Source organism: Aquarana catesbeiana, linkage group LG13 (genome assembly GCF_042186555.1).
Source record: "Aquarana catesbeiana isolate 2022-GZ linkage group LG13, ASM4218655v1, whole genome shotgun sequence".
In the NCBI taxonomy this organism is placed as follows: Eukaryota; Metazoa; Chordata; class Amphibia; order Anura; family Ranidae; genus Aquarana; species Aquarana catesbeiana.
This window is the reverse complement of record NC_133336.1, coordinates 187,099,683-187,243,861: the sequence shown is the minus strand read 5'-3', so window position 1 is coordinate 187,243,861 and position 144,179 is coordinate 187,099,683. Positions and strand designations below refer to the sequence as shown.

Genomic DNA, 144,179 nt, shown 5'->3' with positions numbered 1-144,179 from the left:
TTTTTAACTTAGCCTGTTTTTGTTAAGATTATAAAGTAAAGCATGGGGTACATCAAAAAGAAAAGCTAAAAGGGAACATCTTCACAATTCTGTATGAATAGCAGCAGTCAGTGCTTGATGGGCTTTACTTAACAATGCAAGAATATAGCATTATCCAGGTGCACCAAGCCTTGGTGTCCTAGCCCACCATCATTGTGTATAGAGTTTCTATATGTTGAGGGATTTCATGAATGACTTGAGAAAATAAAAGTGGCATTTTGTATTGTACAGGACAATGTGAGTTTGTAATCTTGATTTTGAAATATGAAGGCCCCAGAATGTTCCAGAGTGCCATTACAGCCGTTCAAATAGTCAAAGAGGGAAGAATAAGGAAGAGTGGAGTGGTAGAGTAATAATGAGGGGGAAAAGAGGGATAAAGGTAGGGTAATGAGGGATCAAGTCACAGGTAGAGATAAGCCAGGCTCACTCTGATAAGCAAACGCTAGGAGCAGTTTATTCCACCAATATAGGTATATATCTTTATTTCAGTATGTGGGCTCATGCTAGGGCACTGAAGTTAACAGTATACATTTAAAAGATCCAGGGGGTCCATTTCGATAAAAATAAAAAAAAATAAAAATATCTACTGTATCTTTTTGTTGGGCGATCATTTCCACAATGCTCATCATATCTATCAGAAATGTTGTTGCCTCTTACACAGCTTTAAACCTGGCCCCTCAGGCCTAACCACCAACATTCTCCAGGACCAGCCCACCGGCCGTCCGACCGAATCCAACAGCCTCATATATTCAGCAAAGAGACATCCCAACCCAGCAAAGAAACAGCCCAATCCAGCAAAGAGATACCCCCATATAACAAAGAGACATTCCCATCCAGCAAAGAAACATCCACATATATTCAACAAATATACATCCCCATATGTTTAACAAAGAGACATTCCAATCTCATTAATGAGATGGCCTAATCCAACATAGACATCCCCATATATTCAGCAAAGAGAAACCACAATCCAGCAAAGAGACATCCCCATATAGCAAAGAGACAGCCCAATCCAGCAAATAGACATTCCCATCCAGCAAAGAAACATCCACATAGATTCAACAAAGAAACATTCCAATCCAGCAAAGAGACATCTCCATGTAGCAAATATACATCCCCAAATATTTAACAAAGAGACATTCCAATCCAGTAAAGAGACGGCCCAATCCAGCATAACCATCCTCATATATTTAGCAGACACCCCAAACCAATCCAGCAAAGATACATCTCCATGCAGCAAATATACATCCCCAAATATTTAACAAAGAGACATTCCAATCCAGTAAAGAGACGGCCCAATCCAGCATAACCATCCCCATATATTCAGCAGACACCCCATCCAGCAAAGAGACATACCCATATAGCAAAGAGACAGCCAAATCCAGCAAAGAGACATCCCCATCCAGCAAACAGACAGCCCAATCCAACAAAGAGGCAGTCACAGCAGAGGCCTACATCCAGCCACATTGTCAATCATAGGCATATTTAGGCTGTTAATTCCATGATTGTGAGGGCTGTGAGTGAATGGTAGCATCTAGGAACTAATGCTCTAGTTGTTCAGATAAAGGATCTAAGTAATCATTTCTTGGCTGCTGGGATTGGTCCTGGGAGTGAAGTTTCCTTGACATTTGAGGTTATCAATAAAAAATGTGCTCATCAATACATTTTTCAACCTTTGTCAATAAAAAACAAGGAATGGGAAATGGCAACCCTGTGTGAGAGGAGCAGGTTTTTAGGGGTTCAGCAATGTGTCATAATAAGCATATAGCATCTTTTTTTACAGGCTGCCAGCTGTAGTGAGAGGGTCACTTTAAATGTTGAGGAAAAGAAAAGAGGAAGTTGTGATGGATGAATAAATCTTGCTATATTATTCCAACCCTCATTTTATACATTATCCTTCGGTTCCCCATAATTTCTTATATTCAATAAGAAAAGCGAGCAGACCACGTTATCTTATACCTCTTACTCCATAAAAGGTAAGCTATTTATAATCATTTCTATTGACGTTCGCGGTGGTTTTCTTTCCAAAAAGTAAGTTAGTCAATTTAATGATTTGTTTTAACATAAGCATGCAGATTACCCCATTGTGTATAGAATAATACAATTCATGGACTGCTTTGTTCTGGATACCTGAATTATCTGATTACCTGCAGATCAAAAACGTCTACATTTAAATATTTAGGTGAAACAGAAATGTGGGATTTGCAGGTTACATTAATACAAATAGCAATAAATACATTTCTGGTATGTGCACTGGTTGCAGATTTAATGAGAATCCTTGTATGCGCATAATGGTAGTAGTTATATAGTACGGCTTATGAAAAAAAAAATCTATTGGAAAGGTTTATCTATATGAATTTGCTAAAAAAACAATGGTTTACTAAAACCTAGGAAAATGAAAGCAGGGCAATACACCAAGTACTTAATGATATATTACTAAATACTGCAAAATTACCTTGACCCTCTATAGGAGTATACGGTAGATGAAGATGAAGCAAGACATCTACCCCTCATAGTGTAGGTTTTTATTTATTTATTTATTACAGGTACTTATATAGCACCATCAATTTACACAATGCTTTACATATATATTGTACATTCACATCAGTCCCTACCCGCAAGGAGCTTACAATCTAAGGTCCCTAACTCATATTAATACATACACATAGCAGCGCCAGGTTAAACAGGAGCCAATTAATCTACCAACATGTCTTTGGAGTGTGGGAGGAAACCGGAGTACCCGGAGGAAACCCACATAGGCACAGGGAGAACATGCAAACTCTAGGCAGGTAGTGTTGTGGCAGGGACGTGCGGTGAGGTCAGTGGCTGGTGAGGCACTGGCTAGTATCAGAGCCAGATACACGAAGGTTACATACGCCGCGATCATTAGAGTGAGAGCAATAATTCTAGCACTAGACCTCCTCTGTAAACAAATACAAAGCGTCGCCTATGGAGATTTTTAACCAGTCGCCGACCGCCGCACGACGATGTACGTCGACAGAGTGGCACGGGCAGGCAAAAGGACTTACAGGTACGGTACGGTGCCTGCGGCGGTCGGCAAATCTCCCCCGGCGATCGGTGGTGAGGGGGGGGCCATCCATTCGTGGCCCCCCCCTCGCGATCGCTCCCAGCCAATGGGATCATTTCCCTGACTCTGTATTGTACACAGAGGCAGAGGAAATGATGTCATCTCTCCTCGGCTCGGTATTTTCCGTTCCGGGCCGAGGAGAGAAGACTGTAATGTGAGTGCACCAACACACACACACACAGTAGAACATGCCAGGCACACAAAACACCCCGATCCCCCCCCGATTGCCCCCCGATCCCCCCCCAATCACACACCCCCCCCCCCGTCACAAACTGACACCAAGCAGGTTTTTTTTTTTTTTTTTCTGATTACTGTATTGGTGTCAGTTTGTGACAGTTACAGTGTTCGGGCAGTGAGTGTTAGGCCCCTTTAGGTCTAGGGTACCCCCCTAACCCCCCCTAATAAAGTTTTAACCCCTTGATCACCCCCCGTCACCAGTGTCGCTAAGCGATCATTTTTCTGATCGCTGTATTAGTGTCGCTGGTGACGCTAGTTAGGGACGTAAATATTTAGGTTCGCCGTCAGCGTTTTATAGCGACAGGGACCCCCATATACTATCTAATAAATGTTTTAACCCCTTGATTGCCCCCTAGTTAACCCTTTCACCACTGATCACCGTATAAGTGTTACGGGTGACGCTGGTTAGTTCGTTTATTTTTTATAGTGTCAGGGCACCCGCCGTTTATTACCGAATAAAGGTTTAGCCCCCTGATCGCCCGGCGATGATATGCGTTGCCCCAGGCAGCGTCAGATTAGCGCCAGTACCGCTAACACCCACGCACGCAGCATACGCCTCCCTTAGTGGTATAGTATCTGATCGGATCAATATCTGATGCGTTCAGATCTATACTAGCGTCCCCAGCAGTTTAGGGTTCCCAAAAACGCAGTGTTAGCGGGATCAGCCCAGATACTTGCTAGCACCAGCGTTTTGCCCCTCCGCCCGGCCCAGCCCAGCCCACCCAAGTGCAGTATCGATCGATCACTGTCACTTACAAAACACTAAACGCATAACTGCAGCGTTCGTAGAGTCAGGCCTGATCCCTGCGATCGCTAACAGTTTTTTTGGTAGCGTTTTGGTGAACTGGCAAGCACCAGCCCCAGGCAGCGTCAGGTTAGTGCCAGTAGCGCTAACACCCACGCATCGTACACCTCCCTTAGTGGTATAGTATCTGAACTGATCAATATCTGATCTGATCCGATCAGATCTATACTGGCGTCCCCAGCAGTTTAGGGTTCCCAAAAACGCAGTGTTAGTGGGATCAGCCCAGATACCTGCTAGCACCTGCGTTTTGCCCCTCCGCCCGGCCCAGCCCAGCCCACCCAAGTGCAGTATCGATCGATCACTGTCACTTACAAAACACTAAACGCATAACTGCAGCGTTCGCAGAGTCAGGCCTGATCCCTGCGATCGTTAACAGTTTTTTTGGTAGCGTTTTGGTGAACTGGCAAGCGCCAGCGGCCTAGTACACCCCGGTCGTAGTCAAACCAGCACTGCAGTAACACTTGGTGACGTGGCGAGTCCCATAAGTGCAGTTCAAGCTGGTGAGGTGGCAAGCACAAATAGTGTCCCGCTGCCACCAAAAAGACAAACACAGGCCCGTCGTGCCCATAATGCCCTTCCTGCTGCATTCGCCAATCCTAATTGGGAACCCACCACTTCTGCAGCGCCCGTACTTCCCCCATTCACATCCCCAACCAAATGCAGTCGGCTGCATGAGAGGCATTTTTATGTCCTCCCCAGTACCCCTACCCAACGTGTCTGCAGCAAACGCGGATATAGGCGTGACACCCGCTATTATTGTCCCTCCTGTCAATCCTGGTCTTTGCATTGGTGAATGTTTTGAACGCTACCATTCACTAGTTGAGTATTAGCGTAGGGTACAGCACTGCACAGACTAGGACACACTTTCACAGGGTCTCCCAAGATGCCATCGCATTTTGAGAGACCCGAACCTGGAACCGGTTACAGTTATAAAAGTTACAGTTACAAAAAAAGTGTAAAAAAAAAAAAAAAAACACAAACAAAAATATAAAAAAAAAATAATAGTTGTCGTTTTATTGTTCTCTCTCTATTCTCTCTATTGTTCTGCTCTTTTTTACTGTATTCTATTCTGCAATGTTTTATTGTTATTATGTTTTATCATGTTTGCTTTTCAGGTATGCAATTTTTTATACTTTACCGTTTACTGTGCTTTATTGTTAACCATTTTTTTGTCTTCAGGTACACCATTCACGACTTTGAGTGGTTATACCAGAATGATGCTTGCAGGTTTAGGTATCATCTTGGTATCATTCTTTTCAGCCAGCGGTCGGCTTTCATGTAAAAGCAATTCTAGCAGCTAATTAGCCTCTAGACTGCTTTTACAAGCAGTGGGAGAGAATGCCCCCCCCCACCGTCTTCCGTGTTTTTCTCTGGCTCTCCTGTCTCAACAGGGAACCTGAGAATGCAGCCGGTGATTCAGCCAGCTGACCATAGAGCTGATCAGAGACCAGAGTGGCTCCAAACATCTCTATGGCCTAAGAAACCGGAAGCTACGAGCATTTTATGACTTAGATTTCGCCGGATGTAAATAGCGCCATTGGGAAATTGGGGAAGCATTTTATCACACCGATCTTGGTGTGGTCAGATGCTTTGAGGGCAGAGGAGAAATCTAGGGTCTAATAGACCCCAATTTTTTCAAAAAAGAGTACCTGTCACTAACTATTGCTATCATAGGGGATATTTACATTCCCTGAGATAACAATAAAAATTATTAAAAAAAAAAAAAATGAAAGGAACAGTTTTAAAATAAGATAAAAAAGCAAAAAAATAATAAAGAAAAAAAAAAAAAAAAAAAAAAAAAAAAAAGCACCCCTGTCCCCCCTGCTCTCGCGCTAAGGCGAACGCAAGCGTCGGTCTGGCGTCAAATGTAAACAGCAATTGCACCATGCATGTGAGGTATTACCGCGACGGTCAGATCGAGGGCAGTAATTTTAGCAGTAGACCTCCTCTGTAAATCTAAAGTGGTAACCTGTAAAGGCTTTTAAAGGCTTTTAAAAATGTATTTATTTTGTTGCCACTGCACATTTGTGCGCAATTGTAAAGCATGTCATGTTTGGTATCCATGTACTCGGCCTAAGATCATCTTTTTTATTTCATCAAACATTTGGGCAATATAGTGTGTTTTAGTGCATTAAAATGTAAAAAGGTGTGTTTTTTCCCCAAAAAATGCGTTTGAAAAATCGCTGCGCAAATACTGTGTGAAAAAAAAAATGAAACACCCACCATTTTAATCTGGCATTTGCTTTAAAATATATAATGTGTGGGGGTTCAAAGTAATTTTCTTGCAAAAAAAAATAATTTTTTCATGTAATCAAAAAGTGTCAGAAAGGGCTTTGTCTTCAAGTGGTTAGAAGAGTGGGTGATGTGTGACATAAGCTTCTAAATGTTGTGCATAAAATGCCAGGACAGTTCAAAACCCCCCCAAATGACCCCATTTTGGAAAGTAGACACCCCAAGCTATTTGCTGAGAGGCAAGTCGAGTCCATGGAATATTTTATATTGTGACACAAGTTGCGGGAAAGAGACAAATTTTTTTTTTTTTTTTGCACAAAGTTGTCACTAAATGATATATTGCTCAAACATGCCATGGGAATATGTGAAATTACACCCCAAAATACATTCTGTTGCTTCTCCTGAGTATGGGGATACCACATGTGTGAGACTTTTTGGGAGCCTAGCCGCGTATGGGACCCCGAAAACCAAGCACCGCCTTCAGGCTTTCTAAGGGCGTAAATTTTTGATTTCACTCTTCACTGCCTATCACAGTCTCGGAGGCCATGGAATGCCCAGGTGGCACAAAACCCCCCCAAATGACCCCATTTTGGAAAGTAGACACCCAAAGCTATTTGCTGAGCGGTATAGTGAGTATTTTGCAGACCTCACTTTTTGTCACAAAGTTGTGAAAATTAAAAAAAGAAAAAAAAAATTTTTTTTTTTGTCTTTCTTCATTTTCAAAAACAAATGAGAGCTGCAAAATACTCACCATGCCTCTCAGCAAATAGCTTGGGGTGTCTACTTTCCAAAATGGGGTCATTTGGGGGGGGTTTGTGCCACCTGGGCATTCCATGACCTCCGAAACTGTGATAGGCAGTGAAGAGTGAAATCAAAAATGTACACCCTTAGAAATCCTGAAGGCGGTGATTGGTTTTCGGGGTCCCGTACGCGGCTAGGCTCCTAAAAAGTCCCACACATGTGGTATCCCCATACTCAGGAGAAGCAGCTAAATGTATTTTGGGGTGCAATTCCACATATGCCCATGACCTGTGTGAGCAATATATCATTTAGTGACAACTTTGTGCAAAAAAAAAAATAAATAAATAAATAAATTGTCACTTTCCCACAACTTGTGTCAAAATATAAAATATTCCATGGACTCAACATGCCTCTCAGCAAATAGCTTGGGGTGTCTACTTTCCAAAATGGGGTAATTTGGGGGGGGGTTTGTGCCATCTGGGCATTTTATGGCCTTCAAAACTGTGATAGGTAGTGAGGAGTAAAATCAAAAATGTACGCCCTTAGAAATCCTGAAGGCAGTGATTGGTTTTCGGGGCCCCGTATGCGGCTAGGCTCCCAAAAAGTCCCACACATGTGGTATCCCCATACTCAGGAGAAGCAGCTAAATGTATTTTGGGGTGCAATTCCACATATGCCCATGGCCTGTGTGAGCAATATATCATTTAGTGACAACTTTTTGTAATTTTTTTTTTTTTTGTCATTATTCAATCACTTGGGACAAAAAAAAATGAATATTCAATGGGCTCAACATGCCTCTCAGCAATTTCCTTGGGGTGTCTACTTTCCAAAATGGGGTCATTTGTGGGGGTTTTGTACTGCCCTGCCATTTTAGCACCTCAAGAAACGACATAGGCAGTCATAAATTAAAGGCTGTGTAAATTCCAGAAAATGTACCCTAGTTTGTAGGCGCTATAACTTTTGCGCAAACCAATAAATATACACTTATTGACATTTTTTTTACCAAAGACATGTGGCCAAATACATTTTGGCCTAAATGTATGACTAAAATTGAGTTTATTGGATTTTTTTTAGAACAAAAAGTAGAAAATATCATTTTTTTTCAAAATTTTCGGTCTTTTTCCGTGTATAGCGCAAAAAATAAAAGCGGCAGAGGTGATCAAATACCATCAAAAGAAAGCTCTATTTGTGGGAAGAAAAGGACGCAAATTTCGTTTGGGTACAGCATTGCATGACCGCGCAATTAGCAGTTAAAGCGACGCAGTGCCAAATTGGAAAAAGTGCTCTGGTCAGGAAGGGGGTAAATCCTTCCGGGGCTGAAGTGGTTAAGTACTGAAGTTTGGTGCCATTCCACCAGTGTGCGCAATTTTAAAGTGGGAAATGTTGGGTATCTATTTACTTGGCGTAACATCATCTTTCACATTATACAAAAAAGTTGGGTTATCTCTGTGTTTTTTTGTTATATATATATATATATATATATATATATATATATATATATATATATATATATATATCTGTATATATGAAACAATTTATAACCCCTTGCCACTCAGGCCAATTCTGACACTTCTCTCCTACATGTAATAATCATCATTTTTTGGCTAGAAAATGTACGCAGACCCCCCAAACATTATATATATATATATATATATATATATATATATATATATATATATATATATATATAGGGCTTTTTTCTCAAACAATAGGTGCTGGAACTCAACCACGACCCCCCAAAACCTCTCCCCCCACACACACCCTCCAAATAACATCAAATAGAGGGTGTGGTCATATTTCACAAACAGTAGGAGGGTCTTAAAGGGGCATTAAATATCAGGATTGCATTACGTACAGAGTGCAGAGTTCATGGGGGTTACACACAGAGTGCAAAGCTGTCACTTGTAAACACAAAAAACAGACTTCTGTATTTACAAGTGATTGTGGTGAGCAGGCACCAAAGGCTCTGAGCCAGAGGTGGTGGAACTCAAAAAGCCCTGTGTATATATATATATATATATATATATATATATATATATATATATATATATATATATATATATAAATAAATTATGTTTGGGGGTCTGCGTAAATTTTCTAGCAAAAAAAAAATGATGATTATAACATTAAGGAGTAAGTGTCAGAATTGGCCTGGGTGGCAAGGGGTTAATTACCATAAGTAATATACAAATAATTATTATATATTGTTTTTACTATATAATTTACTATATTTTCAAAATCTGTACCTGTTATAACTTCAAACGAGTAATTTCACAGTAAATATATAAATAATAAAGTATTATCTTATTATAACATATAGCATAATAATATATGATTTAGCTTGTACCTTTTCAACAGCTGCAGATTCTCATTCTCCCTCTTAACTGTGTGAGAAGAACATGGGATTGTGAGTAAATCTTATACCCATAGACCCATGTTTTTTTTCCTTGTAGTTAAGAGGGCTGGGCTGAAAGGGAGCATTTGCTTTTTAGACACAAGCCCCCTTCTATGACACTGCAGTGAGAGATGTGCCTCCACTGCAGCATTTTTATTGGACAGCTTGGGCCAACTGGACTCTACCATTGGTCCAAGACTCCAAGCTGTCCATTGAGCTCAGTGCCTCTGACAAGAAGTGAGGAGAGGCACTGTGAGCTCATCCTCTCAGTCTGCTGCAAACAGAGTGTGCCAGCTTGTATTTAAACTGGCTGCTCTGTATGTAGCTTCTACCAGGTTGCGCAAGGAGCCCTGTATCTCTGCAACCATAGGTCGTAGGAGCCCCACATTTTTACCAGTGGTGATGTACACTTTTCCATCATCTCCTCCTTGTATAACACAAGGGGAAATGTTCTGTAGTCCTCAGAGAGAGCTGGGAACAATGTAATGGATAAGAGTGAAGCACAAGTAGAGAGCACAGACAGTTATTAGACAAGATTATTCTCAAAATTAATTGTGAACGTATTTTTTTTTGCACTTATCAGACAGATATAATAAAACATATTCTGTTTCAATATTTGATATGAAATTTTAAGGGAATACAGATCAACAGTATCATTTATACAAGGGCTGTACCAAGTTGTCAGGAACATACAGAGCAGTATATGGAAAAGTGGGGTATCCAGGGTTATGGGAAAATAGTGTGGGTAGGTAAAAACAGTGCAAAACCTTTGGTACACCCAAGAGGTGACCCGCATTTCCTGACCTATATGCCATTCTAAATGTAGATAGTTGGAGCTTACAGTGGCAATGGGGGCAGGGAGAGGGGTAATTTTAGAAACATAGTAAGAAAGAGGAAGAAGAGGAGTAAATATATATAGCAGCTCCCAAAGTTCTCGAAAGAAGAGACAAAAAAAATCAAACAAACAGTAAGAAAGAGGAAGAAGAGGAGTAAATATATATAGCAGCCGCCAAAGTTCTCGAAAGAAGAGACAAAAAAAATCAAACAAACAGTTATAGGCAACTGAGAATAGATAGATACAACATAGACATCCATATTTGAGCGTAGAAATGCATATAGAAACATAGTGAGAAAGAGGAAGAAGAAGAAAAAGAGGAAGAAGAGGAAGAAAAATATCTAATAGCCCCCAAAGTTCTCGGAACAAGAGACAAATAACCCCTAAACAAACAATTATAGGCAACCAAGGATAGATGGATTCAACATAGAAATGCATATTTGAGCCATATTTCCAAACTTCGAAAAATGTTGGTAGCAGGCTATGAGCATACTAGAAAGTTTCTACTTCACATGAAGCACATGCACATGTTTTAATTATTTGCAAGGCCATCGTAGGTTTCAACTTCTGGCAAAAGTCTGTTTAGCCACTATAAAACAGGAAGGTGGCAAGCATATGCAGCGGATTGGTGAGGCCTAGGATAGGGAGATGTAGAAGAGCTATTCTAGGGTCTTTTTGGATAGCGACATGGAGGCCTAGGATACAGTGATGTAGAGGAGCTATTCTAGGGTCTTTCTGGATAATGACATAGAGGCCAAGGATAGGGAGATGTAGAAGAGCTATTCTAGGGTATTTCTTGATAGTAACATGGAGGCCTGGCATAGTGAAATGTAGTAGAGCTTTTCCAGGGTCTTTCTGGATAGTGACATTGAGGCGTAGAATAGGGAGATGTAGAAAAGTTATTCTAGGGTCTTTCTAGATAGTGACATGGAGGCTTGGCATAGGGAAATGTAGAGGAGCTATTCTAGGGTTTTTCTGTATAGTGACATGGAAGCCTAGGATAGGGAGAAGTAGAAGAGCTATTCTAGTGTATTTCTGAATAGTGACATGAAACATAGTTTGGATAAGACCAAAAGGGTACACATTTTAGACAAGACCACCATGTGTGGAGCATATCATCTTAATGGCCACCAGAGGCGGCTCTAGGCTTTGGGAGGCCTTAGGCAAAACTTAGACATGAGGCCCCACTCATGCCCATAATGGGAAAAATAGTTAAAGCGAAAAAATAATAAATGTGTGCCCCCCCCCCCCCCCACAGCGCTGTCGGCTTCCCTCCTCTTCTCTCCCGCAGACTGGGGGATCTTCAGGAAAAGAGGTTGATAAATATGTCATTTACCAGCCCCTTCCTTTTCTAAATGAACACAGTGAGTGATCGGTACTGATCACTCACTGTGTTCATTCATAACTGAAGCATAGTAAACTGTTTTCTCTGCTTCGGTTTATGAATTAACAGGAGCCTCTGTCTCCTGTTCATTCATTTGCAGTGCAGCTGAGGCTACAGGGAAAGGGACTGGGGAATATGTGTCCTCGGTCCCTTTCTCTGTGTCAAAAGTGATACTTCAGGGGTCTGTTTAGACCCCTAATACCTCACCAAAGAAACCAAAAAACTCATCAAAAAACGTAATTTTTGTTTTTAAAAAAACTTTAAAAAAAAAAAAATATAATCAGACTTAAATTTCTAATCAGACCAAAAAGCCATGCCTAATATGTAGCATAATTTAGCCACACTCACTGTTTTCTGCAGTGCGCTGTGTATGCCACAGGTCACCATCTTCCTAGTAGGGGCCCCAGTGCATTACTTTGTCAATGATGCTATTATGATGGTACTTTACAATGGTGGTAAACATGTGTAGCAGAGGAAAATGGAGGGTATGACAGCGGGTAGTATGTACATGAGAGGGGTGCAGAGTGTATGTGGGGGGTAGTATGTACATGAGAGGGGTGCAGAGTGTATGTGGGGGGTAGTATGTACATGAGAGGAGTGTGGAGTGTATGTGGGGGGGTAGTATGTACATGAGAGGAGTGTGGAGTGTATGTGGGGGGTAGTATGTATATGAGAGCAGTGCGGAGTGTATGTGGGGGGTAGTATGTATATAAGAGCAGTGCGGCGTGTATGTGGGGGGTAGTATGTACATGAGAGGGGTGCAGAGTGTATGTGGGGGGTAGTATGTATATGAGAGCAGTGTGGAGTGTATGTGGGGGGTAGTATGTATATGAGAGCAGTGCGGAGTGTATGTGGGGGGTAGTATGTATATAAGAGCAGTGCGGCGTGTATGTGGGGGGTAGTATGTATGTGAGAGCAGTGCGGAGTGTATGTGGGGGGTAGTATGTATATGAGAGCAGTGCGGAGTGTATGTGGGGGGTAGTATGTATATAAGAGCAGTGCGGCGTGTATGTGGGGGGTAGTATGTATATGAGAGCAGTGCGGAGTGTATGTGGGGGGTAGTATGTATATGAGAGCAGTGTGGAGTGTATGTGGGGGGTAGTATGTATATGAGAGCAGTGTGGAGTGTATGTGGGGGGTAGTATGTATATGAGAATAGTGCGGAGTGTATGTGGGGGGTAGTATGTATATGAGAGCAGTGTGGAGTGTATGTGGGGGGTAGTATGTACATGAGAGGAGTGTGGACTGTATGTGGGGGGTAGTATGTACATGAGAGAAGTGTGGACTGTATGTGGGGGGGTAGTATGTACATGAGAGGAGTGTGGAATGTATGTGGGGGGGTAGTATGTATATGAGAGCAGTGTGGAGTGCATGTGGGGGGGGGGGTAGTATGTATATGAGAGCAGTACGGAGTGTATATAGGTGGGTAGTATGTACATGAGAGGAGTGTGGAGTGTATGTGGGGGGTAGTATGTATATGAGAGCAGTACGGAATGTATATAGGTGGGTAGTATGTACATGAGAGCAGTGTGGAGTGTATGTGGGGGGTAGTATGTACATGAGAGGAGTGCGGAGTGTATGTGGGGGTAGTATGTACATGAGAGGAGTGCGGAGTGTATGTGGGGGGTAGTATGTACATGAGAGGAGTGCGGAGTGTATGTGGGGGGTAGTATGTATATGAGAGGACTGTGGAGTGTATGTGGGGGGTAGTATGTATATGAGAGGAGTGCGGAGTGTATGTAGGGGGTTGTATGTATATGAGAGGAGTGTGGAGTGTATGTGGGGGGTAGTATGTATATGAGAGCAGTACGGAGTGTATATAGGTGGGTAGTATGTACATGAGAGGAGTGCAGAGTGTATGTGGGGGGTAGTATGTATATGAGAGCAGTACGGAGTGTATATAGGTGGGTAGTATGTACATGAGAGGAGTGCAGAGTGTATGTGGGGGGTAGTATGTATATAAGAGCAGTACGGAGTGTATATAGGTGGGTAGTATGTACATGAGAGGAGTGCAGAGTGTATGTGGGGGGTAGTATGTATATGAGATCAGTACGGAGTGTATATAGGTGGGTAGTATGTACATGAGAGCAGTGTGGAGTGTATGTGGGGGGTAGTATGTATATGAGATCAGTACGGAGTGTATATAGGTGGGTAGTATGTACATGAGAGCAGTGTGGAGTGTATGTGGGGGGTAGTATGTATATGAGATCAGTACGGAGTGTATATAGGTGGGTAGTATGTACATGAGAGCAGTGTGGAGTGTATGTGGGGGTAGTATGTACATGAGAGGAGTGTGGAGTGTATATAGGTGGGTAGTATGTATATGAGAGCAGTGCGGAGTGTATGTGGTGGGTTGTATGTACATGAGAGGAGTGTGGAGTGTATGTGGGGGGTAGTATGTACATGAGAGGAGTGCGGAGTGTATATGTGGGGTAGTATGTATATGAGAGGAGTGCGAAGTGTATGGCGGTGGGAAGTATTGGGGTAGTATGACATGAGAGGGTTGCAGATGGTATAAAAGTGGTATATGGTGTGAATGAGCCCTAATTTATTGCTCCAGCACTGCAGAGACCACTTTGCAGTGGCATGCATAGAGCAACTGAAGTTAGCAGCACAGCACCAGGACTGGCCTCCTATTGTGCTGCAGACTCTGCTCTCACCATCCCCTCACCAATCTCAAGTCCCTGCATACAAGTCGCAAGTGCTCCCATAAAGCTGCCAGCTCACCTCCCTCTACACCTGACAAAACGAACTCCTGCATGTCCGTGCTTGCATCCATCCCTCCTGGGTTCAGCAGCGGCCGACAGCTCCACCTCTATAATCTGTCCTCAGGCAGCGCTGGAGCCTCGAGGACACTGAGAGAGGGGGCACTGGAGAGTGCCGAGGGAGGCAGAGAGAGGAGACTTCAGGTTGGTGCGGCGCTGGTCATATAGCAGTGCTGTAGTGTTCGCTCATCCCACTAGCTTGGGAACACTGACCGGGAGATATTCCCTGCCACTCACACACACACGGGTCAGGCAAATTAGGTGATCGCGGGGCCCCTATGAGTGCGAGGCCTAAGGCAATCGCCTAATTTGCCTAATTAGAGAGCCGCCTCTGATGGCCACATCCCCAGAAGCACATGTCACTGAAAGACAGAACTACTTTTGCGATCTGAGCCTGTACCCAGAACTAGCTGAAGAGAACATTATAAGCTACTTCCCTAAAATTCATGTTAAAGTAGCATTTTGCTGTTCAAGACCAGTTCCTAACATGTGCATGGGGGGACTGTAAAGAACAACTCTTTAGAGCTGAGTATAGAGTTGAGATTAGTTTGGGGGACCCCATCATAATAAGGCCAAAAATGTTCAGTAACCGATTTAGTATAGAGCAGCCTTTCTCAACCTTCTTACCCAAGAGGAACCCCTGAAATATTTTTCAGATCTTGAGGAACCCCAGCTAAAATTAATCTATTAGGGGGTCAATAGAAATAATGTCCCTTACAATGAAGAATACTCCCTTTACATTGGTGTTCAGAATGCCACCCTTGCAGACAGCTAAAAATATGATTGTTATCATGTATTTGATTCTGACAAGTGGGTTTGGACATAAAACTATGCAGACATCTTCATATGGGAGGTAATCAGCCACAAGTCAAGGAACCCCCAAGCAACCTCTGGAAGAATCCTAGGGCTCCATGGAACCCTGGTTGAGAATGGCTGCTATAGAGGAATTTCGAATTCTGGGTAGGACAGGGGATCCATTGTTCAATCTGTAGATATCTTTGGTAATCCATCTGAGGACCGTTGTGGTGCTCCTGCAAATCTGACTACAACAGCAAGGATTGGGAGGTAGTAAAGTGATGGACATGAGAAAAACAATAGGTAGTCATAGCAAACCATTTTTAAGGGCCGTACACACGATCGGACTTTTTGACAAAAAATATACAAATTAGCTGTTTTGGAGTAACATCTGACTGTGTGTACGCTCCATCGGACAAACTTTTTCAGTTTTCATCGGACTTTTGTTGGCTGTGCGAACGGACAAACTTTCCGGCAACAAAAGTCCGATGGAGCAAAGTCCGACTGTGTGTACACAAAGCCATCGGACTTTTGTACAAACTACAGTACGCGGCCGCGAGAATGTTTCCAGCATGATCGGATCGCGCTGGTTCTCGGCTGCAGGGTACTGTACATCTCGCGCTAGCTGCAATAGGAAAAACACATTTTCCTACTGCGGCGGGCGCGAGAGGGAATTCCCCTCTGGGGAATACCAAGCCCTTCGGTCTGGTATGGATTTTAAGGGGAACCCCCTACTCCGAAAAAACGACATGGGGTCCCCCCCAAATCCATACCAGACCCTTATCCGAGCACGCAGCCTGGCCGGTCAGGAAAGGGAGTGGGGACGAGCGAGCGCCCCCCCTCCTGAGCCGTACCAGGCCGCATGCCCTTAACATGGGGGTGGGTGCTTTGGGGGAGGGGGCGCCCTGCGGGCCCCCCCACCCCAAAGCACCTTGTCCCCATGTTGATGAGGACAAGGGCCTCTTCCCGATAACCCTGGCCATTGGTTGTCGGGGTCTGCGGGCGGGGCGCTTATCTGAATCCGGGAGCCCCCTTTATTAAGGGGGCCCCCAGATCCCGGCCCCCCACCCTATGTGAGTATGGGGTACATCGTACCCCTACCCATTCACCTAGGGAAAAAAGTGTCAATAAAAAACACAGTACACAGGTTTTTAAAGTAATTTATTAGGCAGCTCCGGGGTCTTTCTTCCGACTTCGGGGGTCCTCTTCCGACTTCGGGGGTCTTCTTCCGACTTCGGGGGTCTCTCTGGCGTCTTCTCCCGGTGTCCACATCTTCTGCCGGCTCCACCGCTATCTTCTGCTGCTCTTTTGCCAGCGGTGGTCCGGACTTCTGGATCGTCTTCTCCGCTCTTCTCTTCCAGAGATGTTGACACGACGCTCTCTCCAGCCGGTGTTCTGCCAAGAAAGTTCCGCTCGGCGGATAAGTTTCCCCCTCTATTGTGCAGGCGCTGCGCCTACGCAGTAGGATCCAGTGGAAATAGCCGAAGCGGAATAGCTGCGGTATGGCTCAGGAGGGGGGGGGGGCGCTCGCTCGTCCCCACTCCCTTTTCTGACCGGCCAGGCTGCGTGCTCGGATAAGGGTCTGGTATGGATTTTGGGGGGACCCCCACGCCGTTTTTTCAGTGTAGGGGGTTCCTCTTAATATCCATACCAGACCTAAGGGCCTGGAATGCCCCTGGAGGGGAACCCATGCCGTTTTTTTATTTAAAATTTGGCGTGGAGTTCCCCCCTCAAGATTCATACCAAACACAGTGCCTGGCATTGGCGGGGATCCAAGTCGGATCCCTGCACCAGTGTCAACCCGGCTCGCAAGGTGTCAATCTCGCCAATAAAAGTGGCGAGGTTGACACAATATCAGACAACAATACACAAGTTGACCAAGGGTGGTGGTAAAGAGCTGAAAAACCACGTGATATGGTGAAAGTTGGCTGAAAAAGTCCTGTCGTCTGTATGCAAGACAAACTTTTGGGCAACTCCCTTTGTACAAAAATCCAAGGGAAAGTTTGTACAAAGTCCTATTGTGTGTATGGGGCTTTAGTGGCATATTTAACAGACCAAAGGGAACTAAATTAGAGAAGTTTATTGTTAGGATTTGCATAAAGTACCTTTTAAAGTCTAGCTGCAACCAGTCTTTTTTTACCCTTGGATAGAGTGGGAACGGGTTAATCTTGACTGCAGCTCCAAAAGTTCTTGCTAAAAAATGTATTTTTGTTGCTTTCTGTGTCACATTAAGTAAATTCCACCTCACTTCCTGTCTATTTGATGTCGCCATGTTGCCTGCAGAAAAAAAAAATTGACCAATGATTCTCTTTTTAAAACTAAAAATGAATATAAACATTTCATTTTAAAACGTGACTTTTTCAGGGAATGGACAAAAACGTGACTTTTTCAGGGAATGGACAAAAGGTTATTATGTGGATCAGTGAGGAGCAATTTACGTTAGACAATTTTTTGAGAAAAAACATGCCATTGCTTACATACTTGCCAACTGTCCCGAATTTCCTGGGACATCCCGGGATTTAGACCTTTTTCCTGGTTTTAGCGTTTCCCGGGAAATGTCCCGGGAAATTCATGTTTTCCTGATTTTTTGTCACCGTCGCTAGAGGTCTGTGGCCGGTGGAGACATTGCCGGGTGGCCCCACCCCTTAGCTATTTAAGTAATGTCACATGGCGGGGCAGGTAAACCGCAGGAGCATTTGTCACGAGCGGAGCTTTTTTTCCCCGGGTCTGGCGTTGGCAGTGGGTGGCATAATTGATAATGGATCTACATCGGGGAGCATTGTTTTTTTATTTTTTAATAAAGGACTTGTCAAAAACTCTTGTACTATCTTTATTCGCTTTTACACTTTTTTGGTAAGTGGGTAAGATTACTATGTGCCCCATACTCATTCACATAGGGGGCGGGATCTGGAGGCCCCCTAGTTAAAGGGGGCTTCCAGATTCCGATAAGCCCCCTGCCAACAGACCCCCACAACCACAGCCCAGGTTTGTGGGCAAGAGGCCCTTGTTCCCATCAACACGGGGACAAGGTGCTTTGGGGCGGGGGAGGGGGGGCAGAGCCCCCCACCCCAAAGCACCCCCCGATGTTGAGGGCATGTGGCCTGGTGTGGTTCAGGGGGTTGGCGCTTGCTCGTCCCCTCCCTTTCCTGACCTGCCAGGCTGCATGCTTAGATAAGGGCCTGGTGTGGATTTTGGGGGGCCCCATGCCATTTTTGGCATGGGTTTCCCCTCCAAACCCATACCAGACCCAAAGGACCTGGAATGGATTTGGGGGGACCCCATGCTGTTTTTTTGACAGCAATTTTTTTTTTTACATTTAACTGTCAGAGGGAAACCCTGCTGATAGCTGATGACTTATCGGTTGTTAAGTTTACAGCGGCCGGACTCCCGGCCCGCTTCTTAGCAACCAGTTATACACAGTGTGTTAAAGTGAAAAATGAAAAAAAAGCATAGAAAACACAACGCTTGCATTACTGGTGTGGCTCCATTGAAGTCTATTACACACAAAACACAATCTGCTGCGGGAAAAAGTCCCTGAGCCTTTCCAAAAACACACCGGCTGAAAAACGCATAGATGTACCATAAGCAACCATGTTAAATGGGCTGTAGTGCGTTTCTGCAAACTGCAAAATGCACTAAAAACCACACAGGTGTGAACATAGAGTTGAACTGACCCTTTATAGCACTGGCTCCAAATGTAATCGACCAATTTAGGGCTGAGTGCAAAGTCTGGTGCAGCTCTGCAGAGAAACCAATCAGCTTCCACTTTTTTTTGTAAAAGCTTAATTGAACACGCTGTTAAAAGCTGATTGCCTGTCATGCACAGCTTCCCCAGATTTTGAACTTTCCAGTTTTCGTAAATCAACCCCATGTCTCCATGCTTTATTTTACCGGGAAATCATTTTGAAAAACACCCCCTTTCTGGCCATGGTCATCTTGAGTAAGGGCAGATGATTTGTGTAGCATTTAGTTCCTGGAATCCATCTGCCTTTAGCTCAGGCATGCAGGCAGGAGGGTGTGCTTAGCCGAGAAAGCCCCTCCTCCCCTACTGTAGATGAAAGCTAAAAAAAGCCATAAAGACTCCTGGGATGTATGATATAATTTGGGCCTAGGCCAGAAACCAGGAAGCAGCTAAAGTAATGTGAAGAAAAAAAGTTGAAAACAAATAAATATAATACAATCCTATCTACTAAGGCTAGCACCATAAGGATTAAAATACGGTAGTAATTGTTGATTAAGAGATAAGGAAGAAAGGGCTTTAGGCATAGAGCCTTGGGACTTTTAAGGTGTCAGTGTTCAAAGAATTTTTAAACCATATTAGGGTAAAAGAGAAATTTTATTACAATTGATTTAAAAAAGCCTATTTTGAGGCCACATATAGTACAGTAATTTCCAAAAAGATTATTTCATAAAATGCAACAACAATTTATGATGCAGATACCACTTGTTTTCTCAACATGTTTCGCTCTGTGGAGCTTCTTCAGGAGATCGTGTGGTACCATTAGTGAGACTGGAATTTACATAAAAAAAGTAAAACAATCAATACAGTGTAAGATAATAATTTGAACATTTTTTCATAATAGAAAGAGCTCTTATATATCGTATATCAAATCTATAAGATTTTACATGAAACTTATATGGATCCATATTGATATATTTCAGTTATTCAGATTGAATTAATGTTTAATTAATAAAGCAACAAAAAATAAGGCACAACAAATGAATGAAAAATGAAAACAAAACAAAGTTCTAAACCTTACCTAAAAACAAAATTGTCACATATGATTGCAAATTGAGGCTGAAGATCCCCAGATAATGAAAAGGTTAATCCCTGAAATAGCCCCCCTCTCATTTCAGTTCCTGGGTCGCCGGTTGGCTTGCAGAGGTAATACTTGTATAGTCAGAATTTTTACATTTTAAACTTTTATAGTGTCCTAACTAAAAAAACAGGACAAAATAGTTGGAAAAATATATTTGAATGTTTAAAAGAATCTGATTGGTTGTTCTCAATCAAGAAATCATTGTGTTGAGAGTATTTACCTGGGTGTACTTTAAATAATAGAATCAATATTGATTACTAAAGACATCCTGGGTGTTCAATTGGACAGGAGCACCATCGTGGGATGTAAGAAGAAAAAAGCTTCAATATGGAGGAAATGTTGGGACGGTCTGGAGAGGGAGGAATCCGGATCAGCCTACACCTTGATCCAGCACCTAAACCATAAAAATAGCCAAATAGATAGATGAAGTTAAATTTAAATTAAGTTTAGCCAATAATAGGCAGAAGGATATTGGATAAGGAAATCCAAAGGTTAACATAAGTGAAGCCGCCTACCTTGCAGAGATGTTTTCAAAGGTTCAATGAAACAGGAAGGAGAGATCCTTCCCTTCTTGCTCTGTGATGTCCAGCAGTGGTGTCTTAAATGTTGGTCTTTCTTGTTTCCATCTCTCATTGTTGATTAGGAGAGTTTAGTTCCACATTAATGGCCATAACATGTTCATTGGTGACATTTGCAGAAGTGATAGCAGTGGCCAGGTAACAGGTTCTCTTTTTGAGACATCTGGGATCTATTAGACCTCAGATGTCTCCCCTGTCCTCCAAAGCAGCTAGCTACGCATAGATTGTGCTTGGTTACCGGCTTCCTGGCTTCTCCGGCTTCCCTGATTGTAACAGCCAGGGAATGACAGCTCTGTAACCAGAAATGAAGAAATCTTTGTCGCAGAGGAGATGGGGTAACGCATGTTCCTCCATCTTCTCTATGGGAGGTACTGCCAACTGTTTACTGCAGTCTCTGGCTCCTTGGAGAAATGGAAGAGCCTGGGAACTACCATGGGCACCAGCAGGATGGGGGCCTTCTAACTCTGTAAAAGTGACAGCCGCACAAGTCACTTTTGAATGTTTGCCGGCGTAGAGAGTAAAGCTCTCAATTTTGATTTTCCCAATGTAGCGCTGGTAGATTTGCGATCTACCATATGTTAGGTAAATTTAGTAACTTGTTCCTTAAATAGGTTAAGTTTGCCTCTGTTCCAGCTTGGCTGACGTTGTGTGTGTTTCCAGACTGACCGGTGGGTGTCGCTGTTATTACTGGTCAGTGTTGGAAAGGCAACGTGTCGAAGCGTATGGATGCTCTTCTGTCCCGGAGAGAAGCTCGGTGGAGGTGGTCCTACGAGTTGCATTCTGGGCGAGGGTATTTATGGGACAGACGCCATATTAGGGGGTTCGTTTTACAGCCACCTGCTGACCCTCCTGGCCTACAGGTATGCGTTAGAGAGCAATCTCGTGGTCCTCCGTTCCGGAGGCCCACGCCGCTGCGACGCAGGTGTGGGCCCAGAAGCTTGTCTGGGGCCTACCACAGCAGCCGAGGAATGGTCCTGAGCTGTCTATCCAGAAGGGAAGAAGCTGGACAACCGAGGAGATCCCAGGGGAGGACCCTTCATGGAAGGATCACGCAGCGTGCAGGTCTGGAGAGTGGCCTGGTGACTCGGTTGGAGGATGTATCCTAAAAGTAACTATACAGCATAGTGTTGCCGGGTTGGCTTAAAGGTTCAAGCACTGTGACTGACGTTCATTGCAGAAAACCGATACATCCTGTGGCAGAGGATCGTACAGGTTTATCTCAAGCAAGTCTGTGGCAGAGACTTTTGTTCGTGCTACGTACTGGCTGCTAGGCAAGTGAGAGAGGCCTATCCAGGCGAGCAAAGATTGTGTCCCACGAGGGGAGCGCATTCTATTGTAATATCCAATTTCTACCAGGACATTTGTCAAGAACCTTACAAGAAGATATTTGAGTTTCTTCTGCAGTTTCCATTCTGCCTCTTTCCTGCTACTTCCTTAGTAAATTGTTTAATAAAGCATTGAAAACGTATTCAAGTGTTGGTGCTTATATCGTCCAGGAGTAAACTCAACGGAACCCTAGACCCGGTGCCGGTAAAACAGAGGGAAGGAGAGTGAAGGTAACAAGCCCGCTTAAACCAGCAGCTCCACAAAGAGTTAGTGCTACACCAATATTGGATCATCAACTAACTGTAATGACATACAGATCTAAAAATGCTATAACAATCTGCAAGACACCCTTACAAGGCAGAAATATCCATGTAGAGAGATACAAGCGTAGAGAATGTCCTACAAGAAGCATAGGAAAATAAACCATAGGAGACACCTTTTCTGGAAACAACTGTCAATTTTCGAAGGTGCCCTAACCTTTCCAAATATATTCTTCAGACACAAAGTAAAGGAAATAGGGGCGCAGGCAGCAAAAAAAAAAAATTCTGGGAGAAGTTCTAAAATTTCTGGACATCTGGCAGTCTTGCTCCCTACTCTAAAATGCCTACATGTTCGATGCCAACAACAGCTACCCCCATACACCTTGGTATTGCTATACAAAAAAGGACAATCACTTCCAGCGCTGAGAGGTCTTCTATGGTAAAGAGCAACAAGGGCATCAGTATTCCAAGACTAGGTGGATGCTGCCCTCCTCAGATGAGGTAATCTCATGGAAACTACGAAAACAAAACAAAATGGAAGGCGCGTACACCTGGTGTATTACTAATGACATTTATTGAATACTAAAATCAGTAAAAATGGATACTCACAAAGTGCAACTCTCAATGAGCCATAAACCACACAGTATAGAATAGTGCAGACACATGTGCGGTAACACATCAAGGGATAAAGCTGACGTGGCCTGGCATAGTGCACCCCCTTCCTCAGAGCTGAGCTAATCTGGACAACCATAGACAAGCGTTTTTTTAAATGAAAAATGGAAAAGGATAAATTAAAAAGCCCCACCCCAAAAAGGCAGACAATGACAGCTGATCAAGTGATGTAAACATAAGATCGGTAATCAGCTTTTTTTCTCCTCAAGCTGACAGCGTGGGGAGAAAAAAAAAGCCAATCACCAGCTTCTGTCAAAGGGACATCAGTACCAAACAGAAAGCGCCACCGCTGCCTCATCTGTGCCCACCAGTGCCGCCTGCCAGTGCCCACCAGTGCCACCTACCAATGCCCACCAGTGCCACCTATCAATGCCCATCAGTGCTGCCAATCAGTGCCCATCAATGCCTCATCATCAGTGCCACCTATCAGTGCTACCTATCAGTGTCACCTAGCAGTGCCCATCAGTGCCACCTATCAGTGCCCTTCAGTGCCACCTATCAATGCCCTTCAGTGCCACCCATCAGTGCCAGGTCTCAGTTCAACCTATCAGTGCCCATCAGTGCCACCTATCAGTGCCCACCAGTGCCGCCTCATCAGTGCCCACCAGTGCCACCTATCAGTGTCCATCAGTGCCGCCTTATCAGTGCCTATCAGTGCCACCTCATCAGTGCCCACCAGTGCCACCTATCAGTGTCCATCAGTGCTGCCTTCTCAGTGCCTATCAGTGCAGCCTATCAGTGCCCATCATTGCAGCCTCATCCGCGCACATCAATGAAGGGGAAAAATCACCAAAATTTTATAACAAACTATAAAACTGTTTTGTTTTTTTTTCAAAATTTTGGGTCTTTTTTTGTTTTTTTTTTTAGCAAAAAATAAAAAACCCAGCAGTGATTAAAAACCATCAAAAGAAAACTCTATTTGTGGGAAAAAATTATACAAATTTCATTTGGGTAGAGTGTTGCTGTCAAAGAGTGACAATGCTGAAAGCTGAAAATGGCCTGGGCAGGAAGGGAGCTTAAGTGCCCAGTAAGCTGCTTTTTTTATTACACAGAACTTATCATGTGATAGCCTTCTATATCAAATTTTATTGCCAGACCATTGTTCCTAATTTTTATGAACAGTCTACTGACTGGAATGGTACCAGCTGATTGGAGAAAAAGCCATTGTAGCACCAATATTTAAAAATGGCCCAAGATACATCCCTGGGAATTACAGAACAGTCAGCCTAACATCAATAGTATGCAAGCTCTTGGAGGGGATGATAAGGGACTATATAAAAGATTTTAGTAATGACAACGGTATCATTAGCAGTAATCAGCATGGATTTATGAGGAATTGTTCCTGCCAAACCAATCTATTAACCTTCTATGAGGAGGTGAGCTGCCATCCAGATAAAGGAAGGCCCGTACACGTGGTGTATCTGGATTTTGCAAAAGCATTTGATACAGCTCCCCATAAACTTTTACTGTACAAAGTGAGGTCTGCTGGCATGGACCATAGGGTGAGTACATGGATTGAAAACTGGCTACAGGGGCGAGTTCAGAGGGTGGTGATAAATGGGGAGTACTTGGAATGGTCCGTGGTGGAAAGTGGGGTCCCCCGGTGTTCTGTCCTGGGACCAATCCTATTTAATTTATTCATAAACGACCTGGAGGATGGGATAAACAGCTCAATCTCTGTATTTGCGGATGATACTAAGCTAAGCAGGGCAATAACTTCTCCGCAGGATGTGGAAACCTTGCAAGAAGATCTGAATAAATTAATAGGGAGGGCAATTACATGGCAAATGAGGTTCAATGTAGAAAAATGTAAAATAATGCATTTGGGTGGCAAAAATATGAATAAAGTCTACTCTTTAGGGGGAGAATCTCTAGGATGGAAAAGGACCTGGGGGTCCTAGTAGATGATAGGCTCAGCAATGGCATGCAAAGCCAAGCTGCTGCAAGAAAAGCAAACACAATATTAGCATGCATTAAAAAGGGGATCAACTCCAGCTAAAACGATAATTCTCCTGCTCTACAAGACTCTGGTCCAGCCGCACGAGTATGTTGCCCGGTTCTGGTTACCAGTCCTCGGGAAGGATGTGCTGGAATTGGAGAGAGTCCAGAGAAGGACAACAAAACTATTAAAGGGTCTGGAGGATATTAGTTATGAGGAAAGGTTACGAGCACTGAACTTATTCTCTCTGGAGAAGAGACGCTTGAGAGGGGATATGATTTCAATATAAAAATACCGTACTGGTGACCCCCACAATAGGGATTAAACTTTTTCCGCGTAAGGGAATTTAATAAGACACGCGGCCATTCACTAAAACTAGAAAAAAAAACGGTTTAACCTTAACCTCCCTGGTGGTATGATTATTTCGGATTTTAGGTGCTGAAAGCGGTACAATTATTTTGCATGGAAATTTGGCGTTTTATATTGTAGGCCTGTAATTCTTAACAATAACACGCTTAAATCTGTCCAAACAAGAGTCTAGTAGATATCCCAGGTATCATGAAGTTTGAAACATAAAAACATAAATTATAATATAATAAATAAATATAAATAATTAAAAAAAATAATAATATAATAATACATTTCCCCACGATTCACTATCGCTCAATTCTGCAAGTGTTCTAATTTACTATCGCTGTTTTCTAGCTGGTCTAAAGCCACTTTTGACGTAAAGGGACACTTTTTGGTTGCTATGGACAATCTCCAGTTTCCAGGCAGAAAGAACAGTATATATAATATAAAACTGCATGCAGGGCATGGGCCAAAGCACTGGGGACAAAAGGGATGTGAAAAAATTTCATACAGTACTGTAATCTGTAAGATTACAGTACTGTATGTGTTATGGTTTTTACATTTTTTTGAATTTGCTGCCAGGCTCCGCCCCGTGCGTCCCGACGCTCGCAGGGAACGGAGCCTGGCACGGAGAGGCTTCGGAGGAGGACGGAGCCCGCAGACACAGCGGGGGACATCGCAGGATCCTGGGGACAAGGTAAGTAAAGCCGCAACAGGATCCTGCAATGTAATCCTGAGTGTGGCTCGGGGTTACCGCTAATGGGACTGAAATTTAACCCAGAGCCACACTCGGGAAAACCGTCAGGGTGGCTACACTGCGTAGAGGGTTCTTTACTGTAAGAGTGGTAAGGATGTGGAACTCCCTTCCACAGTCGGTGGTATCAGCGGGGAGCATCGATAGTTGCAAAAAACTATTAGATAAGTACCTGAACGACCGCAACATACAAGGATAAACAATGTAATACTGACATATAATCACACATATAGGTTGGACTTGATGGACTTGTGTCTTTTTTCAACCTCACCTACTATGTAACTATGAATTAGTTATACAACTACAAAATTGCTGTTGTTGCTTTCAGAACTTTAAGGATGTTATAAGAAAGTGCTGGCAAGAAGCTAAATATTAAAATGCATATCTATTTTCTACACATTTTCTCAGCCTATCTATTTTTTCAGGAATATGCTTTTCTTGGTGATCTTGTTTGCATGTTCTGCAAGAATCCTGGGTCAGACAGGTAAGTCAACTTGTTCTCTTTTGAGGTTTATTGTATCAAGCTGTACTGTATTATGCACCTTGTGAAGACTCCGATCTCTAAATCAATATAAAATATGTTGGTGCGCTTATCAAACTCTCCCCATTTGTTGGAGTGGTGCTTGTATATAAAATCCTAAACCATAAAAAATACCCTAATATCACAATCAGTAAAGTGATTAAAGAGGAGTTCCACCCAGGGGGTCCAGTAAAAAAAATAAAAAAATAAAAAAATAAAAGTCAGCAACTACAAATACTGCAACTGCTGACTTTTAATTGGACACTTACCTGTCCCTGGGTCCAGCGATGCGGGGGATCGAAGCCCCGCTCGTCTCCCCCTCCGTTCAGCGTCGCCGGCATTGCAACTGTGGGCGCCGGGCTGTGGCTTCACAGCTGGCACCCACTGCGCATGCGCAAGCGGCGCCACGCGCCGTGATTGGCCGCTCAGTCACCTGGGACCTGTAATGGGTCCCAGATGATTGACAGGAGGGAGGGAGCAGAGCGGAGCCCTTCCTGTGCCGAGGGGGAAGTGATGTCACCAGCCCAGGCACTGGAAGGGGCAGACTACGAGGGACCCCCTAGCAACAGGCAATTAGAGGTAAGTTAAAAAAATATATATATCCAAATGTTTTTTTGTTTTGTTTTTTAGGATTTTTCATGTATTTTTGTTTTTTTGGGTGGAACCCCACTTTAAGTGCAAATAAATATATCAATCAATAAAGTGAATGGATGCAAATAAGTGCATCAAAAACCTATAAGGGAACACATATCCCTAGATATATGTTGATGAAATAAATAAATAAAAAAAAAAAACATTAAATAGTGTCTGTGTTAATTCAGCTGAGGTCTAAATGTCCAATCAAATGCTTTTGATTAACTTGCTTGTATTTCAATTATCACAGATCACAGTTGCATGATGAATTACATTTGCAAGGTGATGATTCACATAAAGATAAAAGAAAAACCATTATTGCGCAGTGTTTTTAAATGCTACAAAACTGGGCAATCAATGTAATCCACTCACACATTTGCAGTAGCTGAATTGCTTTTGTTATAATGGTCAGACAGCTTCACCGCTCATACAGCTATCGCTGTGTTTGCCGAACACTATGCGATGACATCACTGACTCCTCTTCCCTACGCGTATCTTCACATGTCACGTGACTTTCTCAAGGGTCACGTGACATGTGAGTGAATTACATTGATTACATTGATTGCCCAGTTTTGTAGCATTTAAAAACACTGTGCAATGATGGTTTTTCTTTTATCTTTATTTGAATCATCACCCTGCAAATGTAATGCATCATGCAACAGTGATCTGTGATAATTGAAATACAAGCAAGTTAATCAAAAGCATTTGATTGGACATTTAGACCTCAGCTGGATTAACACAAACAGACACTATTTAATGTTTTTTTATTTTTATTTCTTTCATCAACATATATCTAGGGATATATGTTCCCTTATGCCGCGTACACACGATCGGACTTTACGGCATACTTGGTAGCAACGGTGTCACAGCACTAATTGGTTGGTTGCAGCTCACACATTTTTTTCTGGTGTTTGAAGCTGTCTGACCATTGTAACAAAAGCGATTCAGCTACTGTGAATGTGTGAGCGGATTACATTGATTACCCAGTTTTGTAGCATTTAAAAACACTGCGCAATGATGGTTTTTCTTTTACCTTTATGTGAATCATCACCTTGCAAATGTAATTCATCATGCAACTGTGATCTGTGATAATTGAAATGCAAGCAAGTTCATCAAAGGCATTTGATTGGACATTTAGACCTCAGCTGGATTAACACAAACAGACACTATTTAATGTTTTTTTATTTTTATTTCTTTCATCAACATATATCTAGGGATATGTGTTCCCTTATAGGTTTTTGATGCATTTATTTGCATCCATTCACCTTATTGATTGATATATTTATTTGCACTTATTCACTTTACTGATTGTGATATTAGGGTATTTTTTATGGTTTAGGATTTTATATACAAGCACCACTCCAACAGATAGGGAGAGTTTGATAAGCACACCAACATATTTTATATTGATTTGTAGCAACGGTGTCACAGTACTAATTGGTTGGTTGCAACTCACACATTTTTTTCTGGTGGTTTGTTTTTTTCTGGTGTTTTTTATCTTATAGAGAATCCACATCAGCGCTTTATTTTTCTTTTTTCCAATCTCTAAATGCCTTCACAAGGCTCCAGCCTTGTTTTGCACTCTTCTTTTTTTTCTCTTTGTCAATAGTTTTTATAGATTTTCAATAAAAGTTTATATAAACAGAAGACTACACAACCTTTTGTTTAAATTGCTCAACATACGCAATCAAAACACAATTGGAATGCTGCTTGTAGAGCTGGGATGGTAAATAGTCACATAAAACACATCAAATAGAGTTATGTTCCAATAGGCCAGACTCGTATCTGGGTGTATCATACAATCACATAAAAAAAATAAGCAAAATACAACTTGCAATCAAACTTCAAAAAAATCTGGGTTCCATGGACACAGTCACCACATACAATACCCCCCCAATACTCTAAACTGCAATACATGGGCCAAATGCAACCCTTTGCTTGCCTTTAACTAGCCCTTGGGCTCTATTCCTCCCACTGGCACCAATGATTAGGCAACATTCCTTCCACAGACACCAACAGAGAGGCACTATTCCTCGTATTGACACCAACGATGAGGCACTATTCCACTGTCACCAAAAATGGGGCACTATCCTTTCCACTGACACACACGATGGGAACTATTCCTTCCACTGAAACCAACAACTATTTCCTCCACTGACAACAAAAATCTAGAACTATTCTTTACACAAATGCTGACAATGGGGCGCTATTCCTCCCACTGATACCAATGATGGAGTATTATTCCTCCCACTAATACCAATGATGTGGCACTATTCCTCCCACTGACACCAATGATGGGGCACTATTCCTCCCACTGATACCAATGATGGGGCACTAATCCTTCCACTGATACCAATGATGGGACACTATTCCTACCACTGATACCAATGATGGGGCACTATTCCTCCCACTGATACCAATGATGGAGCACTATTCCTCCCACTAATATCAATGATAGCGCACTATTCCTCCTCTTACACACCACGAACTCTATGGAATCTTTTTACTCCCATTGACCACCAAGCATGAGGCATTGTCCTCTCCCTCTGACACTGGGGTATTATCTATTCCCACTGCCACAGTCCAGCCCCCTAAAGTCTGGTTGAGAGTAAACTGGCCCTTTGTTTAGAAACTTTGAAGACCCTTGCCCCAATGGTTAGAACCAGAAGGCTGTATTGTTATTGATACTGATATTGTTGTATGTTTCCAGTGAAGACACAAGACCATATTTCAATTTCAACTTTTAACTGCATATGAAAAAAGAAGTTTGCATGCATTATTGTTATTATTATTATTAATTTTTTTTTTTTTTTTTTTTTTTAGATATGGGTGACAACATGTTTTCATTCCATGAAAAGTCAGACACTTCCTACGTCCACCTGATTCCTGATAGAAATGAGTCCCTCACAGAAGCAACAGTTTGTATTAGAGTCAACCCTTCACAAGCTCTGGTAGATGAATATTGCCTGTTTTCTTTGGCCACCAGAAATCATGACAATGAATTTACATTATTTTTTAGAAGAAACAGTAATATTTTCATTTTTGCAACTAACAGCCGCTCCAGAGAGTTCCAACTTAATAGCACCCATTTCCAAGAATGGACAAGTACTTGTGTGAGTTGGTGTTCTTCCAAAGGAGAAGTGATTGTGTGGATCAACGAGAAGCCCTTTTATTCCAACAATTTTGAGAAAGGACATGTTATTGCTAGTGACAGGCTAATTATTATTGGTCAGGATCAGGACAAATATGGAGATTCATTTGAAGCAAAGCAGTCCTTTGTAGGCCACATTGCTGATATTAACATGTGGGACAAAGTTTTGACCACAGAAAATATTACAGATTATCTTAATGGTAATGACATTGGAGGAAATGTGATCAACTGGAAGGCTTTAAGGTATAAAGTTTATGGTTATGTCTCAATCAGCAAAGCACCATGCATACTTGTTTAGTATTTTAAAACATATATAACTAAAACATAAGCCATTTTTAAATTTAATTCAATTAAAAATGATTGCCAATGATAATTAAATATTCTAAACCTCATGGCTTTACTGCTTCCATGCCTTTTGTTTTTTTCCATCCATGTCCTTTCAGCTGAATGCACAAGTGATTCAGGTGTCCACCAATTCTACAATCTTAAAGCAAAACTTTTTTTAAATTTTTGGATAAAGTGTGTGTGTGGGGGGGTTAGATACTCTGCCAAAATGTATTGCTGTTGGTGTCACTCTATTTGTCCTGGTGACCAGGGTCACCAAAGCAGAAAGAGAAAATCCAAAATGGCCTCTAACCCTGAACTCCCAGGGACGCAAAACTCCTAATAGAGATAAGGTATGCCATGGTCTACCTAGGCCAAAGCCAGGTGGACCCCACGCCTTAGGGACCAGCCAAAGCTAGTCCTGCAAGTACTTGGTGAAGGGCTCTCCCAAAGGCAGGCCCTTCTGGTTGGGGAGAGGCAAAAGACGCAAAGGCCACAGAACCTCCCCCTCCGACATTAGGGCAGGCCCCCGATAACCTGAACCCTTGATCTCTGTAAAACACAAAAAAAAAAAAAAAACATGTGCAGTGCAAGTACCCATGAATAAATAATGCAAAATAAATAGTGTCATGTGCAATGATGAAGCAGGTCTTCTGGCCAGTATTAGCTTTCCTTACTATCCTAAGCTTAAAAAAAAGGTGGTTTCCCCTTTACCTTCCACTCCCGCTCAACTTTCGTTCAAACCGGCCCTCATCTCTTGTTTTACAGGAGCATTTCAGGATGGTAAGCAGGGAGATTGATGTATATAACCCACATTTGCCAATTTTCTTTTGGCTTTAAATGAATCAGGAAGTGTCCTGCCCTGAGCACTTCCTGGATCCATGTCAATATGGCCAAGGAAGTAAAGGGGCTTTGTGTTCCTAAACTCCAGCTGAAGAACACAGGGGAGCAGTCAGGATGCTAATTACTGTAGATCTTTGATGCCTCCATAAAGTGGACTTATCACTGCCTTTCAATTCGCTTGTAACAATATTACATTTATATTAAAGAAAGTAAAAAGAGGAAAAAATAAATCCAAAAACATACTAAATACGATAACATGGAGACAAGGATGTGGTAGAACTATGAAGAGGAAAGTTTTAAGGACATGCATACAGTAAGGAATGAGGAAGATGAGGAAGAATAGAAGAAAGTAAAGGTCAAATGGCCTCATGCTACCATGTCCTTCTAGCTAGGACTTCAAAAACCGGTAAATGCCAAGTGAGGATGTTCAAGTGCGCTTATGGCATCCGAGGACTACATATATTAAGGAATTTGATGTACTGCTCACATAGGAAAACTTTTTTTTTTTCAAATGTGTGCTATGATTGCTTGGCTGCAAATAAAACTAATCTTGATTGTTTCTGGTGCCTTTTAATTTTAGACTTTTGCATACTGTATGTGTAATAAGGTGGCTCAGGGGTCCTCATGGATTGTTGTAATAGCGAGCATTAAAAAAATCAAAGATTTATTTCCAAAATCATGTTAGCGTAGGGCCGAACCATGATGTACAGCATATTGCCACCCACAAAAACATCTATTTGGATCAAAGGATTTCATTTAAACTATACATGTAGGTAATAAATACAATCTCATCATTACATCACATCTATAGAAGTTGGTAAGTCTTATGCACTGCAAGAGTCCCATACAAAGCCCAGATCTTCTGGGCATGGGGTAGATGTGCTTCATCCAGCCATGTTTTCTATCATACAGTGCTCCTTTCCTAAGCATCCAATGACCAGGCACAAATGCTGTCACCTGGTAGGTGTACCTAGCAGTCTTCAAATATCTTGTGAAAGACAATATTTCCATAGAAATATCACTGTAGATTGGTGACCCAGGGAATACTCATTTGTATTTTTGGACAGGATTTTTTTTTTCTGTTGGAGCAAATTAAAAAATGTTTTATAGGGAATTTGCCTTTCTATGAAAAAAACTGGTTCTGATAAACCTCCAACCTCTCAACTCAAATCTTTGACCCCCCCATCCCCCAAATCCCCCCAGCTCAAATGCCCCCCCCCCCAAAAAAAAAATTCACCCATCCTAGCACAAATCCTTTACCCCTAAAATTTCCCCTCCTAGTACACATCTTCTCCCCCCACTTCAAATCCCCCCCCAGCACAAAGCCCCCCAAAATCTCCCCCCCTAGCACAAATCCTATCCCTCCATCCCCCCTTTCCAACACAAATCTCCTTAAATCACCACTCTTAGCCCCCCTCCCCCAAATTTCTCCTCCTAGAACAATACTTACCCACTGACGCATCCCAAAATCCCCCTTCCAACACAAATCCCCTCCCCCAATCTCCTTGCAGCAACCCCCACCTCACATGATACCACAGTGCCCAGGGCAGCCACTCCTCCTACCCACCCCTGGTGATGTGCTATACCATTCTACCAGTACTGTGTCAAATTCTTGTATAATGTCCTTTATATTGCTGAACAATGGCCCATTAGCTGGGGTATTGCGAGCGCGGGGACATGAGATGTGCGCATGTGCAATGGAACTGCTTACGCCCATAATTGGCGTGAGGAAGTATAAGAGAAAGGGTTGCTGTGTATAGCCAATCCCATGATTAAGTCTGTGTGACGAAACATGTCGGGGCGTGGCTATACGGCAACCATCGTGAATGTCTGACGCAGCACGCTACACTAGGCAGTGGAGATCTGAATCCGAAGAGCGAGTGAGGGTAAGACAGAGTCTGCACACCTCAGGTCCGCCGTGACTGCTATATACCACTCTGGGCTTTGAAGTGAATGCTTGCTGTGATGTTTTTTGCTTACTTTGAAGATACTGATGTGAGTGCAATGGTTGAAGATTCTATATTTTTTTATTAAACTGGTTTTATGGACTATACTATTGGAACACTTATTATTGTTTACATGTTGAGAGATCCTGTTTTTTTCACGGCTTGGTATCGGAGGTCATTTTTACCCTTTCTGTGTGGTTTAAAAGCGTTATTGCCAAGCACGAGAGTGTAAGGCAATTTGAGTTGGTGAGTGTGTTTTCTGAAAGGAGCGGAATCACTTGCACATGGTGTGGTGGATGATTAGGAAGATACTACACCGGATCGTTTTTTTATTGGATTATTTTATGGACTTTTTGTTCTAAAATTACACATATTTTCACTTGTCACAGGGTGATAAAATATATATATATATATATATATATAGTGTGTAGATTTAATGTTTGTTTATCACAGTGATTTATATATACTGTTCACTATAATTGTGAATTTAGCGCCACCATTCTAGATAGAGGTTAAAATACTATTGAGATCTGTCGATGGGTTGCCAAGTAATGTGCGTGGGTCAAGTTGTGATTAAAAGTGGAAAGATCCTGAAAGATAGGTACAGGAGCTTACAGTATGGTGGACAGGTGGGAGCTAGGTGCACTTTATATATATCTTTTCAGTTACACTGACTATGCACCTGGTTGCCACCCATCTAATCCCTCACCAGGTAAGTGACCCAATTCTCTGGGTCCCTTGCTTGCCAGCCTAGACCTTCCATATCTGCCCAATGTTACCACACCTTGGGCTACAGTGGGTTCTTGCCTTGCTTCTGTCAGTGCCCCAGTTCACCCACATCGAGAAGGGTGCGCTTGTAGAGGCCTCTGATTCCTCCTGGCCTCCAACGGTCTCCTCCACTCCAAGCAGCCAGGCAGTTAGTGCAAAGCACATGATTCACAAGAATGACGCCAACGCACTCTGCCTGTATGTTTAAAAACATTACAGGGCCGTGGCCTAAAGAGGATCCTGGAGAAATGTCCAAATTCCGTCCTTGCCAGGTCAGTTCTGGAAAGTTCTCAGGTATGGCCATCATGTACAATGCAGGACCAGCAGTTCAAGGGTTTATCCGCAACAAGCGTCTGAAGGGAAGATGAAAGACCCAACTGCCGGGAAAGGGGGGATAAGGTAAGTAAAAGTGATTTTTGTTAATGGGACCCTGTAGAAAAAATGAACATTTAACCCTTTCAGTGTAGGGGGGAAGCCCCACTACAAGGATCAATTTTTAATGTTCCGGTGGTTCAGCCACTCACCCTTGTTTAAATTAGTCACACACACCTCTTGACACGCTTCGTGTGAAGCTACTTGGCCACCCCTTTTAGCCTGGGCTGACGTCAATGTTTCACCATGTACATTATGGTTATGCAGCTGACATGTCCTGAGATAGTTAACTTTGAACCAAAACATGTATATGGAATTCAGTGCAAGTGTCATTACTTCATAACTTCATAAAACAAATTGCATTATGACTCTCAAAGTAAAACAAGTTTACTAGCTCACTTGTAAACCCCTTGCAATTTATAGCACTGGGTGAAACCTGTTTGAGTTGCAGAATTTGATAGCTTCATCACGTAGTAACATATTGACCAATGCCCAATAGGACACAGTTATTCCCATCAAAACATACACTATATTACCAAAAGTATTGGGACGTCTGCCTTTACACTCATATGGACTTTAATGGCACCCCAGTCTTAGTCCGTAGGGTTCAGTATTGAGTTGGCCCACCCTTTGCAGCTATAACAGCTTCAACTCCTCTGGGAAGGCCGTCCACAAGGTTTAGGAGTGTGTCTATGGAAATGTTTGACCATTCTTCCAAAAGTGCATTTGTGAGGTCAGGCACTGATGTTGGACAAGAAGGCCTGGCTCGAAGTCTAGACTCGGGTTGAGGTCAGGACTCTGTGCAGGCCAGGCAAGTTCCTCCACCCCAACCTCACTCATCCATGTCTTTATGGACCTTCCTTTGTGCATAGTGTATCATTTGGTGAAGGGGGGATTGTGGTGTGGGGTTGTTTTTCAGGGGTTGGGCTTGGCCCCTTGGTTCCAATGAAGGGAACTCTTAAGGCGTAAGCATACCAAGACATTTTGGACAATTTCATTTGTGGTAACAGTTTAGAGATGCCCCTTCCTGTTTCAACATGATTGCGCATCAGTGCACAAAGCAAGGTCCATAAAGACATGAGGATGAGCGAGTTTGGGGTTGAGGAACTTGACTGGCCTGCACAGAGTCCTGACCTCAACCCGATAGAACACCTTTGGGATGAATTAGAACAGAACAGAACAGAGACTGCCAGCCAGGCCTTCTCGTCGAACATTAGTGCCTGGCCTCACAAAATTGCTGTTCACCGCCATTACTAGTAAAAAAATAAAAATAAAAATGCCATAAATCTATCCCCTATTTTGTAGACGCTATAACTTTTGCGCAAACCAATCAATATACACTTATTGTGATTTTTTTTACAAAAAATATGTAGAAAAATATATATCGGCCTAAACTGATGAAGAAATGTGTTTTTTAAAAATTTTTTGGGGATATTTATTATAGCAATAACTAAAAAATATTGTTTTTTTTCAAAAGTTACGCTCTTTTCTTGTATATAGCACACAAATTAAAACCTCAGAGGTGATCAAATACCACCAAAAGAAAACTCTATTTGTGGGAAAAAAGGACATCAATTTTGTTTGGGTACAACGTCACAAGTCCGCGCAAATGTCAGTTAAAGCAACACAGTGCCGTATCACAAAAAAATGTCTTTGTCAGGAAGGGGGCAGATCCTTCCGGGGCTGAAGTGGTTAACATTGCCATTTATGGAAGATCTTGGTCAGGTTGGAATGGCACGGCTCCAGTAACATTTAGCATTGGTGTCTATGGAAAATCTTGGTCAGCTTGGCATGGCACTGCTCCCGTAACATTTAACATTGGAGTCTATGGAAAATTTTGGTCAGCTTGGCATGGCTGTGCCATTCCCATCCACACACAGTTAGAACACAGTGAGTGAACACACAGTTAACCCCTTGATCACCCCCTAGTGTTAACCCCTTCCCTGCCAGTGACATTTATACAGTAATCAGTGCATTTTTATAGCACTATATTTTGTTTGGGTAAAGCATTGCATCACCACGCAATTGTCAGTTAAAGCTATGCAGTGCCAAATTGAAAAAAGTGCTCTGGTCATGAAGGGGGTAAAATCTTCCGGGGCTGAGGTGGTTAAAGTAAAAGTATACCTTAACTGAAGGACATTTAGATTGCTAAAGCAATGTTTACCATAAACAATGAATAAATACAAATACTTTGAAATAATTTGCTGTTTTTTACCTTTTTCTTCCCTTTCTTTTATCTAAAGCCTCATACACACGATCAGATTTTCCGATGGGAATTGTATGATGACAGGCTGTTGGCGGAAAATCTGACCGTTTGTACACTCCATCAGACAAACAAATTTTCCAAGGCTTTTTTTTTCTAGTGATATCAAGAATAATATTATTATCCTTGTTTTTTTTTTTTTTTGGTGCAAATTACCACAACACCATTATCCTGTGGTTTTTAAGATCAAAGCTTCAACTATGTTGGTGTCCCTTGTCAATTTTACATTGTATTTTTTTAAATGTAACTGTCTACTCCCAAACTGTCATTTGAAGTAAAACACATAGCCAAGTATTATTCTACACAATTTTTTTTATTGTGCATTCAAAAAAGAAAACAAATAAAATTAGACATGCTATCTGCCAATAGAACTTAACCAAAAAGTGCATTCTATGCATCCAAAAATATAGAAAATATACATTCAAATCAAATCATTATTCAACCAAAAAATAAAATAAAAGCCTTATGCATGTGTCCTGCTTCTTAATATAGGAGGGTCAACAATGAAAGCAGGGGTCCGTCATCCAGAGATAATTCCGAAATTCACCTGGATTATTCTCCTGGAGCTCCCGCAGCAAAGGCATATGACCATAATCGGTCACGATTAATAAAGCAAACAATTTTTGGTCCAAGAAATCCTCCTCCTGTTCCTGGACTGGATTGGGTCAAAGCAATAACTCCAAGGCCAATAACAAATAACACATTCTCTCCTTCGATTCTGCAACATGTCTGGTTGATGGACGGGCGTTCAGAAACGAACTGAAAAGTGTGAAATGAAAAGCGCAAAATGAAAATCGCGAAATAAAAAGCGCGAATCAACACTCACCAAACTTCTACTAACACGAAATTAGCAGAAGGTGCCCAAAGGGTGGCGCTAAAGAGCTGAAACCCCACGTCACTATGTTCATGCTTGTTGGCCGACAATTGTGTGCCGTTTGTATGCAAGACAAGTTTGGGGCCAAAGCCCTTCAGACAAAAGTCTGAGGTTTTGTTTGCGGAAAATCCGATCGCGTGTACGAGGCTTTAGTTTCCTGACTACATGCACTCCAGCTATAGCTACAGGGAAATTCTCACAGCAGGTTTCCTGATGATATCAACCGTGGACCATGCCTATGCAATGTTTGTTGAAATGGCACTTAGTGAATAGTCTCCATCAAAGGCTCATATCACATGGTGACCACAGGTGACCACAGATGACCACAAACGGCAAATAGGAACAGTGTTGTCACCTTCAAAAAGGCAGTACCTAAACAAGGACCTGTTTAGCAAGAAAAATAAAGATTTGAGACTATTTAGACTTTAGAAATGCAATTAACATGTTAATGCTTACATGGGATTTAAGTGACTGATTTATGACATTTTAAATAATATTTTATCTATTAAAGTTCCTGCAAAAGCATCATCTCCATGGTCTAATGCTAGTCCTGTTTTGGCTGGCCCAATGCAATGGCCATCCCTGATTTTTTATTAAGTAAGCCCTGGCCACAAGACAATTTACACTTAAATTCTTTGGATTAAAGGTATGCCCTGGAGACATGTTGAAGTCTTGCTGTCAATTATCTGAATATGTTTTATCGCTCTGACTTGTCAATTCTGGATACTTTGTGTGTGTAACTGGACAGTCAAGACTGTCTTATCCTTAGAGCACCTTTGTTACAGCATTCCTAACCCCTGCAATAAATATGCTCACACATCATAATTCAAGTACATTTTATTGTTCCGTTTAAAAAAAAAAAACAAAAAACAAGGAGGGTATAGCACCTAGATATAAGGCCCAGCCCATTCTCAAGGGTATTTCTTAAAACATTCCTGATCATTCTTGTTTTATGAATTGCCTGAGAGGTATTGAGAACAATGGATTTCAACCTGCTAATACTTGGTCTACTTCTAGCTCTGGTGACTCCAGGTGGGTTCCTCAGTCCTTCTACGTAAATTTTTGCACTTTTAACTCTCTGTAGATGTAGACAGTCATATATTTGTGTGAACAAGTCCTTAAAAAGTTGTTTCTAACTATGAGATTTTACTACTTGAATCCCTAAGCATTTTATCCCTATATACCCTCTTAAATCCCAGAATGTTTTTCACGTGTTCAAAATGTCTCAATACCGCACCTTATATCTTAAGATTTAGTCCCTCACACTTTATACATAGTTTTGTAGGGCTTTCATTTGGTAGCAGATTTGGATACATATATTTTTATGTTCCAGATTTAAATTAGAAAGAAATAATATTAAAAATACAATTTCCTAACACAACTTTCACATAATTCACACATTACCTACATAGTCAATCCAAAATATAACCAGCAGAGTCTGCTGACTTAAATCTAAGTGTGATTTGTATGTAATTAAGTGGAATACTAAAGCTTAAATTAAATGTTTGTGTTTTCATTTAGGAGAGCTATATTCCCTTTTTGATGCAACATTTTGGCTCATGCAGAAAAACGAAATCAGTTTTCCTAGATTCTTAGCAAAATATTAAGATAAGATTAGGCCAGGCTGGCGAGGATTAGAATAATTGCAACGTTTTAACAGGTTTGTAATCACTAAAATTCCGAAGGACATTGCATTCACTTATGGAGAAAAATGTTATCCAAATTTTATATATATATATATATATATATATATATATATATATATACACACACACACAGTATATACAATATATTTATATATATTTATATATATATATATATATATATATATATATATATATATATATATAATTGCTTCTTATTACATTTTTTTTACTTTATGGGTGGCTGGATCTGGACAGTGGAGACCTGATCTATCCCCTTCACTGAGCTTTGCATAACAGATCACTTCTAATGCCGTGTACACACGAGCGGACTTTATGGCAGACTTTGTCCGGTGGACTTTTCGACGGACTTTACGACGGACTTTCCGAATGGATGGACTTGCCTACACACGATCAACCAAAGTCCGACAGATTCGTACGTGATGACATACGACCGGACTAAAACAAGGAAGTTCGTAGCCAGTAGCCAATAGCCGCCCTAGCGTCGGTTTTTGTCCGTCGGACTAGCATACAGACGAGCGGACTTTTCGACCGGACTCAAGTTCGTTGAAAAGATTTGAAACATGTTTCACTTTTAGGTCCGTCGAACTTTTGGGGAAAAAAAGTCCGCTGGAGCCCACACACGACCGAATTGTCTGACGGACTCCAGTCCGCCGGACCAAGTATGCCGTAAAGTCCGGTCATGTGTACGCGGCATTATAGTAATCTCTTGCTGGTTGGATTAAGAACTACTGCTGCAGGAAGAAGTAGGACAAAACTTACCTACTGAAAGGACATGCCGGGATGACACATCTCTTTTGTAAAAACAATGATGAAGCATTCAATTTCCATATGCCGGCTAGAGAGAAATGCACCATTCTGTAGCAGGATCCAAAGCTTAGATCCGACTATTGTAGCTCCTGGAAATAATGTTAGACCCCAGTTGTCAATGACAGTTGGTGGTTCTTCAAAAAATTGAAGAAATTCAGCACTAGAGAAAAAAGCCCAAGTGGTAGCTGGCATAAAATAGGTCAATTATAAATCTCCAATCAAATACATATAAAATGGTGAGGCATTTTATATATAGTTGGTGGATCCTGCCCACATGCCAACTAAGACCTGCAGGAACCATTGAGTACCAGCTTTATATTAAAACGCCAAATAGCCACTACACCAGAAACCATTTTTTATATTAGTTTTGGATTCAAGTGGTTGAACAAACTCAACCGTGACATCACTTTCTTGGGAAGCACATTGAAAATCCATTAAAATTCATTACCCAGTGTTTGGGTATTGCCATATTATTGCATGTGATTCTCCCTAAAGGAACTGATTAATGATTCAAAGCAAATTGGAGCCGTAGCCTGCACCCTTAAATTATAAAACATGCCATGGATCAAAAGCAGAGTAGTAATATTAAAGGCTAACCTTGGACTTGATGCTGTTAATAATGGGTTTCTCTTGTTTTAGATGTTATCAAACAGATCTGATGGGGTTGATTTTATAAAGCAATCAAGGCTGCTCACATTGCAAAATTAATGTGCACCTAGCTTAGTAAATAAGAGTAAATTTTGTTCAGTTTAATCAGCCAATCACGTACTAGCATAAATCCACTTTTTTTATTTCCATTGCACATTGGGGTTGATTTACTAAAACTGGAGAGTGCAAAATTTGGTGCAGCTGTGCATGGTAGCTAGTCAGCTACTAACTTCAGCATATTCAATTATACTTAGACAAAAAGACCTGGAAGCTGATCTATGCAGTGCTGCACCAGATTTCTCACTCTCTAGTTTTAGTAAATCAACCCCATTGTTTACTATCATTCACTTTGCTAGGTAAACCACCTTTGCTCCTCATGTCATTTAGCCCCATTCCATTCGTTTTCAACAGTCAAATCTGCTTTTGGACCATTTAATATTTTTAACATTAGCAAATCTTTTTCCTTACATCCTTTGACTAATTTGGTTACAGCATTATGTTCGCTAAGTGAGCAGTCTCTACTTCTTTAGTAAATCAGTCCCACTGTGTTTAACTTCAATTACTGCAGTCCCTGGGATTCTTGTGATTATTATATGGTCAATAACGTACTAGACGATATAGACCTATACCTAAATACATTATGAAAATATATAAGATAGATAGATAGATAGATAGATAGATAGATAGATAGATAGATAGATAGATAGATAGATAGATAGATAGATAGATTATTTTACAAATTGGAACCAAAGCTAACTGTATCTTGTTTTTTTTTTGTTTTTTAGGTTATTCCGTGAAATGTTTTGAATGCTATAACATAACTGATCCTTCTTGTACTGGTCCAACCAAGGAATGCAGTTCGGGGATCTGTATGTCTGGATTAATTTCATTCAGTAGGTTCATGGTGCCTCGTTATAATTGCCAGATCACATTGACCACATGCCTTAACATTTTTCCAAATGTTTTATGCATCCAATATTATCTGCCCAGTTCATTTAAAGCATATCTAAAGCCAAAATATTTTTACTTTATTTTTTGACTATAGAATGCTGTCTAAATTCCGTAAAGGCAACTTTACTTTCACTAACTGTGAAGTGAAGGAAAAGTGAGTGGAAATCTGTCCAAAGTTAGGAGAAAGCTCCATTATTCCTGTCTTGGTAACTGTCAGATTTTGTAAATCGCACCACTTCGTGTCCTCTTGTCAGTGGTCAACAAGATGAACAAAGAGAGGGCTCAGACAGCAATACAAATCTATTCTAACCTTTCCCACTCAATCCAAAATGTAAAAATAAAGTTTTGGGTAGACATGCACTTTAAGTAGCTGCCTCATTTGGTGTCTTGGTCAAGAAGTTCCTTTAGGATGAAAGTGTGGGTGCCAATTGGTTAGGCCTTGAGTTCATTCCATCTCCACTTATTTGTACAATTTAAGAGCTATCTCCAAGCTCCTGTTTACCTCCAAATTCCTAGGATGCCTAGTCTACAACTATCGGAGACACCACCTAACTGTTAACAACCTTCTTAAGACCTTTCGACCTTTCGCTCTGGCTTTTGCCCATGACACTCCACAAAAACTGTCCTCCTAAGCTGCAAAACTTTGCTGAGCTTCATGCTTTTGGCTTCAGGTGACTTGGAGTGGAGATATAAGCCATCTCCATAGAGAAAAATTGATTTTTTTTCTGCCTGAGCTTCAAATTACAAAACACTCAGGTGTGAATGGGGCCTTAAACTCAATACTGACTTACTATTTGCTGAAACCAATGGCCACCACTTATACTCATACTCCTAGACTTTTCTGCTGCCTTTAACACAGTTGACCACCAACTGCTCCTCAAAATACTCTACTCTCTTGGCCTCCACAACTTTACTGTTTCCTGGTTCTCCTCCTACCTTCCAGCTTAACTCACCTTCACTATCACCTACAACTCTATCTCCTTCATTCCTCTTCTTCTTGTAATGGTCACTCAAGGACCTTTTATATTATCTACTCCTCCCTGGATCCGTTGGCAACCTCCCACAGCTTCTAATTCCATCTCTATGATGATGACACCCAAATCTAGATCTCGACTCCACAACTCACATGTCCTGGCCATGGTCCCAGTTGCACAGACCACAAAGATCTACTATGCAGAAAATTATTGGCTTAACCACACAAGTCCTTTTTTTAACCTCTATTTTTCCTTTTTATTACCTTTTCAAAATAAAATTTGCAGTAATATTGAGGTTAAATAAAAGATTTAGTACAGTAAAACACTTTTGGTATTAAAATTATACATTTTGTATACAGTTATACACATCAGTTCAAAAGGGGGCAGAGGGATTTGATCTCAAAAGAGGGACAGTCCCATGAAATGAGGTTGATTGGTGAGTTGGGAGCTGTGATTTGCAGATGAAGACATATACCCTAACTTCAAAAGTACATAAAGAAACTTTGCCAAAGGTCATTAGATAACAGGTTTTACAAGTACTTGTAAATTGTGTAATTTTGCTCCTTTGATAACACTGAGAGCAGACAAAAAGATATGAGCTGGCAGCTTTCAATGCAAAAAAAAAGTAATGGCCGGACAGGAGACATTCAAGGCTTTTATAAAGTTTGATAAAAGTATTTATCTAAGGATAATAATAAGGATCATAGGTCCATTTTATTTTAGAGGCACTACAGGCTCCGCATCCAAATTTTTATAAAAGCATCCTCATGATTCTTAATAATCGATGCATCTAATTCAGATATTCTCATATTTTTTCTTTTTAATATTTTCTTGCCAAATCTGTAGTTTATTTTGTCCACCAAAAGTTCTGGCGGCGGCCATTGCATATGTGCGCATCTGAAGCTGGCACCTATTTACTTCTGGGATTTTGTGCAACTGGCTACCCAGCATGCACTTCCCAGTCTCACTCCTGTGCAGTAATACTGTGATGATAAAAGATTAGGATGCCCAAAGACTCCTGGGAGCGATGACACCAATATCCTAATGCCCTGTACACACGGTCAGACATTGATCGGACTATCCGACAACAAAATCCATGGATTTTTTCCGACGGATGTTGGCTCAAACTTGTCTTGCATACACACGGTCACACAAAGTTGTCGGAAAATCTGATCGTTCTAAACGCGGTAACGTAAACCACGTACGTTGGGACTATAAACGGGGCAGTAGCCAATAGCTTTCGTCTCTTAATTTATTCTGAGCATGCGTGGCACTTTGTGCGTCGGATTTGTGTACACACGATCGGAATTTCCGACAACGGATTTTGTTTGTTCGGAAAATTTGATAGCAAGCTCTCAAACTTTGTGTGTCGGAAATTCCGATGGAAAATGTGTGATGGAGCCCACACACGGTCGGAATTTCCGACAACGGGTCCTATCACACATTTTCCGTCGGAAAATCCGACCGTGTGTACAGAGCATATGAGTTTCAGGATCTCATGAATATGTAATTTATCTAGCTGGCCGCAAACAGAATCGGTGCAAAAATGTAACTAAAAAATGTACTTTTATAGAAAAAAATCCAAATCTTACATATGTATCGATGGCCATTAGGATAAGCCTTACTTATAAAAAAAAAAGGTGAAGATCAACATTAAGTTTACACAATTTTAAATTGATATCTTGATATATATAAACTCTTTTTTTTCCAAATAATTATATATGACATAAGCATTCCAAGAGTTCAATGCATTTTCTAAAGCTAGAGCACCGCAGCAGGTAACCCCTTTCAGGTAGGCTTTCTGTCATTGAAACCTCAGACATACAGTAACTGTTCAGATGTAGGAGGAGAGAAGAGTTTGTTCTCCGAACCATTTTCTTTAACTTTGCAGCAATATGCCAGTATTTGAATGGCAATCCACGTGCAATCATTTTTTATGTACTGGGTATGTGTTTGCTACTTTACTTCTTAACTTCCCTTTTATTGCACTGTGCCTTTTCTAACATGATCCTGGAAATATTCCCAACGTACTCCTTCTTAGATAAAGCTTGGAATGCGGGGGTTCTGCGGCAAAAGCTAGCTGGTTAACCAGTGATCAATCTACAAGGACTCGTATGTCGTCTATTTGAAAGTCCAAAGATTTAATAAAATGATCATATGACATCAAGTTGGCATGCAATGCCTGATGAAGTGGTCTTGCGTGACTCCAAAATGTTACACCTAAACTTGATCTAAAGTGATCACTAAATAAATCTTGTCCTTTCAAATGGATCCATGTTACATTGATGACATACATGTTCAAAGTGTTTTAGAACACATGATACCATCAGCCTGTCTCCATTACACCAGCCAATTGCCATTAAAGTAAAATGACTCTAGACAAGTTATTGAATCCACTTTCCTTCAGCCACTTCCTGTCTATATGCATGCTCTCCAGCGTCTGCATGTCATTGGTTAGGGTAGGCTTTTTGATGGCGACAATGGTGGGAAGATGTCTACATACTGAACATCTGCATGACCCCTTATAGTATCAGGAGTTGAAAGTGTGGCAAATTTTGGAGCATTTGGGAGACAGAAGAACGTTGTCACCCCAAAGCAGGAAGTTGCTGAAAAAGGACCATCATGACATGCTCACCAGGTATTACTTTTTTGGGGGGAAAATCTGTTTTTATTGATTTTAAAATAGAAATACACAAAAAATAGTACAATTGTTACCCACGCAGGGGCAGGCCCCAAAGGCCCATGCTACAAAAACAAAAAGAAAACAAATACACTAACAAACTAGAACCCCAAGATGGAGGGGTGGGGGTTGGTGGTCATTTAGCGTGCAAAGCTCAAGCAATTTGCAAAGGAACTTGAAAGAGAAAATGGGACTATTTTAACTGATGTAGCACCCTGGAGTTTAGGCAGGGAGCTCCTCGCAAATTTACTTGCCTGGAGTAGGCCACCTGTTAGAGATCCATTCATTTCTTCATAAGTTTGGCCTTGTTGCACTTTTCTCTTCTACCACTAGGTGGCCGGGTACTTGGTGGTATTAGGTATGAAAAGGGCAACTCAAGGTCAGGTTATGGGTATATGGGGTATCTCAGCCAATGGGCAGGGGTTTTCTTGAATTCCTTGGCCTGTTGAGAGAACCTATATATTCAGGTAGATTCATGTAATCTATGTTCTGTGCCACCTGGACAGCTGTCTGAGTGGAGGTGTGTTGTGTTGCTCGTGACGGAGATTGGGCCTATCCCGGGGGCATCTGGCCTCTAGGCTGTCTGAGACCTATCCAGAAGCAAGAGAGCAGCACAGGGTTGGGATTGCGGCTTGCAGTCCAACCAGAAGTGACAGTTCTGCCAGCCGGAGAACCTGTCAGTGGTTGGAGGTAGAGGGGAAGCTGTCACCACAAAGGGAGCATTCACCTTATTACCAGGGACCACAGTGAGTAACTGGAGCAAGTACCAGAGTCACATTCTCACCGAACGGGCACGGTGGAGAACGGGCACGGTGGAGAATCAGGAAACTTCAGATGGTGATCAAGTCAGGGACCCAACTAGCAGAGATGATGCTTGCAGAGCAGCCTTGTGTGTCAAGTCATGGACTTGACACACAAGGCAGGCCAACGGGGTGAAGATTGAGAAGTATCAGGAGTGCCAAGCTAGGGACCCAGCAGAGAAGCAGGGGTGATGCTTGAAGAAGATACCACCGTAAAGATTGGAGAAGCTTACGGGATTCAGTGGCAGTGAATCAGTGAGTCTAGTGAGAGACCAGGAGCTCAGTGGGCTGAAGAACTACAAAGAGAAATTGTAGTGAAGGTGAAAGAACTGTTACGTTTTGTGTTAGGAACTGTTAAAGACTGTTGCCATAGGAGACAGCATTCCTACACATGCAGATGTGGTGTCTTGCTGGGGGCCTTTCCCTGCACGGCTGTCCTCCTATTGAAGTCTGAGTCTATTAATTGAACTTGCAACTACTCAAGGGTGTCCTGGCCCTAACCCTCTTTTCCCCATAAAAATTTGTAAGAGAAATAAACATCTCTTTTGCATCCAAGAAGTGTCTGGAGCCAAATAACTTCCACCTTGCACCCACTATGCCTCACAACCCACCACATAATGAAGGATGTCAGCTATCTCTGGTTCTAGAAGTTCTCATTAGACTGAAGGAGACCGGAGCCTTTATACCTCTAAGTCCTTTCATCCGCTGCTGTTACAGCGGTGGAAGTATCGTCCAACCACCAAGACCAAAATTTCCAAAACTTATGAGGACCCCCCCTATTGGCACAAGTGGCTTGATTAAGAGGCAGGTTAAAGTTTACCAAACACGTCCAGAAGGGCATTGTGGGAGGGGAGGCCACCTTCCAGCACATTGCTTAACAGGCATAAAATAACAGGAGGCTTACAAAAGTTCTCTTAGCCACTGTAGTAGTTAAAGGTTCCACCAGAATACCAGGTATTACTTTAATTAATTCTTAGAAACGAATAAATGAGACATAAAGACATAAATACACACACACCCACATAAGTTGAACTAGATGGACTGGTGTTTTTACTCAGCCTTACAACTATGAAACTATGAATGAATTCAGAAGATCGAAAAAGACATTTGAAATTACATGGACATGTTAAAGATTATATGAGATTTTAGTGAATGAGTTCACATCTACCTTAAGATCCTCCCACGAACCCCTTTGAGTATAAAAACGACCATCCCTAGCTCCTGTTGATAGCAATGACAGTTCATACATTTGCACTGCAATGAGAAGACGGTAATTTGTCGGTAAACTAATACATGCTGTTCCAGTCTAGTCCTACGTTTTCCTTACACAGCATTGGGGGTGCAAAGGCCTTTATTTTCACATGTTTATGAATCTGTATGAATCAAGATATAAAGCTGACCTGTCATGGCTAATTAATAGTGCAGCATGAGCAATAGCTACATTTTATTGCAGAGATATCATTTTTCCCAAGAAACTCCCAAATTTTTGCTGTATATGAAAAACCAAGGCATAAACTGTTACACTAAACTGCCCATGACTATTGAAACCTACTGGAAAGTCTAGAATGCAAATTTGACTAATGCCGCGTACACACGAGCGGATTTTCTGTCAGAAAAATCTTGGATGGTTTTTCCGACGGAATTCCGCTCAAGCTTGGCTTGCATACACACGGTCACACAAAAGTTCGCTGAACTTTCGACCGTCAAGAACGCGGTGACGTACAACAGTCCGGCGAGCCGAGAAAATTAAGTTCAATGCTTCCTAGCATGCGTCAAATTGTTTCCGAGCATGCGTAGGAAATTTGCGCGTCGGAATTGCTACAGACGATCGCATTTTCGGATAGGAACTTTTTCCGACCGAAAAATTGAGAACATGCTCTCAATCTTTTGCTGACTGGAATTCGGACAGTGGTAACGCACAGCCAGAGTAACACAGGTTGCTATTTCACAAAGCTCTCTTTGTATGCTATTGGCACATTAGACCAGAATATTATTAGAAAAACGACAACCTCTTGTGTCTCTAATTGCTATATACATAAGCGGAAATTTTAATAAAGGTTCCTGTTTGAGGTACCCTGCCATCACCCTGCTTCCTTTCCTTTTACTGTCCAATCACAGGCAGGGGGGAGGGACAAGACCTTTCATGTTTAATTTAACTACAGCAGAGGAAAATCTGGTCTACTGCACTGCCAGATAGGACTATGCTTCATTGCAGAGCTTTGTAATTCTTTGGACTGGATGGACAAAAATACAAATCCTTAGTCAGATAGAATAATCCCCATGTATGTATTATATGTGTATTTAACTGTTTGCTTATAGTTCAGCTTTAGCTTTCTAATATCTAGCAAAAAACTGAAATCTTTAACTCTCTCCTTTTTTAATTAGGCTGAGTTATTTAATAATGTCATCTTATACTTATGAATAGCTAAAAATCTTTGTATTTGCTAACGCAGATGAGTACACCCTGTTTGGCAGAGCCTGTGCACCGAACATATCTTCTTGTAGCATATCTGGGACCATGACCTCACCAAATGGAAATGTGCAGTTATCTACATCTTGCTGTAACGCCGACAACTGTACTCCAGGAGCTCTGAATTGTACGTAAGTTCCACTTTGCAGAATCTGCCCACGGCCTTTCTGAAATAAAAAAAATGGGTTGTGCTAAGATTTGGGCCAAACCATTGGGAAGCTGTCACATGTTGGTAGGGCGCTATTCCCCATCAGCTGCGGCTTGGGAGTTCCCCGCCTTGCAGCCGCATGGAGCAAAGAGGCTGGTGACACCATTGACCTAATATGGCTGCATGGCCACTTTTGGCCAATGATATTGGCCAAATATAGTCATATTTAGATAAGAACATCCCCACCCTTTAGTTATGTGGGCGGTTAACTCCCTGGCTACAGCTGATTGGGTCGGGGACCTGCTATCATGTGACAACTTCCCACAGGTTCTGGTCATATCAGGTCAACTCGTACCTTAGATCATCACTGATCTACTTTAAAGTCAGTATTTCTAACTACAAGGAATATTCTTCTGATATCTAATACTTCCTCTTTAGAAAGCAGCCACAGCCCTTAGTAGAAAAGCTATCCCCTGCCAGCATGCTATAGAGAGGGTCTCTCGCTCTCTGTGTGAATACAGTAGTCTTCTTCTTTAGAAAGCAGCCTCAGTCCTAAGTAGAAAGGTCTATCCCCTGCCAGCATGCTGTAGAGAGGGTCTCTTGCTCTTTATGTGAATTCAGTAGTCCTCTTCTTTAGAAAACAATCACAGCCCTGAGTAGAAAAGTTTATCCCCTGCCAGCATGCTGTAGAGAGGGCCTCTCACTCTCTGTGTGGATACAGTAGTCTTCTTCTTTAGAAAGCAGCCTCAGTCCTAAGTAGAAAAGTCTATCCCCTGCCAGCATGCTGTAGGGAGGGTCTCTCGCTCTCTGTTTGGATACAGAAGTCTTCTTCTTTAGAAAGTAGCCTCAGTCCCGAGTAGAAAAGTCTATCCCCTGCCAGCATGCTGTAGAGAGGGTTTTTTGCTCTCTGTGTGGATACAATGGGCTGTCTAGAGAGGTCTGGCACGGCCCCAGCCATCATGCTGGCAGAGCACAGGCTTTTCTACTCAAGTTGTGGTTGATTTTGAAACAAAACAAACTGTTATGCCGCGTACACACGGTCGGAATTTCCGACAACAAATGTTCGATGTGAGTCTGTTGTTGGAAATTCCGACCATGTGTAGGCTCCATCGGACATTTGTTGTCGGAATTTCCGACAACAAAAATTTGAGAGCTGGTGTGTACACAATTCCGATGTACAAAATTCCACGCATGCTCAGAATCAAGCAGAAGAGCCACACTGGCTACAGTATTGAACTTAATTTTTCTCGGCTGGTCGTAAGTGTTGTACGTCACCGCGTGCTTGACGTTCGGAATTTCCGACAACATTTGTGTGACCGTGTGTATGCAAGACAAGTTTGAGCCAACATCCGTCGGAAATAAATCCAGGATTTTGTTTTCGGAATGTCTGATCGTGTGTACGCGGCATTAGACTTTGCTCACCATTTTTTTTTTTGGTATTAAGCTAAATGAAACTGATAGTTTAGCTCACCTTTAAAGAGTACAAAGTAAGGTGTTTAAAAAATTAACTTCTTCAAAAAAGTTTTTAAATTTACAGTGGGGACGGAAAGTATTCAAACCCCCTTAAATTTTTCACTCTTTGTTATATTGCAGCCATTTGCTAAAATCATTTAAGTTCATTTTTTTTCCTCATTAATGTACACACAGCACCCCATATTGACAGAAAAACACAGAATTGTTGACATTTTTGCAGATTTATTAAAAAAGAAAAACTGAAATATCACATGGTCCTAAGTATTCAGACCCTTTGCTCAGTATTTAGTAGAAGCACCCTTTTGATCTAATACAGCCATGAGTCTTTTTGGGAAAGATGCAACAAGTTTTTCACACCTGGATTTGGGGATCCTTTGCCATTCCTCCTTGCAGATCCTCTCCAGTTCTGTCAGGTTGGATGGTAAACGTTGGTGGACAGCCATTTTTAGGTCTCTCCAGAGATGCTCAATTGGGTTTATAAGTCAGGGCTCTGGCTGGGCCATTCAAGAACAGTCACGGAGTTGTTGTGAAGCCACTCCTTTGTTATTTTAGCTGTGTGCTTAGGGTCATTGTCTTGTTGGAAGGTAAACCTTCGGCCCAGTCTGAGGTCCTTAGCACTCTGGAGAAGGTTTTCGTCCAGGATATCCCTGTACTTGGCCGCATTCATCTTTGCCTTGATTGCAACCAGTCGTCCTGTCCCTGCAGCTAAAAACACCCCCACAGCATGATGCTGCCACCACCATGCTTCACTGTTGGGACTGTATTGGACAGGTGATGAGCAGTGCCTGGTTTTCTCCACACATAACCGCTTAGAATTAAGGCTAAAAAGTTCCATCTTGGTCTCATCAGACCAGAGAATCTTATTTCTCACCATCTTGGAGTCCTTCAGGTGTTTTTTTTTTTAGCAAACTCCATGCGGGCTTTCATGTGTCTTGCACTGAGGAGAGGCTTCCGTCGGGCCACTCTTCCATAAAGCCCCAACTGGTGGAGGGCTGCAGTGATGGTTGACTTTTTACAACTTTCTCCCATCTCCCGACTGCATCTCTGGAGCTCAGCCTCAGTGATCTTTGGGTTCTTCTTTACCTCTCTTACCAAGGCTCTTCTCCCCCGATAGCTCAGTTTGGCCAGACGGCCAGCTCTAGGAAGGGTTCTGGTCGTCCCAAACGTCTTCCATTTAAGGATTATGGAGGCCACTGTGCTCTTAGGAACCTTAAGTGCAGCAGAAATGTATTTGTAACCTTGGCCAGATCTGTGCCTTGCCACAATTCTGTCTCTGAGCTCTTCAGGCAGTTCCTTTGACCTCATGATTCTCATTTGCTCTGACATGCACTGTGAGCTGTAAGGTATTATATAGACAGGTGTGTGGCTTTCCTAATTAAGTCCAATCAGTATAACCAAACACAGCTGGACTCAAATGAAGGTGTAGAACCATCTCAAGGATGATCAGAAGAAATGGACAGCACCTGAGTTAAATATATGAGTGTCACAGCAAAGGGTCCGAATACTTAGGACCATGTGATATTTTAGTTTTTCTTTTTTAATAAATCTGCAAAAATGTCAACAATTCTGTGTTTTTCTGTCAATATGGGGTGCTGTGTGTACATTAATGAGGAAAAAAAATGAACTTTAATGATTTTAGCAAATGGCTGCAATATAACAAAGAGTGAAAAATTTAAGGGGGTTTGAATACTTTCCTTCCCCACTGTATATTTGTTATTTATTTTTTACATTTGCACAGTATACAAATGTATTAAACATTGTACCAAATAAATGTCTTATAATTCCTTAAAAACTATATAAAAAATGAAGATAGGCAAATGGGGGAGATTTACTAAAACTGGTACACACAAAATCTGGTGCAGCTGTGCACAGTAACCAATCAGCTTCTAACTTCAGCTTGATCAATTAAGCTTTTCACAATAAAACCTGGAAGCTGATTGGTTACGATGCACAGCTGCATCAGATTTTGTGTGCCCCAGTTTTAGTAAATCTCCCCCAAAGTGTACATTTAATAAACCAATGTATTATTTATTTCATATTAACAATATTTCATTGTTGCCTGACTGAACATATTTATGAGGGTGGCATGCATTGAAGACACAATCAGTATAGCAGTGGCTCTCAACCACCCTCCCTTCTCCCAAACCTCCAGCCAGCTTCTGATCCACTCACTTCCATAGTGCCGCTTAATCTCCCATATTGACCTGTAGTGCCCCTCAACCTTCCACAGTGCCTTCCAGCTTCCATTGTGCCACCCAACCTCTCATATTGGCCTGTAGTGCCCTTCAACCTTCCACAGTACCTACCAGCTTCAATAGTGCCACCCGACCTCTCACGTTGGCCTGTGGTGCCCCTCAACCTTCCACAATGTCTTCTAGCTTCCATTGTGCCACCCAACCTCTCACATTGGCCTGTAGTGCCCCTTCCACATTGCCTTCCAGCTTCCTATATTGGCCTGCAGTGCCCCTCAACCCTCCACAGTGCCTTCCAGCTTCCATAGTGCCACCCAACCTCTCATATTGGCCTGTAGTGCCCCTCAACTTTTGATAGTGCCCTTGGCCCCGCTGAGAGCCCTCATCCTCCAAAGTGCCACCTAACCTCCCACAATGCCCCCCAGCCCCCTGCAGTTCCACCTAGCTTGCTGTAGAGTTTCCTGCCCCCCATAGTACCCCTAACAGTGTCCCACAATGCCCCCCCCCCAGTTCCTTCAATGCACTCCAGTCTCCCACAGTGCCCCTGGAGAGACTTCCAGCCCCATCCGAAGACATTATCCCTACAGTTGCCCCAGCTCCCTACAGAAGCCTCATCCCCTACACAGGGAAGCCAAGTCTATAGCAGATTCCCCTGACCCATCCTAGAACCCCCATCTTCACACATTGACACCCAGCCCCACCCAGAGTCATCCAGAATGTCAATACATATTCTGTGTTTTACTGTGTGAGTATAGATCTTTTTAACTACTGTTGGGGCATGGTAGATTTTAGCCGAAATTGCAGGCCCTGGTCACAATAAGGTTGAGAATCTCTGCAGTAGAGGATATTTTCTCCACACCCTGTTCATTGTTATCTTTTTTAGTGCCAACACGAAAATCTGTAAAAAATGGAGTCTTCTGTCAGACTTGTACTTCCACTACAGATGAATCCTGTAAGCTTGAGTGCAAGGGCGAGGAAAAATACTGCGCCAATGTGGAACTTACAACATGTGAGTTAATCAGATGAATGAGCAAATAGCAGGACTTAAAGCTGAACACCGAGAAGATAAATGACACAAAATAAAATTAGATCTGTAATCATTAATACATTTTTATGTGTATCTTTAAATGCAAATAGCGTGACTTTGACTTATTATCAGCCTCTTGCAGTCACTGTACAGCAGAGCTTAGACTGGGGAAGGCAGAAACAGCACAAGGAGCCAATAAGTTGTGCTGCACAGCTAGGAGCATTCTGACAGAAGTGGAGAGCAGAGTGACAGAGGGATGAGCTCTTCATGACACTATCTTTTTTTTTCACTGTCCAATCACAGGGTGGGTAAGGGACAAGATCTGTAAGTGAAAATGAACAGCAGAGAAAAATCAGATCTCCTGCCCTACCAGACAGAACTCAGTGGCCATGCAAGACTCAATGGACAGAACTGCTACTCATTTGGCAGGTTAAGCAACCACTTTATATTTATTTAATCTGTGCATTTAGTTATTTGCTTGAAGTGCGTTCTTAAGAAAAAGTAATAATACTTTAGGAAAGTGAAGCTAATATTGGCCTTCATAGAGTTTAGGGATCACTATTATAGTATATGTGTACTGTATATGATTTTACGTAAAATTGAATGTCCTTGACATGAACCTCACCTAATCTAAAATTTTAGAAAATACCAGAACTACTGAAGTATGGGTAACTTTATTTGGTGCTCAGTATGGGTCTGGGACATGGTTCAGTTGGAGTCCAGTAGTGGTCTGGGATGCTTTTTGCTTGGAGTCCAGTAAGGGTCTGGGACACAGCTCACTTGGAGTCCAGTAAGGGTCTGGGACACAGCTCACTTGGAGTCCAGTAAGGGTCTGGGACACAGCTCACTTGGGTTCCAATAGGGGTCTGGGACATGGTTCAGTTGGAGTCCAGTAGGGGTCTGGGACATGGTTCAGTTGGAGTCCAGTAGTGGTCTGGGATGCTTATCACTTGGAATCCAGTAGGGGTCTGGGACATGGTTTACCTGAAGTTCAGTAGGGGTCTGGGACACGGTTCACTTGGAGTCCAGTAGCAGTCTCAGACACAGTTCACTTGGAATCCAGTAGGGGTCTGGCATACGTTTTACTTGGAGTCCAATACAGGCCTGGGACCAGGTGTATTTGGTGTTCAGTACAGGCCTGGGACATGGTGTATTCGGTGTCCAGTACAGGCCTGGGACATGGTGTATTTGGTGTCCAGTACTCCTGGGACATGGTATATTTGGTGTCCAGTACAGGCCTGGGACATAGTTCACTTGTAGTCCAATATGGGTCTGGGACTCGGTTCAGTTGGAGTCTAGCACAGGTCTCGAACATGGTTAACTTGGAGTCTGGAAGTAGTCTGGGACACAGTTCACTTGGAGTCCAGTAAGGATCTGGAACAGAGTTCACTTGGTTGAAACATGGGAGGATGGGATGGGCCTGAGCTCAGGGAACGTGTACCCCAGGGAATTCTGGCTCTTTCGGAAGAGTCGGTTGGAAGAGCTGCCTACCGTCCCGACCCCCTTTTCCTCTGTTATGGTATGTCACAGCTTGCTGCGGTTTTCTTGACCTTGCCAGCAGTTAAAGTTGCTGTAATGGGCTATGCCCTTGATGGAAAATCGGAAGTAGGCTGTCTGTCCAGCACTTATGGTAAGGACAGGCCCCACTTCCCTCTTTTAGCTGAGTGCTCACAGTACGACTGTGACTGGCACTGGTTAAATATGTTTACATGTTATGTGTTGGAATTTAATAAAGCTGTGGCCTTGTCCTTTCCAACCTAATGGTTGTAAGCAGGGCCGGACTTTCCATTGGGCTTGACGGGGCTCAAGCCCATGGGACCCGGCCAATAGGGGGCCCCGTGGGCCCCGCTGGCCCCACCCGTTCCGAAAGCCGCCGAGTGCGGCCAAAAGCCACCAAGAGCGGCCGAAAGATGCCGAGAGTGTCCGAAAGCCGGCTCTGTATCTCGGCAGCGCCATTTTAAAAAATTGAAAGACTGCAATGACAAGGCAGCAATGACACTGGAGCAAGGCTACACTGACACTGACCAGGCTGCAGATGGACATTGATAAGGCTGCATTGATGGGCATTTAAATGTAAGTTTTTTTCCTTAAAGCTTGGGGTGTGTGTTATACGCCAGCGCGCGTTATACGCCAATAAATACAGTAATTATCATTTTATCCATTTTTATTGCTTTTATTAATCATGGACCCAGGACGAATACCAGTACAGTATCCCCCACTTGTACGCTTATATATTATCTACTTTTGTGAGTAGCCATTTGGCTGTTTTGTCTTGTCCAATTAAACAGAATTTCTTTAACCACTTCCCAACCGGCGTACGCCAATGTACGTCGGCAGAATGGCACGGCTGGGCAAATGGGCGTACCTGTAAGTCCCATTTGAATCCCCTGCTGTGCCATTGTGTGCGCTGGCCTGGAGCTCCGTGAGTTGGATCCCCACGGGGATAACCGCGATCGCCTCACGGAGAGGACGAATGGGGAGATGCTGATGTAAACAGCATCTCCCCGTTCTGCCTAGTAACAGTGTCACTGATCTTTGCTCCCTGTCATCGGGAGCAGAGATCAGTGACGTGTCACACACAGCCCATCCCCCCTACAGTTAGAACACATCCCTAGTACTGACTTAACCCCCCTCCGCCCCCTAGTGGTTAACCCCTTCACTGCCAGTGTCATTTACACAGGAATCAGTGCATTTTTATAGCACTGACTGCTGTATAAATGACAATGGTCCCAAAAATGTGTCAAAAATGTCCGATGTGTCCGCCATAATGTCACAGTCACAATAAAAATCGCTGATCGCCGCCATTACTAGTAAAAAAAAAATTATTAATAAAAAGGCCATAAACTATCCCCTATTTTGTAAACGCTATAACTTTTGCGCAAACCAATCAATAATCGCTTATTGTGATTTTGTTTTACCAAAAATATGTAGAAGAATACGTATCGGCCTAAACTGAGGGAAAAAAATGGTTTTTTTTATTATTTTTTGGGGATATTTATTATAGCAAAAAGTACAAAATAATGCGTTTTTTTTCAAAATTGTTGCCATTTTTTTGTTTATAGCGCAAAAAATAAAAAACGCAGAGGTGTTCAAATACCACTAAAAGAAAGCTCTATTTGTGGGGAAAAAAGGACGTCAATTTTGTTTGTGAGCCACTTCGCACGCCCGCGCAATTGTCAGTTAAAGCGACGCAGTGCCGAATCGCAAAAAGTGCTCTGGTCAGGAAGGGGGTAAATTCTTCCGGGGCTGAAGTGGTTAATACTGCACTGAGTCTGGCGCACCTTGTCCTTTTCTATTTCTGTTTTATAGAGCTGTGCTTATGTATAGAAGGGTAGGGCCCGAAAGTGACTCAAGCCCAGGGGCCCCCACCACCCTAAGTCCTACCCTGGTTGTAAGTGTCTTGTTTAATGGGGTAAAGGGCAAGGGTGGTGGGGGATTTAATCCCATTGTGTTACGTTAATTGGGACCTAGGCCCATTGCGCCTCAGCAGCCATGAGTCTCCTGTGGGTAATCGCAGTCTGCCCCATTTACAAGTGCAAATGGGGCCCTATACCTTTCCCTTAACATGGAGCTATATGCCATGCTCTTCTACTAGGATACAGTACAACATTCTGATGGCTTTTCTTTTGCTCAGTAGTTGCTTTCACTAATCTGTCCACTGCTTGTCTTGGTCTGAAATAAGCTTCCAGTGACACCTGTGCAGCTATGCAAGCCCCAGATAATATATATACCCTATGCAGCGATGTTTATATGTTGGGTTATGTTAATTATAATGTATTTTTTACTGTTTTGTGTTGCAGTGGGACCCAGCGTTGGCCCGAGACTGCACGGCTGTGCTACTGATTCCATCTGTTATTTTCAAAACCAGACTTTTGACATTGATGGCACCGTCTACCATTTGGGAATTACATGTGGCAGCCCCCCTAGTCTTCACCTCCAGCAGTGCTTCATGTTTATTATCTTGGCTCTTGCAGCTTCCTTAAAGTACAATTAAAGTGGGGTTCCACCCAAATTTTGAACTTTATTTCTATGCATTCTCTTCCTTGCCTAGATGCTGACATGCTGTGTAAAAAAATTTAAATCGCCGTAATTACCTTTTTTTTTCTAATCTTCTTAGCACTTCCTGGTTTTCCTCCCATGGGAGTAGACGTGTTTCTAGCCTCTCCCAGACCTCCCACAGTCCCCTGGGAGCTAGTCTCAGGCTTCCCAGCATGCATTGTGCAACAGTGTCATCACAACATCTCGGTGAATGCTGGGAGCACAGCATTCACCGCATCCAGGAAATACATGCTTGTGGGCTTCAAATGCCCACAATGAAGATGGAAACCGCCTTCAGTGAATTTTATAAGTTATTCTTTACAACGAAATCGGACACAGGCGGACTTATTACACAGAACATGTGAGTAGATAATCATGAGAAGAAAAGTTTGTTAATGATCTCCAAAAAAAAAACCAATAGATAGGTGGACCCGCGCTTTAAATCCTCATATAAAATCAACTTTTTTTATTTACATTTATTTATTTTCTTAAATAATGTCAATATTAAAGTGATTGTAAAGCTTCGTTTTTTGTTTTTTTTAAATAACAAACATGTGTAGCGCTTGTAGATTTTATCTACCGCTGATAGGTAAATTTAGTGGGTCGTTTGTTATAGGAAGTTAGATTTGCCTCTGTTCCAGCTTGGCTAACGTTGCATGCAGTTCCACATTGTGCCGGTGGGTGTCGTTGTCACTGTCGGCAGGTGTTGGAAAAGCAACATGTTAAAGCGAATGAGTGCTCCTCTTTCCCGGAGACAACTCGGTGGAGGTGGTCCTCCGAGTTGCATTTTGGGAGAGGGTATTTATGGGACAGACGCCATGTTTTAGGATTCGTTTTCACCCACCTGCTGGCCCTCCTGACCGACAGGTATGCACTAGGAATACCACCTCATGGTCCTCTGTTCCGGAGGCCCGCGTCGCTGCGGCGTGTGGGTGGGCCCAGAAGCCTGTCTGCAGCCTACCACAGCAGCAGAGGAATGGTCCTAAGCTGTCTTTCCTGAGTAAAGAAGCTGGACAACCGAGAAGATCCCGGGGAGGACCCGTCATGGAAGGATCATGCAGAGTGCTGGTCTGGAGAGGGGCCTGGTGACTCGGTTGGAGGACGCATTCCGAAGTGATCTTACTGCATAGTACTGCCGGTTGGCTTAAAGGTCCAAGTCCTGTATTGGACTTTCACCACAAACCAATACATCCTGTGGCAGAGGATCGTACGGGTTTTATTCCAGATAAGTCTGTGGCAGAGACTTTTGTTCGTGCTGCGTGCTGGCTGCTAGGCAAGTGAGAGATGTCTATCCAGGCGGGCAAAGATTGAATCCTACCAAAGGGTGACTATTCAATTACAAGTGTTCAATTACAAAGAATGTTCTGAAGGAATTCAACGGAAAGGTATTTGAGCTTCCCTGCAGTTTTCCTACTACTTCTTGCCTGCTACTTCCCTTAATCGTTCTATTAAAGCATTGGAAAAATCTACTCAAGTGTTTGGTGCTTATATCGTCCAGAGGTAAACTCAACAGAACCCTAGACCCGGTGCCGGTGAAACAGAGGTGTCGAGAGTGAAGGCAAGCCTGTTTAAACCAAGAGCTCCACCGAGAGTTATTGCTACACATGTCAAACTTACCTCCACAGTGCAGTTTGTTTTGCACAGTGTGGCCCCGATCCTCCTCTTCTCGGGTCCCTCAGCTCCTCCCCGCATCGTATAACCCCCTGGGAGAAGCGCTCTCCTGGGGGGTTACCAGGCGGGCGCGCTCCCGAGTCCAGCATTTGCGCTCATAGACACTGAGTGTAGGACCCGCCCCCCCACAGCATCATTGGATTTGATTGACAGCAGTGGGAGCCAATGGCTGCGCTGCTATCAATCTATTCAATCAAGAGCTGAAAACCCTGGGCAGAGAGGAAGAACGCGTCTCCGCCGTGGGAATTACAGGGCTCAGTGAGTAAAACGGGGGGGGGGGGGGGGACTAGGGGGCCGGTCACTGTCAGAAGTTTTTTCACAAGTGTTTACAACCCCTTTAAAGTAGTAGTAACCCCAGTTTTTAAAGTTGTACCTACAGGTAAGCCTATAATATGACTTACCTGTAGGTACAGTGAATATCTCCTTAACTTGCACTGTTTAGGAGATTATCACACTGCATGCAGCCAGTGACGTCACCTTCAGAGCACCGTGCCGTAACAGAGGGTTCCCGCGCGCATGTGCAGGAGGGACGTTATCGTGGCCCCCAGCCACTCATGTAGCCAAGGCCGCGCCCCGGAATGAAGACCGGGGGAAGATGGAAGCCCTGTCAGCAGTGACATCACTTCACTGGAGGGCTTCTTTTTTTAGGTAAGTCTTGCATAATATGCTAGTATGCGATGCATACTAGCACATTATGACATTGTCTTGCAGGGGATTTTTTTTACTTTAAACTGTGTGGTTTACTATCCACTTTACCCCCTTCCTGACCAGGGCAATTTCTGCGCTACTTTGACCTTTTTTTGAGATATAATTTTGAAAACAAACAATATTTTCCACTTTCTGTTATAAGGAATATTCAATAAATTCAAATGTTATCATAAATTTAAGCCACAATGTATTCTGCTATAGGTCTTAGGGAAAAAAAAGCCCAATAAGTGTATAGTAATTGTTTGTATGAAAGTTATAGCATCTGAAAACTATGATATATATACTGGTATTAACGCAGCTTTTACTTTCTGACTGCCTATCACATTTCTTGAGGTTCTAAAATACCAGGGCAGTACAGAACCCCCTAAATTACTCATTTTTGGAAAGTTGATACCCCAAGGAATTTGCTGAGAGGCATGTCGAGTCCTGAAATTCCAAGATATCACAAACTCCCCCACCCCCCCGTAAAGGATATGTGTAAGTTCTGTATATAATTGTATTCTATTTTATATGTATTGCACACTATCCTCACTGTGCACACAGCACTAATAATGTTTTCAGTACATGTTTGTATTCTTTCGAGTCCTGATTAGAATTAACCGGCCTATGTTACGCCCCTTGTTACCATAGACGTACAATTGTAACATTAACGTGATACATGTATAAAAACGTAATATATATATAACGTAATCACGTGTATAAAAACCTTCAATTACGGTACATTATAATAAAGCAGAACAGTTATTTGGAAAGATGCGGAGTGTATCTTTTGTGTCTGTTCCCTACTTCAGTAGTTATTATTAATTTGGAACCGCTAATCAATATGAGGATAGGAGTTGCCTCCTAACCCCCCCAAATGCCCCTTTTTTAGAAAGTACACACAGAAATCTATTTGCTGAGAGGCATGTTGAGTCCATGGAAGAGTTTATTTTTTTCCACAAGTTTCTGGAAAATTACAATTTTATTTTTTTTTACACAAAGTTGTCACTTATGTCACACGTGCCATGGAATGACACCCCAAAATACATTCTGCTGCTTCTCCTGAGCACTCTCAATACCGTAGAGATGGTGTGTAGATGTAGAGCCGTCTATTGGTTGCTGTTGGTCTTAGAACCCCGGTGGTTGGTTCCGGTATTGCAGCCAAAGTCCTATTGATGTGTATCCATTGCTTCACGGCCTTTTGGCTAAGATCAAGTGTAGTATCTGTTCTTATAAGTTTTCAGAGGAGGCGCTGTGCTACTCTCAAAGAGGAGAGCCATCAAATCCAATGGTGATATAGTGCCTGCAAAGGCGGTTTCAGCAGGGACTATGCCAAGCTGCCTGACAGATACTGGGGGCTGGCCGATGGTTGAGTCTGAGCCATCCGGAAGGGTGCTCCTGGTGAGGATGGGTGCTGCATCTGGGTCTGACCAGAGGGTCGGGTCCCTGGCCTTCTGGCCTAGATTGTGGTAGCTCTAGCTACGGACAGTTTTTCGGGAGAGAACACCAGCTCCTCTTTTGATGGGGGGAGGAGCAGTTAGTATTAGGAGTAATGGGAGCAACGGTGGAGCCTGATGGTAAAGGGCTCTCACCCAGCTCCCTGAACTTCATGCCTTTCTGCCTGGAGTGGGGGCTGCTGTGGTCTGGATCGTTGATCAGGGCTGGAGCTGAAAGCCTATGTAGTACGTGCCCCTGGAGTGGCAGTCCAGGGGTGCCAAAAAATCACTGTGAGTGAGGGTCACTTTGATTTGAGGCACTACGGTCACTGCACCATATGGCATGCTTTTTTAGCACCTGCCTCTTGGGCCGGGCCTTTTGGCTAGGACCAGAGGAATTTTTTTATTCCTGGCCGGAGGGCCTGGTCACTGTTTTAAACAATGGCCAGCTTTTCACTCTCCTCTCCACTTATTCCTTCCCCACTTTATTTTATTTATTAGCCTATGTTTGTCACTTTTTGTATTTTTGTGTTTGTACACGGTTTGCTGCACTGTGTGATGAGTAGGGTTGCAGGTCCTCAGGCCTGCCCTGAAAGTCTTTGGGGGTGGGGATGGATAATAGGCCTTTTGGCTTGGTTCGCCCTCTCTCATGGGGTCTCCCTTCGGGGGAGCTCCACCTAGTACTTGGGTGGGTCTGTTTCGGCAGGCCCTCCAGAGAACGGGGTCCGTCTGGTTCCGGCCAGATGGACCAACTGTAAGTACCCTTCTCCCCATCTGGAGCCTAACACCCCGGGGGATTCAGGGCAAGGCCCTCTGATTTTAGAAGGCTTGTGTACTCGTTGCACTTTTTTGTGTTTCACTCCTTATATGTGTGCACATTTTTTTGGCACCGGGTGAAGTTTTTGGGTGTGTTTGCACGCCATAGGCTTTCAAAAAAAAAAAAAAAAAAGATGTGTATCCACGTGCTTATTATGCTATGCTGAATGACTCCCTGCGCTGTGGTTGTGTGCTATCTCCTATCAGGCTGCAGCTATGTTGTGATTCTGGATTCCTGGTGGAGTGGGAGTGTGCAACTGCGCAGTATGGCCGCGCAACCTTGATACAGGAAGTGTTCAGCATAACCTTCGGCTGCAATACTGGAACCAAACACCAGGGTTCTAAGACCAACAGCAACCAATAGACGACCCTACAGCTACACACCATCTCTATGGTATTGAGAGTGCTGAGATGTGGAAAAATAACCCTTACAGCGAAAGATAATTCGCCTGCAACACTACACCACCCATGTAGTGGTATACTGCCCACCCAGCTTCCTATATCTATATCTACTTCAATATATGCAAACACAGACTATATTTGGCCCTTTAAGGCTCTGATGAAGAGGAAATGTTTAACATTGCTTTTACCTATATGTACGAATACGTAGTATTTCCTTGTATATATCCTTTGTGTTTACAATAAATTCAACGATTCATGCAACAGGCCACGCGCCTTTACTTTTTCTTTTCACATTCTATTTTGGACTTCCCCTAGTCGGCATAGGCAGCAGGGCTTGCATGATCTTTCCATATACACAACACTAAGAAATACTACCACCCCTACTAATGCCCTCTGCACCAGCGCAGGAAAATATCTTTTCTGTTTATACCTTTATGGGAAGTAGAGTGCACCACTCCGAGGACCATTTTCAGCCTCCCTGGACCAGGAGTGCATTTTTGGTCTCTGAGGACCATTTTTGGACTCCCAGGGTCAGGAGTGCGTTTTTGGTCTTCGTGGACCATTTTCGGCCTTCCAGGTCCAGGAGTGTGTTTTTGGTCTTCGAGGACCATTTTTGGACTCCCAGGGCCACCACTTTCTGTGCAGTTTTCGGAGATGGCGCAGAGGTGACTGTGATTAACCCTTTACTCTAACCGCCAGAAAAAATGGGGGGGGCGCGCCACTCTAAGTATAGTATTAAAATGGAAGCATTTATTGCACAAGATTAAAAACACTTACAAGATATAAGTGGAAGTCATGCTCATCTTAAATATGCAGTCCTGGCATTTCTAATGCGTCCCATGGACTCCACACACAATCCGGATTGTTGGGAAGGAGTCTGGTTGGTGGTATGCTGAATGGCTGTGCTTGAGCTTCAGAGGAACCAGGAAGTGGTCAGCTCCATGCTGACCAGCTTGAACCACGGAAGCGGAAATGACGTCACCAGCACAGGGGGCGGAAGGAAGGGATCAGGAATGTCTGTGTGTTTGAGAGGCTACACAGCTCCTTCTACTGGCCTGTTGTTCTCTGGAGAGCATCATTAAATACATTCTCATGAGCATGATGTCTGCGGCCGTAGGACTACAACGGTCAGTGGACCCAAAAAATGGGATAAAGGAATTAAAAAACTTAAATAGTAAAATATGGGGCTTACATAGGTCTAACAATATATAATGTATAAAGGTTAGCAACCAATGTAATATAGAGCAAATATTGAGCTATTACAAAAGGCTGAAAATCTGACAAACAACACAATCTAGATATTGGAATTCGAAAATATATAAAAAAAATATATATAAAAAGAGATTTTATATATATATATATATATATATATATATATATATATATATACACATATATATATATATATATATATATATATATATATATATATACACATATATATATATATATATATATATATACACATATACTATATATATATATATATATATATATATATATATATATATATATATAAAGAAAGTATTAAAAAGTATATATATGCCTAATAAATATTGTATAAAATTATGGAAATGATGCTGTACAGAATTCATATATGTAAAAAAAAAGGTATCATAATATGTATATGTGTATACTGCATGACTACACATATGCAGATACACACCAACATATGTAATGTTACATGTGAGAGATGATTACTTACAATCCCACCACCCCCAACCACAGGCTAAGGACCCAACGATATCCAAATTGAAGATATTGACCGTGCGGGTCCACTGTAAAAAATAAAATGATATTTTAAAAAAAGGGTCTCTACGAGCATGTATTATAACAAAGTATGTATCTCAATCTCTTCATTGAACCCCCCTGGTGAAAGAGTGTTTAAAGTGTATATTCAGAAGGTCTCCTGCCGACATAACCATTTAAAACACTCTGCAGCTGGAAGATTTCTGGAGATGGCCTCAATCACCCAAACTTGTAGACCCACAGTGGATCTTTGGTGTTTGTCACATCCCTTCTCAACTAATCGTCTGTGCTTACCAAATTGTTGGCGTAGGGGACAGATGGTCCTCCCTACATAAAGGAGACCACAAGGACATGTCAGGCAGTATATTACATACTCACTAGAGCAATTATGAAAATCTCTGATGACATATGTCTTTCCTTTTGTTGTGAAAGTTTTTTTTGATCAACAAATTTACAAATGAGGTATAATTTTTTTCAGTGGGATGAAGGGGTTTGTGGATGGTGGGGATGGACTGGAACTTACGAATTCTACTAGGTGCTATTTGGCTTCTGATGTTTTTAGCCCTGCGGTAGGAGACTTTGGGTTTCTGCGTGAGACAAGCCCAAGAGGGGATCTTCCAACAAAATTGGCCAATGTTTGATAAGAATGTTTTCTGGGGGGCGTGGTCTGGTCCTGGTCCGAGATGGTCACTTAACTCCCGAGCTCCGTCACCATGAGGTCCTGCACTCTCACTAACAGCGGTACCACACACGGAATGACAGGGAAAACACACCGCAGCGCCTCTGCTACCAGGTCCCGCTCGCCCCGAGACCTGGTAACCCAGCTAAGTGGTAACATCCCGGAGTTAATCCTGCACACACAGGCAGAGGGGCGCCATGTCTGATACACAGGCCTCCTCACAGAGATCCTGTTCTCCCAGCACCAGCCCACTCCGATCACAGGAAAGGAGCAACACTGCAGCGGGCAGAGAAATATCTGCACCCAGCCTTCACGATCTGCACGAGATCGCAGCAGATATAAAAAATACTCTCTCGGCAGCCATCTCTGACCTGCAAGATGACATACACAACATCAGGGCCAGACTGGGGGAGGTGGAGAGAACGACAGCCCGCCATGGCGCCTCACCCTGTCAAGTACAGCAAGTCACTAAGTCGCACTCCATACACCTGAGAGAGCTCCACCGACATCTGGAAGATCTTGACAACTGTGGCAGGCACCACAACTTAAGGGTAAGAGGGTTGCCTGAAACCATTGAACCCAATCAGCTCACCTGCACTACTATTGCCCTATTCAACGACCTATTGGAGAGGCCCCCAGACGCCCCAATAGAGATGGAATGCTTACACAGAGCACTCAGACCCCAAGGAAGAGACACAGATCCCCCAAGGGTTGTAGTCTGCTGCCTGATTAGCTTCCCCCAGAAGGAAGAAAGCCTTAGGAAAGCCTGCAATAGAGGCTGCCTGATGTCCCACGGCGCAGAAGTAAAAATCTTCCAGGATCTATCAAATATCACCCTGCAGCGCAGAAAAGAGCTGAGACCTCTCCTAGATCTCCTACGCTCTGAATCCATCAGCTACCGCTGGAAGTTTCCTTTTTGCCTCTCTGCAAACAGCCAAGGCCGAACAGCAAATCTCAGAGTCCCTGAAGTCCCTGGAACATTTCTGCAATACCCTAGAGATCCCTGTAATAGACCTGCCTGACTGGTACAGTGACTTTCTCCTACCACCAACAAAAAGCGCAACCTCCATGGAGGATATTCGCGAAGCAGGTCACTGTGACACTAGATGCAGACGCTCTCTTGCATCGCACTACATACTGCCAGCTGCCCAAGGCACTCTATGGAAAAGGACTTCTAGATTTTTTCCAGCAAAAAACCTTTTTGGTTGTGTAGTCATCTATATCATTCCTAAATTTGCCTACTTTGTTGGCAATGAGTTAATCCTCTTTCTTAATGGTGTTTCTCTTAAACAAGTGTGTGGTAATTGTGGGATACTCTGTACAATGTCATTACACAATTTTTTAATTTTTAGGATGAGGGTCTCATATTTCTTTTTTTTTTTGGGTAATAATAACCTTCACCCATTTTTCCGTACAGAATTCGGAAATATACTCCCATTCCTTCAGCAAACCGGGGTCTAAGAAGGAGAAATGCTTGAGAACTCAAGAACTTAAGTCCTCTAGGAGTGATTTTATGGAGGAGGTATTGTTCTAAGAAAAAGCCATCCCACCATTGTTGGTTGGCAGAAACAATTACGTCCTCCATTTTTCAGCATGTAGTGCACAGGGATTTAAGTAAATGACCCGAAGGGAGAGGATGATTGCTGAAAAAATGGGTGGAAAACAAGGAAAAACATTCATCTAATATATTGTATTTTGCCTTTTCAATGCGCAGCATAAGCTCCATTATTACAAAAATTCAACCATATGTAACAAAAAGACTTGCATAGTTGGATCAGGGGATTCCAGATGGTGCAGCTCAGAAGATATGCACAATGTTCAAGTGAACCAAGGTTCAACTTTGTATCACCTTTATGACTGTCCAACCAAATGTACATTATCCTAATTTCAGGGCATTACCTCCTGGAGCGCCAGATACCCAATTTACCTCTTACTCTTACCTCCAGCTGTCCTTTCTGGTCATATAACACGGGGATCCTTGTTAACCACTTGCCGACCAGCCGCCGTCATTATACTCCCGCAAATCGCCGTAGGTGTAGGTCGGCTCAGGAACTCGCTTTTGTGGGGGTGCGCACGCTCCCATTGGCCAGCGGGGGAGCCAATTAGCCACCCGCGATCATTCCCCGCCCGCAGTGACAGAACGAGGGTCTGTCTGTGTAAACAAGGCAGATCTCCGTTCTGACAGGGGATATCACATAGATCCTGTCTTTCTGCTAAGCAGGAGGATGGATCTGTGTGTTTCCCCAATCATACAGTCCCCTATACTGTTAGAAAACACCTGCAGGGAACACATTTAACCCCTTGATCGCCTCTGATGTTAACCCCTTCCCTGCCAGAGTCATTAGTAACAGTGCATATTTTTAACACTGATCACTGTAATAATGTCACTGGTTCCCAAAAAAGTGTCAAAAATGTCAGTTAGGTGTCCGATCTGTCCGCCGCAATGTCGCAACCCCGCTAAAAATTACTGATAGTTGCCATTACTAGGAAAAAAAAAATAATAAAAATGCTATAATTCTATCCCCTATTTTGTAGACCCAATAACTTTTGCGCAAACCAATCAATATATACTTATGCCCCGTACACACGGTCGGACATTGATCGGACAATCCAACAACAAAATCTTAGGATTTTTTCCGACGGATTTTGGCTCAAACTTGTCTTGCATACACACAGTCACACAAAGTTATCAGAAAATCCGATCATTCTGAACGCGGTGACGTAAAACACGTACATCGGGACTGTAAACGGGGCAGTAGCCAATAGCTTTCATCTCTTTATTTATTCTGAGGATGCGTGGCACTTTGTGCGTTGGATTTGTGTACACACGATCGGAAATTCCGACAACGGATTTTGTTGTCGGAAAATTTTATAGCCTGCTCCCAAACTTTGTGTGTCGGAAAACCAGATGGAAAAAGTCCGATGGAGCCCACACACGGTAGGAATGTCCGACAACACGCTCCGATCGCACATTTTCCATCGGAAAATCCGACCGTGTGTACGGGGCATAAGTGTGATTTTTTTTTTTTTTACGAAAAATATGTAGCAGAATAAATATCAGCCCAAACTGATAAATAATTTCGTTTTTTTACATTTTTTTTTAATGTTTTATAGCAGAAAGTAAAAAAAATTGTTTTTTTTTTCAAAATTGTCATTCTTTTTTTGTTTATAGCGCAAAAATAAAAGAGGTGATCAAATACCACCAAAAGAAAGCTCAATTTATGGGGAAAAAGGACTTCAATTTTGTTTGGGTATAACATCGCACGACCGCGCAATTGTCAGTTAAAGCGACGCAGAGCCGTATTGCAAAAAATGGCCTGGTCAGGAAGTGAATAAATCCTTCCGGGGCTGAAGTGGTTAATATGCAACATATATTTACCTAACTTAAAAAAAGGAAAAAGATTCTTAGTCTGATCAAAAAAAAAAAAAAAAAAAAGAGAAGAGGTTTTAACAGGGAGAATGAATACAATTTAAATCAGGAGCTCCCTTAGTAGTCAATTTACAAATCTCTACATTCAAAACAATTACACCAATATGGAATAGAATGAAATACAAATTCAGAGCTCCCCATAGTGGATAATTTACAAATCTCTATATTTAATACAATTACAGCAATACAGAAGATCAAGCAATTAAAAAATAGAAAAGTCACGTCAAAATGTATTTTAAGACCTTAAATACAGCTAAAGGGACTCAAATGGCATTACTGTATGAGGGAAGATATATATAGGGAGTGCTGAGGGGGTAGATAGCATGGGGAGCACAGAGGGGGCAACAATGCATAAGGACACAGAGGACTGTAGATTCAAAATGATTGAAAATATATTTTAAAATGACAATATCTTAAATCTTCTATGAGATTTTAGAGATTAGGTTTGCATCTACTTTCAGCTAGGCTGCGGTAACGCATATGCATTGATGCACGTACACAGGTTAATGTGTATTGTGTTGGATTAACCCATTTACTTGAATGTGCTGCCTACTGAAATCCCATCAGAAAGATTCATACCCTTTTTTAAATAGATAAAATATAATTAAAATTTTAAAAAATTAATTAACCCTAACCCCCGAAACCTTAACCCCTATTCCCAAGACATTGATCTAATATGGCCATGTGGCCATATTACTTTGAAGATATCACAAGCATCCCTGCCACTTATGGCACTTGTATTTGCAGCTATGGGTCAGGAAATTGGCCCAGCCCTGACAGCTGCCTTCTCTGGGTTCAGCCAAAGCCGTAGCCAAACCCAAACACACCCCAAAACCCTAGTCAGCGGCGGCCCGTCCATAAGGGGCGCCCCCCTTAATCTCTATACGCCGCCCGCTAATCTCCATGCAGGGCATCAGATACATAGAGTTCTACAGGGTTTTTTTTTTTTTTGTGAAGCACATGATTAGAGCCGGAGGCTTGAAAAAGGTTAGGCTCGGGGGGAAGAGCACTGCGCCCTGAGCCCACCCACTTGTGACAATAGCGAATCAACATTCCACAATCAACCAATTAAGACAGGAAGCGGGTCCTGAGACCGGATTGGCTGGGAGGAGAAGTGACCGGATTGGCCAGGAGGAGAAGCGAGCGGATTGGCCAGGAGGAGAAGCGACCAGATTAGCCAGGAGGAGAAGCCGGGGAAGCAGCCCCTGACCTGGATGGGGTAAGTGCGGGGCTGGCGGGCTTGCGAGATGGGCTGGCGAGCATGGCGGGCAGGGGAGGGTTTGTTTGCCACCCCACCCCACCCCCAAATATGGAGCACCAGCCGCCACTGTCCCTAGTAGTATGCTAACTTTTCTGACAGCTCTCCTGCTACTTGTCCTTAATTTAGATATCATTTATGTTAAGATCAATGACAGTAGGGAGGTCAAAAGTGGTCACCAGTGCTATGGGGCTCCATGATCTGTATTTACCCCCTCATAAAGGCTTTTATTTTTCTGGAACCTTGATCAATTGGGCAATCGGGACTGTACATGGCTGTGGGTAAACAGTGCCTGATCTTACTTTTAACAAAACTTCACAATTTTCCCCTCACCACACCAACAGGGGCATCAACATGAACGTTTTATTATCTATAGGAGGCTTTGGTTGTAATGCATAAGGAAATTGTGCACGTGGTAAATAAAATAAGTATGAGAACATATTGGGGTGGATTTACTGAAGGCAAATAGCAGTTGCTCAAGAGCTTAGTAAATGTGGTAAAGCTCTGCTGACTTCCATCATCTAATCATGTGCAAGCTAAATATTATTTTTTATTTATTTTTTTCCTTGCATGTGATTGGGTATTTTTGTGGAAATTTGTATTAATGTATGTCGTCAGATGTCCCCCAGTGTCAGTTTTGCTGTAATACGCTCATGTGAGTGTGTTCGCACACACAGACATTGGTGGAAGACCACTGGCTGCGGGGACCTTCCCTTGGACATGGCAGATCTGTTTGCTCTTTTAGGGATGATCGGTTATGCCTCGCCAAGGGACTGGCCACCTCATGGCGACTCCATTAACACTCCAAGCAGGCAGATCTGCATACATGGGAACCATAGCATTACCATACAAAAATTATGGTTCACTGAGCCATGATAGAGTAAGGCTCGCGTCATTGGTAGCAGTGGGAGTGTGCACATGATCGTGTTCAGAGCCATGTAGTTAGTGTTCAAATTGTGAGACACTTTTGTCTCACAGGATGCTTGCCGCATGGCTCTGCACACGACCATCTGCACACGTCACTACTGTAATTCTATTTGAATATATACATGTGTGTGATTGGTTCTTTTGAAAGAATACAAGTGTGATTGGCTGATTCTGAAGCCACCACCTTCCTTTGTTTATTCATGTTCACAGTGTAAATAAAAGCAGTAGAGCATTCTATGGCAGGATTCTTCTAAGCTCAACATGATACCAGCATCTGTGTCTGTGTTACTTGGAGATATACAAGCGCGCTTTCCTGGCATTATACAAGAGAGCTGTATTTGTGCTTTTAAGCGCAAAGAAATTATTTGCTTATAAGGGGAAGCTTAAAATTTCCAGGACAGTATTCTTTGCAAAGTGAAGCTTTACCTCATTTACTAATCTTTGGAGACACTGTGCTTGCAAAGTCTATATGCCTTTAGTACCTCCACCCCATTATGTCACCCTGGTCCCCAGGGCTAAGTATAGCTACGATACCATTTTTGAAAAAAACTACAAGAAAAAGTCTTATGAAATATCATTTTAATGTAAAAATAGCAGTGAGCATCACTCTGTGGAGTATTGTACACCATTGTTTGATTTGTACCAGAATAACACCATCTCTGCTGGTCAGGTCAATATCAGCAGTCTCAGATTTAAAAGTATTTTTGACAGTTAGAGCCATTTTGACAAATGGGATGAGCTTCCCACCAGGAAGCTGTCAAACCCAACAGCCAATCATAAGCAGCAGAGGCATTCCCCGCCCCTTGCGTACATGTGGCTGTGAGGCAGGAAATTCCTCCACCGCCTAGGACTGGCTGTTGGTTTTGAATGCTTTCCAGTGGGATAGCTCAGGCGGGTTTGGGCTCATGTCACCGAGCTCGTCTCTATTGATGAACATCTCAGGTCAGATCCTAATGCTGATGGATTCTCAAGCTGGCCATACACCAGTAGAATTTTGTTTGAAATTTTTTTGTTTCCAGAACGTTCAGTTTTGTAATGCTTAGTGGGGTCAACTCAACATACTTTTTCAACCATAGTGACGATAAGATTCAAAGGAGCAGGATGGAATTTTTTTCTTTTTTAAACAATGAATTTCTAACAGTGAATGTGGTTTTCGTTCAGGAAAGTCCATTCATTCCAAAATTAAAGCAAGATGCAAGAGGAGAAGGATGGAAAATGTTTCCTGAATGAAAAACAGAGAATATGTTTTTTAGTTTGGAAGTCTCGTCGTACATATTGTATACCTTTGGAATTTCATTCAGATAGCAGGTCTGGGTGAAAATTTAAGGGCTTTCAAATTAAATTGACTTATTGGCAAGAAGAAATGTTCTGACAAACAAATTTTCTATGAGTTTTCCAAAGAAAATCGAATTGTGTATGGACATCCTCCAACCAAATAGATAGATCTACGTGTAAACTGTATCTTCAGATATCTTCAGCCCTGCACAGCAGCAGCAATGCTGATCTGTAGTCTCCCTTGGTATCACTCTGAAAGATAAATAAAAAAAGAAAAGATATTTTAAAGAAAAATGCACAGAAAAAAAATCTTCTACTGAGTGACACTAATCCATTGGGCCTTTTTTTTACAAAATTCTGCCTTAAAACAATTTATTAATACAGCCAGAAGAAAACAATTTCATTTTCTAACCCGTACTTGGGTTGACTAGTAGGGGCAATACACATACCTTTTTGAAAATACTTTTTGTAAAGGAAAACTATAATATTTAGGGTCAGTTTATTAATTTTTAAGCCTCATTTACATGGGCGCTGAGGTCTGTAGTTTGTGAATGGGCTATGTGTCTTGAGTCACCAAGTGCTGCATGCAGGATGCCATTGTATGTGCATGTGGATACAGATGCTGCCACTCATCCCAATTTGACAGGTCTGCAGGTGATCAGCCCCATAGGTGCAGTGTCTGTAGTTAGGGCTGCCCCTTGCACCTGCGAACCTGTCAAACTGGGACAAGCGGCTGGTTGGTTTGGTTGCTAGGATGCTGGTTGCACACAGCATTATCAGTTGCTAGGACACTGGCAGTGCATGACATCATTGGTTTCTAGGATACTGGAAGCACACAGCATCATTGGTTGCTAGGACACTGGTAGTGCACAAGATCATTGGTTGCTAGGACACTGGCAGCACACAGCATCTTTGGTTGCTAGGATGCTGGCAGCACACAGCATAATTGGCTGCTGGGACACTGGCAGTGCACAGCATCATTGTTTGCTAGGATGATAGTAGCACACAGTCACATTGGTTGCTAGGACACTGGCAGTGCACAGCATCATTGTTTGCTAGGATGCTGGCAGCACACAGCATAATTGGCTGCTGGGCCACTGGCAGTGCACAGCATCATTGTTTACTAGGATGCTAGTAGCACGCAGTCACATTGGTTGCTAGGACACTAGCAGTGCACAGCATCATTGTTTGCTAGGATGCTGGCTGTGCACAGCATCATTGGTTGCTAAGATGCAGGTGACCAGGCAGTACAGCGTCATTAGTTGTTATGGTGCAGGGGGATACCTGCATCATAACAATAAGAGACACCGTGCGGCCCAGGGGCTGAACACAACAAGGGCTAAACAAATGTGTAGTACAGACAGACAATCAACCTTAGTGCAGCCACCACTGGGCCTCCATAAAAGCCACCTGAGGCAGCCACCTAAATTGGCCTCATGGGTGACGAGGCACTGGGTGTAGCTCCCTCGTTCATCTATTGCTCCCTGATCAGAAGGAGATCAGAAAAAGAGGTTCCGTTGTTTTTTTTCATGACATTTCTTCCTAAATGAAGGACTATGCGAAGGAAAATTGTCTGCATTGCCCATAGCAGTAAGCTCTGCTGCTACCTTTCTAGAGCAGACTGCGCTCACACTGTGAGGATTGACTGCTTTGGTCTAGGGGAAAGTAAACACACTTTTATTTGCCCAATCTTTCACTCCTCTGGCAGACAGCACTCACCCACGCTTTGGCAGTGGACTGTCTCTCATTGTCATTGCGTCCAATGACCCTCATGGACCTTGCATTGGTCTTGTAGATGTCAGGATCTTAGACCACTGGAGCATGGGGGAGAAGATGCTGTAGGGACTGGTCTAGTAGTGTGGAGGAGTGGAGGAAGTAAATCTTATTTTCTATTTTCAAGTTTCCAAGAGTTTGGCATTAAGAAGCTGCCTGGGGCTTGTAGACTATTGCCTACAAGGGGAATGTTCTGCTACAGCAAGTGAGCTTAGGCTGCCCAGGCTAGGTAGGAGTTAAGTTCTTTCCGCAGGTTTCCTGGGCTTTTTGGGTCTTGCCTTCCTTCCCAGTTGATATATATACAGGAGAAAGGGTGGGCTACAGGGCTCTTCTGTTGAAAACACCTGGAAGGATGTAATCTTCATCTGCCACCCCAAGGGATTCACCAGTTATGGAGATTACCAGTTTTTGACTCAAACCTTTTCAAGTATGCCTGGGCAGCCACATAATAGGTAATGGACTGAGATGCACTTAAATGTTGTAATGTTCCTGAACTGTTTAAAGTTCTTTAACTGTTATTGAGCCTGGTCTGAAGAAGGGGTGCAAGGTGGTACACGGCTTATCAGAAGAACGCAGTCTTTAAAGCACACATGGGGTATGAAGCAAGACCACTAGGAAAAGTTAGCTCGGAAGGAGAGTTGGGGTGGAGAGCAGTTGCCCTGGATAATCAAGAACTTGTTGGAAGTGTATAGCAGCCGGTCATGAAGCGTGTTACTTGGCAAAGTTGACAAGCCCTCTGGTATCAAGAGGGCCGGTATTCTGGCCCCTGGGTTAACTGGGACCATACCTGCGGTACGGAGACCCCATGTACCTAGCCGCATGGTACTGGTGAGCTGAACATGTTAAGAGTCACTGGGAGTGAGGTGGCAGATGTACGCTGGACTGATGGAGAGGGCATGGGCTCAGCAGTGTCCCTCTTAATTGCTACACTTAAAGGATAAGTTCACCTTTGGGAGCATGTTACATGTTTCACCCTATTTTAGGGTGGAACATGAACATGGTCCCGCCTGGTTCTAGATATTGATGAGCGTGTACATGCGAGAAAGGTGCCCCACGTGCATGGCGAGGAGGCCCCACCCACATGCTGATCAGGAGAATTGAATAGGAAAAGATCCAGCATGTGCCATGGCCGAAGTTCCAGTTTTGCAAAATATAAAGTACCTGAATAGATGAGTAGAGCGATTTTCCATATTTCCTCCTATATGCCACTCGGATGCTCAGCAAATCCTCTTCACTCCGAGAAATAAGGATGCGGGTAACAGCCTTGTCATCTGTCCCCATACCCTGCCCAAGGACACAAGATGCTTTAGAAATCACTTGCATACTGTATTTGAAGGATACTCAACATACTGTATACTACCTTTTAAAATGCTGATGGAATTTGAAGTAGACCTTGTTTGAAGAAATACTGGACTGATACATCCTTCTAATACATGTTAGTTGCCTTGCTGACTCTGACTTTAAAGCCCAACTCTGGGCAAAAAATAGTTTTCCCATGGAGTGGGGCTGTGCCTGCACTGCATGGGTCAACTGCTTGTTTCTGTCTAGAGGACTGGAGAACGGAGATATACTTACCTAATCCTCCAATCCCCCGGTCCCCCCCGCACAACAATGTTCCCTCCCTGTGGCTTCTGCCCCCCACCCCCCTTCTACGGCCTAGCGGTCTTATTTATGGCCATGGACTGTTCCTGATGTCCTCAAACCCATAGACCTGCTCTGGACCTGAGGACATCAGGAACAGTTCACCGCTGGATCGTGGGGAAGCACTGTTTGCTGGTGAAGGAGAGGATCGCTATAGGGTTATGAGGTAAAAGGTTTCTCCTATTTCCTAGACAAAAACAAGAAGTTGGCACAGCACCACTGCATGGGAAAACTTTTTTTGTGCCCTGTGTTAGGCTTTAATGCTTTATGAATCGTTAAGCCAGAACAAGTATACAGGTGAGGAAGGTTAGAGAAAAGAGGTCCTTAAGCGCATGCATGCTCCTGGTCAGTGACTAAGGCTAGGTTCACACTGTTTTGTTGCAGTAATGTACATCTTACTACAATGCTCATTGGTGCGCTGTGTTGCCATTCATCCTGAGTGTGTTGCAGCAGACCATAGTGCTCATTACAAAATATAACGCAGGCACCTGTTTTGGAGTGTTGTGGTGCGTTAGGCAGCCTATTCAAATGTATAGACTTCCTTAATGCAATGCATATTATCACCTGGCATAACGCACATAAACCTTCACCCAGAAATGCACCACAACAATTTGAAGTCCAGTTATTTATCATTTTATGCTCCCTCCTTTCCTATACATTTAAAAAAATGCCCAAGCTCTTACCCTCTCTATGCTCCAGCGCTGTCACCAGCTTTCTACTTGCTCCAACACCGGTTGTCCTCTTTGGACAGAATGTCAATAGCATTATTCTGCCCATTTCCTGTGAGCCCAGCCCATCGCTGACACATCCCGCTAAGGGTGTTGGAATCACAGTACTCCAGGACTTAGTGGCACTCGCATGTCATTACATGAGTGCTGCTATATTCGGGAAGAATGCCCACCCTCCACCGGAGCAAGTACCAGTGACGTCATCCGACCTGCTAGAAGACTGCAAGAAAAAAAAATTATTTATGGGGTTTTTTTCTTTAAAAACCTGGAGGGGCTTCAGGTGAGGGGGTGGTGATCATATTTACTCCACAATGCTGAAGTTCACGTTTAAAGTAAGAAATCCAGGGGGTCACCATGACAGCCAGGCTTCTAGCAATTTTAGACAGCAATGGCAGTTTCCACGTTTCAGCTTTCTAGAGGCTGATTTACAACTATGTTGTAATAGACCTGAATAGCAGGAGAGACCATAATACACAGACTTTCTCCAAGTAGAGATGAAAACATTTGGTTTAGTCAGTTTTCCACAGGCTGCCATCAAGCATACGGGCATAATAAAGCAAAACTGTTCTCCAGACTAAGTGTCACAGATAATAAAGAATGTCTACACTCTACAAAGTAAGAACACATTGATATAAAGTAGTGGTCTCCAAACTTCAGCCCAGAGGCTGGATGTGGCCCTTTGCTTACCTTTGGTCACTATACTATCCACTATACACCAATGATGGGGTATTATTCCTCCCACTGACACCAGTGGTGGGGCACTATTCCTCCCACAGACCAGCAATGATGGGCTACTATTCCTCCAACCGATATTAACAATTGTACTATTATTCCCAGAAATACCAACAACAGGGCACTATTCTTCCCACTAAAACCAACTATGGGGCATTGTTTAGTCTCACTGACGCCTGGGCATTTTCTACTCCCACTGGTCACAGTCCGGCCCCCCTAAAGTCTAAAACTGGCCCTTTGTTTAGAAAGTTTGCAGATCCCTTGATATAAGACAACACATGTAAAAAGAAATACAATTGAGAAAAAATTCATATTTCAGATTTCTGGTAGATATTGAAGCGTTTAATCACCTAAACATTTCTCATATGTATCTCTGGTGGTAACATCTCATCATGCTTGAGTTACCAGGTCCACCATGACCGTTAAGAAATTTTCCTGTTCTTTTTAGGGGAAACATCCAAACAAGAAGGGAACATCTGGTAACCCAGGATGGACGGGAACCAAGCCAACGTTCAACAGATATGAATAGAATGGGTTACTTATTCCACTAGGCTCTACCTACAGTATATCTAAAATAATTTCTCCTTTGGGTGCAGCCTCCTTTAAATAAGGCAGCATTATATCCTTATGTTACACTTTTATACATAAAACTTTTCATAGTGGGAAAAAAATAGTAATCACCTTCATAGTGCTGTACAGTTTGTCTGCAAAGTAAAGGGGAGTATCCTTAATTACAGCCGCTGTGAGATGGAAAAAATAGAAAATAGATATATGAAAGGACTTTAGGATTTCAGTAGATAATAAAAGTTTATCAAGTTTTTTTCAGTACAAAAGAAATACAGTAACTTCATCTACAAATGTGGTCAATGCATTATTAAACAGAATAAATACATCCAGATCCAGTGCCCAGCAGTTAAGGGTGACTCCCAGTGGCGGCCCCTCCATTAGGGGAGCATGGTGCTGCCCCCCCTATCCATGCGTCCAGCCCTCTAATCTACATGCAGGGTGCCGGACGCATGGGTTCCAATGGGGGAGGGGGTGGATTTTTTTAAGCACGTAATTAGAGCCAGAGGCTCTATTAGGCTTCAAATAAAGGGTGGGCTCGGGGCGCAGAGCACTGCGCCCTGAGCCCACCCAGTTGTGTGACAATAGCAAATGAATATTCTCTATTGTCACATTGATCCTCATCCTGGCCAATCATAAAGCGGGTCCTGAGACCCATCACCTGATTATCTGAAAGGACAGACGATCTGATTGGACACCTAGGAGGAGGAGGGCGGAGACGCACGGCGGAAGCCGCCATGATGCCAAGGAGGGGGAGACGTGATGAAAGCCACGGCCCATAGGAGCGCTGCCTGCCCGTGACCTAGATGGGGTAAGTGTGGGGCTGGATGACCGATTAATTGCCTGGGGGGTGGGTGACCTGACCAACCTACAGTGTAGGGGGGATGTGCCAATGGCCAACTGGGGGGGGGGATTCTTTGCCACCCCCCCCAAAAAAAAAAACACTGGTGACTCCTATATAGTATAGACTTATATGTAGCCGTGTGTACAAGGCCTTAGTGAGAAATCTCTCCATCTCTCTGAAGCAGCCTTCCTCGAACATGGTTCAATGGAGCCCTAAGGTTCCTCCTGAGCTTGCTAATTCTTTCTTGAGCAGTGACCACTAATAGTTTGTTCTTTTACTTTGTTGTGCCTGCAGATTTCTGTCACCAAAAACACCCCGCAAAGCCAGCAGCAGGGGACCAGTAGAACTTCTCTATTTGTTTCTCATGTAAGTAACCACTGACACCAATGATTATGTTAGTTGTATGTAAGGGTGACCTTTTTCCCATTTATCACCAATGTAAGGGACATTCTTCCCACTGATCACCAATGTAAGAGACATTCTTCCCACTGATTACCAATGTAAGGGGCATTCTTCCCACTGATCACCAATGTAAGGGGCATTCTTCCCAGTGATCACCAATGTAAGGGGCATTCTTCCCACTGATTACCAATGTAAGGGGCATTCTTCCCACTGATCACTAATTTAAGGGACATTCTTCCCACTGACCACCAATGTAAGGATCCTTGGTGTTGCTAATATCATGTGAGCTGTAGATATATCCTCCAAGGTTGAGAAAGGCTGCTCTGGAGGATGCATCTACATACTGATCAGTGGACAGCTACAGGTGCAGTCAGACAACCTCAGCTGCTGAAAAGCCTATGAGTATGGATTCAGTATATATGTTGTACTATTTTCTTTTCATTTTCTATACACATACTGTATACAGGCACTTACCTAGAGTCAAGAGTGATTTCTGGAAATCCCCCTTAAATTGCTTCTTTATAGCATCTTCTATGTCCACAGAGGTGGATTTCTTGTAGTGGTCAAACACTAGGACCAAATAGGTGCAGTAGTTAGTAAGGGAAGGTAAAACAGACACCACCGTCTTGAAATTTTTTTTAACTCTAAAAGCCCTGTTATAATGGCACAGAAGCCTCATACAGCACATGTTTATATTTTGGTGTGTACCTCGTCTGAGGTGTCCTTTGGGTCGTTCTGCAAAGACTGTAATCCACTGGGCATCATTGGGGTTATTCTTAGGTCCCACCTCACTCAGCATCTTAAATAAAGGGGATAAAATCCAGAAATGTCAGGAAAGATATACAGAAACTGTCAGTGATGACTCGTTTTTGAAGAAGCATGTTCCAGAGCTGTCATTTATCTGCCTCACTACTTATATAGGAAGCCCTTTGCCGCAACTACTTGACTGAACTGATTGTGGACCACATCCCTGATACATAGAGTAAAAAATAGGTTCCTCAGGTTGGCACTTTAAATGGGCCACAAATGTTTTTGTAGAAAAAGTATATAAATTTATTGCACATTGATGCAAATCACAACATAGAAATGGGAATAAAAGCAACAAACACATATATTGGGAACAGAAATGGAAACAGCTGCGGAGAAAGCCCAGAACTTGGACAGACAGAACGTCCAACATGTATCGAAAAAACAAAATGCAGATCTTCTTCAGGGTCAAAGAGCTTGTGAGTTCCAAATCTGTAGCTTATATTCCAAATGTTAATGTTCCACCCATACAGAAAGAAATTATAACTCAAAAATGAAAAGAGAGCTATGTCCGTCAGAGCAGCGCACAGGCATCAGACCAGGGAGATGACGACAGCGAATGATCCACATAGGATGAAGTAGTCCCACTACACAGTTTATGGTATATCTCTATACCATGCCAGGTTCCACCTGGCAGACACAAACAGCCACACTATTCCATCTCAGCCATAAGATCAATAAGGCCCTTCCAGCTATCAGGTTGACTTGTATAACCATTTCTAACCTATGATGATCTGGACGGTTGGATCCAAGACCCAGACTCCACTCCCTATCACCTGGATGCGTGTTTAGGGGGAAGAAGTATTATATTTCTCCTCTAAATTCATGGTCAATATAGAGATATACCATAAACTGTGTAGTGGGACTACTTCGTCCTATGTGGATCATTGGCTGTCGTCATCTCCCTGGTCTGATGCCTGTGCGCTGCTCTGACGGACATAGCTCTCTTTTCATTTTTGAGTTATGATTTCTTTCTGTATGGGTGAAGCATTAACATTTGGGATATAAGCTACAGATTTGGAACCCGCAAGCCCTTTGACCCTGAAAAGGATCTGCATTTTGTTGGGGGTTCTGTCTGTCCGACAAGTTCTGGGCTTTCTCCGCAGCTGTTTTCATTTCTGTTCCCAATATATGTGTTTGTTGCTTTTATTCCCATTTCTATGTTGTGATTGGCATCAATGTGCAATAAATTTATATACTTTTTCTACAAAACCGTTTGTGGCCCGTTTAAAGTCCCAACCTGAGGAACCTATTTTTTGCATCACTACTTAGGCACACATTTATAAAAAAGCAGGTGAATTTGCTCACCCTTCTATATCAATGGCCAGTTATACATTGCTATGAGCACTGAGACCCTGGGGTTCCGGTTGGGGGGGGGTTCCTGGTGTCCATTTCCACTTTCCTTTTTTCTTATCCCCTCTGTCTCCTCTCTCCTTCTCCTATCTACTTAGTCTCTTCCATAGGGATGGTCCCTACTTATGCATTCCTTTGTTTCTTCTATAGTGAACTCAATATACATTGAATTACCAAAAGTATTGGGACACCTGCCTTTAATAACATCCCAGTCTTAGTCCATAGGATTCAATATTGAGTTGGTCCACCCTTTGCAAATATAACAGCTTCAACTCTTCTGGGAAGGCTGTCCACAAGGTTTAGGAGTGTGTCTATGTGACATTTTTACAGTAATCAGTTCATTTTTATAGCACTGATCGCTATATAAATGTCAATGGTCCCAAAAAATGTGTCAAAAGTGTCCGATGTGTCCGCCATAATGTTGCAGTCCCGATAAAAATTGCAGATCGCCACCATTACTAGAAAAATAATAATAATAACAAAAATGCTATAAAACTATCCCCTATTTTGTAGACGATATAACTTTTGCGCAAACCAATCAATATACATTTATTGTGATTCTTATTACCAAAAATATGTAGAAGAATACATATCAGCCTAAACTGAGAAAAAATTAGCTTTTTTTTTTAAAAAATGGGGATATTTATTATAACAAAAAGTATAAAATATTGTTTTTTTTTCAAAATTGTCGCTCTTTTTTTTGTTTATAGCGCAAAAAATAAAAACCGCAGAGATGATCAAATACCACCAAAAGAAAGCTATATTTGTGGGAAAAAAAGGACGTCAATTTAGTTTCGGTACAGCGTCGCACGACCACGCAATTGTCAGTTAGAGCGACGCAGTGCCGAATCGCAAGAAATGGCCTGGCCATTCAGTTGCCAAATCTTCCGGGGCTGAAGTGGTTATTATGCTATTTAACATGCTAAACGTTTTGTCATTTGCTAGATGTACAACTGCTACTGACTTGCAAGTCATCGATATTATACTTCTATCTGCATACCTGACTGCAGTTATGCACTATGTTCCTTAAAACATTTCAATAAAAATGTATTGAAAGAAAAAGCAGGTGAATCTAGATGCATGTCTATATACAAATATGTTTGCCGTCTGTCGGCAGAGGTATAAAATCCCATCATCTGTAAGGCCCCTTTCACACGATCGGACCGTTCAGGTCTGCCTGTCAGTTTTGACGGCGGACCTGAACGGGCGCTCCATGTTAGTCTATGGAGCGTCGGATGTCAGCGGAGACATGTCCGCTGACATCCGACCCTGTCCGATCCGCTAAAAGCAGACGGATGGCTCTACGTCCAGATCCATTGCTGGCGGATCGGGTGAGATCTGACGAAAACAGACATACTGTCCGTTTTCGTCCGATCCCTCCATAGGCGGCAGCGGCGCCTGACAAGCCCCTCCCCGCTCAGTGAGCAGAGAGGGACCTGTCATCCGCCGGCTCAGCGGAGATCAACGGACAGATCTCCCGCTGAATCGGCGGACCGAGGCGGGCTCCGTAGAAACAGAGTCCGCCTCGTGTGAAAGGGGGCTTAGCCAAGTTATAAAGAGCACTGAAGAAATCACCCACTGCACCCGTTAATGGCTGTGAACCAAGTCATTATTTGACAGTTCAGTTCACAGATATAAGGGTTGACTTACTAAAACTGGAGAGTGCAAAATCTGGTGCAGCTGTGCATAGAAATCAGCTTCTAACTTCAGCTTGTTCAATTAAGCTTGGACAAAAAAAAACAAACTGGAAGTTGATTGGTTTCTGTACAGAAATGCACCAATCTCCACCAGTTTTATTAACCCCAACGTGTACAGAGCCAATTTGAGTGGCTCTGTATCATGTGATCACTATGATGGCCAATCACTGCCATTACAAATGTAAACATTGTAGTGTTTACATTGGAAAGTCCTCTTACAACAGAGGAAGGGGAGTAAAGAGGAACTAATGAATGAAAGAGACAATCATTGGTTAGTTCCAGATCAGCAGATCCCAAGGTTGAAGTATCGTCTTTAATACTTTCACCCCACTAAAGAAATTGTTAGTCAAAGTATTACAGAACTGAAAAGTAATAAAATTGCCTGCTAATGATGGGCTAATAGTGAAGTGGTGAAGTAACATTAACCATTTGCCGCCCGCCATATAGCAAAATGAAGTCGGCAAAGTGGTTGCGATATCCTGACCGGACATCATATGACATGATCAGGATAACAAGCCGCTGCGCGCCCCTGGTGGTGCGCATCACAGCAATCGTTGTTGTGTCGTGTCAGTCTGAGATACCGCAACTTCGATCTAGGTAAAGAGTCTCTGACAGAGAGACTCAGCCGTGTCCAAGCCGTTTATCGGGTTTTCCTCACTCATGAGTAGAGGAGAGCTGATCGGCTGCTCCTCTGATGGGGAGGGGGCTGTGCTGATTGTTTATCAGCGCAGCCCCCCCTCAGATGCCCACTCAGGACCACCAGGGATGCCACCAGGACCACCAGGGATGGCCACCACTGATGACCACCAGGGATGGCATCCCTAGTGGCCATGGGTGGCAATGTGTGCCCATACATGATGCCAATGTGTGCCCACACATGATGCCAATCAGTGCCCACCAGAAATACCTGCCAGTGCCTCCTAATCAGTGATGCAAATCAGTGCCATCTATCAGTGTCCATCAGTGCCACCTATCAGTGTCCATCAGTGCCACCTATCAGTGCCCATCCATGCCCATCAGTGCCCACCTATCAGTGCCCATCAGTGCCGCCTATCAGTTCCCATCAGTGCCACCCATAAGTACCCATCAGTGCAGCCTTTCAGTGCCCACCTGTGCTGCCTATGAGTGCCCATCTGTGCCACCTATGAGTGCCCATCAGTGCTGCCTATGAGTGCCCATCAGTGCCACCTCATCGGTGCCCGGCAGTGCAGCCTCATCAATGCCCATCAGTGAAGGAGAAAACGTACTTATTTACAAAATTTCAGTCTTTTTTATTTGTTTAGCAAAAAAAAAAAAAAAAACACAGAGGTGATCAAATGCCACCAAAAGAAAGCTCTATTTGTGGGAAAAAAAATGCAAAAAATTTTGTTTGGGTACAGTATAGCATGACAGCGCAATTGTCATTTAAACAGCGACAGCGCTGAAAGCTGAAAATTGGCCTGGGCAGGAAGGGGGGAAAGTGCTCAGTATTGAACCTCCGAGGAGATGGGGTTCACCTGTCCGCAGTGGGGATTGATTTATGGGCGCTGGGTCTACAGGACAGGATTCAGCGGGCCCTGCGGGTGTGGAGGGGCCCTTAAGGGTAAGGTGTTATCCTTGCGGGCTGTGGTGGTGTTTTGGTCTTTGATGGTGTCAGAAAACATACGAGATGGAAGTGTTGGGGACTCATCGGTAGTATGTGCCCCTCTAGTGTATTCCAGTTAGAACGGTTTGCTGGAATACGGTAATGGTTGCACTACGGGAAGGGTGTTGTCTCCGAGCGGGTGTGGTACGACTGGAGGCCTATCATAGAGAAAGGTCCCACAGTGTAGTGGTGGAATATGTGTTAAGTTTGGGGTGCCGTCAAAGACCAACAGACTGAGTGATTGATAGTTGTCGTTTACAGATGTTTATATGTTAAAAGTTTTGAAATATTAATATTTTGTTAATAAAAAGGCTGCTATGGCCATATATACTCCAAATTTAGGTGTGGTCTCCTTAATTTAGATAATGGTAAGGGGGATGGTGGAGTATGAGTGGTTGGGCAGTATAAAGAAGGTTGGGGACATCTAGGCTACGCTGGTCATGTACATGGCCCCATGATTTTTAACTGCAGCCCAGTTTCCTAATATTAAAACCAATCCCTCAGTTTTCCATTAGACCAGATTTTTGTTTTTACTGGAACCAGCCTTGGGGCAACACTCAGACTGGGCTATGTGTTCTACCGGATAACACCAGTATACACCACTAGTTGAAACAAGAAGACGCACTACCTTAGAATCCTGTTCAATCAGTCCATAATCGATAATCCCAGATTCCTTTTCTCTCTTGCCCTGGAATGGAAAGGTATGATTAATTTCATAGCAGATGGAGAAGGCATGGCACTTCTAGAATATTTAATGTGTTACCCTGAGAAGGGCCAGGAGGAGCGCAGTGTAAGGTCCACTTGTTTCCGATGTAATGGCCTTCTCCAACTCCGTTTTAAACTCTATAAAAATGACAACATGGAAAGTCGATGGGATGGGCTATTACCAGAGTTTACCTTTTATTATGTTTTTGGACTGTTACATGAACAAGCCATGGGATCTAGGGTCATCTACATTTAACTCCTAGAATCATGCTACTACCCCAAAATAGCCCTTAATAATGAACAGGATGAGTTGGAGACCCTTGTGCTCAGATAGCCCCAGTACCCAGGCATTCAAACGTCCAATATAAGAGAAAGAAGTCTGCCACCACAATGTTTCAACAATAAAACATATACGATTTTATTAGATCCATCCATCTACATTTAAGGGCTTATTTAATCCATGTCAAATGAGCTACATTGATCTCCATAGATCAAAGCATGCTCAACGCAAGGGCACATAGAAAACAAATGCCCTGTTCACTCCATGCAGGTGTGTTTCAGTTCATTGCATAAAAATGCAGCATGTCTGCATTTTTACATATTGATATGCAACTCACTGCATGTCACCATACATGAGTTTGTCACACAATGCACTGTGGTGCATGGAGTTGAATGAAATGTTATGTTATTTCATTAACTATATGTAGAGCAGGTTTATGCTGTTGCTCTTTGGTACACCTAATGCACTGCTGTGTGTTTTGGTGTGCTGCATTAAAAAAAAAAGTGCAAGCACCTTTTCTTGGTGCATGGACAATCCATTAAAATGAATGTGCTGCCTTAAAGTGGTACTTGCCAGACCCCTGACTGCTCTGTGTTCCCGATCCTGCAGCCTCCTGGGAAATGTGATGTAAGCATCTCAGGAGACTGTAGGATCAGAGATGCATCATTCTGGCCTAGGCCAGAATGGCAACGAGGCCAAAAAAAAGAAAATGGGGGTGGGGGGTTAAAATGGAACATACTCCCTCTTGAGGCTTAAATTCTACTTTATCTCAACATGCATTAACATGTGGCTTAGCACATGGCAACAGTGTAAATCCAGCCTTAATGAAAAAAAAAAAAACATGTTCCCCTTTTCCCCTCTTTTCCTTTATTCTGTATATGTTAGGTCCCTGCAGGTTCTCCTAATAGGTTTGTCCCTCAGACCTTTTGGGTGCTCATCCCTGGACCAGTTCTATTGTACCAATATCTTTTTGAAAATGAGGTCTCCAGAACAGGACACAGTATTCTAAGGAAGACACAACTAATTAAAGTTGAAATCTATTCCTAACTATTCTTAAACCTGCTCCCACCTCTTTCTAACACTCTGTGAAAGGAAGATGCTTACACTTACCTATTCTGAGGGCACTGCGGTCCGGTCAAGTCATCTCCCCAGCGGCCAAATTCAGAAAGGAGAGGAGAGGAGAAATTACCAACAACGGCTGAAATGCCTCTGTGGTGACATCACCATAGACTTGTTATGGGGCACCCATTGTCGGCTGTCCCTCCTCTCCCTACCGCTGTAAACCATTCACATGACAGGACCAGAGAACCTTCAGAATTGGTAAATATATAGTACACATCTTCCTTTCACAGGGTAGTTAGAATAGGAGTTAGAAGGGGGTGGGAGCAGGTTTAAGTTTAGTTAGGAAAAGCCTGGAATTCCACTTTAAGCTCTATATAGGAAATCAGGGCCTCCTTCCCCCTGCTGGTGTCCCCTGTATTGATAACTAAAGATCTATATAGAGCAATCAGGACCTCCTTCCTCCTTCTAGTGATCCCTTCAGTGATAACAAAATATCTATATAGAAGAATCAGGACCTCCTTCCTCCTGCTGGTGACCTCTCCAGTGATAACTTAAGATTTATATAGAACAGGGATATGCAATTAGCGGACCTCCAGCTATTGCAAAACTACAAGTCCCATCATGCCTCTGCCTCTGGATGTTATGCTTGTGGCTGTCAGAGTCTTGCTATGCCTCATGGGACTTGTAGTTCTGCAAAAGCTGGAGATCCGGTAATTGCATATCCTGATATAGAAGAATCAAGACCTCCTTCCTTCAGCTGGTGACCCGTATAGTCATAACTTAAGATCTATATAGGGGAATCAGGACCTACTTCCTCCTGCTGGTGACCCCTCCAGTTACATAGTTACATAGTATGTGAGGTTGAAAAAAAGACACAAGTCTATCAAGTCCAACCTATGTGTGTGATTATATGTCAGTAATATTTTGTATATCCCTGTATGTTGTGGTCGTTCAGGTGATTATCTAATCATTTTTTGAAACTATCAATGCCCCCCGCTAAGACCCCCGCCTGTGGAAGGGAATTCCACATCCTTGCCGCTCTTACAGTAAAGAACCCTTTATGCAGTTTAAGGTTAAACCTATTTTGTCTAACTTTAATGAGTGGCCACGTGTCTTATTAAACTCCCTTCCGCAGAAAAGTTTTATCCCTATTGTGGGGTCACCAGTACGGTATTTGTAAATTGAAATCATATCCCCTCTCAAGCGTTTCTTCTCCAGAGAGAATAAGTTCAGTGCTCGTAACCTTTCTTCATAACTAATATCCTCCAGACCCTTTATTAGTTTTATTGCCCTTCTCTGTACTCGCTCCATTTCCAGCACATCCTTCCTGAGGACTGGTGCCCAGATACTCCAGGAGAGGCCGGACCAAAGTCCTGTAGAGTGGGAGTATTATCGATTTATCGCTTTAGGGATATACAATGTAATACTGATATATAATCACACACATAGGTTGGACTTGATGGACTTGTGTCTTTTTTCAACCTCACCTACTCTGTAACTATGTATATCTCTTCAGTTAATCCCCTTTTTAATGCATGCCAATATTCAGTTTGCTTTGTTAACAGCAGCTTGGCATTGCATGCCATTGCTGAGCCTATCATTCATTAGGACCCCGAGGTCCTTTTCCATCCTTGATTCCCCCAGATGTTCTCCCCCACACAGTGAGTAGATTGCATTCATATTTTTGCCACCCAAATGCATTTTTTTAAATTTTTCCACATTAAACCTCATTTGCCATGTAGTTGCCCACCCCATTAATTTGTTCAGATCTACTTGCAAGGTTTCCACAGAGAAGTTATTGCCCTGCTTAGCTTAGTATTGTCCGTAAATACAGAGATTGAACTGTTTACCCCATCCTTCAGGTCATTTATGAACAAATTAAATAGGATTGGTCCCAGGACAGAACCCTGGAGGACCCCACTTTCCACCCCTGACCATTCTGAGTACTCCCCATTTATCACCACCCTCTGAACTCGCCCTTGTAGCTAGTTTTGAATCCATGTACTCACCCTATGGTCCATGCCAATGGACCTTACTTTGTACAGTAAACGTTTATGGGGAACTGTGTCAAATGCTTTTGCAAAATCCAGATACACCATGTCTACGGGCCTTCCTTTATCTAGATGGCAGCTCACCTCCTCATAGAAGGTTAATAGATTGGTTTGGCAAGAATGATACTTCATGAATCCATGCTGATTACCGCTAATGATACCGTTTTCATTACTAAAATCTTGTATATAACTGGCTAACTGGTCTGTAATTCCCAGAGATGTATTTTGGCCCTTTTTAAATATTGGTGCTACAATGGCTTTTCTCCAATCAGCTGGTACCATTCCAGTCAGTAGACTGTCAGTAAAAATTAGGAACAATGGTCTGGCAATTACTTGACTATTTCACTAAGGAATCTCGAGTGCAAGCCATCTGATCCCAGTGACTTAATGTTACGTTTTCTAAGTCTATTTCTAATTTTGTCCTCGGTTAGCCATGAGGATGCTTCCTGTGATGTGTCATGAGGATAAACACTCCAGTTTTGGTTACTGAAGACCCCCGATTCCCTCGTGAAGACTGAGGAGAAGAATAAATTCAATACCTTTGCCATCTCACCATCCTTTGTAACCAGATTTCCTTCCTCATTCTTTTATGGGGCCAATATGGTCTGTCATCCCTTTTTTACTGTTTATATACTTAAAGCGGAGTTCCACCCAAAAATGGAACTTCCGCTTATCCAGTTCTTCCCCCCTTCGGTGTCACATTTGGCACCTTTCTAATTGTACCCTTACATTTCTTCTTGCATTCTTTGTAAAGTCTTAATGCTGATGATGATCCCTCAGCCTTGTATTTTTTGAAGGCCTTCTCCTTTGCTTTTATATGCATTTTTACATAGGAGTTAAGCCATCCAGGACTTTTGTTCACTCTTTTAAATTTATTTCCCAATGGGATCCATTGGCTAATGCCCTTATTTAATATGCTCTTAAAGCAAACACATTTCTCCTCCGTGTTCTTTGTTCCTAAGATTTTTTCCCAATTTATAAATTTAATATATATTCCAGTGATAACTTAAGATTTATATAGAAGAATCAAGACCTCCTTCTTCCAGCTGGTGACCCGTATAGTCATAACTTAAGATCTATATAGGGGGGATCAGGACCTACTGTACTTCCTCCTGCTGGTGACCCCTCCAGTGATAACTTAGGATCTATATAGGGGAATCAGGACCTACTTCCTCCTGCTGGTGACACCTCTAGTGATATCTTAGGAACCACATAGGGGAATCAGGACCTACTTCCTTCTGCTGGTGATCCCTCTAGTGATATAACGATCTATATAAGGGAATTAGGACTTCCTTCCTCCTGCTGGTGATCCCTCTAGCGATAAATTAAGACCTATCTAGAGGCATCAGGACCTATTTTCTTATAATGGTGATCCCTCTAGTGTTAAGCCAGTTATGCATGTAGAGTTTTTTCTTTTTGTTCATCCAGCTATTCTATTGTATTCTGACAGCAGGGACTCCCCCCTAGTCAGAATACACAGATCAGCACTGCAGCGGCTGATCAAATGCTGTTTTTTCAGCAGTACTGTTCGACAGAAGCCAGTCTAACTACTAGCTTCTGTTGAACAGAGAGCGGTACACACAGACTGAAATTCCTTCAGTTCTTGCTGAACCAACCAAATTTCAGAACGTGTATACCCAGCTTTCGATACCGCCTGGTCTAACACAAATACAATAGGAAGTTGGGTATTTTAGACTCTGCTTCGCCTCTTACCTTGCTTGAAGCAGGCCTGGATGGCTCTCAACTGTTCATTTGATCTGGTGCAGAGGATTTCACTCAGTGCAGCTTCATCTGTCCCTAATCCCTGCAACAGTAATAATAAATACTGGAAGTTCTTAAATCTCTCAGCATGCACTACCATAGACATAGTAGCTTTATACATATACAGTACAAAACATTGTGGGCAAATAAAAATCTTTATTGTCTGAACACAACATTGAATAGGTTGATAGTAAGACAATTAGTACAAAATAAAATGTCCAGTTTCTTTAAAAAAAAATTAGGATAGCTGGGAAGGGTTAGGCCTGATTCACACCTATGCAGGTTGCAGTTTGCATATTCCAGGTGCATTTTGCGTATTTCAATAAACCTTTTTGATCCATTGAAGTCTATGAAACCAAAAGCCAGAAAAAAGTCCCTGGCCCTTTTCATAAAATACACAAATGTGAACATGACCCATAAGAAACCATGTTAAATGGACTATAGTGTGTCTCTGAAAAACTGAAAACGCGCTAGAAAATGCATAATTTTGAACCAGGCCTTAAATTGTAGAACTTAATTTGTCTTTACTTCCTTCCAGTGACCAAACAGAAAGAGAAGAGAATCTCAGCAATGGACACACAGATGGAAGGCTCACAGAGGTCTGAAGCCTTCCTCACGCTAATAGAAGAGTGCTTTAGCTGCTTTCTATTTGTCAGTTTGTGTTATTTGTCTCCCTGCCCATCCTAGTCATAACACGGGATGTGAAGGAAAATCTCCCCAGCAGGGACATAGGCAGCAATACAAACCTGATAGGGGGTCTATATGTGGGGAGGTGCAGCATGGTGCAGCAGCAGTAAAAACTCAGAGACCAGATGTAACAACAGAACTGTATTGAGGTAAACTCCAATCAAACACAACTACCTAGCAGGGATACATCCCAATGGAGTGCACTCACAGAATGTTGCAGAGAAGGGTAACAGCAGGTCTTGGGGGGATAGAATCTGGCTTGGCTGATGTGCGCCAAAATGGGGGAGTATTCCATTCCCTGATCTTTTCCTACTCATCAGGAACCTTTCCCTACTGCTTTTACTGTCACTGTCAGAAGAGTGACCTGTCCCTACACTACCCACATGTGGAATGCGTGCCAAGCCTGGGAGCCAGTACCTTAAACAAGCTCTGCCTAACCCAAGATGGCTGCCAAAGTCACATGCGGTGGTAGCATCTAATCAGTGACCCAGGAAATAATAGAGGAACGGTGTTCCTCTTGACTTCCCCTTCAACAGCAATGCCGCTGCGGTCGAGCGCTACCTACAGTGGAGAAGACTGCACCTGCCTACATTTATCTATCTAAAACTAAAAAAAGTTGATTCAAATGAGGTGTTTATAATTTCATTGGATGTCTTTTCTGACTCTGAAGAACATCTCACCTTCATTGCTGATTTCAGCTCCTGAGCATCGTATACAGCTGGGGTCTTCAGTAAACCCACAACTAGCCTCTCCAGATCTCCTGAGAGAGCCTTCTTAATGTTCTCCTCCAAGTCCTGCCAATGTAGAAATATGCAACGTTATTTCAATACACTTTTAGGAAAACTTAGTATTCCTCTCTGGGTCAGCTCTATATATTGCCAGGATGTTATAGATGGTTGCCAGCTTCTTGTTAGCTTGCCCCTCACCTTGTGATTTAATACCAAGTTACAATGTACAGTCTGATCATGAGGGACGGGGCAACAGGTAGCTCGGGTAGTAGAAGAGTTGCTCCTCCTACAAGAAGATGAAGCAGAAGGAAGGATCAAAGTGTTCCTGTATCAGGGGAAGATCAGGGCCCCTGCATTCTAGCAAGGCAGGCAGATACAGTATCTTACTACGTGGAGATGTCCACAGTTCCATGACCACCCAATAGGTTTGTAAGACACCACTGAAGTAAAATTATTATTATTAGATAGGATTTAAATAGTGCCAACAGTTTATGCAGCACTTTACAATATAAAAGGGAGACAGTACAGTTACAATACAATAAAATATAGAAGGGTTAAGAGGGCCCTGCTCATAAGAGCTTACAATCTAAGATGTATTATAGATTTATTACTAGCCATACCTGCTGTAGTTCTTCATTGTATATGCGAATGACCTCTTGCCTTTGTTCATTGTCAAGCCCTGTGACAATGTCAATGATTGTTTGCTGGCTACCTATCAATATACAGACAGAAATTAATGCAGGTTCGCATTTTGTCAACATGCAAGCTAAACAGAATAAAAAAATATCTTAAAGGAGTTCTCTACTTTAAAATGAAATGTGGACCCTTACTTCAGAACTCTGAATGCACCCACCCAATTAATAGGAACTTCTAAAGGGGAGGAACCTCCCTGGCCCCCCAGGGAGCAAGACTCCTGATGGGGCAAGGCACTTTGGTCCCCCTAGTCAAAAGGCCTGGTGGACCACCCCCCGCCTCGTGTCTAGCCAAAGCTGAACACTGAGTGCTAGGTAAGGGGCTCTCCCGAAGAGAGACCCCCAGGCAGGAGAGGAAGGAATCTAAGGGCCACACAACCTCAACCTAGAGTTCAGGGCAGGTCTGAAGACCTGTCATCCTCAGCGAGTGAAAAAGACACACATAAAAAGTGCAGTGACGAACACGTGGGGCAAAAAATAAATAAAGGTGCAGAACAAAGGCTAGGCCTTGTGGCCTGACAACAAAAATTGCCCCATCTCGGCCAAAAGCCAATGCAGTGAGGTGCAGAAAAAAAATAGATGGTGTTGTGGCCTAGTATTCATTCTCATTGTGGGCTCCCGAATCCATAGTCATACAAGGAGCACTCTCAGGTTGCCACTCCCAGGGGGAAATTTACATTGCAGGCTCTCTGCCTCCCCAGCCTTCAGCCAGACAAGATAGCACTACTCAAATCAAGAGGCACTGGGCTTCTCAGATACCTCCACACTAGCAAAAGTACCACCGACCCTTCCTTACTCAGTGGGCACTTAATTCGGATTCCTTCCCCTGAAAAAGGTCACTCAGGACCCCCATCATACCAGCAGGGATACTATACAGACAGCCATTTCTGCAAAAAAGCCTGAATGACGGCAGAGCACCCCTACTGGACACTCATAAGAACAGATACTACAATTGATCTTAGCCAACGTCATCACATACAATGCAAGACCAGTAGTGGTCATTGTCCCTGCATTGTATGTGATGACGTCGGTAAGACTAGGCGACTTGTTGAAGTAAAAGTGCAGCTTCAAATTTCGATTTCGTTTTAGTCAGAGTCTTTTTACTAAAATGCCATTTTAGTTTTAGACGTATGGTTTTAGTTGTACTAAATTAGTGTTAATTTGGTTGATTATAGAATGATGGTGGATGATGAAATACTGGTCATCACTGTAGGAACAGGCAAGACAGAAAACATCTGGGATCATGGGGTAAGATAAGAATATCTCTCTTGGGTCAGCCCATGGTTAGGTCTTAAATTGTTTTTCATTTTTTATTTATCTTATCATTTAACCACTTCTATACACTTGGTCTAATAGCGAGACAGGAGTGGTAGGAGGAGGTAGGTCAGACCTGTTGGGTTTTGCGGATCCCATTGACCATTGGAAGTAATCGTAAATCTACTCCAAGAAACTTGTGCCAATATCATACCACCCAACTTTTTGAGATGGGAACGAGGGACACCTATTAGCAAATGTGTGTAGGCATAGGACACACCCCCTGTCACGCCAATTAAAGGAGAATTATACATAAAAAAATAATTTGTTAACCCACAAGTGCTTTTTTTTTACTACTATTATTCCTTGTTACTGGTTTTGAAATTTACAAATGTAGTAAGAAATTGGATGAAGGGTTTAGCACAAGGGAAACACTTTTTGAAAGTTAAAAAGTGCTTTTTTTATACAACTATATAGATCAGACCAAAATAAGGGACAAATGAGGAGGAAAGAGGGACAGATGGACATTGTTGCAAATCAGGGACAGTCCCTCGAAATCAGGAACAGTTAGGAGCTATGCAACATGACTAAGTAAGGTGAGTTCACAGGTTAGAAAACAGTAGTGCACAATGTTTATTCTGTTCATATAGTCACAAGTAGCTTAGAGATAAAAAAAAAAGTTACCTTTATTTGTAAGCGTGTTGTGGAGTCTGTCTACAATGAGCTCAGGTTCAAAATTCTTCAATGGCTTAATCGTGCCCAAAGTTCCCCAAGCACCAGTCTATAGGAAATCAGAAACAACAAAAGTTAGCTTACAGCTAATAACATTGGAACTTTATTAAATTAAATCTAACGGCAAAACTTTTTTTTTTTTTTTTTTAGCTTTGGACAGAGTGCAGAGGAAGTAGAGCACGTGTCAGTTTTTATTGCTGTCTGTGGTCTGTGTCCCCCATTAATGAGATTCCCCCTCTCTATTTGCCCTGATTACTGTTATCATTGAACGTAAAAGAAAACTCAAATCTTGGGATGTCCCCAGAAAAGTAATAGAGGGGAAAACTTCCAATGGGTACACTAGTTCTGGTGACCTGGGGGGTCCCAAGAGATTCCCTTAATTTGCAGGGCTGTCCTCTCACTTCCTGTTTGGCTATGGGACAGGAAGTGAAGGGAAATCTCTACAATGGGACACAAATGGCAAAAAAAAAATCTGACAGGGGTTATACCCCTCTCTTACTTTATCCAAAATGAACGAAAAAAGGATTTGCCTAAAGGAGCATTTCTTAAGTAGGGTTGGTAGTGGTTCCTTGAGCTGTGGCTGTTGGTCCTCCCATCTGATGGTGCCTGCATTGTTCCGGGGCCAGGGTCACTTAACAAAGCCAGCAGTATAATAACAATGATCTTTTTAGGTGTCTCTACTGTAAGGTTGGCACTCAGACCACCACTGTAAGGGGGGCATTCTTAATACTGACCACCAGTTTAAGGGGCATTTTTCTTATTTACCTCCAATGAAATGGTTTTAGTAAGAATGCCCCAAGACATGAAAATTACTTTAGGAGTTCATCTAGGGTAAAAAGGTTGAGAAAGTAGTCAACATACCCAAAAATGCCAGAACGGCGCTCCTGATCAAACTAATTGCAGATATCCCTAAACATACCCAGACTTTCATATATTTTATGTTTTTGGTAGTGAAAACCATGATCACCAGTGCATGGAAGTCCTTGGTAGTTCTCTAAGCTGTCACCAAGAACAAACTCTTATGGATTATGCTCCATGAAAAACTGGCCAGCATCCTACAAGATAAGCAACCCAGATGTGATAAGATTTTGGATCCTTGGCCTAAATATCTGGAGTGCAGTAGGTTTATGGACCTTGCTTTTGGTGGAGGGGGGATTATGGTGTGGGGTTGGCTTTTCGTGGGTTGGGCTTGGCCCCGTAGTTCCAGTGAAGGGAACTCTTGAGGCGTCAACAAACCAAGACATTTTGTACAATTTCATACTCCCAACTTTCTGGGAACAGTTTGGGGATGGCCCCTTCCTGTTCTACCATGACTGCGTACCAGTGCACAAAGCAAGGTCCACAAAGACATGGATGAGCTAGTTTGAGGTGGAGGAATTTGACAGTTCTGACCTCAAACCCAATAGAATAGCTTTGGAATGAATAAGAGCGGAGACTGTGAGCCAGGCCTTCTCGTTCACATCAGTGCCTCACAAATGCCCTTCTGGAAGAAACATCCCCATAGACGCACTCCTAAACCTTGTGGACAGCCTTCCCAGAAGAGTTAAAGATGTTATAGCTACAAATGGTGGGCCAGCTTAATATTGAACCCTACGGACTAATGCCCCGTACACACGGTCGGACTTTGTTCGGACATTCCGACAACAAAATTCTAGGATTTTTTCCGACGGATGTTGGCTCAAACTTGTCTTGCATACACACGGTCACACAAAGTTGTCGGAAAATCCGATCGTTTTAAACGCGGTGACGTAAAACATGTACGTCGGGACTATAAACGGGGCAGTGGCCAATAGCTTTCATCTCTTTATTTATTCTGAGCATGCGTGGCACTTTGTCCGTCGGATTTGTGTACACACGATCGGAATTTCCGACAACGGATTTTGTTGTCGGAAAATTTTATCTCCTGCTCTCCAACTTTGTGTGTCGGAAAATCCGATGGAAAATGTCCGATGGAGCCCACACACGGTCGGAATTTCCGACAACACGCTCCGATCGGACATTTTCCATCGGAAAATCCGACCGTGTGTACGGGGCAAAAGACTGAGATGACATTAAAGTTCATGTGCGTGTAAAGGCAGGCATCCCAATACTTTTGGTAATATAGTGTAGCTCCCTATCAACCATAGTTTTTTGGGTTATGCACATTGCAGTTATTCATTACTGGGCCATCTTACTCTGAGGCCAGATCTGTACTGGGCCTAGCTCCATTCTGGTACATTGAATTAGTATAAAGACAAGGGTTCTGTATTGTGTACAGATCTTTATGCTAAAACATTGTGTGCTGTTCCTTACACATAAGCAATTTTATAATTTTTGTGCTTTATCCAAGCCACTGCATCAAACAAATGTTTGTAACTCTTTGTGTTTTACTACAATAAGAATTATTGGAAAAGAAAAGGTTGAGAATGTCCTAGAGATACACTTTAATGCAAACACTCATAGAACTTTCAGAAAGAAGTTACTTTATCCCCAAAGTGAACTACAGATTGTTTTCATTTCATATGACAGGTTCTCTTTGAAGAAAACGGTGCTGTCTGATTTTAATTTTGTCCATATAACTCACAATAGCCAATACACAGATAAGTATTGTATATGACCCCGTCTACTGAAACTGTACATATGTTGTGCTGCCCACCATCCCAGAAAGTCTGTACAATGGTATCTGTGTCCATACATCGGTGGAATAATGGCGTTGTGTTCTGGTGGAATGCCAGAGTCAGAAGGCCAGCTTTGTCAAAGACAATGGACAGTTTCTGTAGGTAAAAGAGAATTTATAGTGGATGAGACACCAACACAAGGACAGGTGTTGTTTGGAAGCAAACTCTAATGTAATTTCTGTGGTTTCACTGACTGTCAGATTTTACGTTTTCAAATTTTTAATATTTTTTTTATTTATTCATTTTATTTAATATTTTAAAATTTTAAATCAATAATAAAAAACAAACAAAAAATAAATACAAAATATTTGAAAGAGATGCAATCTGTAACTTGAATCCTTCACATCATGAAATCTATTTAAGTATAGGCAGAGGTAAAAAAAAGTCTAAAAAAAAAAAAAAAGCAGCTTAAATCTTTTAGCCCTCAGGGGGGCTTAATCATAGCTTAAAGTAGAACTATATGCACTTTTTTTTTTCATTTTGGATGGCGTAAGAGAGGGTTATAACCCCTGTTGGATTTATTTTTGCCATCTTTGTCCCATTAGGGAGATTTCCCATAGCCAAGCAGGAAGTAAGAGGAAATTCCTCAAAGTTAAGGGAAACTTTTGGAGGCCCATAGGTCACCAGAACTAGTGTCCCGATTGGAAGATTTCCCCTGCCTGGGCACACCCTAATCACCCTGTGTGATGCAGATTGTTTAGACCCCTGATATTTCAAATTGTAAATAAAATGTAAAAAAATTAAATTGTAAAAATAAATAAAAAAAAAAATAAAAATAGAAACTACTACTGACACTGTCCACTGCCCTACTGAGATCAATCTCTGTCCTACTGATGCTGTCAGTATACAGTGGGGACGGAAAGTATTCAGACCCCCTTAAATTTTTCACTCTTTGTTATATTGCAGCCATTTGCTAAAATCATTTACGTTCATTTTTTTTCCTCAGTACACACATATTGACAGAAAAACACAGAATTGTTGAAATTTTTGCAGATTTATTAAAAAGGAAAAACTGAAATATCACATGGTCCTAAGTATTCAGACCCTTTGCTCAGTATTTAGTAGAAACATGCTTTTGATATAATACAGCCATGAGTCTTTTTGGGAAAGATCCAACAAGTTTTTCACACCTGGATTTGGGGATCCTCTGCCATTCCTCCTTGCAGATCCTCTCCAGTTCTATCAGGTTGGATGGTAAACGTTGGTGGACAGCCATTTTTAGGTCTCTCCAGAAATGCTTAATTGGGTTTAAGTCAGGGCTCTGGCTGGGCCATTCAAGAACAGTCACGGAGTTGTTGTGAAGCCACGCCTTCATTATTTTAGCTGTGTGCTTAGGGTCATTGTCTTGTTGGAAGGTAAACCTTCGGCCCAGTCTGAGGTCCTGAGCACTCTGGGGAAGGTTTTCGTCCAGGATATCCCTGTACTTGGCCGCATTCATCTTTCCCTCGATTGCAACCAGTCGTCCTGTCCCTGCAGCTGAAAAACACCCCCACAGCATGATGCTCTTACCACCATGCTTCACTGTTGGGACTGTATTGGACAGGTGATGAGCAGTGCCTGGTTTTCTCCACATATACCGCTTAGAAGTTAAGGCCAAAAAGTTCTATATTGGTCTCATCAGACCAGAGAATCTTATTTCTCACCATCTTGGAGTCCTTCAGGTGTTTTTTAGCAAACTCCATGCGGGCTTTCATGTGTCTTGCACTGAGGAGAGGCTTTCGTTGGGCCACTCTGCCATAAAGCCCCGACTGATGGAGGGCTGCAGTGATGGTTGACTTTCTACAACTTTCTCCCATCTCCCGACTGCATCTCTGGAGCTCAGTCACAGTGATCTTTAGGTTCTTCTTTATCTCTCTCACCAAGGCTCTTCTCCCCCGATAGCTCAGTTTGGCCGGACGGCCAGCTCTAGGAAGGGTTCTGGTCGTCCCAAACGTCTTCCATTTAACCACTTCCCTACCCACATATAGTCATATGACGTCCTGGGATGGGATCTCCCATCCTGGGTGGACGTCATATGACGTCCTGGGATTCCCGGCCGTCTAGGGGGCGCGCGCGTGCCGCCGGGGGCGCGCGCCCGCCGCGTTGCACGGGACCCGGTGTGTGTGCCCAGCGGCCGCGATTTATAGCATTGATTGCTGTATAAATGTGAATGGTCCCAAAAATGTGTCAAAAGTGTCCGATGTGTCCGCCATAATGTCGCAGTCACGAAAAAAAATCACGATCGCCGCTAAAAAAATAAATAAATATATATTTTTTAAAAATGCCATAAATCTATCCCGTATTTTGTAGACGCTATAACTTTTGCGCAAACCAATCAATATACGCTTATTGTGATTTTTTTTTACCAAAAATATGTAGAAGAATACGTATCGGCCGAAACTGAGGAAAAAATTAGTTTTTTTTTTTAAAAATTGGGATATTTATTATAGCAAAAAGTAAAAAATATTGTGTTTTTTTCAAAATTGTCGCTCTTCTTTTGTTTATAGCGCAAAAAATAAAAACTGCAGAGGCGATCAAATACCACCAAAAGAAAGCTCTATTTGTGGGGAAAAAAGGACATCAATTTTTTTTGGGTACAACATTGCACGACCGCGCAATTGTCGTTTAAAATGCGACAGCGCTGAAAACTAAAAATTGGCCAGGGAAGGAAGGGGGTGAAAATGCCCTGTATTGAACCGGTTAAGGATTATGGCGGCCACTGTGCTCTTAGGAACCTTAAGTGCAGCAGAATTTTTTTTGTAACTTTGGCCAGATCTGTGCCTTGCAACAATTCAGTCTCTGAGCTCTTCAGGCAGTTCCTTTGACCTCATGATTCTCATTTGCTCTGGCATGCACTGTGATCTGTAAGGTCTTATATAGACAGGTGTGTGGCTTTCCTAATCAAGTCCAATCAGTATAATCAAACACAGCTGGACTCAAATGAAGGTGTAGAACCATCTCAAGGATGATCAGAAGAAATGGACAGCACCTGAGTTAAATATATGAGTGTCACAGCAAAGGGTCTGAATACTTAGGACCATGTGATATTTCAGTTTTTCCTTTTTTAATAAATCTGCAAAAATAACCCAGTATTTTTTTTCTTTCAGACTGCGATTTGTTTTCTCAAATATGCGGTCCAAGCGGCTAATTAGCAGCTGGATCACTTTCAGAAGCATCGTGAGGGCTCTCCTCTCGTCACTCCCCTCTCGCCTGTGTTTATTATGCCCTGTACACACAATCGGGCATTGCAACAACAAAATCCATATTTTTTTTTCCGACGGATATTGGCTCAAACTTGTCTTGCATACGCACGGTCACACAAATCTTGTCGGAAATTCCGAACGTCAAGAACGTGGTGACATACAACACATACGACGAGCCGAGAAAAATGAAGTTCAATAGCCAGTATGGCTCTTCTGCCTGATTCCGAGCATGCGTGGAACTTTGTGCGTCGGAATTGTGTACACACGAACGGAATTTACGACAACGGATTTTGTTGTCGGAAAATTTGAGATCCAGATCTCAAATTTTGTGTGTCAGAAATTCTGATGGAAAATGTCCGATGGAGCCTACACACGGTCGGAATTTCCGACAACAAGCTCCCATCGAACATTTTCCGTAGGAAAATCCGACCGCGTGTACGGGGCATTACAGATGTAGCCAAATATTGGCACAATACCCACTACAATATATACACTCCTAATATGTGTGGGCCTGATGTTCTGGAAGATCAAAAAACACCTCAGCTCGCTCCCAGGGAAACTTGTATGACTCCACCAGTATCGTTTGGGTTGAACTTTTAATGGGATGTAAGTTTGTGGATTAGACCATCTATATATTTTTTGTACATTTCTTTCACATAACATGGGTTCTTATTTAGACCATTTTATATTTTTTACAGACATTCTAGCATGCGCTCCTGAGTCGGATTATCGACGAAACGCGTCAAGCTTCATGGGATGCAGTCCCCATTTTCGCGTCAAGCTTCATGGGATGCAGTCCCCATTTTTTACAATTGGTCTTACTGACACCTTATTTCATCACATTCATGTATCTTGTATATCTGCTCCCATGTTATGGTATCAATGTTTTATACTATGGTCTTATCTTACTATGGTTTTATTTATGTACTATTTTGAAAGTTTAGTTTACTTGATACTCAATTTGTTTTGCATGCTTCGAGCATTTACCCTTCATGTACATTCTATGCATCCTTTTTGCCCTTGTTAATAAATGGATTTACTTCTACATTGTGTTACAGCCTGCCTCACTCAAAGTCCCATACTTTTATTTTTAGTATCCAGATTAGGGATAAAGGTGCACCCCCCCCCCCCCCCAGTATATGTAGATATACAGTATCTCACAAAAGTGAGTACACCCCTCACATTTTTGTAAATATTTTATGCTATCTTCTCATGTGACAACACTGAAGAAATGACACTTTGTTACAATATAAAGTAGTGAGTGTACAGCTTGTATAACAGTGTAAATTTGCTGTCCACTCAAAATAACTCAACACACAGGCATTAATGTCTAAACCGCTGGCAACAAAAGTGAGTACACCCCTAAGTGAAAATGTCCAAATTGGGACCAATTAGCCATTTTTTCCTCCTTGGTGTCATGTGACTCGTTAGTGTTACAAGGTCTCAGGTGTGAATGGGGAGCAGGTGTGTTAAATTTGGTGTTATCAAACGCTCTCATACTGATCACTGGAAGTTCAACATGGCACCTCATAGCAAAGAACTCTCTGAGGATCTGAAAAAAAATAATTGTTACTCTACATAAAGATGATCTAGGCTATAAGAAGATTGCAAAGACCCTGAAACAGAGCTGCAGCACGGTGTCCAAGACCATACAGCGATTTAACAGGACAGGTTCTACTCAGAACAGGACTCGCCATGGTCGACCAAAGAAGTTGAGTGCATATGCTCAGCGTCATATCCAGAAGTTGTGTTTGGGAAATGTACATATGAGTGCTGCCAGCATTGCTGCAGAGGTTGAAGGGGTGGGGGGTCAGCCTGTCAGTGCTCAGACCATACACAGCACACTGCATCAAATTGGTCTCCATGGCTGTTGTCCCAGAAGGAAGCCTCTTCTAAAGATAATGCACAAGAAAGCCCGCAAACAGTTTGCTGAAGACAAGCAGACTAAGGACATGGATTACTGGAACCATGTCCTGTGGTCTGATGAGACCAAGAAAAACTTATTGGGTTCAGATGGTGTCAAGCGTGTGTGACGGCAACCAGGTGAGGAGTACAAAGACAAGTGTGTCTTGCCTACAGTCAAGCATGGTGGTGGGAGTGTCATGGTCTGGGGCTGCATGAGTGCTGCCGGCACTGGGGAGCTACAGTTCATTGAGGGAACCATGAATGCCAACATGTACTGTGACATACTGAAGCAGAGCATGATCCCCTCCCTTCGGAGACTGGGCCGCAGGGCAGTATTCCAACATGATAATGACCCCAAATACACAACCGCTGCCTTGCTAAAGAAACCGAGGGTAAAGGTGATGGACTGACCAAGCATGTCTCCAGACCCTATTGAGCATCTGTGGAGCATCCTCAAAAGGAAGGTGGAGGAGCGCAAGGTCTCTAACATCCACCAGCTCCATGATGTTGTCATGGAGGAGTGGAAGAGGTCTCCAGTGGCAACCTGTGAAGCTCTGGTGAACTCCATGCCCAAGAGGGTTAAGACGGTGTTGGAAAATAATGGTGGCCACACAAAATTTTGACACTTTGGACCCAATTTGGACATTTTCACTTAGGGGTGTACTCATTTTTGTTGCCAGCAGTTTAGACATCAATGGCTGTGTGTTGAGTTATTTTGAGGGGACAGCAAATTTACACTGTTATACAAGCTGTACACTCACTACTTTACATTGTAGCAAAGTGTCATTTCTTTAGTGTTGTCACATTAAAAGATATAATAAAATATTTACAAAAATGTGAGGGGTGTACTCACTTTTGTGAGATACTGTATATACTTTTTTTTTTCTTTGTAGTGGCGGCAATCAGTGGGAAGGGGTTAACATCAGGGGCGATCAAAGGGTTAAATGTGTTCCCTGGGAGTGCTTTCTAACTGTGTGGGGGATGGTTTAACTGGGGGAAGAAAGAGATCCCTGTTTCTGCTTAGAAAGAACACAAGATCTCCATCTTCCCCTCTGCTTTGTTTACATAGGCAGACCGCCGTTCTGTCTGCCTCGGGAACGATCAAACCCACGAATCTGCTGATTGGCTTCCGCTGTGTCCAATCACAGCGGGAGTGGGTCACCGCGGCACGCACCCCAGACCTGAAGAAAGAAATCATGTACAGCTATATGATTTTGCGCTTAAGGGCTGCCCTACTGCAGTATATGTATATGGGGTGGTCCTTAAGTGGTTAAAGAGGGCCTTTTTTCTATTAAAAGGGATGTTTACTTTCCTTGTAATAGGAATAAAAGTGATAAAAAATAAATAAATTAAAGGGAGTGTAAAAATTAAAAATAAAATAAATAATAATAAAAAATATATAAAATGCCCCCATCCCTCCGTGCTCGCACGCAGAAGCGAATGCATACGTAAGTTGCGCACAAATATGTAAACAGTGTTCACACCACACATGTGAGGTATTGATGCGAACGCTAGAGCAAGAGCAATAATTCTAGTACTAGACCTCCTCTGTAACTCTAAACTGGTAACCTGTAAAAAATGTTTAAGTGTAGCCTACGGAGATTTTTAAGTATCGTGTCTAATTCCACGCGTGTGCGCAATTTTAAAGCGTGACATGTTAGGCATCTATTTACTTGGTGTAACATCATCCTTTATATTGTACCAAAAATTTGGTTATATATTGTGTTTTTTTGCATTAAAATTAATTAAAGTGTAATTATTCCCATAAAATTGCATTTGAAAAACTGCTGCGCAAATACAGTGTGACATAAAAAATGGCAATGCTCGCCATTTTATTCTCTAGGGTCTCTGCTAAAAAATATTTATATAATGTTTGGGGATACTAAGTAAATTTCTAGCAAAGAATAATGATTTTTAACTTGTAAATAAAAAGATTGAGAAAAGGCCTGGTCTTTAAGTGGCTATTGTCTCAAATGACAGTGCAGGTGCCACAAACAGAGGTTGGGGATGGAAGGGGGGAGTCCATCAAAATTTTGCTATGGGGGGTCCTATGAATTGCAGTTATACCCCTGCTGACATTGATCATGCTTGACAGGTGAGAGAGAGCAAAGAGATGCTTGGTCAATCTGTAGCTGCTCTGTAACTGTCCAATCACAGGCTGGGGGCGGGGAGGAGACCTAGCTGTGCTGGGTAACTGCAGCAGAAAAAAGTCAGGTCATCAGCCTGGGGTGCTGTCTGGCAGCGTTCTGTATATGAACAAAATACAAAAGCTTTGCAGGTATACAGTTCCCTTTTATATATTTCAATTTTATATTTGGCTGTTTGCCTGAAGTTCACCTCTAATTAGCACAGTGACGTAAAACTGTTTTGCACATTATTTACCTAAGACGTGAAGAGCGAGTCATTTACGGACGCTATTTAAATTTGCTCTGAGCTGCAATTTATCATTAATCACAACGTGACAATACAACGTACAAGGAAACAATGGTGTGTTTGTAGTGTGTACACATTCTGAACAATTACTGTAACATTTATCTGTACATAGCATTGTAAAGCCTTCTTAAAACAGAAGTATTCCCATGTCTCATTCCAAAAAAAAGGTGCAACTACAATATACCATAGTATTATAGTGCAATTCATTCCATGCTGACTCTATAATATTAGGCTATATTTACACTGTACACCAGCGGTTTAGGATATGCATCTGCCCAATGGGGCATAAAGCACTGATTTGCATGGCTCTATCCACAATGAGGAAAAAGGCCTTGGTGTTAATCCAAACCAAGACCAGCGGCGGCCCGTCCATTATGGGCGCATGGGTGCCGCCCCCCTTACTATGCCCGGGCGCAAGAATTACAGGCACATGGATTTTTTTTTTAAGCACCTGATTAGAACCAGAAGCTCTAATAGGCTTCAAAATAGGGTGGGCTCAGGGGGATGCAGAGCATTGTGTCTGGAGCCCACCCAAGTGTGTTGCAACAGCGAATGAATGTTAGCTGTTGCAACACTGATCCTCCTCCCGGCCAATCGGTAAGCGGGTCCGATACTTGTCACCCGATTGGCTGAAAGGACAGGTGATCCTATTGGATGCCTAGGAGGAGGGGAGGAGACGCGGTGCGGAAGCGAGGAGGAGAAGAGCCATAGGGCGATGCCTGGATGCCCGATCCCTGCCGCTGCTTGGTGCCCCGATCCCCGCCGCTGCTCCTCGGATGCCCAATCCCCGCCGCTGCTCCTCGGATGCCCAATCCCCGCCGCTGCTCCTCGGATGCCCAACCCCCACCGCCTAGATGGAGTAAGTTCCGGTGAACTGACCGGGGGGGGGGGGGATGGGGGGTTTGAGTTGCCACGGGAGGGAGGGTTTGGTTGTTTATTGCCCCACCCAAAAAAAAAACACCAGCCGCCACTGACAGGACACTATCTGCATGCAATTTGCATGCTCTCCCTGTGTTTGCGCCGGTTTCCACTGTGTACTCCGGTTTCCTCCCACACTCCAAAGACATGCTGGTAGGTGAAAGTGACACTAGACATGTGCAGAACGGAAAAATTCATTTAGTTTTGGATAGATTTGTTATGTTACTAATTTAGTTTTGTTGATTTGTTTCAGAATTAGTTTTGTTTTGTTTCGTTAAATTTCGTTTATTATTTTCTAATGAATTCCAAATTTTCAGAACCATTCGAATTCGGGTCGGTCGAAAAATGATCGAGCGATTCGAATTCTGTGTGAAGAATAGCTAGTTGTTAAGGAGTCCTTAAAGCAAAGTTCCGCCCCCTGCAAAAAAAAAAAAAGAAAAAAAAAAGTCAGCAGCAACACATACTGTAGATGCTGACTTTTAATATTAGGACACTTACCTGTCCTGGAATCCAGCAATGTTGGCATCCCAGTGGATGTTTCCATCAGTTCCCGGGTGCTGCAGCTCTTTCTGAATGGCCCAACGGCGGGGTAAGGAGGAGGGGGGCTGAACTTCCAAGGGATTACGCCGTGGCGAGATCTCTCGGAAGTGGGGACGGGTACCTGAGGGGGGAGGTAAATGAGTGGAGCTTCCCCTTTAGGGTAGAACTCTGCTTTAACAACAGATGACTCATCGGCTGTCAGCGGGCTTCCCCGCTGAGAACTAAAATGTAAACAAAAGAATGCCAGCAATTGAAAATTCAGAAATAAAACACAGCGTGGGGTCCCCCCCAATCAATACCAGGCCCTTTGGGTCTGGTATGGATTTTAACCTCATTGTGACGATGCCTCCCCTTCAAGGACCGGGCACCAAGAGGCCGCACATTTGCATGCAGCCGGCACCATGGAGTTAAGGGAAACCCCCCACGCCAAAAAAAATAAATGAATAAACTACATTTTTTCTCCTCTCCCAAAATCCATACCAGATCCTTATCTGAGCATGCAGCACGGCAGTCCAGGAAAAGGGGGAGATGAGCGAGCACCCTCCCCCCTCCTGAACCATACGAGGCCACATGCCCTCAATATGGGGGGTGCTTCAGGGCGGGGGGGTGCCCGCAGACCCCCACAACCACCGCCTAGGGTTGTGGGGAAGAGGTCCATGTCCTCATCAACATGGGAACAGAGTGCTTTGGGGTGGGGGGGGCGGGATCTGGGGGCCACCTTGTTAAAGTGGGGTTTCAGATTCCGATAAGCCAGGGTTATGGGGAAGAGGCCCTTGTCCCTATCAAAATGGCAGAGCCCCCCCTGCCCCAAAGCCCCCTCCCCCCATGTTGAGGGCATGTGGCCTGGTATGGTTGGGGGTGAGGGGTGGGGTCCTGGCTTGTCCCCCCTACATTTATTCTCCATGGTCCCACCGTATGTAGTGTAGCACTACCCTTCGTTACGGCCGCTGATTCAAAGTCCCAGGTTCTATTCCCAACAGTGCAGCAGCCAAGCAAACAGCAACGTCATACTTCTAAGTCCAGAAAACACAGTCCATAAGGGCTGCCTTTTTAAAGTTTACTGCAGCAAAACTTGGATAGGGTTCAGGAAGCTGTTGAGTTCTCCACATTACTAACAGGAACAACAAGGACACTCTTCCTTAAAGTATCTCTGCAGAACAGTCCCTTTAACAGTGGGACAACAAGTGGACAACACTGAGGCACCTTTAGCAATGTCCCATGCTAGGCAAGCCTTATACTTTGTACAACAGGGGGTGATATAAGCAACAGTCGCTGAAAGTCTTCCCTTTTGGGTCAGTAGTCACAGTGTACCTCTAGCAGACTCCCCTGTGAACTCCCAAGGCAGGTCTTCAGTGGCACCCCTCTTTAGCCTCTGATAAGGTTGTGGCTGAGCAGGCCCTCTCAGCATGGCTGGGATCCTGATGAGCAGGCTGGACCTTCAGCTGGATGGCCAGGAAGGCTGACAGCCCTTCTGGCTGAGAACTTCTCCAGGGAAAGAACCATGCTACATTGGTTCCAGACTATTTATACACACCCCAGCCACCATCTGAACACACCTCTCTGGGGATTAGCTGGGGTTGCAAAAATATTTAGGCTGCCTATTTGACTCTCCCACCCACTATATTCTGGAAATCTCCAGAAAACAGAGGAATGCATACAAACCTGCCGCATGCCGAACCCAGAGAAGCCCAAAGCAATCAACTCTCCTCTGCTGATTGCAGGAGAGTCAGAAAATAACTAAAATTGCCTAGCTAAAACTAAGCAGCCTTGCAGGAAGGTGCTAAGGAGGGTAGAAACATAGCCACCCTCTCTTGCTCGCTTCTGAGATGGACTATGGGATTTGTAATGTGCATAGAGCAGTGCACATGACCACAACTAACTTGCAGTACTCATTCCAAACAACTGGAAGGTAAGGAAGAGATTCAAGAGCTCTAAAAATATGGACCAAAAGAACTGGATACTCCCTTTTGCTCACAAGTTTTCCCTTTGCAGTAAATCCCAGGAGATCACATTTAAAATCTTGACGTGTTGGTATAGAACCCTGTCAGTACTAGCGTCGCTATTCCCCTGTCGCAGCTCATGCTGGCGATGCGGTTCCCAGGCTGGTACATTACTCAGTGGTGGCCCGTCCATAGGGTACGTACGGGCACTGCCCCCCAAGCAGTCACAAAAAAAAAAAATTTAAAAAGAAAAATAAATAAATACATTTTTTCAAAAAAAGCCCTTAAAAAAAAAATGAAAAAAAGGTCCTTTAAGTGCACTGTGTTTGAGTGCCGGACACAATGCACTATGGGAAGCGTGATGTCTATGTAATCATGAGATTGCAGCCGAGACGCTTCATTTGCAGAGTTTTGACCTGCCTTGTGGCGCAATGGATTGCACCGGAATACTTCCACCTGTAGTATCACTACAGGTGCTTTGTTCTAGCTTGGCACCGCCCTAGGACATGGGCAGTGCTTTACCTCCAAGTTACGACGTCACTTCCGGTTTCCCTGTGCCAGTGATAAACCGGAAGTGACGTCAACAGCTCCGTGGAACGCATGGCCCGAGTGGAGCTATTTTGGTAAGCGATGTGTCTTCAGTGCACTCTCAGTGTGTAGTATGAGTAGGCAACCGGTACCTACGCTCTATAGTATAATTGTGTGACCAGAACCTCAGTCCTATAGTATGAGTCTGTGACCAGAACCTCAGTCCTATAGTATGAGTCTGTGACCAGAACCTCAGTCCTATAGTATGAGTCTTTGACCAGAAACTCAGTTCTATAGTATTATTCTGTGACCAGTACAACAACCTTATAGAATTAATGTGAGACTAGTACCTCAGTCCTAGAGATGGAGAGAGGGCGAGACAGAGTGAGAGAGAGAAAGAAAGAGAGAGAGAATGAGAGAGAGGGGGCAAGAAAGAGGGACAGAGCACGAGAGAAAGCGAGAAAGAGAGAGAGAGAGCGCGAGAGACAGAGTGAGAAAGAACGGGAGAGAGAGAGGGCAAGAAAGAGGGAGAGAACGTGCGAGAGAGAGCAAGAAAGAGGGAGGGAGCGAGACAAAGTGAGAGGGAGAAAGAAAGAGAGAGAGAAGGAGAGAGGGCAAGGAAGAGGGAGAGAGAGAGCGAGAGACAGAGTGTGAAAGAGGGAGAGAGAGAGCAAGAAAGAGGGAGAGATAGGAAGAGGGAGAGAGCGAGACAGTTGTAGACGGTTATCATTGAATACAGGTTGTCATGCCATACTACTGGGGGGTTTATTTGCTAAAGGCAAATCCACTTAGAGAGAAAGAGAGAGGGCAAGAAAGAGGGAGAGAGCACTACAGAGAGAGAGCGAGACAGAGGGAGAGAGCGAGAGAATGAGAAAGAGGGAGATAGAGCGAGAGAGAGAAAGATAGCGAGACAGAGGGAGAGGGAGAAAGAAGGAGTGAGAGGGGGCAAGAAAGAGGGAGAGAGTGCGAGAGAGAGGGCGTGAAAGATGGGGGGAGAGAGGGATTCAGAGAGAGCAAGAGAGAGACAGAAAGAGAGAGCGAGAGAGAGAGAGAAAAGCAGTAAGGCACAAAAAATACAAACCAATTTCCTGGCCATGGCCATTTTACCAATACCTCGACATTGGTATATACCTCTATGCAATGCTGTATCCTGGCCTAGGCTGACAAAGGCCCAGGCCTAGGGCAGCACTTTGCAGGGGGGCAGTACGGAAAGAGTCCCCGCCGGCTTGCGCTACACTGTTAGTGTAGTGCCAGTCTTATGGGGCGGACTGGGCTGAGAGGCAAATTAGTCTAGCGCCCCCATAAAACGGCCGCACTGCTTCCAGGATACGGGCGGCTGGCATTCCGCAACTGTGGGGAGGCGTTGCTTCTAATTTTAACTGTACTATCATCCTGGACCACAAACCTTCCTCACTGTGCTATATGTTTTCTGCTGCACCATTGGCATGGTTATATCTTCTTAGTCCTCTCCATAAAATTATCAGAAATTTGTGCTTAAAGTAGAACTGTAGGCAACCCTTTTTTTTTTTTGGATAGAGTAAGGGAGGGTTATAACCCTGTCAGTTTATTTTTTACCATCCCTGTCCCATTGCAGAGATTTCCCTTCACTTCCTGTCCCATAGCCAAACAGGAAGTGAGAGGAAATCTATGCAAATTAAGGGAATCCATTGCCCCCCACCCCCCCAGGCCCTCCGAATTAGTGTCCCCACTCCAAAATTTCAGGGCAGGTCTTAAACAGCAAGGGGTGTGGCCTTGACAGGAAGGGAAGGGTTATATTTAAATTAGGGGGTACACAAGTTTAGTCAGGCCTAGGGCAGCACAAACCTAAATACACTACTGCCTCTATGGTGCAATACCATGCGTTGTCAGATACTGCCATCGATGGGTAGGATAACGAATGGCATAGCGGATTGATTACGAATGGCATTGTAAAGCAACACACCTAGAGCCATGCATTAGCGGGCATTAAAATTCCAGATATTTATCGTAGCACGAAAATGTGAATAGGCCCTTGGTGTAAGGTGTTGTTTTTCTTTACTGTTTTAGGTGTATTTCCCAGCATGAATGTATTTGTAGCCTCAGCATTTTCTGCATCGTCGCTTAAGGAAGTTCAAAGAAAAAGAAACATGAGGAAGAGAGCGTAGTAAAATTTGACCTAAAATTAAACTTAGTCCAGTCATCACATTATTAAAGCTGAACGTTTAGGTAATTAAAGCAGGCCTTCACCTGATCTATGTTCTGGGTCAGTGACTCAAGCAATGAAGTCAAAAGGGTCAGGTTGACAGCCAAGGAACTGGCATTGTTGGAGAAAGGTCAGTAACAGTAGCCTACAAGTACAGTGTCTCATGGCAATGGCCTTTAAAGTACCACCATAAAGTTAAATATTACCAGTCCTGGCATTAGCAAACTGGTTGTGGCATTTTGTTAGCAGCCTAGTAAGATGGAGCTGTTTTGTGCTCATGACAAAAGTCACCGTGGACAGCAGATCGAAGCCCCTAAAGCTGAACTCTGAGAAGATAAATGATGTGCAAAGTAGATTGGTAGCGATACGATGAAAGGTGTGGACAAGTGGTAGAAGTCGTGTTGCATTCATTTGGCTGGAAAAAAAATTCTCTAGTTTCCTGGTATGGTGACTGCAGATATAGTTCTTTGCTCAATGTCTGGTCACACATCCGCCCCAGTTCATTATAGGTAGTGCTACAGTCAACAAGTCAACATTACATACTACACTGATCTCTTGATAGCTGTCTATGTCCCATCACCACGGTCTTCCAGGGTATACCACCTGCACAGACTGTAAAGCTGGACATACACCACTACATTGTTCAATCTTTAGATTTAATACATCTCAATCTTCTGGCAGTGATGGCTTCTGCCAGGTCATGCATCTTCAGATTTAAAGAACAGCAGTCTTCTGGTAGTGGTGGCTTCTGCTATTGACACTAAGCAGCTAGAGTTTGCTAATGCAACAACTAAATGATCTACTATTCAACCTTATGTTGGCACTTTAACGGGAACTGTCTATAAGGGTCCCATGGACCATACCACAAATCAGTTTCCTGCAGATTGTACACAGGAGTTGTAGTTTGCAGACTCACTCCTTTGTCACCAGGGTAAAGTGTAAGGCTAAAGAAGTGTATTGCTACCCCTATAGGGGCAGTTGATATTACCTGGTTCTTCCCTAAAAGTACAGCCCACCATCACAAGCACCATTTCATTCTCACAGACTCCAGATCCATTCAGGGCTCTAGAACAGTGGCACAGCCCTCAGGCTCTGGAACCCTCCAGGGGAGAAGGAACCCAGCTCACCAGTGCTTTAGGCTATTTATCATCTTTCCAGCCTCCTTCTGGGCACTCCTCTCTAGAAATTGGCTGGAGCATGCTAAAAATTAGGACTGGTTATTTGCATGTCCCTCTCTAAGCTCCGGAAGCTTCCTCCAGAGGCCGGGGGAAGTAATCAAAACTTCCAGCCTGTGAGACCCTGAACAAACCAGGACAAATGATTACTACTGCCTTGATGACAGAAGGAGCCAATAACTAAATTTATCTAGCACCCTACACTAGGAGGGTGCTACAGAAGTACCCCCAGCCAGATAAAGTCCTTTTATAATCATCACTCCTCATAGTACCCAGCCTTTTCATGATGGGTGCTTGAAATGAATGCCCGAAACCAGACATAAAGATGTAAAGCCACCAGCACTTCAAATGAATTAGTTTCACATGTTTATTGTAAAGATAGCGTCACATATAGCATAAGGAACTGATGTTTTGGGACCTCGCAAGGTCCCTTTCTCAATGCAACATAGTGATAGTTCAAAGGGACCCTGTGAGGCCCTGAAAGGTTGGTCTTACTCTTTATGTGGCACTGTCTTTACAAAAAACACGTAAAACATGTAGGCAGGTGCAGTCTACTTTCTCCATTGTAGGTGCTCTGCAGTGACAGTGCAGTTGGAGAGGAAATCAAGGGGAACATGGTTCCTCTATGGTTTACTGGGGCATAGGGAAAGCTATCTGGGTGGATGTTGTGTTTCATCAGATTAGGCGACCCGTCAGAATGTGTAACGGAAGTGACATTTCGTCGCCGCCATCTTGCTACACCCTGCACTCCTCCACAGTAAGGATACACTGAGAAGGGGGCAAGCGGACATTTTGTTACACCCACTGGAGTTTTGCATACAACACATTTTTTTAACCGTAAACTGAGTTTATATAGTGAAATACAGTACTAAGAACTCCATCTTACTGTTTGGATGCTAAATTATAAAAAGCTGCGGCAAGCGTGCTGATCTCACAGGTTTGCTAATCGGACAGAAGTTTGCTGCTTTTAAAATTCGACATCTAAACATTCACACGGAGTTCTAAGTACTGTCTTTCACTATATACACTCAGTTTACTCTTAAAAAAAAGTGTAAAATGCAAAACTCCGGTGGGTGTAACAAGATGTCCGCTTGCCCCCTTCTCAGTGTATCCTTACTGTGGACGGTTGCGGGGTGTAGCAAGATGGCGGCGTCGAAAACGTCACGTCCGTTACACATTCTGACGGGTCACCTAATCTGACAAAACAGCTGCTGCTCCATGTGACTCTAGCAGCCATCTTAGGTCAGGCAGAGCATATCTAAGGTCCTGGCTGCCAGGCTTGGTGTGTATTTTCGAGTGGGTAGAGTAGGGACAGGTACCCTGTCTGGTAGGGAAAGAATTCTGACGAAGAGGGAAAGTGTAGGGCCGCAACTTCTCTGGACATCTTCCCACTTGGACACAAGAAGGCCAGGCCACATTCTGCCCCTCCTAACAGTTGCTGTCAGTTCAGCTGAAACTTGCTCTATACATTCTATAGGATCCTTGAGTGTTGGGATGTCTTCCCATTGAAATCTGTCTTAGCATTACTTTAATGCACGTTCTTACATCGCACTTGGGCTGTGTTATACTGCCGCACTGCATTGCCCCCCACCTACAAATGCATTTATTTGGCGTGCTGGTGACTTTGCATCTTCATCTCTGCCCAATGACATCATCAAATGAAAAAGTAAGCCATACAATTATTTTTTTACAAAATGCTGGTAAGTTGAGAAGGACTATATGATCGGTAGGGCAGATATTGACTTCTCCTGCTTAGCACATAACATTGGAGAAGGCATGTTGTCTTTACAGTTCTATCACAAATGTAATTATAAAAAAAAGAGCGATAAGACAAACTCACCTTATCTGCCAGGTGTAGCGATCCCAAAATCTCATCAGTCAAAGTCATATTTCCTTGCTGGTCAATCTAGAAGATAGAAGGTCAATGTGTGCAGTTAATCGAGACTCGCGGAGGGGGGTTCAGCTGCAAAGGTTGTAGAAACTCTGGATGGAGCGTTTATTGAAAGCGAATAACTGGTTTTGGCTGTTCTTAAGCAAGCAACGAGCCTGTCCTATGGCAGGGAGGGGGGGAGTGGACAATACTTTGCTCTCAGATGGAATGGTGTCAAGGAATGTGGAAGTAACTGAGCAGCTCTGCAATGACACAGATACATTCTACATAGGGTGGCATGTCCCGTAACCCAATACATACAGTCAGGCAGCAAAGTTCTTCTATAAAACCGGTGACGGGGAAAGTGGGTCTTGCCCTTGGCAGCCAATCAGATTCAGATGTCACCTTGCTACTGCAATTTAGAAAGCAAAGCAAGAGATCTGATTGGTTGCTATGAACAACACCTTTGCTCACCCTTACACTCATTGTTTTCAAGTGTACAGAAACTGGTTACTAATTCACTTAGGCCTGTTTCACGGGGCCTTTTTAACCACTTCAGCCCCGGAAGATTTTACCCCCTTCCTGACCAGAGCACTTTTTGCGATTCGGCACTGCGCCGTTTTAACTGTCAATTGCACGGTCGTGCGACGTTGTACCAAAACAAAAGCGACGTCCTTCTTTTCCCCAGAAACAGAGCTTTCTTTGGGTGGTATTTGATCACCTCGGCGGTTTTTATTTTTTGCGCTATAAACAAAAAAAGAGCGACCATTTAGAAAAAAAAATTCAATATTTTTTACTTTTTGCTATAATAAATATCCCCCAAAAATATATAAAAAAACAAATTTTTTCCTCAATTTAGGCCAATATGTATTCTTCTACATATTGTTGGTAAAAAAAATCGCAATAAGCATATATTGATTGGTTTGCGCAAAAGTTATAGTGTCTACAAATAGGGAGTATGTTTTATGGCATTTTTATTATTATTATTTTTTTTTTTTTTTTTTAGTAATGGCGGCGATCTGAGATTTTTATCGGGACTGTGACATTATGGCGGACACATCGGACACTTTTGACGCTATTTTGGGACCATTGTCATTTATACAGCGATCAGTGCTATAAAAATGCACTGATTACTGTGTAAATGACACTGGCAGGGAAGGGGTTAAACACTAGGGGGCGATGAAGGGGTTAAGTGTGTCCTAGGGAGTGATTCTAACTGTGGGGGTAGAGGGGCTACCTAGGACATGACATCGATCACTGCTCCCGATCACAGGGAGCAGTAGATCTCTGTGATGACACAGGACAGAACGGGGAAATGACTTGTTTACATAGGCACCTCCCCGTTCTACCGCTCCACACCGCAATCGCGGGCCGTCAGAGAACATCAAGTTTCCGGGACCTGCGGCGTGTGGCGCGCGTGCCCGAAAGGCGGCAAATTTAAAGGGACGTACCTGTACGCCCATTTGCCTGCCTGTGCCATTCTGCCGATGTACATCTGTGTGCGGTGGTCGGCAAGTGGTTAACCAATCACCATCTATAGGTCATTTATGGTGATTAAAACAAACTCACGGTTTGAGAAGTAGCTGTGAGCTTTGTATCATTTTATTCAGCTAAGCTTTCATATTTACAGTACTGTAAACGTGTCTCCCCTACGCCCGCCATGGTTCCCGGGCTGTCACACTCCCCATGAGAGCCCAAAACTTTGCTAAATACTGTCACGATGGAGAGCGGAAAGAGACCGGGGGGAACATCCTGATGTGATCACTAAATCAGGAAGCGCTCAGCTATAAGGGTTCTTTCACACCGGTGGCCAGGGGGCAGTAAAAACAGGTTTAACTGCCCCCCCCCCCCGGGCCACCCATCCGAATTCTGACATTACAGAGCTGTACACATGCCGCAGCAGCAATGCTTTGTTTCATGGCCTTTGTATTTTTAACTGCAGAGTTTGTCAGATGGGGATTCCATTAGGATCAATGGGGTTTGTACTGAAACCATGAACCAAGCGCTTGGCTTGCAATTGTGGCGCGGTCCTGGAATGTAAAATATCCTTTCGCAATTTAAAAAATGAAAAAACAAACAGGTGGCAGTAGCACTTCCTGAACGCCTGTCAGTTGCTGCTATACCGTTCTCTAAAAAGCGATCCACCGTGGATCGCTTTTCAGAGGGCGGTAAGCTTACCACCTGTCTGAAGAAAATCCTTAATGTTTCCAGTTTCAGAGCTGTCAAAATCCCAGTTGAAATACCGGGTGCACAGTGGATTCAGCTCTAGTCCAGCGGTTGTTTGACTACAGTGGAGGGCAGGGGACACATTAGAGGCCTAATACTCCCCTGACGTCGCTTTAAAAAGAACCTGTCACATGCCAATGCTATCACATAGGGGGCTTTAAAAGTCTTTTAACCCCTTGCCGACCGCTACATGTCGATATACGTCAGCACAATGGCAGTGGTGAGAAAATGGATGTACCTGTACGTCCCCTTTAAGAGCCGGGGATAGCGGGCACGCATGACCGTGCCCGCTGGACCGGCAGACTCGATGTCCGCCGGTCTCCCGGCGATCGTGTCATGGTGCCTCAGAAAAGGGGAAGTGCCTATGTAAACAAGGAATTTCCCCATTCTGGCTTGTGTCATGATAGAGATCACTACTCCCTGTCATCAGGAGCAGTGATCGCTGTCATGTGACTTGAAGCCCATCCCCCCACAGTTAGAATCACTCCTTAGGACACACTTAACCCCTTCATCACCCCCTAGTGGTTAACCCCTTTGCTGCCAATGTCATTTACACAGTAATCAATGCATTTTTATAGCACTGATCGCTGTATAAATGACAATGGTCCCAAAATGGTGTCAAAAGTGTCCGATGTGTCCGCCATAATGTCGCAGTCCCGATAAAAATTGCAGATTGCCACCATTACTACCCTGTTTCCCCGAAAATAAGACCTAGCATGATTGACGGTGATGGCTGCAATATAAACCATACCCCCCAAATAAGCCCTACCCTGTTTCCCCCGAAAATAAGCCCTACCCTGAAAATAAGACCTACAAGGACTTTAACTAGGGCTTATTTGGGGGGTAGGGCTTATATTGCAGCCATCACCAACAATCACGCTAGGTCTTATTTTCGGGGAAACAGGGTAATAAAAAAAAAAATTAAAATTAAAAATGCCATAAAACTATCCCCTATTTTGTAGATGCTATAACTTTTGCGCAAACCAATCAATATTCACTTATTGCGATTTATTTTACCAAAAATATGTAGAAGAATACATATCGGTCTAAACTGAGGAAAAAAATATTTTTTTTATATATTTTTGGGGGATATTTATTATAGCAAAAAGTAAAAAATAATGCGTTTTTTTATTTTCAAAATTGTCGCTTTTTTTTTTTGTTTATAGTGCAAAAAATAAAAACCTAACAGGTGATAAAATACCACCAAAAGAAAGCTCTGTTTGTGGGAAAAAAAAATGTCAATTTTGTTTGGGTGCAACGGCGCACGACCGCGCAATTGTCAGTTAAGGCAACGCAGTGCCGAATCACAAAAAGTGCTCTGGTCAGGAAGGGAGTAAAATCTTCCGGGGCGGTTAAAGCATTGCTTAGGGACGGTTTTGGGTTTTTCACAATTACAAGGTCACGCACAATTTTCAGACTTGTCATGTTTGGTATCTATTTACTCGCTGTAACCCCTCCTTTTTATATTTTACCAAAAACATTGGTATTACATTGTTTGTACGCATTAATTTGAGTGTATTTTTTACTGAAAATATGTGTTTAATAAACAGTTGTTCAAATATTGTGCGACATAAAAAAGTCAACAACCACTATTGTACTCTGCATGACCTCCGCTTTTAGAAAATATGTAATTGTTTGGGGTTTTAAATAATTTTTCAGCATAAATTGCAGGATTTTAACATGTGAAAAATTACAAAATTGCCCCAGAGGCCAGGTACTTAATCCCTAAGCATTCTACATTCTTAAAATACACAAGTCATAAAATAGTGGCGCTAATCCCCAGGTGGGGAGATGCCAGACACTCTTATCCAGCCAGTGAGCTGAATACAGACGTGACTAGAGAAAAAGTGAAAAAACATATATTGCTAAATATCCCAAAAAGTAAAATTAATATTAAATAAAATAAAAAATTCAATATGAGCAAATATAAATTATAACACTCAGTGAAAGTGATATACAAATATATAAATCCAAGAAAAAATATATAATGAAAATTGAGCACAGTAAATATCTATAAAGTCCAGAAACCAATCAATCGTGAAAAATAATCGTGAAAATATTTGAAGAAAGTCCAAAAAAAGAGTGAGGGTGACTCCAAAACTGTTCAGCTGTGTTTTCAAACATCCACCACACCTCTGTGACGTGAATCCACTCCCTGCTGAAATTCAAACTCACCAGCTGTTAAGGCCTCTCACTCTCATGTTTGGCCTGACAGAGCCTCTAACCCACTTACATGGGGGTTAACATGCGAGCATACACCTCCACTGCTCCATAGGAACACCGCTTTTCTCAGGTTGGTAGTATGACATAAAAATAAAAGAAGCTCCAATAGTGTAATCTCGTTTAAACGATTTAATCACATATAAAACAACTTGTAATGAACTCACATTTAAAATAAAATAACAGGCAAGTCACTTCACGGCAAATGGAGAAAACCCACAGCACAGCAAGCAATAGTAACTGAAATAACAACAGGCAGGCCACGGCGGACCCAGGAGGTGTGTGTGCTCACGTTCGTCTCACCCGTCCGTTAGCACTCGTCCCTTCACTGGAGCTCCGCTCTGTCCCCCTTCACTCGCACTCGTGTGAGATCGCCGTGTAGCTACACGGCGATCTCACACGAGTGCTAGAGGAGGGAGTGAAGGGGGACAGAGCGGAGCTCCAGTGAAGGGACGAGTGCTGCGGACGGGTGAGACGAACGTGAGCACACACACCTCCTGGGTCCGCCGTGGCCTGCCTGTTGTTATTTCAGTTACTATTGCTTGCTGTGCTGTGGGAGTTCTCAGCTGAGCAGTTTTGGAGTCACCCTCACTCTTTTTTTGGACTTTTTTCAAATATTTTCACGATTATTTTTCACGATTGATTGGTTTCTGGACTTTATAGATATTTACTGTGTTCAATTTTCATTATATATTTTTTTCTTGGATTTATATATTTGTATATCACTTTCACTGAGTGTTATAATTTATATTAGCTCATATTGAATTTTTTATTTTATTTAATATTAATTTTACTTTTTGGGATATTTAGCAATATATGTTTTTTCACTTTTTCTCTAGTCACATCTGTATTCAGCTCACTGGCTGGATAAGAGTGTCTGGCATCTCCCCACCTGGGGATTAGCGCCAATATTTCATCTATAATTTTCTTTTGGTGAATTTGGTTTATATATATTTTATTGTTAAGTGGCAGCTTTGGTAGGGTTTTGACATTTATTAACATAGCGCGGAGGTGGTAATACAGGTCAGGGGTGGCGTAATTTGCACCTGGTTATCTCCGGTTTCCAAACAAGTCATAAAATACCTGGTGATCCTGGCGATCCTGTCAATCCCTTCAGAGAACAACCTCTTCCTGTTTAAAACCAATCATGCCAGGCACCAGTGGCGGCCCGTCTATAGAGGGTGCATGGGCGCCGCCCCCCCATCCATGCGTCCAGCCCCCTGATCTACATATCAGGGCACCGGACTATGGGTTCCAATGAGGGGGGGGAGTGTTTTTTTGAAGCAGGTGATTAGAGCCAGAGGCTCTAATAGGCTTCAGAAAAGGGTGGGCTCGGGGTGCAGAGCACTGCGTTCCGACCTTACCCAGTTGTTGTGACGATAGCCAATACATTTTCACTATTTTCACCCTAAAGTTCCTCCCCGCCAATCAGGAGGCAGGTCGTGAGACCTGTTTCCCGATTAGCCAAAGCGTCAGGCGATCCTATTGGAAGCCTAGCGCGTAGGCGGAGGAGAGAGGAGACACATGGCAGAGGAAGCTGCTGGAGGAGCGGACGCCGGAGCCACCTAGATTGGTAAAGTGGCAGACTGCCGGCCGCCTGGGGTGGGGGGGGTGGTAGTGCCGCGCCGCCGGCCGCCCGGTGGGGGGAGTGGTTGTTTGCTGCCCTCCCCACAAAAGAAAAACCCAACTGCCCCCATTGAGAGAAGCAAGTCTGTAGCATGGTCAATTTGCGTCTCTTTTCTTGACATTGGAGATACTGGACGCCATGCCATTGCTTGGCATGCTTGCAGTCCTGATGTTAAAATATTGCTGTCACGCCCCCCCCCTCGGACCTGCTCTCCACAGTGTGAATGACAGCAGCTTCTGTTAGGGATTGACAAGAGATATCAATCATCCTTGTACACTGCCTACAGCCTAAGTGGGTTTTCATAGACATAAAGGTCTTCTTGGATCGCTTCTCGGCTTTTTGGCTAAGATCAAGTGTAGTATCTGTTCTTATCAGTCATTGGGAGGGAGAATGCCTGTGCCTCTTGTTGTTTGGGGGTGCTGGTGAGTATCCATTCTGATGTAATCAGGTAAGGAATGGTGAGGGCGGTGAATATAGCCTGAGTCCCACAGGCATGTCCCCGTTTGATGGCAGGCCTTTCCCTAAGTTGTTTAAGTTCTGATGCCTTCCTGGTAGGAATGGGGCTGCACTGGTCTGGCTGAGAACAGGGCTGTCAAAGAAGCCTGTGGTGTATGTGCCCCTGGAGTTGCAGTACAGGGGTGCCATAATTCTCATGGTGGGGGAGTTCACCCTGGGTTTTTGCCACTATGGCCACTGAACCATGTACACAATTTTTTCACGCCTGCCTCTAGTGCCAGGCCTTTTGGCTAGGACTAGAAGAATTTTTTATTACTGGCCAAAGGGCCTCCCATGGTACTTCACTATGGCACAAGCACTTATCCACTTCCCTTTTTCCCTTTTTTAATATGTGTGTTTGTCCCAATACTTTTGCACAGCACTGTATGCACTTTCTCACCTCCAGATTAGTAGGGTCTAGGTCCTCGGGCTTGCCCTGAAAGTCTTGGGGGGAGGGCACGTGGCCTTCTGGTCGGGTTCTCTCCCTCTCCATTAAGGATCTCCCTTCGGGGGAGCCCGGTCTAGTACTCAGGGTTGGTTTGTTTCGGCAGGCCTCCTGAAGAAAGGGGCCCGCCTGGTTTCGGCTAGGTGGACCAGTGAGTACCCCAGTCCCTGTCAGGAGCCCTGCAACCTAGGGGATCAAGGCAAGGGTCCTTTTTCTTTGGAGGACTATGTGTACACCCTGTGCACTTTTTTGTGTTGTGTAGAAACTCAAGTGCTGAGATGGAATTTGTGATAAATGGTGATTGAAAAAATAACTAAATAATTAAGCTGCAATCAATCATGAGTGTTCAGGCACCCTAGTGTGAAATAATATTAAAAAATAAATGATGCGCTCTAATTAACTTGTCAATCAGTGCACGGCTCCCCTAAAAAATTGTATATGCAATTAATACTAAATAAACAAAATACCATATGTGGGTGCAAACGTCAAGCATCAAATACATGTGATCAACCGCAATCACACTATAAACATATACATATATACAGTGGCGTCGCTAGGGGGTGGCTTTTGGGGCTATAGCCCCGAATCTGGGGCCCATAGCCCCAAGTCTCTGCAGGGGTCCCCAAGGGGAGGGGAGGCTCTCTGGGGACCCACCCTGATGTAAGTGGGGGGCTCTCTGGGGACCCTGATTTAAGGGGGAGGCTCCCTGGGGACCCTGATTTAAGGGGGAGACTCTCTGGAGACCCTAACGTAAGAGGGTCTCTTTGGGGACCCTGATGGAAGGGGGAGGCTTTCTGGAGATATATATATACACACACACACACACGTATATTATATACATGTGTATGCCCGCCCAAGCCTATGACTTTCTTTACTACGTTGCTATGGGCTCTAGCCCCAGATCTTTTGTAGACCTAGCACCGCCCCTGCATATATATATATAAATGTGCATATATAACTATCAGAACTCATGAACTGTCATATTGGTAGGACATGCATAGTGAAAAACATGCAAAAAGGCTTATGAATTATGGTATTCCAGCTAACTATGCCTCAAACACAAACAATAATAATCACCAACAAGTCCATTAATCATCTTCACTCAACCATAGGAGTTGGTTTGTGTTTTGATTTTCAGCCTGCATTCAACTATGCCTCCAAAGTAGATGTATATTGTTTACCAGGTCATTCATAGATAGCAACTTGCGCTTTGTTTCACTCTCAGCATGCAGATGTTTCATGTAAGTAAAACAATACACATCATTGCGCAATGATCAAAAAGAAACCAAGGGGAATAAACAAAGTGATACACTCACATAGACCCAATTGTAGGTCAGGCAACAAAATGGAAAGCAATCAGCCGCTATGAGCGTGATTCCTCAAAGCCGCTGCTGCCATGCTGGTATCTCGCAACGGCAGTGCTCGTCACTAGCTCCTCCATTTCAAATTTGTGTGCACACTAGGTGTTTAATTATTCTAAAAGTGTGTATCACTACGCGACGAGAAAAAAGAAAAAAAAAAGTCTTCTTGGATCTATGAAGCTGTGAGAAGCTGCAGAGCATTTCTTGCAGTCTTCACCCTCAGCCGCCAAGCTTGGTAAGAGAGGAGTAGGAGGACCTAGCAGTCACTTGCTCATGGAATAAAGTACTAAAAAAAAAAGGTACATAATCTGTTGGGCCTCACCTTACAAATACATTCAATTTCTCCAAAAAAACCCCAAAAAAAACTCTCCTTCATATTCTAGTGAAAGCTAGGAGCAGGGCCGCTGATAAGGCAGTACAGCCCTCCTGTACTGGGCCCGGGCCCCATCAGTTCAAGCGGGGGGGGGGGGGGTGTCACCAATTTTCTGCCTTCACCTGCAGTGCTGCCAGCTCCCTTTCCACTCCCGCCCTCCAGATGTGCTGCAGGGGGATCAGTTCTAGCATCCGTGCCCCCATCTCTACTTTCCAGGCCCCACTGTGCACCCCTTTTCCGCACAGCTTGGCTGGCTTCCCTCCTCTCCTGCCGGAAGCTGCTGCGGGCACACAGGGGAATGTTTCCGATAAACATGTTATGTAATAATGATTTTAGTGTATTTTTAATGAAATGATGTGACATCGTCCACCTGATATAGCCATTTTAGGTCATATGTGCCCATATGATGTCACAAACATCCCCGGCCCTTTTTCCTTCTGTCCACTGTGGGACTGGAAATCTCCCACCTGCACCTCATTGTCCTGGCAATGGCAGCCAAGTTCACTCTGATCCCAGGCTCATCACTAATTTAGATGTTTTGTAACTTTTCTTGTGTGCTCTCCTAAATGGGACTTGCCCTTACATTCTATGTAATTGTGCATTGTTGGAAATATAAAACTTGTAAAACCTGAATAAAAATACAGTTATTCAAGAAAAAAAAAAGTACATAAATTGATTTTATTTAAATGAATGTAGGCTCCGTTTCCACTAGTGCGACTTGTCATGCGACTTTGGACACATAAAGTCGCATGACAAGTCACAGCCCATTGATTTCAATGGCACCCGTTTCCATCTATGCGACTTTGAAAAGGTTCCTGCACTACTTTGATGCGACTTTTGATGCAACTTTGATCCAGAGACTGTAAAGTTGGATCAAAGCTGCACTCAAAGTCGTACCCCAAAGTCGCACCCTAAATCGCGCAACTTTTTGGTCGCAATAGTGGAAACGTAGCCTAAATTAGAACTTTAAAAACTTTATTTCTATAGGGTTCTATATAATACAATGATTTTCTTTCTTTCACATATACCTTAACTACATACTGTTAAAAGATAAAATATAACTAAAGGCAAAACTTTTGTTTGTCACCAGAACAAGGATAGACGTCAAATCATTTTTGCTTGCGGAGGGGAGTGTTAGAGTAAAACCAACTCCCTTTTGGGAGTTTAGTCCTGCTTTATTATCCAAAGTGCATTAAAACGTTTTGCCTTTTAATTCTACTGTGTGCCTAGCAAGTGTTTTTGTGTACTACGTTAGGTGCTTTTACTAAGGGATGTGATGGGTTTTATTCCCTGCTTTGCAGGAACACAAAATCTATCCCTTCCCCCTGTCAGAATGGAGATCTGCCGTGTGTACATAGGCAGAGCTTCGTTCTGTGCGTTTTACCGATGATCAGCGGGTGCCGGTGGACATCCAGTGCCCAGCACCTGCAGATCGTCTTCTGCTGTGCAGAATCACATATTTATATATGTGATTCTGCACAGTAGCAGTAAACCTGTTATTGGGCGGTCCGGAAGTGGTTAAAAGCAGAAAAAAATTAACAAACATAAGGATTTTAGTGACTCTGGCAAGGGCCAAATTGTAATGGCTAGATAACTGGGCCAGGGGAACTCCAAAACTGCAGCTCTTGTGGGATGTTCCTGATCTGCAGTGTTCAGGATTGACCAAAAAGGGTCCAAGGAAAGAAAACCGGCCAACCAGTGATAGGGTCATAAGTGGCTAAAGCTCATTTATGCAAGTGAGTAGCGGAGGCTGGTCCATGTTGTCCAATCCATTAGAAGAGTTACTGGAGCTCAAATTGATAAAAAAGTTTGTGCTGGTTCTGAAAGAAAAGTGTCAGAACACACAGAGCATCGCAGTCTGTTGTGTATGGAGCTGCATTGCTGTAGACCAGTCAGGGTGCTCACGTGTCCAAAGCCAAAAGGGCTTACAATGAGCACGTGAGTAGCAGAACTGGACCAGTGAAATGGAAGAAGGTGGCCTGGTCTTATGAATTCAAGAATGGTTTGAGGAACTCAACAATGAGTTTGAGGTGTTGACTCGGCTTCCAAATCTCAAACCAATCGAGCATCTGTGGGATGTGCTGGAAAAACAAGTCCGATCCATGGAGGCCGCACCTCGCAACTTACAGGACTTAATGGATCTGCTATTGTCAGCTTGATGCCAGATACCCCAACATACCTTCAGAGGTCAATCTGAGTTAATGCCTCGATGGGTAATGGTGGGTAGTCATAAGGTTATGACTGATCGGTTTATTTCTTCAATGGTTAAGGACAAGCCAAACCTGGGACAACCATCAGTTGGTGTGACTAATGCACTGACTAAAATGTTTGTCAAACCAAGTGAACAAGTCATGGCAGCCCCCAGTTGTGTGCCGTGTTACAACTACAATAGAACTTGGCAGGTAGTGAGCATACAAGGAATGTCTATATTGATCACCAAGGTATGCGAGATGAGATAAAGGTACAGACCAGTCCAACAAGGAAAGCTGTCATTCAGGGATCAGTGACAGAAAAAAGAATGCGTTGACGGGTGTGTGTGTGTTTCAGAGACATGGAGATGCAGTTTTGAAAAAATTTGCGTCTTTAATGCTGTGGACATATCAGTGGGCTGATGTCAGCAAACTTAGAGACGTTCAATGATCAAGCTCTACTAACAAACTGCTGCCTGTACGAATCACTGACCGGCAAACAACATTTAAATATTTAAACTAGCATAGGTCATAGCAGGCATGTTGTGGTCTCTGCTCTTTAGACAAGACCTTTAGGTACAAAAGGAAACATGGAAGCTGTGGAATTCTCATTATGAAAATGCTAGTTGCCTGACTATCATACTGACCCTCTTCCTTTATTACTTTGAGTCACTAACCCAGAACAAGTGTGGCCGTCAGGACTTTAGCCTTTACTCTGATTTTCCAATACATACTTGTTCCTGGTCGGTGACTCAAAAAGTATTGAAGTATTGACATCTGTAGCATGCCACCCCCCCTTGACTCAGTCCCAACCCCCTGTTATGCATCACCCCCCTTATAGCAATAAGGTTTAGGTTAAAAAAAAACATAGTTAAAAAAAAAAATAACGTTACACTAAAAAAATAAAAAAAAGAACACCAAAAATTGTTTTGAAAGCCCCTCACCCCCACATACACACAAATAAAAATGGAAAAACGATTGTGTCACACGTATTAGGTATCGCTGTGCACTCCAGAGTGAGAGCAATCATTCTTTAGCCATCGTTCACTGTTACCCCTAAACTGATGACCTGTAGGGTCTTATAAAGTGTTGTCTATGGACAATTTTGGGTGCCAAAGTTTGTCACTGTTTCACAGGCATGCAAATTTCAAGACATGACATGTTGGGTATATATTTACTCGACGTAGCCTCATCTTTTATATGTTACAAAAAAAAAATGGGTAATATATCACGTTCACTAAAAAAAAAGGGTAATATAGCACTCAAATTTACTTTGGTGTATTTTTTACTAAAAATAAGGGTTTAATAAACAGTTAAATAGCATCTGACATAAACCTGCAACTACCACCATTTTATTCTCCGGGGTCTCTGCTTAGAACATATAAAATGTTTTTAGGGGTTTTTAACTAATCTTCAGGCCTAAAATCTGCATTTAAACAAAAATGGCTTTGGCAGCAAAATGGTTTATGAAGAATTAATTGTTACCGAGCTGCATTCATTTTTGCCTTTATTAATGTCTGGAGTTTAGTTTAACTGAAGTTCAGATTGGATATATGTCATAAATAGGGATGAGCTGAACACCCCCCGGTTTGGTTCGCACCGACAAAAAATTTGTGTGAACATCCATTAAAGTCTGTGGGACACGAACGTGAAAAGTCAAAAGTGCTCATTTTAAAGGCTTATATGCAAGTTATTGCCACAAAAAGTGTTTGGGGACCCAGGTCCTGCCCCAGGGGACATGTATCAATGTAAAAAAAAGTTTTTAAAATGGTAGTTTTTTTTCGGAAGCAGTCATTTTAGGAATGCTTAAAGTAAAACAAAAAAAGGAAATATTCATTTAAATATCATGCCTGGGGGGTCCCCTTAGTCTGCTTGTAAAGTAGCGCATTTTCCCCATGTTTAGACAAGTACCGCAGCAAAATGACATTTCTAAAGGAAAAAATGTCATTTAAAATTGCTCATGGCTGTAATGTATTGCCAGATCCTGGCAATATACATAAAAAATCATTTTAAAAAACAGCTTGGTCCCCCCCCCCCAGTCCATACCAAGCCCTTCGGGTCTGATATGGATATTAAGGTGAACAGCACACCCCAAAATTTTTTTTCTATGGCAAGGGGGACCCAAAGGGCCTGGTATGGACGGAGGAACCCATGCTGTTTTTTTCCTAATCACATCATAGGGCTCCCCTTAACCACTTCACTACACTATATTATATATTGAACACTGCACTATATACCCTGCACTGTATTATATATACTACGCTGAGTGCACTATATACTCTGAACTGCAGTATACATACTATACGGACTGCACTATATACTCTGCTGAAAAATTGGGCCTTAGGTGTTAGTGGTGGCAGAACACGGTAACCCCTCACAGTTACTCTTGTTGGGTGCAGGAATGGTCCCTGCTGTTAAATATTATTTCAAAAATTGTAATTACATGCCCCTGTTAAACAGGGGCAGAAACATTGGACCTTAGGTGTTAGTGGTGCCAGAACACTGTAACCCCTCACGGTTACTCTTGTTGGGTACAGGAATGGTCCCTGCTGTTAAATATTATTTCAGAAGCTGCTTGCCCTCTTTTAGTGGCCTGTGAGCGTCTGCCTCTCCTTGGAGGCCTTCCGGACATGATGGGTATTGTTTTTTTTTTAACACCGCTCTACACTGTATTATATACTGTGTACACCACCTGAAGTGTATTTGAAACTGTACACACTGTATTATTATAATGTGTACACTGCCTGCACTGTATTATCTACTGTACACCGCCGAATGCACTTTATATATAGGCTATGCTGAATGCAGAGTATATACAGTATCTCACAAAAGTGAGTACACCCCTCACATTTTTGTAAATATTTTATTATATCTTTTCATGTGACAACACTGAAGAAATGACACTTTGCTACAATGTAAAGTACAGGATGTACAGCTTGTATAACAGTGTAAATGTGCTGTCCCCTCAAAATAACTCAACACACAGCCGTTAATGTCTAAACTGCTGGCAACAAAAGTGAGTACACCCCTAAGTGAAAATGTCCAAATTGGGCCCAATTAGCAATTTTCGCTCCCCAGTGTTATGTGACTTGTTAGTGTTACAAGGTCTCAGCAGACCAAGATAAACTTATTTGGTTCAGATGGTGTCAATCGTGTGTGGCGGCAACCAGGTGAGGAGTACAAAGACAAGTGTGTCTTGCCTACAGTCAAGCATGGTGGTGGGAGTGTCATGGTCTGGGGCTGCATGAATGCTGCCGGAACTGGGGAGCTACAGTTTATTGAGGGAACCTTGAATGCCAACATGTACTGTGACATACTAAAGCAGAGCATGATCCTCTCCCTTCGGAGACTGGGCCACAGGGCAGTATTCCAACATGATAACGACCCTAAACACACCTCCAAGATAACCACTGTCTTGCTAAAGAGGCTGAGGGTAAAGGTGATGGACTGGCCAAGCATGTCTCCAGACCTAAACCCTATTGAGCATCTGTGGGGCACCCTCAAACGGAAGGTGAAGGAGGGCAAGGTTTCTAACATCCACCAGCTCCGTGATCTTGTCATGGATGAGTGGAAGAGGACTCCAGTGGCAACCTGTGAAGCTCTGGTGAACTCCATGCCCAAGAGGGTTAAGGCAGTGCTGGAAAATAATGGTGACCACACAAAATATTGACACTTAGGGCCCAATTTAGACATTTTCACTTAGGGGTGTACTCACTTTTGTTACCAGCAGTTTAGACGTTAATGGCTGTGTGTTGAGTTGAGGGGACAGCAAATTTACACTGTTATACAAGCTGTACATCGTCTAAAAAAAAAAATATATATATATATATATATATATATATATCAAATACACTGCCACTACCTAACCTGCCTGCCTAATCTAGCTCAACCTCTCTATCTCCGTCCACTATAACACACTATACGGGCATTGTGTAAGCAACCTTTTATAGTGTGGGGTGTGTACTTAGTCCCCCTGAGCCATGATTGGCCAACGGCACCCTGCCTTTGGCCAATAATGCTCTCGCTGAGGAGCGTGCTGTGATTGGCCAAAGCATACAGGTCAGGTGTATGCTTTGGCCAATCATCATACAGCAATGCACTGCGGTCTTGCAGTGCATTATGGGTCACTCGAATTTGCCGCGAACACCCCGTAAAATTTGCTGTTCGGCGAATGGGCGAACACCCGATGTTCGAGTTGAACTTATGTTCGACTCGAACTTGAAGCTCACTCCTAGTCATAAACACACAAAACAACTACAGCGCTTAGAGTACTGCCATAAAGTCTCAATCCTATGTGGACCATCAACAATAGCGTAAAAGATTCCTTCTGGTATGCTTCATTGGTGCAGCCATCCTCAGATGGGGGAATCTAGTGGATAACTGTAAAAAAGCACACAGAAGGGCACAACGCCTAGTGCATTACCAAAAGTTTAATGATATGAAGAACAAACAGCCAAGCCCAAGACGTGTTTTGGGGGAAGCAACTCCTTCCTCAAAGCTTACAGTAGCTGCCATGTTTCGGGGGATGTACCCCCTTTCTCAGAGCTTATCTCTAAAGAAAGAGGTGTGTAACCTGAATCCTGTTAGCTTGCCAATGCAGAGTTGCATCAGGTCAGGCTGTGTGACACCCCCACTGGATCGTAATTTGGTGTATTGCAACGCCTACAGTATATATTTCCTATTTTTGTGAGTATGGGTTTGACGATTTGTTCTTTATAGCAATCAACTTTTTATAATGCACTAGGCGTTTGCACCCTCATATGTCATAAAGAAAAACAAACATTACAAATTGTTATTTTGTTTTGCACCTGGGGTTAACTGTTCACTTTAGGAAGCATGAAAATAAGCCATCAAGTGTGCAAGCATCATGACACTCTGCATTTAGAAATAGTTTGTTCTATCACAAATTACTATTACTATCTAGCGAGTCAAAGGTCCTGAGTGGTGCCCCTTAAACAATGCAGAGCAGAAATAGGGTGAGTGCTGGGTTTGCAGTTAGCTGGAATTAATGTGATTGTTGTGATGACTGAAGGGGATCGGGAAGGCGCCTGACTACACACCAGCCTACAGCCAACCAATTATATGTAATGGACTACTGACCTTCTTATGTTTTATTATAATTACCATTACTGTTGTTGTTTATGTTGTATTTGTTTCATCCGTCATACAGAACTTCTTAGTTTATACAATAAAATCACATATTGCTTTTTTCTTTTATTAGTTTGAAAAAGAAAACTTTTTCTTAATAAAACAGAATGTGGGACTACAGAGAAACACCATAAATTGCCAGATCTGGCAGCCGAAAATGATATCTGGGTAGCAAAAAAAGCTCAACTAAAGTATAATATTTTTGTTAATTAATTACAATTTTTTTCTTAAATAAAAGGCAAGTCCACAATTTTTTTTCTCCTCTCTGCAGCTGTTGCCTGTGGTACTTCATTTTCACCACAAGATGTAACCAGTCTTCTGGGGTGAATGACTCCCAGCATTATTTAACCCACTTCCTGTGAATGCAGGGTGTCAAGAGTCCACCCCCCGATGTAGTGAAAGCACAGTGCTCTACAGTCACAATATCAGGATGCAAGGAATAGGAAGGAAGAGGGGCATTCAATTGGGGTTGGGAAATTGGACATGGGTAGGGTAGGCTGAAAGTAATCTTTAGGGTACCCCTACAAGGTAATAATGACAGTTCAAGATTGGAGGCGCTCAAAACACACATATTATGCATATTTTTTTCAGCTTGTTGGAAAATCTCCAAGTGCCCTGGCTGATACTTCTTTCTTGGGAAATGAGAAAGAGTTACTCCGGTAAAAAAGATGGATGGGACCCAAACCTACAGATGATGGTCAGATATCTCTTTCCTAAGCTACCCACATACAGGCTGAAACAGTTTCAGGGATTTCAGTGGCAATAGAGTATAGCCAAGACCAGGGGTCTCCATACTTTCTAGACAAAGGGCATGTTTAAGGGAGCCTGACTTTGGCCATTGGGAGTAAACATTTTTCTGGTGTCAGTGGGAGTAAACAATACATCATTGGTGTACGTGGGAGAAATAGTGCCCCATCATTCGTATCAGTGAAAGGAATAGTGCCCCATCATTGGTATCAGTAAGAGGAATAATGCCCCACCATTAATGTCAGTGGGAGGAATAGTGACCCATCATTGGTGTCAGCAAGAGGAATAGTGGCCATCATTGGTATCAGTGAGAGGAAAAATGCCCCGTCATTGGTGTCAGTGGAAGGAATAGTGACCCATCATTGGCATCAGTGGAATGAATAGTATCCCTTCATTGGTGTCAGTGGGAGGAATAGTGTCCCATCATTGGTATTAGTGGGAGGAATAGTGTCCCATCATTGGTATCATTGGGAGGAATAGTATACCATCATTGGTGTCATTGGAAGGAATAGTATCCCATCATTGGTATGAGTGGGAGGAATAGTGTCCCATCATTGGTGTCAGTGGAAGAAATAGTATCCCATCATTGGAGTCATTGGAAGGAATAGTATCCCATCATTGGTATCAGTGGGAGGAATAGTATCTTGGTATCAGTGGGAGGAATAACATCCCATCATTGGTGTCAGTGGAAGGAATACTGCCCCATCGTTGGAGTCAATGGGAGAAATAATGCCCCGTTGTTGATGTCAGTAACAGGAATTATGCCCCATTGTTGGTGTCAGGGGGACGCATAGTATCTTGTATCAATGGGAAGAAAAATACTCCAAAGACCAGATAAAAGGGAACAAAAGGCCGCATCGGGCCCATGGGAGACCACTGGCCAAGACCAGGAACAAAAATGGCATATGTATATTGCAGTTTACCAGTCTTTGCATTTCTAGCAATGTCCATTTTCTCTTTCTTGAGTAACCTACTAATCTCATCAACCCCATGTAATGAAGATATGTTGAAGTCCATCCTAGGTAACAACCATGCCTCCCTCAATAGATACAGTGAAAGATTAACTTCTTCCGGACTGCCCACCACACAAATACTGCGGTAGGGTGGCCCGGCTGTGCAAAACAACGTACCTGTACGTTGTTTGCACTTCCTGGTCTCAGGGGCATGTGTGCCGCTGGTGACCAGCTTCCACTGTGATTGGACAACTTTCAACTCACACTGGAAGGGGGCAGATAGATCCCCGAAACATGTTGGCTATTTCTTGTTCTGCACCCCTGATCTTTAATGGTATTAAAGTGGTATCTAGGGCTCTTAGTAAGGAGGGACTGTCAATGGACACACAGAGCCGGCTCGGGGGAGAGCTCGCATAAGTGCCCCCGTAACAAGAGGCTTGGTATAGGGGCACTCGGCAGGGGGGGAGCCAGGAGTACCAGCGGGGTACCCGAGAAGAGGAGGATCAGGGCTGCTCTTTGCATCATTATTGTACAGAGCAGGTATGTATGACATGTTTGTTATTTTAAAAAAATACAAAATCTGCCTAAAAAAAAACTTTTTTTAAATTATTTTTAGATAGAGTAAAGGAGGATTATAACCTCTGTTAGTTTTTATTTACCATCTGTGTCCCATTGGGGAGATTTCCTTTCACTTCCTGTCCCATAGTCCCAACGGGATGTAAGAGGATATCCCTCAAAAGTAAGGGAATTCCTGATAGTCACCAAAACTAGTGTCCCCATTGGAAGATTTCTCCTCTTCTGAGGACAACCCAAAATTTGGGATTTTCTTCCACTTTCGGTCATAATGATAAACAGGACAAATAGAGAGGGTGAATCTTCTTAACAAAGACACAGACAGCAATGGCAAGCTGAGAGGGGAACCACTGAGATAAAACATTCCAGAAAAGTCACATATATACTGTAATTAACTAACATAGGACTTCTGTACACAAAGTATATTGTCTCACTTGGGATGAGTCAGGAGCTTTTTTTTTTTTTCTGGAAAGTCATAAGGAGGAAAAAGGATGAGTAACAACAGTTTTATAATACAGAAACGTTGCAGAAACAACAGAAATGATCCGAAATGCATCGTGGGGTGCAGAAAGAGAACACCCAAACACACGGTACTTACACAGAGCGAGACGATCGGTCTCTGGGTGAATGTAGATTCACTGGCACAAGGGCGGGTTTCTCTAATCTGTTGACTGGCTGCCCAGATGTTCACTTACACCCTTTCCTGTGCAAGCCTGACCTCCTCCATCCTCCAACCTGTGCACAAAATGAGCAGATTGTCACACTGCATTATAAGTAACCCACGGGTCTGTTTTTTTTAAAGAGCAGCTCGACTTTTATTGTGAAAAAAAAAAAATGATCTGTGTGATCAATATGCATTGTAAGGGTTTTAACAAACTTTCCTCCTTTTTCTTCTCTGAAGGTACTGTATACTTGTTTGTTTCACCATCTCCTGTGCAGACTGATTCTGAATGGGAGGGTCTAATTCATTACAATCACCTGGTAAACTCTCAGTATTCTGATGAGAGAAGTGGCAGGGTCAGTATCCCTTTAGAAGTCATTGACCCTTGGGGAGTATCTCACCAAAAATGAAATGTCTGTTGCAGGAGATACCTAAAATTTGATTGATATCTTAATGCAGAAAATCAGTGAGCCAATTACACAAGCAAGGAATGGTGTACAGAATGCCTCCAGGTTGCCATGGTGCATTGAATTTTGCACAAATACTCACCTATGCTCCAATTGTCCGATGCCCGTGAGGTTCCAGCATCTTCTCCCCGGGTCCTTTGGGTGCTGGTCTTTGGCTGTTTCGGTTGGCCGACTTCACAATGTGGGTTGTCACAGTAATGTTTCTTGCTCTGGCGAATGGAGGGAGACCCTGTCGAGTATGCTGTATGGGCCCCCTTGTTGGTATAATTTCTAATGGCGGCCCTGACTATATATGTCAGGCAATATCTTTTGCTAACCAGCAGATAAAACTCTACTGGTAAGCAGATGACAGGAAAGTATGAATGGCACCTAGCCGTGGACATATGCAAAGCATTTCCTGCCTGATGGATGGTGGTTTTGTTAGATTACCATCATCTTAGGTACATATTAAAACACAAAGTATACACATGCCATCACTTTCAGACAAAATGTAGGACATAACAGGATCCAATGTTCACATTTGGAAACAAGGCAAAGCCATGCAAATCATTCCTGTATGCACCTGTGGCCGGCTTTATCTACAGAGCCATTACTCTACAATACAGATAAGAGATATTCAAAGACAAAAGTCTTGGTTGACAGAGATACTATTGCCGCGTACACACAAGCGGACTTTTCGACCAGACTGGTCCGACGTCTATCCGATGGACTTTCGGCGGACTCCCGAACGGACCTACACACGATCACACCAAAGTCTGACGGATTCGTACGTGATGACGTACAACTGGACTAAAATAAGGAAGTTGGTAGCCAGTAGCCAATAGCTGCCCTAGCGTCGGTTTTCGTCCGTTGGACTAGCATACAGATGAGCGGACTTTTCGATAGGAACTGGGTCTGATGGAGTTCCGACGTAAAGATTTGAATGTTCTAAATCTAAAGTCCGTCAGATTTTTGACCGAAAAAGTCAGCTGCAGGTCCGATGAAGCCCACACACGGTCGAATTGTCCGCTGGACTTGGTCCATCGGACCAGTCCGATCAAAAAGTCCGCTCGTGTGTACGCGGCATAAGAATACTTGACTTTCCTGACTTTAGTTCTAAGCCAGTGATCTCCAAACCATGGCCCAGAGGCCAGATGTGGCCCTTTACTTTCCTTTTTCTGGCCCTTGGTGCACGGTCCACAAATCAGGGAATTGGAAGTCAAGGCCAGTCAACGTTAGGGAGGTTGTAGTAGCAAAGAGAAACCAGTTTAGGCATGGGGGCGATGTAGGATTGCCATGATTGGTTAACACAGGTTATAAGCAGATGGTTACAGGGCCAGGATTTTGGTGTTAGTATCTTGGGGTTTAGGAGGGTTAGTCTTTAGATCAGAAACATTTTAGAAATAGGTCACGGGGAAAAGGTTAATTAATGTTAGGACTATAGGAAAGGTTAGTGTTATGTACCTAGTAGATGAGCCCGAATTGCAGAGGATGGCCTCTCTTATGCCTCCGACTCAAGGCTCCTGGTAGTGAAGACAGGAGCACAGGAGTAAGGAGTGGTACAAGTGCCTGGCAGGATCAACAGCAGAAGATCAGTCCAGTAGTTCGGAGATTCAGGTAGGAGTTGGAAGTGCAGGCTGGAACCGAACTCCAAGGACAGGAATCAGAACAACCGGAACAGCAGATAGGCACCAAAGACTTGAACTGGATCAACAGACCGGAACCTACAGCAGATGGATCAGGTAGCAGGCATAGCAGACTGGATGGCTCAGCAGACAGGTATAGCAGACTGGATGGCTCAGCATGTAGGAGCAGAGGACTGGCTCTGGAGCTGGATGGCTGCAGCAGGTAAGTATAGTAGACAGGTAGTCTTGGAAGGTCAGGCAGGCAAGGTCGGTATCAGGCGGGCAGCAGAAGAACAAGAGGAGCAGGCAGGAGAATCGTCAGACAAGCCAGGGGTCAGGTGCAGGCGGATAGCAGGAATACTCTTCAGATAAGCCGGATCAAAGTATAAACAGGTCTCAGATTATCAGGGAACACACGGGAAGCTGCAGAGCAAACAGCAACGTTTTCCTGTGACAGCCAGGTTTTAATAGCCCGCCAGACACTAACGGGCGCACGCGCGCATGTGCACATGCGCATGGGCACCCGCAGTCGCGCACCAATAGGTCTGGATTGCCCGTTACTGGCAGGATCTTCCTGACATTTAGCGTGAGGGTTAGTGTTAGGACTATAGGAAAGGTTAGTGTGAGGGTTAGTGTTAGGACTATAGGAAAGTTTAGTGTGAGGGTTAGTGTTAGGACTATAGGAAAGGTTAGTGTGAGGGTTAGTGTTATAACTTTAGGGAAGGTTAGTATAAGGAATATTATTATGAGGGGCAGGGGCGTTGCTAGGGGGTGGCTATTGGGGCTATAGCCCCGAATCTGGCAGGATCTTCCTGACATTTAGCGTGAGGGTTAGTGTTAGGACTATAGGAAAGGTTAGTGTGAGGGTTAGTGTTAGGACTATAGGAAAGTTTAGTGTGAGGGTTAGTGTTAGGACTATAGGAAAGGTTAGTGTGAGGGTTAGTGTTATAACTTTAGGGAAGGTTAGTATAAGGAATATTATTATGAGGGGCAGGGGCGTTGCTAGGGGGTGGCTATTGGGGCTATAGCCCCGAATCTGGGGCCCATAGCCCCGAGTCTCTTTCTGCAGGGTCCCTGCCTAACCAGCGGGCTGCGGCTGCTGTGGCAGGCGGGCTGGCTGCATGAGAGAGGCGGAGGAGAGGAAAGAAGTGAGCTCTTCACAGCTGGGCCTCTTCAATTTGGGAGCGAGGTGTGGTGAGCAGCAGACAGATGACATAATCTCTCACTGTCCGCCACAAATCGGCGCTCTTCCGCCGTCACAGCACAGTCTTTGTTGAGCTCCACTTTGCAGCCAGACCCCCTTGCTTCAATGTCGGAGGTGCGGCGGGCAGCAGCGAGATGAGATCATCTCTCACTGCCAACCCCGCATCACCGCTCTCCTACTCTCACTAAAGTGACAATCTGCAAATGGTGGCAAGAGATGTGGCAAGTGACAATCTGCAAATGGAGGCAGGAGATGTGGCAAGTGACAATCCACCTCTGGTGGCAGGCGACATGGCAAGTGACAATCCACATCTAGTGGCAGGTGACGGTGGCAAGTAAGACGCTGCATCTGGTGGCAGGAGATGTGGCAAGTAACACGCCCAGGGCTCCCACTGATTCTGCAGTATGGTGAGTTGAACCACTTCATTATATATTAGAATGTAACAATAGAAATAATGCACTTCAATCACCCTGACACCATATCAACCATTATGCCATGATGATTGAAGCGCCAACACCAGCCATCACCCGTGAAAAATTGCTTACCACTGGTCCCCCCCCCCCCGCGGGCATGCAAAAAGGTTGGTGACCGCTGCTATGGGCTCTAGCCCCAGATCTTTTGCAGACCTAGCAACTCCCCTGATGAGGGGGAAAGATTAATGTGAGGGTAAATTAGAATTAGGATTATAACTAAGATTAGTGTGAGGGTTAGTGTTAGGATTATATAGAGGGTTAATGTAAGAGGGGCCTTATAGCAGGGTATTACTCTCAGTCCTGGGGGCTCTGTGATGATAACTACCAGCATCAACCTCCTGCTGCCGAAAGTTAATATTGGTAAGCACCTAGCGGTGTGTACTCAGAACTTTTCATTGTAACAGTTCAAAATTATGGACACATCATTTTAATCTTGCTGTGAGCTGGCCTGCAGTAATTCATGGTCCCGGGTTCTGCAATACATGAGATGAAAGGTTTGGGATCTAGAGAAAGGTATGTTGACAGCCTTGCCGTTCCTCCTGTACAGTAATCTCTGTGCTCCAGGCTACACCCATATTACACATTCCGTGCCCCTGCAAGGCGATCTCCATTCATTTAGCAGGCAGTGGCTCAGCGCCATTGCATACCAGGGGAAGGGCCCCAGAGAAGAACATGCAGGACTTGTTAGACCACATGCTACGTGCTAACAGGAGTTTGACCCCAACCAGATGAATCCACCTGCAGCTTAACCCCTTCAAATCTATGCATTGATGTAAAAAAAAGTGCAATTTTTTTTCATGTAGCTATAAAAATTGGTGTAATTGAACACAGGCAATGCAAAGAACAGGGGAACTCTCCTATTCTCCATAGCCGACACCTAAGTCCTGCCAGGGGTCACAATGGATGCATTCTATATATGGCTTCACTAACATCTCATCAAGACATAACTTCACTTTACAGCATGCGCACTGTATGCTTCCAATCACTAGTAGTATTTACACGATGACTAAATCTGGACAGATTCAATTTGCCAAGCAGATTAAAATGAAAGTGGAACTTTATCTGAGCACCACACTGAGCAGTGAGCACGACCACTTGCTTGCTCCAGCTGAATAGCCCATTACAGGCAGGAACTCGTAGCCCCTCTTTTGTGTAGCACAGATGTAGTGAAACAGCGTGTAACTTCTCCTGTGTGGTCAATGATCCCAGCCCCACCTCTTCAGGCACTGCCAACCCACCTGGCTGCAGCTGCCCTTTTCACCAGCCCTCCTGGCTGTCTCTCTACACCAGCCCACCCAACTGACTCTTTACCAGCCCACCCAACTCACTCTTTACCAGCCAACCCAGCTGACTCTCAAGAGATCTCTTGGGAAAAGGCCTGAAGACTTAAAGTGATAGTAATGGATCGTTTTTTATTTTTTTTAAATAACAAACACGTCATACTTACCTCCACTGTACAGCTCATTTTGAGTGGCCCCGAACATCCTCTTCTGGGGTCTCGCGGTTCCTCCCCGCATCAGATAACCCCCTAGGAGAAGCGCTCTCCCGAGGGGGTTACCTTGCGGGCACGCTCCCGAGTCCAGCATTTGCGTCCACAGACACAAATGCCGGACTCGGCCCTGCCCCCTGGCGCCCGCGTCATTGGATTTGATTGACAGCAGCGGGAGCCAATGGCTGTGATGCTTCAATCTATCCAATAAAGAGCCGGGACCCTGTGGAGAGAGGGACAGCGCTTCCCCCGCCTAAAAGATGAAGGGACTCAGGTAAGTCAAACGGGGGGCTGTGGGGCCGGTGACTGACAGGTGTTTTTTCACCTTAATGCATAGAATGAAAAAACACAAGGGTTTATAACCCCTTTAAGCACACCACTGTCTTCAAGGGAGACTGGCTACATGTAGCAGTCTCCCCCTTTGTTAGTCCCCACAGTGTTGCATTACTTACTCTGTTCTCTCTTGCTCCCGTTCCTCCAACTAAGACTTCCTCCTGTGTGTTTTTGGCAGGTTCCTTCCAGCACCCGATGGCCCGATGGATGGCCTTTATTCTGAAACGTGTTGGCTGTGTTTGATGCCCTTAACAAATAAACGTTTCAAAAAGACTTTTAAGTGATATGAGCTTTTGTAATAGGCGCTCCTCAATACCCAGAAAAGGGTCCACATAAACTATATATATGTCCATGTCGTCAGGACATGTCCTCAGGATCTAACTAGAGTTTTATTTCTCATGGTTACTAGATACATGAAAAGTCCCAACGTTTACGCGTTGCTGCCCAATACGGGCCTTAGTCACAGCTATAGTCAAAAGTCTGACCCATCAGGGGGTGTATTAGACCTCTGGACCTCTACTGCTCTCGAATCAACATAGCTTGTGCTGCCTGCAGGTTGGAGGGCATGCCAAGCCTCTGCATAGAGAGCACTGCTTCCACACAGAACTCTTTTCCGCCCCATGCTGGCAGTAAAGGCGATTTTGTTTTTTTTACCCTGGCTGTGACTACGTTTTACAGAAAATCACCCCCCCGCCCCACACTCCTCTCCTGTACATACTGCTCACTGTCATACCCCCCACACTCCTCTCCTGTACATACTACCCACTGTCATAACCCCCCCACACTCCTCTCCTGTACATACTACCCACTGTCATAACCCCCCCACACTCCTCTCCTGTACATACTACCCACTGTCATAACCCCCCCACACTCCTCTCCTGTACATACTACCCACTGTCATAACCCCCCCACACTCCTCTCCTGTACATACTACCCACTGTCATAACCCCCCCACACTCCTCTCCTGTACATACTGCTCACTGTCATACCCCCCACACTCCTCTCCTGTACATACTACCCACTGTCATAACCCCCCCACACTCCTCTCCTGTACATACTACCCACTGTCATAACCCCCCCACACTCCTCTCCTGTACATACTACCCACTGTCATAACCCCCCCACACTCCTCTCCTGTACATACTACCCACTGGCATAACCCCCCCACACTCCTCTCCTGTACATACTACCCACTGTCATAACCCCCCACACTCCTCTCCTGTAGTATGTACAGGAGAGGAGTGTGGGGGGGTTATGACAGTGGGTAGTATGTAAAGGAGAGGAGTGTGGGGGGGTATGACAGTGAGTAGTATGTACAGGAGAGGAGTGTGGGGGGGGTATGACAGTGAGCAGTATGTACAGGAGAGGAGTGTGGGGCGGGGGGGTGATTTTCTGTAAAACGTAGCCACAGCCAGGGTAAAAAAAACAAAATCACCTTTACTGCCAGCATGGGGCGGAAAAGAGTTCTGTGTGGAAGCAGTGCTCTCTATGCAGAGGCTTGGCATGCCCTCCAACCTGCAGGCAGCACAAGCTATGTTGATTCGAGAGCAGTAGAGGTCCAGAGGTCTAATACACCCCCTGATGGGTCAGACTTTTGACTATAGCTGTGACTAAGGCCCAACAAACGTGGATTTATACATATATGTGACAAGTGTCAGAATTGGCCTGAAATAGTTAAATGCTGCTATATTGATCAGAGGCAGTACCCAGATCTCCTAAATGGAAATATTAAAACCTCTTAAAAAAAAAGTGTAAAATGTGTAAATACGGTAAAATAGACGCAAGTTATAATAGTAAAGCGTTTCTCACGTCACCACTATTCCGAGCACTGGTAATAAGCTCCTCTTATCTGTATTGCTTTTAAGGTGGCGTCCTAAAGTAAAATGCTCAGGATCAGGAGATATCAGATATACCCACCTACAGCCCCTATTATTGCCAAGATAGGAAAGAGGAACGTGGTTTGATGTCATATTATCCCGATCGGCCACACCCGTGGTCAGATTTTACATTGTTCTGTACATCAAGGATTCCCAAGCAAAATGTGAAGTTCAAAGGAAATATTTGAATGTTGTTTCTGATGTCACTGCTATCAGATGTACTAATAGAAACAAAGCATGCTAAAAAAAAGAACGAAAAGCATTAAAGGGCCCAGGATTTAAAAAAAATAATAATAATATATTTTTTTTGGCCTTAGAAATTTCTATTAGACGCACTTGCATGATTTTAATCTGTAAATCGGCGATTGTTATAAAGGGCTTTTATATTGTACTACTGAGTAGATCCTCCGAAGGAGTTAAAGCTAAGCACTGGGCACAAAAACTTTCATTGAAATATACTGTATAGACACAAAGGATATCAAATCACTTTGTGTGCACTAAATGCCTTTGCAAACCTACATATCACCTCGTAAATTTACAGTGACATCATTGCTGTGCTGCACATACAGTATCACACAAAAGTGAGTACACCCCTCACATTTTTGTAAATATTTTATTATATCTTTTCATGTGACAACACTGAAGAAATGACACTTTGCCACTGAAGAAATGACACACAGCTATTAATGTCTAAAGCCTCGTACATACGATCGGATTGTTGACCAACAAAACCGTGGACTTTTGTCCGAAGGGCGTTGGCCCAAACTTGTCTTGCATACAAACGGCAAGGAATTGTCGGCCAACAAATATGAACGTAGTGACGAACTACGTTGTTTTTCAGCTCTTTAGCGCCACCCTTTGGGCTCCTTCTGCTAATTTTGTGTTAGTAGAAGTTTGGTGAGTGTTGATTGGCGCTTTTCATTTCGCACTTTTCATTTCGCGCTTTTCATTGCACACATTTCATTTCGTGCTTTTCATTATGCTCTTTTCATTTTGCGCTTTTTATTTTGCGCTTTTCATGTCACACTTTTCATTTCGCGCTTTCATTTCACGCTTTTCATTTCACGCTTTTCAGTTTGTTTCTGAACGGCCGTTCGTCAACCAGCCAATTGCGGAATCGGAGGAGATAATGTGTTATTTATTATTGGCCTTGGAGTTATTGCTTTGACATTATTTTGGTTGAATAATAATTTGATTTGGTATATTTTCTATATTTTTGGATGCATAGAATGCAGTTTTTGGTTAAGTTCTATTGGCAGATAGCATGTCTAATTTTATTTGTTTTCTTTTTTTAATGCACAATAAAAAAAAATGTGGAGAATAATACTTGGCTGTGTGTTTTACTTCAAATGACAGTTTGGGAGTAGGCAGTTACATTTAAAAAAACAATGTAAAATTGACAAAAGAAACAACATAGTTGTATCTTTGATCTTAAAAACTACGGGATAATGGTGTTGTGGTAACTTGCCCAAAAAAAAATAAAAATAAAGCATAATAATATTATTCTTGATATCACTAGAAAAAAAAGCCTTTGAAAATTCATTTGCAATAACTTCATCAGTATCACCAGCAAAGCAGCTTCATTATTATCCAAATTAAAGAAGAAGAGAATTGTGCGCTGCATTTCGAGATTTAATAATTTGCCACGTCACAAATATATATTCTCCATTACGAACGCTAGTTTACAAGACTGACCGCTTCCAGCTCGTCCTTGCTTCCGAGCATGCGTGTTTGTACTTTGGACTTTTGTCCGATGGACTTGTGTACACACGCTCGGAAAATCCGACAACAGACATTTGTCCCGGAAAACCTGCAATCCAACATTTGTCCGCGGAAAATCCGACAACAATTGTCCGATGAGGCGTACACACAGTTGGATTTTCCCCCAACAGCCTCTCATCACACATTTCTCGTCGTAAAATCCGATCGTGTGTACGAGACTTTAACCTCTGGCAACAAAAGTGAGTACACCCCTAAGTGAAAACGTCCAAATTGGGCCCAAAGTGCCAATATTTTGTGTGGCCACCATTATTTTCCAGCACTGCCTTAACCCTCTTGGGCATGGAGTTCACCAGAGCTTCACAGGTTGCCACTGGAGTCCTCTTCCACTCATACATGATGACATCACGGAGCTGGTGGATGTTAGAGACCTTGTGCTCCTCCACCTTCTGTTTGAGGATGCCCCACAGATGCTCAATAGGGTTTAGGTCTGGAGACATGCCTGACCAGTCCATCACCTTTACCCTCAGCTTCTTTAGCAAGGCAGTGGTCTTCTTGGGGGTGTGTTTGGGGTTGTTATCATGTTGGAATACTGTCCTGTGGCCCAGTCTCCGAAGGGAGACGATCATGCTCTGTTTCAGTATGTTACAGTACATGTTGGCATTCATGGTTCCCTCAATGAACTGTAGCTCCCCAGTGCCGGCAGCAATCATGCAGCCCCAGACCATGACACTCCCACCACCATGCTTGACTCTAGGCAAGACACACTTGACTTTGTACTCCTCATCTGGTTGCCGCCACACACAATTGAGACTGTCTAAACCAAATAAGTTTACCTTGGTCTCATCAGACCACATGACATGGTTCCAGTAATCTATGTCCTTAGTTTGCTTGTCTTCAGCAGACTGTTTGCGGGCTTTCTTGTGCATCATCTTTAGAAGAGGCTTCCTTCTGGGACGACAGCCATGCAGACCAATTTGATGCAGTGTGCGGTGTATGGTCTGAGCACTGACAGGCTGACCCCCCACCCCTTCAACCTCTGCAGCAATGCTGGCAGCACTCATATGTCTATTTCCCAAAGACAGCCTCTGGATATGACGCTGAGCACGTGTACTGAACTTCTTTGGTTGACCATGGCGAGGCCTGTTCTGAGTGGAACCTGTCCTGTTAAACTGCTGTATGGTCTTGGCCACCGTGCTGCAGCTCAGTTTCCGTGTCTTGGTAATCTTCTTATAGCCTAGGCCAGTGATGGCGAACCTTGGCACCCCAGATGTATTGGAACTACATTTCCCATGATGCTCAACTACATTGCAAAGTGCATGAGCATCATGGGAAATGTAGTTCCAAAACATCTGGGGTGCCAAGGTTTACCATCACTGGCCTAGGCCATCTTTATGTAGAGCAAAAATTCTTTTTTTCAGATCTTCAGAGAGTTCTTTGCCATGAGGTGCCATGTTGAACTTTCAGTGACCAGTATGAGAGAATGAGAGCGATAACACCAAATCTAACACACCTGCTCCCCATTACACCTGAGACCTTGTAACACTAACGAGTCACATTACACCACAGGAGGGAAATGGCTAATTGGGCCCAATTTGGAAATTTTCACTTAGGGGTGTACTAAATTTTGTTGCCAGCGGTTTAGACATTAATGGCTGTGTGTTGAGTTATTTGGAGGGGACAGCAAATTTACACTGTTATACAAGCTGTACACTCACTACTTTACATTGTAGCAAAGTGTCATTTCTTCAGTGTTGTCACATGAAAAGATAGAATAAAATATTTACAAAAATGTGAGGGGTGTACTCACTTTTGTGAGATACTGTAGCTTGTGCAGAGAGCAGAGCTCTGTGAGTGGCTCAGCAGGCCCCACCCACTATAGGCTCCCTGCATAAAACTACAGGAGGGGGCGGAGACAAGACTAGTCACCCTGCACAAGGAGAGAGCGCAGCAGTGACTAGTCTTTATTGCAGGAAAATGTTTCAAACTGGATTTCTATACAGATCTAGAAGAAATGCACAAAGCACACCGAGATTCAAGGAAGAATACACATGACTCTTGTATTTAGACAATATTTGCTTATCCCTAAGTTCAGCTTTAAGGCTCATTTACATTAGGGTTGCCCTTTGAAGAGTGCTCTGCCATGGATCACTTTTCATAGGATTTCATAGCCTCCTCACTGCCTGCTTCATCCTCTAAAAGCCAGCACCACCATACCGGAACTGCATGTTGCATTCACTTGAACCCCAGTACCACTCGCTTAATGAGACAAGGGGGTATAATTCTTGCCACATCATGAAGCAAAGCATCATGCCCGCTGCAAGTATACACCCCCCCTTAATTGGGGCAGTCAGGGGCAGTAATAATGAGGCTCAACCGCCTGTTTTTAATGCCCCCAAACGCAAGTAAAAGCTTAACCCTAAAGGGGTGCTCATCCTGTGGCCCTCCTGCTGTTGCGAAACTACAAGTCCCATGAGGCATTGCAAGGCTGCCAGATACAAGCATGACTCCCAACAGCAGAGGCATAATGGGACTTGTAGTTCCACAACAGCTGGAGGGCCACAGGTTGAACACCCATGCGCCTTACCAATTGGTATTTAGTTTGTTAAAGAACGGGGGGATAATGATAATTT

General features: G+C 43.3%; 2 protein-coding genes, 1 long non-coding RNA gene and 2 pseudogenes across 6 annotated transcripts; 4 read left to right on the top strand and 1 right to left on the bottom strand.

Annotated features, from left to right (window-relative positions):
- The first annotated feature begins 1,880 nt into the window (after positions 1-1,880).
- LOC141117752 (uncharacterized) lies at positions 1,881-31,745 on the top strand. Its single transcript, XR_012237207.1, has 3 exons — positions 1,881-2,015; positions 26,442-26,500; positions 29,993-31,745. It is a non-coding gene; the product is annotated as an uncharacterized lncRNA (long non-coding RNA).
- A 6,853-nt stretch (positions 31,746-38,598) lies between these two features.
- On the top strand, positions 38,599-58,109 carry LOC141117594 (uncharacterized). Of its 3 annotated transcripts, XR_012237181.1 has the most exons (6): positions 38,599-38,742; positions 41,618-41,725; positions 48,691-48,834; positions 53,404-53,529; positions 53,851-53,976; positions 57,348-57,571. XR_012237181.1 is itself a non-coding variant. In XM_073610520.1 (5 exons), the coding sequence occupies exons 1-5, from the start codon at positions 38,691-38,693 to the stop codon at positions 57,539-57,541; spliced, it is 600 nt and encodes a 199-aa protein (XP_073466621.1). In that variant the 5' UTR covers positions 38,600-38,690; the 3' UTR covers positions 57,542-58,109. The 3 variants fall into 3 exon arrangements, 2 of the variants coding, with proteins under 2 accessions (XP_073466621.1, XP_073466620.1); XM_073610520.1 differs by lacking the exon at positions 53,851-53,976 and having other exon boundaries at positions 38,600-38,742; positions 41,618-41,701; positions 57,348-58,109; XM_073610519.1 differs by lacking the exon at positions 53,851-53,976 and having other exon boundaries at positions 38,600-38,742; positions 57,348-58,109.
- Positions 58,110-61,128: 3,019 nt separating this feature from the next.
- On the top strand, positions 61,129-61,233 carry LOC141120755 (U2 spliceosomal RNA; annotated as a pseudogene).
- A 9,969-nt stretch (positions 61,234-71,202) lies between these two features.
- ANXA9 (annexin A9) lies at positions 71,203-132,440 on the bottom strand. 2 transcript variants are annotated; one of them, XM_073610094.1, is made up of 13 exons: positions 132,318-132,440; positions 113,333-113,398; positions 93,985-94,081; positions 91,975-92,066; positions 91,307-91,420; positions 89,892-89,982; positions 84,844-84,923; positions 84,709-84,768; positions 79,308-79,398; positions 79,074-79,169; positions 77,471-77,529; positions 74,850-74,972; positions 71,203-72,167 (listed from the first exon to the last, which is right to left on the bottom strand). In XM_073610094.1, the coding sequence occupies exons 2-13, from the start codon at positions 113,378-113,380 to the stop codon at positions 72,105-72,107; spliced, it is 1,014 nt and encodes a 337-aa protein (XP_073466195.1). In that variant the 5' UTR covers positions 113,381-113,398; positions 132,318-132,440; the 3' UTR covers positions 71,203-72,104. The 2 variants fall into 2 exon arrangements, with proteins under 2 accessions (XP_073466195.1, XP_073466196.1); XM_073610095.1 differs by lacking the exon at positions 132,318-132,440 and adding an exon at positions 113,684-113,799.
- Positions 119,759-119,892, top strand: LOC141120754 (U2 spliceosomal RNA; annotated as a pseudogene).
- Positions 132,441-144,179: the final 11,739 nt, after the last annotated feature.

Coding starts and splice junctions, on each gene's coding strand:
- LOC141117594 (XM_073610519.1), top strand. CDS start 38,691: ATGGATTTCAACCTGCTAATACTTGGTCTACTTCTAGCTCTGGTGACT. Junction 38,743..41,617: donor TCTAGCTCTGGTGACTCCAG/GTGGGTTCCTCA, acceptor TTTGTTTTTTAG/GTTATTCCGTGAAATGTTTT. Junction 48,835..53,403: donor TACTCCAGGAGCTCTGAATT/GTACGTAAGTTC, acceptor TATCTTTTTTAG/TGCCAACACGAAAATCTGTA.
- ANXA9 (XM_073610094.1), bottom strand. CDS start 113,380: ATGACTTTGACTGATGAGATTTTGGGATCGCTACACCTGGCAGATAAG. Junction 84,924..89,891: donor CCAGGCCTGCTTCAAGCAAG/GTAAGAGGCGAA, acceptor TCATTTTTATAG/AGTTTAAAACGGAGTTGGAG. Junction 74,973..77,470: donor AACTGTACAGCACTATGAAG/GTGATTACTATT, acceptor GTCCTTGGGCAG/GGTATGGGGACAGATGACAA.